The sequence below is a fragment of the Schistocerca serialis genome, chromosome 8 (genome assembly GCF_023864345.2).
Source record: "Schistocerca serialis cubense isolate TAMUIC-IGC-003099 chromosome 8, iqSchSeri2.2, whole genome shotgun sequence".
In the NCBI taxonomy this organism is placed as follows: domain Eukaryota; kingdom Metazoa; phylum Arthropoda; class Insecta; order Orthoptera; family Acrididae; genus Schistocerca; species Schistocerca serialis.
The window spans coordinates 146646122-146790300 of record NC_064645.1 but is presented as its reverse complement, the minus strand read 5'-3'; the positions used below and the strand labels follow the sequence as shown (position 1 = coordinate 146790300).

The 144179-nt window shown below is 44.5% G+C and overlaps 2 protein-coding genes across 2 annotated transcripts in view; both read left to right on the top strand.

Annotated features, from left to right (window-relative positions):
- LOC126416880 (facilitated trehalose transporter Tret1-like) overlaps positions 1-24627 on the top strand; it is a 31396-nt gene extending 6769 nt beyond the window's left edge. The window contains exons 2-4 of the mRNA XM_050084764.1: positions 3828-4107; positions 14886-15197; positions 24118-24627. Of these exons, the coding sequence (XP_049940721.1) occupies positions 3828-4107; positions 14886-15197; positions 24118-24618 (1093 nt within the window). The 3' untranslated portion in view covers positions 24619-24627. The remainder of the gene's footprint in view (positions 1-3827; positions 4108-14885; positions 15198-24117) is intronic.
- Positions 24628-59025: 34398 nt separating this feature from the next.
- LOC126416879 (facilitated trehalose transporter Tret1-like) lies at positions 59026-113821 on the top strand. Its single transcript, XM_050084763.1, has 6 exons — positions 59026-59200; positions 77369-77657; positions 86559-86838; positions 101061-101223; positions 105904-106097; positions 111867-113821. Exons 1-6 carry the CDS (start codon positions 59026-59028, stop codon positions 112365-112367), a joined length of 1602 nt encoding a protein of 533 aa, XP_049940720.1. The 3' UTR covers positions 112368-113821.
- Positions 113822-144179: the final 30358 nt, after the last annotated feature.

Sequence of the window (144179 nt, the reverse complement as noted above, 5' to 3'; positions counted from 1 at the left end):
GACAGGGATGTACAGGGTGAGTCACCTAACGTTACCGCTGGATATATGTAGTAAACCACATCAAATAGTGACGAATCGATTCCACAGACCGAACGTGAAGAGGGGCTAATGTAATTGGTTAATACAAACCATAAAAAAATGCACGGAAGTATGTTTTTTAACACAAACCTACGGTTTTTTAAATGGAACCCCGTTAGTTTTGTTAGCACATCTGAACATATAAACAAATACGTAATCAGTGCCATTTCTTGCATTGTAAAATGTTAATTACATCCGGAGATATTGTATCCTAAAGTTGACGCTTGAGTACCACTCCTCCGCTGTTCGATCGTGTGTATCGGAGAGCACCGAATTACTTAGGGATCCAAAGGGAACGGCGATGGACCTTAGGTACAGAAGAGACTGGAACAGCACATTACGTCCACATGCTAACATCTTTTTATTGGTCTTTTTCACTGACGCACATGTACATTACCATGAGGGGTGAGGTAAACGTACACACGTGGTTTACGTTTTCAATTACGAAGTGGAATAGTGTGTGTCCTACTGGAAACGCGTGGACGTATGTGGTATCAGCATGATGGTGCACCTGCACATTCCGCAATTAGCACTAGGCTGACCCTTGACAGGATGTTCGACGGGCGTTTCATAGGACGTGGAGGACGCATAAATTGGCCAGCCCGTTCTCCTGATCTTACACCTCTGGACTTCTTTCTGTGGAGCACGTTAAAGGAGAATGTGTACCGTGATGTGCCTACAACCCCAGAGGATATGAAACAACGTATTGTGGCAGCCTGCGGCGACATTACACCAGATGTACTGCGGCGTGTACGACATTCATTACGCCAGAGATTGCAATTGTGTGCAGCAAATGATGGCCACCACATTGAACATCTATTGGCCTGACATGTCGGGACACACTCTATTACACTCCGTAATTGAAAACGGAAACCACGTGTGTACGTGTACCTCACCCCTCATGGTAATGTACATGTGCGTCAGTGAAAAAGACCAATAAAAAGGTGTTAGCATGTGGATGTAATGTGCTGTTCCAGTCTCTTCTGTACCTAAGGTCCATCACCGTTCCCTTTGGATCCCTACGTAATTCGGTGCTCTCCGATACACACGATCGAACAGCGGAGGAGTGGTACTCAAGCGTCAACTTTAGGTTACAATATCTCCGGATGTAATTAACATTTTACAATGCAAGAAACGGCACTGATTACATATTTGATTATATGTTCAGATGTGCTAACAAAACTAACGGGGTTCCATTTTTAAAAAACGTAGGTTTGTGTTAAAAAACATACTTCCGTGCATTTTTTTATGGTTTGTATTAACCAATTACACTAGCCCCTCTCCTCACGTTCGGTGTGTGGAATCGATTCGTCAGTATTTGATGTGGTTTACGAAATATATCCAGCGGTAATGTTAGGTGACTCACCCTGTATAACTACAAAGATCATACGTCGTACATATCTACAAAAATCATACATATCTCTGTATTTGAATTCGCTTGCATATAACACTTTCTTTGGCGCTTCGGTATATATAAGCTTGTATGGGCATCCGTATTCAAATACAGAGATATGTAAACAGGCAGAATACGGCAACGCCTATATAAGACAAGGGTCTGGCGCAGTTGTTAGGTCGGTTACTGCTGCTACAACGACTGGTTATCAAGGTTTAAGTGAATTTGAACGTGTTGTTATAGTCGGCGCACGAACCATGGGACACAACATCTCCGAGGTTGCATGAAATGGTGACTTTCCCGTACGAGCATTTCACGAGTGTACCGTGAATATCAGGAATCCGGTAAAATATCAAATCTCCGACATCCCTGCGGGTGGAAAAAGATTCTGGAAGAACGGGACTAACGACGACTAAAGAGAATCGTTCAGTGTGACATAAGTGCAACCCTTCCGCAAATTGCTGAAGATATCAATGCTGGGCCATCACCAAGTGTCAGCTTGCGAACCATTCAACGAAACATCATCGACTGGGCTTTCGGAACCAAAGGCCCTCTCGTGTACCCTTTGATGACTGCACGACACAAAGCTTTACGCCTCGCCCCGGCGCGTCATAACCGACATTGGACCGTTGATGACTGGAAACATGTTGCCTGGTCGGACGAGTCTCGTTTCAAATTGTATCGGGCGAATGGGCATGTTCGGGTATGGAGACAAGGATACGCCCCAGTGCTAACCAAACAGTGCGACGTGCGACTGCACGCTGACTTCCCCGTGCATAGACGAACCCGCTACAACCTCCATTTCTTCCTGAACTGTCTCAGCAGCATTACGCCTTGTGCTCAGTCGGCCACTACGAGGTCTGTCGTCCAAACAGCCCGTGGCTTCGAGCTTCGAAATCATTCTCGCCACAGCTGCATTTGTCAACGGACCTTTACCCGTTCTAATCCCCTTCCTATGGCGATAGGATCGTAACGCTGAACTAGCACATTCCCCATTCTGATAATACAGCTTCACTAATAGCGCCTTTTCAGGTATTGTCAACATGCTGCGACTGCTGGCGCATGTGATTCTCTCTCTCATTACAGCTCCTTTTATACACGATTGTCATGTGGATTGTAGCTGACGTTTTGCTGTCCAGCGCAATCTGTCGGACATTTTGTGAACTTTGTTTTTTTTTGTTTTTTGGTTCTAATAAAACCCCATGTCCCTCCAAGCATGTGTGTCAATTTGTACCTCTCTATCTACATTATTCAGTGGTTTATTAAGTTTTCAAATTTATACTGACTTTTTGATCACCCGGTACTTCGTGATCACTAATTTTGATGTTGAGTTTCTCGGTATTCCCATTTCTGCTACTTTTCATTACTTTCGTCTTTCTTTTATTTACTTTCAGTCTCTATTTTGTACTCATTACACTGTTCATTCCATTCAACAGATCCTACAATTATTTTTCATTTTCACGGAGGATAGAAATATCATCAGCCAATCTCGTTACTGAAATCCTTTCACCTTGAATTTCAATCCCCCTGCTGAATATTTGTTTTATTTCCGTCATAATTCGTTCTCGGTCTTCCAGCCTTATTATTTCCTCTTGTGTCTTGTACTTATTGTATATTACACGTCTTTCCCTATAACTTAGCCTACTTTTCTCAGAATTTACACTTTCGGACGCTTTTTACAGGTCGACAAATCGTATGATTGCGTCTTGTCTTTAGTCTTGCTTTGATTATCAACCGCAGCGTCAGAACAGCCACTCTGGCGCCTTTACCTTTGCTAAAGTTGTGGTGTCACCGCCAGACACCACACTTGCTAGGTGGTAGCTTTTAAATCGGCCGCGGTCCGCTAGTATACGACGGACCTGCGTGTCGCCACTGTCAGTGATGTCAGACCGAGCGCCGCCACACGGCAGGTCTAGAGAGACGTACTAGCACTCGCCCCAGTTTTAGAGCCGACGTTGCTAGGAAAGGTTCACTGAGAATTACGCTCTCATTTGCCGAGACGATAGTTAGCATAGCCTTCAGCTAAGTCAATTGCTACGACCTAGCAAGGTGCCATTTATCTTTTGGTATGTATCTAATGAAGCATGTACAGTAGCAAGACCAATGTTCACCAATTGTGGATTAAAGTTAAGTATTCCAGCAGCTACGTACTTTTCTTTATAGCATTCATTACGTATCCTGTTTCAGACCTCACGCCAGCCTGCGTGAGTTTAAACGCGTGCCTTTCGGTTACCCGTCACTGTGGATTGGCTGTCTTGCCAGTCTACAACAAAAGTACTATCCGCCTTTCCCCTTTAATGTTGACCCCGTCGGTTACGTGACCTTCCTCTACAGGCGAGACATTTGGATTCGGCAGGATCCTGGCGGGCATCAACGCGGCGGCGTCGCTGGTGCTGCCCTCTATCTACGTGAGCGAGATCGCGAGCAACGAAGTGCGCGGCGCGCTCGGCTGCCTGCTAGGGCTGATCAGCAACTCGGGCGTGCTCTTCTCGTACGTGGTGGGCGCCTACCTGCCCTACTCGGTGGTGCTCTACCTCAACCTGGTGCCGCTTCTGCTCTTCGCCGTCGGCTTCGCCTTCCTCCCTGAGACGCCCTACTGGCTGGCCAAGAAGCGCCAGTACCCGGAGGCCCGGCAGGTGCGTGCGGCTGGCGCTCACATCCACTTACCTGCAACAAAAGAACGCAAGGCTATCAAAAAATTTCTAAGAAAATAGGGCACGAAAGGGAGGCAGTGGTTGCAAAGAGAGTGATACAGGGTTGTAACCTATTCCCGATGTCATTCAGAATGTACAGTAAAGAAGCAGCAAAGGGAACCAAAGAAAAAACTTGAATAAGAAGTTCAGGGAGAAGTAATAAAAACTTTGAGATTTTCCGATGACATTGTTATTCCGTCAGAGGTGCGAAGGACATGGAAGAGCAGTTGAATGAAATGGACAGTGTCTTGAACGAAGGATATAAGACGAGTATCAACAAAAAACGGAACAAGAATAGTGGATTGTAGCTGAATTAAATCAGGTGATGCAGAGGGAATTAGATTTGGGAACGAGGCACTTAACCATTTCGCGGGGATATACAGGATGTTACAAAAAGGTACGGCCAAACCTTCACACACAAAGAAAGAAAATATGTTATGTGGACATGTGTCCGGAAACGCTTACTTTCCATGTTAGAGCTCATTTTATTACTTCTCTTCAAATCACATTAATCATAGAATGGAAACACACAGCAACAGAACGTACCAGCGTGACTTCAAACACTGTTACAGGAAATGTTCAAAATGTCCTCCGTTAGCGAGGATACATGCTTCCACCCTCCGTCGCATGGAATCCCTGATGCGCTGATGCAGCCCTGGAGAATGGCGTATTGTATCACAGCCGTCCACAATACGAGCACGAAGAGTCTCTACATTTGGTACCGGGGTTGCGTAGACAAGAGCTTTCAAATGCCCCCATAAATGAAAGTCAAGAGGGTTGAGGTCAGGAGAGCGTCGAGGCCATGGAATTGGTCCGCCTCTACCAAACCATCGGTCACCGAATCTGTTGTTAAGCGTACGAACACTTCGACTGAAATGTGCAACAGCTCCATCGTGCATGAACCACATGTTGTGTCGCACTTGTAAAGGCACATGTTCTAGCGGCACAGGTAGAGTATCGCGTATGAAATCATGATAACGCGCTCCATTGAGCGTAGGTAGAAAAAACTAAAATGAGCTCTAACATGGAAATTAAGCGTTTCCGGACACATGTCCACAAACATCTTTTCTTTATTTGTGTGTGAGGAATGTTTCCTGAAAGTTTGGCCGTACCTTTTTGTAACACCCTGTATTTCCCATTAAACGTATTTCTTTACAGCGTTAATCTCTCATCTATGGCCCTTGGGATTGTTGATGAATGTTGAATGAGTCAAGGAACGAGGAGATACTCGGAAGGATCGACGGGGAAAGGAATGTTGGAAGACATGAGAAGAAGAAGGGACAGGATGGTAGGACATCTGTTAAGACCTCAGTACTGCCAAGGTGCTAGAGGGAGCTATAGAGAGTAAAGATTGTAGAGAAAGACAGAGATGGAATACATCCAGCAAATAACGCAGAGCCCGCGACCCAAAGAACGTTTGACCTAAGTACAGCTATTGACATGGTACACACGTACTGTTTATTTTACATCTTATGCTAGTCTTTTGCCCTTTTGAACGTTCTGTATCAATGTTGGACCATGCCTCTTTAGGCAGTTTGTAGTTTTAGTGTGTTTCGAAGAAGGCGTGGTTATCAGCGTCGAAACCTAGGTCAACATCCGGTTTCAATTCGCAATCGAGGCGGATTCTTTATAATCATTAAATTATTCACGATTGCTGACGCACTGCAGTGTTAAAAGTTCTCAATAATTGAAGACTTTTTCCAGATATAAGGTACAAACCATGATAATTCTAAAGCTTTTGCTACATACGGCTTCGTATCTGGGCCTGCCGTCCGAGAACAAGTAACACACACATCGAGAAAAGTTTTGCATCACCCCGCTTCCCAGAACTCCTGAAGATAGACGTTGACTATGTATACTGTATCACAGACACAGTCCCTTTGACTCTTCAGAGATGTCACTAAACCCGCCCAAGATGTAAACAACCGTACATGAGCAGCGCCTATTAGAAGGAGGGGGTCCGACAGCCGATCAGTTCCAGTCATTCCACCAGGAAATAGGTACACGGCTCGTGTTGTCTGTAGTTCAGCCATGCCTAGATGGTCAATACCGCGCTTCGATCGCGTCCGCATTGTTACTTTGTGCCAGGAAGGGCTCTCAACAAGGGAAGTGTCCAGGCGTCTCGGATTGAACGAAAGCGATGTTCTTTGGACATGAAGGAGACACAAAGGGACAACTGTCGATAACATACCTCGCTCAGGCCGCCCAAGGGCTACTACTACTGCAGTGGATGACCGCTACCTACGGATTATGGCTCGGAGGAACCTTGAAAGAAACTCTACCATGTTGAATAATGCTTTTCGTGCAGCCATAGGACGTCGGGTTACGACTGTGCGCAATAGGCTGCATGATGCTCAACTTCACTTCCGACGTCCATGGTGAGGTCCATCTTTGCAAACACGACACCATGCGGCGCGGTACAGATGGACCCAACAACATGTCGAATTGACCGTTCAGGATTGGCATCACGATGAGTGTCACATACGCCTTCATCCATACATTCTCGGAGACGTGTTTGGAGGCAACCCGGTCAAGCTGAACGCCTTAGAAACACTGTCCACTGAGGCAGCAACGTGGAGTTTCCCTGTTGTTTTGGGGTGGCATTATGTGGGGCCCATAACTTCATTCAGGATAACGACATGACTCGACTAGAGTGGCGAGCATTTCTTCAGACATGAATCCTACCGAACATGCCTGGGATAGATTGAAAAGGGCTGTTTATGGACGACGTGACCCACCAACCACTCTGAGGGATCTACGCCGAATCGCCGTTGAGGAGTGGGACAATCTGGACCAACAGCGCCTTGATGAACTTGGGGATTGTATGCCACGGCGAATACAGGCATGCGTCAATGCAAGAGGACGTGCTACTGGGTATTAGAGGTACCGGTGTGTACAGCAGTCTGGACCACCACCTCTGAAGGTCTCGCTGTATGCTGGTACAACGTACAATGTATAGTTTTCATGAAAAATAAAAAGGGGAGGAAATGATGTTTATGATGATCTCTATTCCAGTATTCTGTACAAGTTCCGTAACTCTCGGAACGGAGGTGATGCAAAACTTTTTTGATGTGTGTATTTTTGGGTAACTCTTCTCATTCTCAAAGGACATTTTTGACTCAGAAACGGGAGGTTCGGGCAGTAAGTAGTCTAAGTTTGCGAACTTCTTGATGACCCCTGTTCACTAGTGTGGGAATTCAGACACTGGTCTCTCAAGATATATATACTCTACTCTCGTTTCTTGATAACAATATCAGTTTATTCCCAAGAATTAGTAGCTTTCACTCAGTTAATTCTCGGCAGAAATCCAATCTGCATCTGGATTGCACTTACTTAACACTTGTGCTGAGAGGTGTGCAGTATACTGCTGCATCCATTTACCACAATTTAGCAGTAAACCACGCGCTTTCAAATCGAAGCTGAAGAATTTCCTCATGGATCACTCCATCTATTCTGTCGAGGTGTTCCTTCAAAAATTACTCTGTTGATTGCGTTTACGTAAACTTATGGCTTTCTTTTTTTGGGTTCATAAACATTTGATTATATCTGTTATTACATTTATGTTGTAATTTCATGTACTGACACGTCCATAACCTTGGAGATCTGCTCCTCAATTTGGTCCTAAGGAACTGGACGTGTAAAATTTAAAAAAAAAATAAATAAAAATCAAACCAGTCTTCGGACCGGAGACCACAACAACAAGATATAAAATTGGGGAAGTGTTAGATGACAATCAGTTTGGCTTTAGGAAAGGTAAAGGCACCAGAGAGGCAGTTCTGACGTTGCGGCTGATGATAGAAGCATGACTAAAGGAAAACCAAGAAGCATTCAAAGGATTTGTCGAACTGAGAAAAGCGTTCGACAACGTCAAATAGTGCAAAATGTTGGAGATTTTGAGAAAAATACGGAGAAGCTATAAGGAAAATCGGTTAATATACAATATGTACAAGAGCCAAGGGGGAACAATAAGTGTCGAAGACCAAGAAGGAAATGCTGAGATTAAAAATGGAATAAGACAGGGATGTACTATTTCACCGCCTCTCTTCAATCTATACATCGAAGAAGCTATGACGAAAGCAAAAGAAAGGTTCAAGAGTTGGATTAAAATTCAAGCTGAAAGGATGAGAATGACAAAAGTAGCTGATGATATTGCTATCCTCAGTGAAAGTGAACAAGAATTAGAGGATCTGCTCAACGGAATGAACAGTCTAATGAGTACAGAACATTGACTGAGACTAAGAAAGACGAAATTAATTAAGAGTAGCAGAAATGAGAACAGCGAAAAACTTAAAATCGGGATCTATAATCACGAAGTAGATGAAGTTAAGAAATTCTGGTCTCTTGGCAGCAAAATAACCCGTGAAGGACGACAACACAAGTAACAGACTGGCGCTGGCAAAAAGGGCATCCCTGGCCAATAGAAGTCTACTGGTATCAAGCATAGGCCTTAATTTGAGGAAGAAATATCTGAGAACATGCGTTTGCATTGTGTGGTAGTGAAACATGGACTGTGGGCAAACCAGAACGGAAGAGAATCGAAGCATTTGAGATGTGGTGCTACAGAAGAATGTTGAAAATTAGGTGCACTAATGAGGCAAGGAACGAGGAGGTACTCCGAAGAATCAGCGAGGAAAGGAAGATGTGGAAGACATTGACAAGAAGAAGGGACAGGATGGTAGGACATCTCTCAAGACATCAGTACTTCTATGGTACTACAGAGAGCTACAGAGAGTAAAATTTGTAGGGGAAGACAGAGATTCTGTGTTCTCGCACCATTGATCACATACTGGCAGCAGCCAGACTAGGGAATACCGTCCCATGTAAACGCTGCCATTAACACCACAACAAAAATTGCTGCCTTTGGAGTGGTGCTGTGATCGGGAAGATGCAGACGAATGACGTTGCATTGTTTCGCACTGTCCAGACATCCATCGTTAGCGATAATGGCGGCATCTTTGGTAGAGGTTACTTACAAGACGCCAACGGCCCTGCCACCGGCTCCCATCAGATCTAGCACATGGATGGGCAGAGCGCTGTTGGCAAGTGGGTTGCAGTCAGCCCTTGAGAGGCAAACTGAGGAGCTACTTGATTGAGAAGTAGCCGCTCCGGTCTCGTAAACAACATACGGCCGGGAGAGCGGTGCGCTGACCACATGCCCTTCCATATCCGCATCCAGTGACGACTGTGGGCTGATGATGACACGGCGACTGGCCGGTGCCGTTGGGCCTTCCAAGGCCTATTCGGACGGAGAGAGGAGGGAGTTCATACTTAGGGAGGTTTTAGAGAGGGACAGCGGTTTCACTCCTGGCGTCATGAAGTGTGGAGCCATCGGCTATGATTTCAGATCACGACTGTAGCGAGTGAGGGAACTGACAACACAAACCTACGTTACGGATATCCTGCGTCCTCACGTATTACTGCTCGCGTGACAGCATCGTGGTGTTATTTTTCAGCAAGACAATGCTCGGACACACATGGCACCTGTCTCTAAGCACTGTCCCCGTCATGTTGACATACTCTCGAGGCGAGCAAGATCCTCAGATCTGTTCCCTGCAGAATATCTGTGGGACCAGCTCGGATGTCAGCTCTGTCCCATTGCCAGCATCCACGATATACTGGACCACTTACTACAGCTGTGGCCAGCTTGCCTCAGAGGAGTATACAATGACTTTGTGACATTCTTCCAACCGAATCAATGCGTGCTTCCAGGTCTGAGGGTGTGCGAGGTCAAACTAGTAAGTAGGCTCGTACTGCCAAGTTCATTCTCAATTTGACTCGATTTTGTAATCATTAGAAGAACATCACATATCGTCTCAACCCGTGAAGTTTCATTTCGTCGCCCCCCCCCCCCCCCCCCCCATTTTCTGTACAGGATGCTTGACTTTTTTTCAGGCAGAGTATTTATTCCAGCGGATTCTTTGAATTAATACTACAACCAGCCGCTTTACACTATCATTATTTTAAAAAATACTATAACCTTTTAATAATTAGCTTTAGAGTCAATGAAGACTCATCTTCAAATGTTTGGCCGCTACAGATAATTCTCATTTTGAACGAGGCGCTGGGATCGTTGCGCTAGTGGAAATGGTGGAGAATCCAATGTAAAACGAAATTCAGCAGGATTTCAAATTGTCACGATTGATCCTCTAAATATCCTGATTCGTATCAGGCATATTTCAGCACTTTGGTAAGCGTTAGCGGAGAGAATTAATTATATACTGTGAATGCAGCCTAATTTTATTGTTTCTCAAGTGGAGACTGACATCATAATCATTCAACAGGAAGTTTTCTCATAAATTTCTTCTGACATCGAAAGTTGTATACTGGCAAAGAAATCATCTTTCAAATATCTTTTGGCCTGGTCAGACATTCGTTTACCATATTTCGGTGTTGTTACAAGAAGATTTCGACCTTCAAAAAGAGATTCTCGAATCCTCAGTCCAAATTCACTAGTAGTTTCTTTTAAAACTGTGAAAAGACGGGTGGTCAGATAAAAAAAAAGTGTTGACGCTGTATCCAAGGACAAGAAACATCCGCTGATCCCAGAGGTCGCGATGGCACAGATACAGCCGCGGAAGTATACGGCTTTCGATATTTGGAAGAATGTTGTGAGAAAATTTTCAGACCTAGTTTTGTGGAATGATTATGATGTCAATCACCATTTGAGATACAATACAATCAAGCTGCAATCAAATGGCTCTGAGCACTATGGGACTTAACTTCTGAGGTCATCAGTCCCCTAGAACTTAGAACTACTTAAACCTAGCTAAGGATATCACACACATCCATGCCGGAGGCAGGATTCGAACCTGCGACTGTAGAAGCTGCAGTCACTAGTACGTAATCAGTTCTCTTCGCCAAGCCTTACCAATGTACTGACATATGTCTGATACAAATCAAGACGTTTAGAGAATCACCTGTGAAAATTCGAAATCCGGGTCAGTTTTGTTTTAATTGCCTTCTCCGTCGTGCGTATTACGTGAAGATATTTCGTTCGTTTTATGTGTATGGTGCAAAAAAATGTTGTTTTAAGCATTTCCTTACAGATTAACATTATTATCTCTTGAGAACTAAATAACCAAAAAGCAAGGAATGTAAGACGTAAAATAACATTTAAAACATAAAAGAAATATAAGTAAAATAAATAATTAGAATATTAATTAATGTTTAGATATTTTAATGAGGTATGTTGAAAATACTCAGACAGTACGTTGAGTAAAGTTTATATGACAAAAATGATGCTTCAGGAAACAGCTTTATTACACAGGAAGCTTCTTTTATTTATTTTTTGTCACATGTACAAGCCGCTCTGACATCAGTTCCGAGTACGCCAAGTGTATCACGAACTCCGTCTCAACTTCACTTGGTCCACGCGCCAGTTTTTGGCTTACTAGGATTGACCACTTCTGTACCGAAACGGCATACGCCAGGATCAGTCAGCTTACGTTGAAGCCTAACAGACATGGAACAGTTACTCCGCACAATCTTTACAATGGCTGTCATGGTTGCATTTCCTTTATGTAAAGTATATTTGACAGTATGTATTGCTAGCGAACCCAGCAATGCTTCGCAGTTGCTGAATATGTATAGGAATCGGATGTAAGCCCTAAATTCCGTCTTCCATCCTCTCTCTGTCCAACTTCTTCTCCCCTCTTCTCTATGAATCTCCTCCCCTCCCTCTCTCCGTTCATTACATCCTTCCTGTCGGCTTACCTCCTCTTTCTCGGACTTGGAGCCTTATTTGTTGGTGTTGCAAAAGAAACTTTGATGGGAAACTGAAGTCCCTTAAAATGAATTGGTAAAACGGTTAGGATCATCGGTATACACTATACGGGGTGTGGGAGATATGTCTTCCGGTGCCGTAACTATCAGGACAGTGGCTTCAATGACAGTATATCGCATGGTTTTAATCTGCGGATTGGAAGGATTAAAGAGTTTCATACGATTCAAATTCTGTAGTTGTAGAAGTAGCATTACCAGTAGTAATATAATTACAAAGCGATGAGCCATAAATAAAACTTTCCTGTTTTGTATTAAAACCGATTCTGAGAAATAAAACGAAACAGCACATACCTGCGTACGAAAATTTTGTTTAAAACTGTATGTGAGGAGGAATATATATATATATATATATATGTATATCTATTAGAAACAATTTTTCTAATGGTTTAAATGCCGTTATATCATAGTTGAAGTTGACTGTGAGGAAGAAAACTAAACCACACATTTTCATAGCAAAACATTTTTTTCTCGCAGTCGGATTTAACAGACAACTTCCCGCAATGTTGTTTAAAGAAACTGTCTATCTGTCTGAGTTATAATCATTGTGCAAAAACTTGAAGTAAATCGATCAAGAACTTTTCGAGATTTTTGCTGACATTTGCCTATTATTATATTTACATATTACATATACTTAAAAATATATAGTCTATGGTCGTCAAAATTTTATTACAGTACCTTGTAAAAATTTGAAGTAAACCGATAAAGAACTTTTCGAAATTTTTGCTAACGACTATATTACATACATCTTTATATGCAATGTATGTTTAAAACATATGGACCCTATATCCGTTCAAACGTCTAGTAAAGCATAGAGTAAAAATCTGAAGTAAAACGGTCAAGAAAATTTTGACATTTTTGTTAGCAACATATCGCAAATATTTCTATAATGTAAGGCGCCATTGATATGCGGATTTCAAAGATTGAAATGATGGGCCGGAGCCCGGCTTTGCAGCCCATACACAGAGTGTCTTGAGTTTCAATAGTGTATTTATTTTAAACCAAAGGTACAAATATTTCAATGGAGCTACTGACAGTACCACAATCAAACCAAACTAAATTAGTCACAGTAAATGATAACAGCCATCCAGTCGCAGGATAAAGATTTATTAATATCATTGACCACGGTTTCGGTATATCTAAACATACCTTGATCAGAAGTAAAATACACCTGAACAGGAAGACACCTTCATTAGCAAAAACTGAGCACCAGAACTGAGAAAGAAAAAACACTTATTGCTTAGATAACTGTAAAATTACTAAAGTATTACAAGCTCAATAACTTTTAGTCACTTACTGCCGCAGTTTGGCAGAAAAATGGCCGATGTATCGTCCGGTTGGCCACTCTCTCCCTATACAGGCTCTCTAGCGCGAGACATTTGCGCACATTAAAACTCATGGATACATACTCATGAGCATCAAAATCATTAAAAGTTGTGCTAATTTAAACCTTCTGTCTTAATAAATAAAACATATCAGAACCATTTAAAAACACCTAAGTGCAATAAAAAATATGAAACCAATTTACCTGTGTCCTAGTGTCAAGCAGATGAAGCTTGCGCTACGGAACACATCTAACGAGAGAGGGCACTAGTGTTATACGCGAGAATCTCGCGTAACTTAAGGGTAAAATACATACTAGCGGAAACAACCAAAATGTTAAAGTAAAACGAAATCATCTGTCGTTGTGAATAAAAACATAATAGAGTCATTTAACAACACATACACATCGAAAGCCACAAACAGCAAACATCGAAAATTCGTAAAATCCCAACAAGACAGGAAAAGCGCATCTCACCAGCAAGAAAACGAACTTCAAGTCAGCCAGACTATATTACATTAAAGCAAGGAGGAGTTTGAAACTATCTAAAAAGTTTTTGTTTCTAGGCTTTCTTCTTGAGAAAGACGGTTGAAAATCTCTAATTCTTCGAGCAAATCCGATCTGTAACCCTTACTCAATTCGTGATGCAACTCTACGTCATCCAGTTCACGTGGCGTATGCTGTAAGAGCCATAGATGTTCAGCAAACGTAGAATTATATACATTTCCCCCATTTTTACCTAGCATGTGTTCTTTATACCTTACTTTAATTGGTCTACCTGTCTGTCCAATGTAATAGTTTGGGTAGTCGTTACAAGCAATTTTGTAAACTCCGGATTTAGTGCCAAATTCTTCCCATGCCCCAATAGTATGAATCGCTCTTTGTTTCAGGCTATTATTTACGGGAAAGGCAACTATGACCACGTTCGCTTTTTTCGGACTGGAAAATGACATCTTCCAAGCACGTCCAGTTATATCCATTATCACACAATAAGTTACATGGGCGTCGCAATGCAATTGCAGTGTACACACAACAAAATGTAAACAATTTTGACATCGTCGCCTAGTATTAAAGCAATAGGATGGAGCAAACGGCTGCCGGTGTTAACAATGTCCACAGTACTCGCAAACTTATAACTACTTGCCGCAGCTTTCTGGAACAAACACTATTGCCATTCTCATTTACGCTATTTTTGGATTTTACTGTCAATATAGTACACATATATTTATGTAGTATATTTTTAAAAATATGTAGTCTATGTCCGTCCGAACATTTAGTACAGTATTGTGTAAAAATCTTAAGTAATTGGTCAAGAACTTTTCAAGATTTTTGGTAACAACGTTAAACAAGGCCTTTCCTTTTGTAGCAGTATAGATATATTATGTATGTAAAAGTATGTGTAACGTATGTCCGTCCAAATGTTTAGTAGAGTATCCTGTAAAAATTTGAAGAACATTGGTGAAGAAATCTTCGGGGTTCTTGGTAACAACGTAAATAACGACCTGTCATTATAATTATAGGTTACGTTATTAGGAAGTTCCCGAACACTGTTCTTTAGTACCCTATGTCACACCTTGTGAAAAGAGCGTGAGTTATGATAGTAATGGCACAAACTCGGCAGTCGCTGCGGTGGCTGAGGCGCGGCATCACAGAGGATCAGCTGGAGCACGAGATGGCGCTGATCGAGGCCTCCCTGGGGCGGCACAAGGCCAAGGCGGGGGCGGACGCGGATGCGGGGGCGGAGCGGCCGGCGCTGGAGCGGCAGGCGTGCTCTCGGGCCGCCGTCGTCGGGCTGTGCCTCATCGTCTTGGTCGCCGTCAACCAGCAGCTGTGCGGCCTCTTCGCCGTCATCAACTACGCCGTCTTCATCTTCGAGGAAGGGGGCAACGCCCTGTCTCCAGAGCTCGCCACAATCATCATGGGGCTTCTACAGGTAACGTGCAGCGTGGAGGCCACACCGATGCAAAGTACTTTATTTATAGGCCCAAAATTAGTGTCATCAAAGAATTGCCATCGTCACTTACTTAAATTATATTCCAGAGTAACAGCAAACACTTATATTCGTGATATTTTTAATCGTACAGCGTGGCATGAACTTGCGAATAATAAAGGCAACAGTTTCCATTCTGTGTGGCATAGACTGCTTGGGGCTGCAGAGGGAACAAACGCTGCCTTCCTCACTTAGTGCAGTCACTATACCTGTGCCTTGTGCTTCATACTTAGCGTCTACAAGGGTGCAAAAGACACTCCGAAGTAACAAACTCGTGCACTACTGGCCATTAAAATTGCTACACCAAGAAGAAATGCAGATGATAAACGGGTATTCATTGGACAAATATATTATACTAGAACTGGCATGAGATTACATTTTCACGCAATTTGGGTGCATACATCCTGAGAAATGAGTACCCAGAACAACCACCTCTGGCCGTAATAACGGCCTTGATACGCCTGGGCACTGAGGCAAACAGAGCGTGGATGCCGTGTACAGGTACAGCTAGCTGCCAATGCAGCTTCAACGCCATACCATAGTTCATCAACAATAGTGACTGGCGTATTTGACGAGCCAGTTGCTTGGTCACCGTTGTCCAGACATTTCCAATTGATGAAAGATCTGGAGAATGTGCTGGCCAGGGCAACAGTCGAATATTTTCTCTATCCCGAAAGGTCCGTACAGGACCTGCAACATGCGCTCGTACATTATTCTGCTGAAATGTAGGGTTTCGCAGGGATCGAATGAAGGGTAGAGCCACAGGTCGTAACACATCTGAAATGTAACGTCAACTGTTCAAAGTGCCGTCAGTGCGAACAAAAGATGACCGAGACGTGTAACCAATGGCACCCCGTACCTTCACGCCGGGTGATACGCCAGTATGGCGATGACGAACACACGCTTCCAATGTGCGTTCATCGCGATGTCGCCAAACACGGCTGCGACCATCATGATGCTGTAAACAGAACCTGGATTCATCCAAAAAAATGACATTTTGCCATTCATGGACCCAAATTCGTCGTTGAGTACACCATCGCAGGCACTCCTGTCTGTGATGTAGCGTCAAGGGTAACCGCAGCCATGGTCTCCGAGCTGATAGTCCACGCTGCTGCAAACGTCATCGAACTGCTCGTGCAATCGTTGTTGTCTTGCAAATGTCCCCATCTGTTGACTCAGGAATCGACACGTGGCTGCACGATCCGTTACAGGCAGATAAGATGCCTGTCATCTCGACTGCTAGTGATACGAGACCGTTGGGATCCGGCACGGCGTTCCGTATTACCGTCCTGAACCCACCGATTCCATATTCTGCTAACAGTCATTGGATCTCGATCAACGTGAGCAGCAATGTTGCGATACGATAAACCGCAATCGCTATGGGCTACAGTCCGACCTTTATTAAAGTCGGAAACGTGATGGTACGCATTTCTCCTCCTTACACGAGGCATCACAACAACGTTTCACCAGGCTACGCTGGTAAACTGCTGTTTGTGTATGAGAAATCGGTTGGAAACTTTCCTCATGTCAGCACGTTATGGGTGTCGCCACCGGCGCCAACCTTGTGTGAATGCTCTGAACAGGTAATCATTTGCATATCACAGCATCTTCTTCCTGTCGGTTAAATTTCGCGTCTGTAGCACATCTTCGTGGTGTAGCAATTTTAATGGTCAGTAGTGTATATTCGTGATATCTTTAATCGTACAGCGTGGCATGAAGCTACGAATAATAAAGGCAACAGTTTCCACTCTGTGTGGCATAGACTGCTTGGAGCTCCAGAGGAAACAAACGCTGCCTTCCTCACTTAGTGCAGACACTATCCCTGTGCCTTGTGCTTCATACTTAGCGTCTACAAGGGTGCAAAAGACACTCCGAAGGAACAAAGTAGTAAATGATTCGTTTAAATGAAAAATAAGTGTTTTATAATTATAGATTCTGCGGTAACCCCCTCATCCTATCCCTATCAGGCCACCTAACTTTCAACATTAATCTGTAGCATCACATCTCAAATACTCCTCTTCTGCTCCGGTTTTCCGATAGTCCATGTCCTACCATACATTGCTGTGTCCCAAACGTACATTCCCAAAACTTTCTTCCTCAAATTAAGACCTTTGCTTGAGGCTAGCAGATCTGTCTTAGCAAGGAATTCCCTTTTTACCAGTGCTAGTCTGCTTTCTGAGTCTTCCTTGCTCCGTCCGTCATGCGTTATTTTCCTGCCTAGGTAGCAGAATTCCTCTTGACTTCATTTACTTCGTGATCACCAGTTCTGATGTTAAGTTTCTTCTACTTGTCGTTACTCTCGTCTTTCTTCGATATGTTCTCGGCCCGTATTCTGTACTCATTCGGATATTCATTCCATTTAACAGATCCTGTACTGCTTCTTCACTTTCAGTGGGGATAGCAATGTCGCCAGCAAATCTTATCATTTACATCCCTTCACCCTGAATTTTAATCGCAATCTTGTACCTTTCCCGTCTTCGTTCTTGTAAATATTGATTGTTACCCATCCCGTGCGGTTCTAGGCGCTACAGTCTGGAACCGAGTGACCGCTACGGTCGCAGGTTCGAATCCTGCCTCGGGCATGGATGTGTGTGACGTCCTTAGGTTAGTTAGGTTTAATTAGTTCTAAGTTCTAGGCGAGTGATGACCTCAGAAGTTAAGTCGCATAGCGCTCAGAGCCTTTTGAACCATTTTGTTACCCATCTCTTCCTACAGCTTACTCCTATTTTACTCATAATTTCTAACATATTGCATCATTTCACACTGTCGAACGCTTGTTCCATGTCGTCGAACCCTGTGAAAGTGTTTTAATTTTTCTTCAGTCTTGCTTCCCTTAACAACCACAATGTGAGAGCCGCACGCGGTGGCCACGCGGTCTAGGCACCTTGTCACGGTCCGTGTGGCTCTACCCGTCGTAGGTTCGAGTCCTCCCTCGGGCATGGGTGTGTGTGTGTAGTGCATAGCGTAAGTTAGTTTAAGTAGTGTTTAGGCTTAGTGACCAATGACCTCAGCAGTTTGGTCCCATAAGACCTTACCACAAATTTACAGAATTTTCCACAATGTGAGAGCTGCCTCTCTCGTGGCTGTACCATTCCTAAAACCAACTTATCATCTGATAGATCCTCAATTTTCTTTTCCATTCTTTTGTTGTTATTATTGTCAGCAACATGGATGCATGAGCTGTTAAACTGACAGTTGGCTAATTCTCCCACTGATCGTCATATAATAGATACTCAATTTTCTTTTCCATTATTCTCTATATTATTTTTTTGGCAGTTTGGATATATGGCTGTTAAGCTGATTGTGCGATAATTCTCGCACTTGTCAACTCTTGCTATATTTAGACCTGTCTGGATGATGGTTTTTTTTTTTCGAAAGTGTGATGGTATATTGCCAGTCTCATACATTGTACACACCTACCTGAACAGCAGTTTTGTTGCCACTTTCCTCAATGATTTGAGATATTACGATGGAATTTTGTCTATTCCTTCTTCCTTATTTGATCTTATATTTTTCAAAGTTTTTTTTTTAAATTCTAACTCTAACTATCGACTATTTCTTTTCTGACGACTCCTATCTCTTCTTCTATCACGTCATCAGACATGTTCTCCACGTCACAGAGGCCTTTAATGTACATTTTCTGCCAGCCGAAGTGGCCGTGCGGTCCTAGGCGCTGCAGTCTGGAACCGCGAGACCGCTACGGTCGCAGGTTCGAATCCTACCTCGGGCATGGATGTATGTGATGTCCTTAGGTTAGTTAGGTTTAACAAGTTCTAAGTTCTAGGGGATCAATGACCTCAGAAGTTGAGTCCCATAGCGCTCAGAGCCATTTGAACCATTTTTACATTTTCTATCTATCCGCTGCCTCCCCTGCATTTAACCAAGGAATTCCCATTGCGCTATTAATGTTACGACCCTTTATTTTAATTTCAACGAAAGTTGTTTCGACTTTTCTATACGCTGACTCAGTCCTTCCGACACAGATTTCTTTTCCAATTTCTTCATATTTCTCATACACCCATTTCGCCTTAGCTTCCCTGCACTTCGCATTTATTTCATTCCTAAGTGACTTGTATTTCTTTATTTCTGAATTGCCTTGAACAAGTTTTTTGCTTCCTCCTTTCGTCGATCAACTGAAGTATTTCCTCTGTTACCTATGGTTTCTTCGCAGTTTCCTTCCTTGTACCTGTGTTTTTCTTTCCAACTTCCGTGATGTCCTTTTTAGAGATGTCCATTCCTCTTCAACATAACCGTTGTATGCAGACTATCTGTAACTGCTTAATCAGTTATGTTGGCCACTGATGCATCGTATACAGGGTGAAAAGTATTTAAACCGACAGACTCTGGGAGGTTGTAGGGGACATCAGAATAAATATTTTTCCCTAATGTCATTTTTCCCAATGAGGATTATTTAAACCGGTGGAGGCCGTAATATGCTCTTCAGTTGTAGGCAACTGCTGTCCACCAGTGTAGTAGTGCATTTTCTCTGTTCACTAATGGAGCGATACACCTGGAGCGAGTACACTGGTATGATTGGTACGTACTACGTAGCGCACCACAACGGACGAGCTGCACAGCCGGTTTATCAACAACAATATCCTAATCGCCGTATCCCGCATCATACGACCTTTGCTGCTGTGTACCAAAGTCTGCGTGAGACCGGGTCATTTAGCAGATTACCTTGACAGGGACGCCGTCGCACGGTAAGAACGCTGCAATTTGAGGAAGCTGTCTTGCAGCATGTGGAGCGGGATCCTTCAATCAGCACTCGTGCAATTGCACGTAACATGGGGACGAATCAGACGAATGTAAGAAAAGTCCTTCGAGAGCAATCGTTACGTCCATTTCACTTACAGTGTGTCCACAACCTGGAACCAGTTCATTATCCACTCAGAGCACTGTTTCGCAGTGGTGCCTGGAACAGCGTGAAATGCATCGTACATTTCCATTCTCTGTGTTGTTTACCGATGAAGCAACGTTCGCACGTGATGGAATCTTCAACATGCACAATTCGCATGTTTGGAGTGAGGATAACCACCATGCCACAGTTAATAGCGCTCATCAAGTGCGGTTCTTCGTTAATGTGTGGGGCGGTGTTGTTGAGGACTGTTTTATTGGGCCGTATCTGCTACATAGGCCATTAAATTGCAGGCACTATTACAATTTTCTCGCCAGAGCATTGACAGAATTGCTGGATGACGTCCCGCTCCTTACAAGACAACGCATGTTGTTCCAACACGACGGGGCGCCGGCACATTTTAGTCGTCGTGTGCGTCGATTCCTGGACCGACGGTTTCCAGAAACGTGGATTGGCAGAGGTGGTCCTGTAAGATGGCCTTCTCGATCCCCAGATATGTCCCCTCTGGACTTTTTGTGTGGGGAGAGATGCGCAACCTTTTTCACGCAACTCCTGTTGCATCAAAAGAGGATCTGGTTGCCCGGATAGTAGCAGCAACGGGAACAAATCAGGATACCCCTGGGGTTTTTGCCTGTGTCAGAGAGAACATGATCCGACGGTGTAACCTTTGTTTACATGTCAATGGAGGCATTTTTGAACATCTACTGTCATTGAAATTGGGTTGTGTTAATGTGTTGTCTCTTGGTCATAAAAAAAATGGAAAAGTGTTTGTTGATTTAATTAATTTGCCGCCAGAGAAATCTTCCTCTGCTGGTTTAAATATTCCTCATAGGAAAAAATGACATTAGAGAAAAATATTTGTTTTGATGTCCCCTACAACCTCCCAGAGTTTGTCGGTTTAAATGTGTGTGAAATTTTATGGGACTTAACTGCTAAGGTCATCAGTTCCTAAGCTTAAACACTACTTAACCTAAATTATCCTAAGTACAAACACACACACCCATGCCCTAGCGAGGACTCGAACCTCCGCTGGGCCCAGCCGCACAGTCCATGACTGCAGCGCCTTAGACCGCTTAAAAAAAAAAATCTCATTTTGTTCGTTTTCGTTTCTTGTATCTGCTCGGGGCGGACGTCGCAAGACATCCGTTTCAGTTCGTCGTTGATCCATTAACTCAAGTTTCTTTATTACAGAGGGTAGCTAACCGTCTGACCGAACACGCTGAGTTACCGTGCCGGCTATGCGCTCGGCTAATCCCGCGCGGCTGTCGGTTTAAATACTTCTCACCCTGTATATGGAGGTGATAAGCCCTTCAGCATCAACTAAGGCCTGAAGATGATTCATTGAAGCGCCGAAACTGGTACCTACATAGTAAATGACACAAAGAGGACGGCTGTAGGTGTTTCATTTTCTTACTGGAGTGAACGGCTCTAGTCCCCCGGACCTCCAGTCAAAAGGTTGGACATACAAGAATGTCTTTGGGTTTTCTGGTGGATTAAAAGAATCGCGCCTTTAAGTTCGTACCAAATTTTGAACTTCTGCAAAACTTCGCAAATTTTGGAGATTTTGCGTTATTTATGTGTAACACTTCTGGCACTAAATGTAACTGAGTTTTCTCTTTTGATGCTAGTCAGTTGTCAGGATGAGCATTACTGCAAAGGGTATTTGATTCTAAAGCTTTATGTCAGGGTGAAAAACACAAAATAAAATACTTTTTCTTTCTTAACAACATGTGGGCAGGGTGGGTTCTTCCTTGGCTCCGGTATGAGGTAGAATGAAACAGCATTTTTACATAAGATAAATTTTATTGAAGATTTGTACAACGCTTTTCTTACTGGATTGTCCTGGCTGGGTAGAGCGGCAGCTGTGTCGTTTGTGAAGCCTTCTGCTGCGGCAGCGGCGGCGTCTGATTACGCCTGACGGTGTGTATTTCGTGTCGCCGTCTCGCCCAGTTGACTGGAGACGCGCATCGTGGTGACCCGTTTAATTATTGAGAACGAAGTCGTGAATCGGATGGTGATACCTCGGATGTGGCGTCCCAGTGTTTCTCTTCTCTAAGCGGCCGCGTGTGTCAGTGTTGTGCGACGGCCAGCGGAGCGGCGCGGCGGGCGAAGGCTAGTGTCCCGGACTCGAACAACAGACTCCAGCTTGCCAGTCCTCGGCTGTCCGATCTTCATCCCAGCTCACAGGTGATTGCTGATGTGAGGCCGTCTCCTTCCCGTCCTCACGAGTCACCCGGGTACGTAAAAATCAGTCTTCAAATACCTTTTACTTCTGTCTTCTGGCGGCGAAGCTGCGGCTTGCTATTCCATCACAGCGGCGGATTTGGTGCTTCTGTGTACGATGTAGTCTCTTCCTGCATGACGGTCTTCAGCTCCGAAACTGAACTGAAACTACTCTTCTTGTCGGGCCCACTGCGTCTCGCGTATTTATTCACTTCAGTTCTCTGGAGGTGAACGACTTCACGGTCATTGCCTCTTCTGTCACGTTGAAAAGCTTCTCGAAGAATCTTCTTAACGTTGGTCATTAGCTCTTGGAATGTAGGCGAGGGCCGTTGATCACATGTGACAATTGAGGAACACGTGAGCCGGTCGGGCGATGCCCTGACGGCCGAATCGACAGTTTCCGCTCCTCTCCTGAACGTGCTGACTTCAAGCGCCGGTCATTGGCACTGCTGCTTTGTCCGCTGTTTGCCAGTGTGTAATTCTTCTAAACTAAACTAAGTTTTTCATTTATTTTCTAATTTATACTTCACTTCACATTGATTTCACTAATTTATTAACCTACCTTAAAACTAAACTAAGTTTTTCATTTATTTTCTAATTTGTACTTCACTTCACATTGATTTCACTAATTTATTTACCTACCTTAAGTACCACTCAACATTCCTCCACTCTTCGGAGAAATTCGCCCTCGAATTTACCACTCAACATATGGCATGCTACTAACAAGGGAACCTCCCCATCGCACCCCCCTCACATTTAGTTATAAGTTGGCACAGTGGGATAGGCCTTGAAAAACTGAACACAGATCAATCGAGAAAACAGGAAGAAGTTGTGTGGAACTATGAAAAAAATTAGAAAAAATATACAAACTGAGTAGTCCATGCGAAGATAGGCAACATCAAGGACACTGGGAGTCAAGGAGCGCCGTGGTCCCGTGGTTAGCGAGAGCAGCTACGGAACGAGAGGTCCTAGGTTCAAGTCTTCCCTCGAGTGAAAAGTTTAATCTTTTACTTTCAGTTGATGTGACAAAGTCTTGCGTTTTCATCACTTTTTTGGCAGTGATTATCACATCTACAAGAAAACCTAAATCGGGCAAGGTAGAAGAATCTTTTTACCCATTCGCTAAGTGTACAAGTTAGGTGGGTCGACAACATATTCCTGTCATGTAACGCACATGCCGTCACCAGTGTCGTATAGAATATATCAGACGTGTTTTCCTGTGGAGGAATCGGTTGACCTATGACTTTGCGATCAAATGTTTTCGGTTCCCATTGGAGAGGCACGTCCTTTCGTCTACTAATCGCACGGTTTTGCGGTGCGGTCGCAAAACACAGACACTAAACTTATTACAGTGAACAGAGACGTCAATGAACGAACGGACAGATCATAACTTTGCGAAAATAAAGAAAGTAAAATTTTCAGTCGAAGGAAGACTTGAACCAAGGACCTCTCGTTTCGCAGCTACTCACGCTAACCACGGGACCACGGCGCTCCCGAGTTCGTATTTTCCATGATGTTGCCTATCTTGCAAATGGACTACTCAGTTTATATATTTTACTAATTTTTTTCATAGTTCCACACAACTTCTTCCTGTTTTCTCGATTGATCTGTGTTCAGTTGTTCAAGGCCTATCCACTGTGCCAACTTATAACTAAATCTGAGGGGGGTGCGATGGGGAGGTTCCCTTGTAAGCAAGAAGCACTTTGTACATGAAAAACATACCGAACTGACTATGAACGAGAGTAGTGGTGGCTATTGTCGCAAGTGTGTCTGAACGCGTAGGTGGCCGGCGGCGCCCTATCCACCCCGCTGATGGACTACGTCGGCCGACGCACGATATTCTTCGTGACGAACGTGTTCCTCTCGGCGTCGCTGATAGCCCTGGGCGCGTACTTCTACCTGCGCACGGAGACGGCCACGGACGTGTCGTCCGTGGGCTGGCTGCCGGTGCTGTGCCTGTCGCTGTTCGTGATGGTGATGGCCGTGGGCCCGGGCCCGCTGCCCTACGTGCTGGTGATGGAGCTGGTGGCGCCGCGCCTGCGCGGGCTCGCCTCGGTGCTCGGCTTCTGCACCATCTGGGGGCTGGCCGCCCTAATGAGCAAGCTCTACCCCTTCATGTCCGACGCCATGGGCGAGTACGGCTCCTTCTGGTTCTTCGCGGCCGTCAGCATCGCGTGCACCGTCGTCGGACTGGCGGCGCTGCCTGAGACCAAAGGCCGGCCTCTGGACAGCATCCTCAGGGACCTCAACGGCGGCAGGAGTGTCTTCACCGTCAGCTCCTAGTTCCGACCGGCCGACGGTACGGCGATACGCGATCGTCTCCGTCAAGCTACGCGTACTGTAGTGCAAATTGCAGTATTTATACAATTCTTTCATAATGAAAGTATCGACATAGGTGTGCTACGCTACCTGACTATGTACGAATCACAGCCACGCACTCTATAATAAACATGCTGAAACGGCTCATTTGTTACCAACATCATAATCATCATCATCATGGTAGTCCTCCAGGCTGTCCGGTCTTCTGCCATCCTCTTCAGGTCTGCATAATTTCCTCTTCCCTTTATGTCGTCTATCACTTTGTATCTTCTTCTTCCTCGCAGTCTTCTCCACAAACCAATCCTTCCAAAGCATCTACTAGCAAGCACTCCCTTCTCAATGAATGTCCCAACCAGTTCTTTTTCCTTTCTCTTACAACCTTCAGCAGACATCTTCTCTCACCAACCCTTTCCAATACTCTTTCATTACTCACTCTTTCCATCCAGCTTATTCTCTCCATTCTCCTCCACATCCACATCTCAAATGCTTCTAACCTTTTTTCAAGCTCTCGTCTCAGTGTCCATGTTTCTGCCCCATATAGCGCCACACTCCACACAAAACATTTTCCAAGCCTTTTCCTTATCCCTTTATCTAATTTGCCACATAAGAGTCTCCTCTTTCTGTTGAATACCTCCTTTGCTGTGGCAATTCGAGCTTTCACCTCCTGGTGACATCTCAAGTCTTCAGTTATTGTGCTTCCGAGATATTTAAATTGACTTACTTGGCTAATGGTAGATTCTCCTATTTTAATATTGGACAGTCTACATCTTATACTGATGACCATACTCTTTGTCATAAAAGCGTACCTTAACATCTACGTCTACATCTATACTCAGCAAACCACCGTGAGATGCGTGGCAGAGGATACGTCTCATTGTACAAATTATTAGACTCTCTTCCCATTCCATTCTCGTATAGAGCGAGGGAAGAATGTTTCAATGCCTCTGCGTGTGCAGTAATTATTCTAATCTGATCCTCACGATCCCTATGTGAGCGATACGTAGGGAGTTGTAGGAGGGCCGCCGATGCACCACACTTTTTTCTTCAAAAATTTTTATTGAACACAATGAAATGTACACACAACAAAGGCTGAGGCAAAGCCAGGTCTCCGCAGTATCCTTTCTTCCAGGAGTGCTAGTCCTGCATGGTTCGCAGGAGAGCTTCTGTAAAGTTTGGAAGGTAGGAGACGAGGTACTGGCGGAATTAAAGCTGTGAGGACGGGGCGTGAGTCGTGCTTGGGTAGTTCAGTTGGTAGAGCACTTGCCCGCGAAAGGCAAAGGTCCCGAGTTCGAGTCTCGGTCCGGCACACAGTTTTAATCTGCCAGGAAGTTTCATATCAGCGCACATTCCGCTGCAGAGTGAAAATCTCATTCAAGACTGTTATTTCTTCCATACTACCTATTTTTCCACGTTATCTCCTTCCTCTCCTATGGCCTTCCTCCAGCGGGACACAAAGGCGTCTATACCCTGTCGGTTCCACTGCTTGTCCTGGGAAGCCGTTTCTTCACTGCGGGAATCACCTCTTCGTCAGCCCCAAAATGCCTTGCACGAATGGCATCTTTTAATGGCCCAAAGTCAAGGCTTGGCTTGGTTCAAATGGCCCTGAGCACTATGGGACTTTACATCTATGGTCATCAGTCCCCTAGAACTTAGAACTACGTAAACCTAACTAACCTAAGGACATCACACAACACCCAGTCATCACCAGGCAGAGAAAATCCCTGACCCCGCCGGGAATCGAACCCGGGAACGCGGGCGCGGGAAGCGAGAACACTACCGCACGACCACGAGCTGCGGACGTAAGTCAAGGCTGAAGAATAGATGTAGTAACACTGTCCAACCATTAGTGATGTGTTCCGAAGTCCTCAAACTTGTGTGTGGCCGAGCGTTATCATGTTGAATCAATCACCTGGGGTATTGACTGCATCCACACTTCCTTTGCTGACTGATAGCATCAGCGCCAACTGTCGAGTTATGTGTCGGTCTTCGCGAATGAGCACATCGGCAAGATGCGTGTCGTCAGATGTGACAGACGTGGATGGCCTCCCCGAATGCTGCAAATACTGGAGCTCTGACGAACCGTCATCTCGTAATGGCCTCGCCCTCTTTGTCCATCGATCAACGGTACTTCTGTCGATTGCAGATGCTCAACAAACGACACACAAACGTTTCTGAATGTTCCTAAAAGTTTGTTTCTTTGCACTAAGAAATTCAATGACGACACGCTGCTTGTAACATACATTACTTACAGACGCCATTTTGAAACATGGCTGCAGCTACGCTATTTGTTGGAGGTAACGAAAAATTTGCAAGCGCACTCCGGAAACTTCAAATAATGCATAGGGTAAGGTGGGGTAAATCCAACCTAGTAATTTATTGTGGCTATAAAACGCTTATCCGACGTTATATACGTTAAATTATAGGTAATATAAAGGAGCAACTGTTTGCACAATATTTTTGTTATACTATCAATAGTTTTTAAGGTATCCGTATTTTAAGGAACGTCCATTTTTGCCATTTGCATTGGTGGGGTAAATCCGACCCCCATTTGTTTCTTTGCACTAAGAATTTTGCACAGAAATATAGGGCGTTTCAAAAAGAAAGAGCAGATTTCAAACATTTATTTCTCAAAAACTACAAATGATAGAAACACAATTCCAACGGTCCTTCACTCAATATGAGTACCAAATGTTACACAACAAATATCAAAACTGTACCTCAATATGAGCACCATTTGTTACACGACAAATATCAAACCGGTATCTCATTTCTTGCCACACACGACGCAACTGGTCTTTAGTTACCGAATTCACGGCCGCAACAATTCGATGTCGTACCTCTTGAAGAGTAGCGGGCATAGGTGGGACATAAACACAGTCCTTTATGTACCCCCACAAATAAAAATCGCAGGGAGTAAGGTCTGGTGACCTGGGAGGCCGCAGACGATGACATTGATCTTGTGCTCCTGCTCTTCCAATCCACCGTCCTGGAATGGTGTTATTTAGGTACCGTCGTACAGGTTCAGAGAAGTGTGGTGGGGCGCCATCTTGCATGAAGATGAAGTGATTTGAATCTTCCTGAAGTTGAGGAAATAGCCAGTTTTCTAACACGTCCAGGTAAATGGTTCCTGTGATAGTTTTCTCCATGAAAAAGAAAGGTCCATAAACTTTGTTTACCGAAATTGCACAAAAGACGTTAACCTTTGGTGAGTCTCTTTCATGTTGAATAACGTCCCTCGGAGTTTCACTCGCCCAAATTCGTACGTTATGCCGATTAACTTTACCAGAAATGTGAAACGTTGATTCATCTGAAAAAATTAATCGTTCGGCAAAATTGTCCTCTTCCATGTCCTGTAGAATTGCAGTTGAAAATTCGAACCTTTTGTTGTGGTCGTCAGGACGCAATGCTTGCAATAACTGCAGTTTGTACGGCTTCATGTGCAGACGGTTACTCAGAACGCGCCATACCGTTGTTTTAGACATGTTTAGTTCGTGACTTGCCCGTGCCGTGGATTTTCTAGGGCTCCTTTCGTAAGCTGCACGGACACGCTCGACATTTTCATCCGATGTGCGTGGACGACCCGTGCTTTTTCGCTTGCAGATGCAACCATCTTCTACGAATCTGTGATGCCACTCATAAATTTGCTTATGACGAGGCGGCTGTTTGTTGAATTGACGGCGGAATGCACGTTGCACACCAACAATGGACTCTAACTTTGCAAATTGCAGCACACAAAATGATCGTTCCTGTGGTGTCGTCGCCATTTTCCTACAAACAAACGCCAGCGCCACTGCGGATTTGCATGGAACTTCTGCGCGGACCATTGAAAAACTTTGAACCTTTCTCTGACAAGAAACGTTTGAATTGTGTTTCTATCATTTGTAGTTTTTGAGAAATAAATGTTTGAAATCTGCTCTTTCTTTTTGAAACGCCCTGTAGTTCTAAATGAACGGTTCTTTGAGAAATAATTATAAGCAATTATGTTTTTTACATAAATGAACAAAATGTATTCAAAAAGTAACAATGTTTAGAGTACTAAATGTACTGGAAGTTAAATGAATGTAAATTTTAATTGAAAAAAGATGATTTCATTGCACAGTGGTTCAACAGCAATGTCGATCTCGGAATGTTAAAATCACGAGCGACAGCTCGTAAAGACATTCTCATTTGCATTGCAGCAATTGCTCGGTAAATATCGTTTTGATTGCATTTTGTCGTTTTTCGTTTGTAATTTCGTACCAATTTCCTAAAAATAAACAAAAATCCACTTTGTTTCCCTAAATAAATACTTCCACACACATAAACGATAAAAAATATGCGGTTGGATTTACCCCACCATTTAGCGGTCGAATTTACCCCACCATGTCATTTTTCATTTAACACACGCAGAACAATTTACACGAATTTCCAACAAAAACGATACATACACTGAATAGGTCACTAAATGCACTACAAAATCACTTACCTTTTGTTTTGCGATCGTTTTATTTAATAAGGTAAATCTAGTGATGCAATTTGCATAAGAATTACATTGAAACAATCGGAAGCAAATTGTTGTGTTTTGAGTGTCTAAATGTCAAATGTGGCAAAGCTGTCAAGATGACGTTTTCGTTATTTCGAATGCTCTATATGGTAACACTAATGCGAAATCGCTCCGCTCTGCCGTTTCTCACAAATAGAGGGCGGTCGGGTTTACTCACCGGGTCGGATTTAGCCCACATTATCCTATATAAAGTTTCGCATTCCTACCATTGTTGTTGGCTGAGAAAAAAAAAGGTGGTGCATTACTTTCTGGACGACTCTTGTAGTATATTCCTAGAGACATCATTTAAATGTCCGCAGCTCGTGGTTGTGCGGTAGCGTTCTCGCTTTCCACGCCCGGATTCCCGGGTTCCATTCCCGGCGGGGTCAGGGATTTTCTCTGCCTCGTGATGACTGGGTGTTGTGTGATGTCCTTAGGTTAGTTAGGTTTAAGTAGTTCTAAGTTCTAGGGGACTGATGACCACAGATGTTAAGTCCCATAGTGCTCAGAGCCACATCATTTAAAGGCGGTTCTCGAAACTTTGTCTGGATAGTTTACGTCTATCTTCAAGACACTTCCAGTTAAGTCCCTCAAGTATCTCTGTGACTCTCTCCCACGGATTAAATAAACGTACGGCCATTCTCTATATACCTTCAATATCCCTCCTATTCCTATTTGGTACGGCTCCCACGCGCTTGAGCCATATTCTAGAACCGGTCGCACGAGTAATTTGTAAGCGATCTCCTTTATTATAATATGAACATTTAGCTACATGGAACACACAGACATCCATTTCCGAGAAAAAGCTGTTGTCGAATTTTGTAGAGTCACGACAACAGATATATGTAAGAAGTTAGGCTAAATTTTCAGCATTCCATTTTCCTACTCCAAGCAATAAGGTAGTTGAAGATTTCTTGACCGAACAGCAAACATTTAACACTAGAGCTATCCAAAATGTAGGGACAAACAGTTCAGCCAAGAAGTGAAGGCACCTGAAAAGTGGAGCTACAGAAGAATGCTGGTGATTAGATGGAAAGATGAAGAAACTAAGGAGGAGGTTCTGAATCTAAGTGGGGAAGAAAAGAAATTTATGGCACAACTCGACGAAACAAAAAAGGAAGCCACTTTTCAGTACACTCAATATCGGAACTGAACTAGTCGTACCGAAGGAGAAACAACATCCACTCTCTCATACCTCGCTTCTCATTTCACGCAGAGCAAAAGAGAACAGATAATTGTACTACTGTGAGAGGTGGTGCACTAGACTCTTCACACCTCTGTATCCATCTTCAGTACTTAATTTTATAATAAACCTCTACAATTATTTATTTGCAGCTGCTTGAATGATATGTTCTACCACTGGGAACAAATACGAGCAAAGGTTGAATTATTCATCAAATAAAGATTGCTATAAAAATTAATTTAGTAATTTTCATTTTCTACGATATATTACAACTTATTTGTTGGCTCTACGGCTAGAGGTATATTTCTGCATGCAGGAGTAAATTCAGGTTTTTTTTGTTTAAAATATGTACGCTGAAATAACTTGTTGCAGACACTTTATCTTTCATATAGCATTTAATTCTCTTCATTATGAGACGTCATAATTTCAGCATTCAAATATGTCTGAAGTTCAGAATACGGCGTGGTATACACAGTGCAACAACTTCCTCTCAGCTACATACGACAATCACATTTTACAGCTACTTATACATGTACCAAAGAAATCTTTTTACGTAACAAAAGAGTCACTTATAGATTACCTTTTCTTTGAAGTTACTCTTAAAGTTAATGATTAACAGTGTTAATGTAAATGACATCAAATCTAATTAAAATTGCATAGTCAAAAGTTTGAAGCAAATCTAATATATGAAAAATAATTGACTTTCTTGAAAATAGTGAAATTAAAATCATTTATGTGAGGTCCACGCTTGAACACATTTTCAGTACGTAACAGAACAAGTCTATTTTATTGGAGGGGTTAAAACAATACGGAACGCGAAACTACAATTTCAAACTTCTCTGCATCGTACAGTTAATTCATGGAGTGCATCAAGTAATCCATTTCTATTAATTTATCTGCAAGCGTAGCGAAAGATGAGCTATGGATCACTTCCATTACACTCTGTATTTCAGTTCTTCATCCAGTCATTCACAGATTTCCCGTGATTTTCCTATATTAAAGACCAACGCCGATAGGGCTCCATTAAAGAACGACACCATCGATTTTCTGTATTCAGAGTCGATCTGGGTTTGTGTCAGACTACAAATTCGAAAGTCTGGGATTCAAACATGAGTAGACCAAGAATTTTACAGTTAATTATCGTTTCGTTCACGTTTTCCGATGATCTGTATATGCGCAAAACGCCAAGTTGCACCATGGTTTGGAACCTATGCTAAACTCACCTATAATTAGCTGTGTAAGTCAACTGAGAGGTAAAAATGTTCAAATATATGTGAAATCTTATGGTCATCAGTCCCTAAGCGTACACACGACTTATCCTAAATTATCCTAAGGAGAAACACACACACCCATGCCCGAGGGAGGACTCGAACCTCCCCCGGGACCAGCCGCACAGTCCATGAACCGAGAGGTAGCAGGAAGGAAAGGGCATACCACTTCCAACAATATCACTACTACTACTACTACTACTACTCTACTACTACTACTACTAAAGCAATGGCGTGTTCAAACAAACCCACCAAGCGACGTGGCGCAGTGGTTAGCACACTGGACTCGCATTCGGGAGGACGACTGTTCAAACCCGCGTCCAGCAAACCAGATTTACGTTTTCCGTGATTTCCCTAAATCGCTCCGGGCAAACGGCGGGATGGTTCCTTTGAAACAGCACGGACGATTTCCTTTCCCATCCTTGACATAATCCCAGCTTGTGGTCCGTCTGTAATGACCTCAATGTCGACGAGACATTAAACCCAAACTTCCTTCCTTCCTTCCTTCAAGCCAACCTTCGGGTTGGAGATAGATTTACCCAACTTTACCTAACTGAAGTTTGTGATCCATCTCCAACGACCATGTCTGCGTCTGGACGCTAAATGCCATCCGTTTTTCGTAATTCAAAAAAAGTTCAAATGGCTTTGAACACTATGGGACTTAACATCTGAGGTCATCAGTTCCCTAGAACTTAGAACTACTTAAACATAACTAACCTAAGGACATCACACACATCCATGCCCAAGGCAGGATTCAAATCTGCGACCTAGCGGTCGCGCGGTTACAGATTGAGGCACCTAGGACCGCTCGGTCACACCGGCCGGTTTTTGGTAATTGTCTGGAAACACGTATTGGAACAAATACAGTAATGACAGAGCCACTTCTCAATATACTCAGCATCGAAAGTGAGATACACGTCATACAGGAGACGCAACATTCACTTTCTCATTGTTCGCTTCAGACGTCAAGCAGTGCAAACACACACAACGTACTTCAAAATACATATATGAGGAAACTTTTATTTATTGAATCATTCTTTGAAATGAGTGGTGTGTGTACAAGATACCATGAAGGGCAAACCGCCTTGCCAAATGCTCGAGGCAAACTATCAGAGCAGTGGAACAGTGTATACATAAATAAATATTTAAGATATTTCAGTCACTGGAGTTTAATGTGGTTTAGGAACAGCCACCACGGAAGTTTCCACAGGAATCTCAGCAGAAGAAAACGAAACATTGGGTAACTTTGTAAAGATCTATTTAGCACTGCAGCCCGGAAGCAATTGTGGATGAAGAAGTAGCAGAAGAAGTGCAGGAGTTGTCAAGAAACTAGAGAAATGCTTATTTTAACAAGTTTGTTAGCCTTGAGGGTGGAAAACTTTCTGAAGTGTTTTCAGTGTCGTTTCACCTGTTACTGTAGAGCTTCGACGACACAAGCTATTTTTCACCTATGAGGCCAAAATTTGTATTCTTGTTTTTCTTGTGCCTTTGTCCCACATTGGCACAGTGTGGACATGGCTACTAACGGCTGTGGCATGGTTAGTTTAAGGAGCGGGCGGATGCCCTTCCTGTCGCTAACCCGCTACTTCCTGGGACGGAAAATGTGTAGCACAACTGTCTGCTTGCAGCGATTTTCATGTGAAAGTGAGCTAAGTTTGAGAAATGTTTTCTAATCGTGTAACACAGGTGCGACTTGTGACCAACCCAGTATTCCCATAGTCAGATGAGGGAAACCGCCTAAAAGCTACATTCAGGCTTGCTGGCACACCAGCCTCATCGTTAATCCGCCGAGCGTATTCGATTCGGTGCACCTCCCCGTCCCGGAAGAGACACTTTTCTTCTTTTGTTTCTTTTTTTTTATTTATGCCATGGCCAGGACTTTTTTTGTTTCATTTCTTTCACAGGTCTCAATAAAAAGACTCCAGTTACATATCTTTTTCATTGGAGGCGAGTGCGAGGAGTGCAGAGTGGGCAGGAGTCATAACCCCAGGCCTGGCCACAGTGTCACCCTCGCCGGCTAGGTACTAGGAATGGTGAGGAGAAATCAACAGTGGGACATTTTTTACATTTTTTATTTCTATTTCCTTTATACCACACCTAAAACACGTGTAACTACCACCGCATCGTGCAGCACACAAAACAAAACAAATAATCCCGGGACTTCCCTACACCGAGGTAATACACAGGAGAAACGGAAAACGTGCTTTGTACACGATGCGAAAGGATGCGCCGCTACTCTCCTTACTTTTTATCACCCAGGTATGTCTTCAAGCATGTCGTATGTTATTCCATCGATAATCAGTCGAATTCTTCTCAGCTCAGTCAACTGGTATATTCTCTTACCTGTAGATGATACAATTGCGTTGGAGAAAAGCGTAGGGCACTCTCTAAATACACTCATGGTCATAAGCTAAGGATAATGCTAATACAAGGTGAAAGAACGCTCTGGTGGGCGATTTGCGGGTTTAAATCAAATCGGGGTATGACCATGCGGTGCATTTGACCTGCGGTCGTCGCACGGTGACGCTTGCAGCAGTCCACATATGCAGAGGTGTGTTGGTGCATGTCAGAGTACGGTGCAGCGAGTAGGTGTGCAGACGTTTTCAGACGTGCTAATTGTTACTGTGTGTTGAAAATGGCTCAAAGAACACATATTGACGACGTGTGAGGGGTAGAATCCAAGGGCGACTGGAGGCTGGTCAAACACAGCAGGTCGTAGCACGGGCCCTCCGTGTGCCACAAAGTGTGATCTCAAGATTATAGTAACGATTCTAGCAGAGAGGAGGCGCTACAGTACAGGACGTCCACAGTGTACAACACCACAAGACCGATATCTCACCATCAGTGCCCGCAGACCGCCACGGAGTACTGCAGGTAGCCTTGCTCGGGACCTTACCGCAGCCTCTGGAACAGTTGTCTCCAGACACACGGTCTACAGACGACTAAACAGACATGGTTTATTCGCCCGGAGACCTGCAAGGTGCATTCCACTGGCCCCTGGTCACAGGAGAGCCCTTAAAGCCTGGTGTCAAGAACGCAGTACATGGTCATTGGAACAGTGGTCCCAGGTTATATTCACGGACGAGTCAGGGTATAGTCTGAACAGTGATTCTCGACGGGTTTTCATCAGGCGTGAACCAGGAACCAGATACCAACGCCTTAATGTCCTTGAAAGGGAACTGTATGGAGGTCGTGGTTTGATGTGTGGGTTACTATTATGATTGGTGCTCGTAAACCCCTGCGTGTCTTTGGTAGAGGAACTGTAACAGGTGTATCGGGACGTCATTTTGCACCAATATGTCCGCCTTTTCAGGGGTGCAGTGGGTCCCACCTTCCTCCTGATGGATGATAACGCAGGGCCCCACCGAGCTGCCATCGTGGAGGAGTACCTTGAAACAGAAGATATCAAGCGAATGGAGTGGCCTGCCTGTTCTCCAGATCTAAACCCCATCGAGTACGTCTGGGATGCTCTCGGTCGACGTATCGCTGCACGTCTTCACACCCTTACGACACTTCAGGAGCTCCGACAGGCACTGGTGCAAGAATGGGAAGCTATACCCCAGCAGCTGCTCGACCACCTGATCCAGAGTATGCCAACCCGTTGTGCGGCCTGTGTGCGTGTGCATGGTGATCATATCCCATATTGATGTCGGGGTACATGGGCAGGAAACAGCGGCGTTTTGTAGGACATGTGTTTCGAGACGGTTTTCTCAACTGATCACCAATCCCGTGGACTTACACATCTGTGTCTCGTGTGTTCCCTATGTGCCTATGCCATTAGCGCCAGTTTTGTGTAGTGCCACGTTGTGTGGCACCACAATCTGCAGTTATCCTTAATATATGAGCATGAGTGTATTTAGAAATATATTCCCTGTATTTTGGGCTCCTGAACAGGTAAGAGAAGCATTTTATAACACTGAAAGTGGCGGAAGAACATGTCTCGACTGACTAACGCAGCCATGTGCTTCGACCCCACACTGCGCCTCTTCTATTACGGTGGACTTTTCGGGAAAGGGCTCGTGTCAACAGCAAGCAGGTCAGTTGTTCCTAATTCCAAACAACAGGATAGTGGTGTCATGAAACTGACCTAATTTTTTGCTCCTGTTGGTGTTCATATATATTCATATTTTTATTCCACTAGCTAATTTCAATTATTTCTAAATCCACAAACAATATGGCGCTCTCTCTACGGCCGCAAAGTCCTTCCCTGAAAAGGGACAGGAGGGACAAATTTCCCACAAAAAAAGATGACACTAGAGCTTGAACTCGTTAGTTTTTAGCTCGTAAAAATTACCGCTGCGATCTTATTTTTTTCCCACACATATGAGTAGTTTTCCAATCAAAATGTATGATACTGTTAAAAATTCGTAGCTGCAGAGGTACGCCAAACAAAGGATGCGTGTCAAGAAAAAGGGCGGTGGTCATGACGGCACCATGGCCTGTGCTCAGTGCGCATCATCGCAACCCGGTTTCAGCCGCGTATACAGGGTGGTCCACTGATCGTGACCGGGCCAAATATCTCACGAAATAAGCATCAAACGAAAAAACTGCAAAGAACGAAACTCGTCTAGCTTGAAGGGGGAAACCAGATGGCGCTATGATTGGCCCGCTAGATGGCGCTGCATAGGTCAAACGGACATTAACTGCGTTTTTTTTTTACTACATATTCGTGTAGTACGTAAAGAAATATGAATGTTTTACTTGGACCACTTTTTTCGCTCTGTGATAGATGGCGCTGCAACAGTCACAAACGTATAAGTACGTGGTGTCACGTAACATTCCGCCAGTGCGGACGTAGGTGTTTGCTTCGTGATACATTATCCGTGTTAAAATGGACCGTTTACCGATTGCGGAAAAGGTCGATATCGTGTTGATGTATGGCCATTGCACCAAAATGCCCAACGGGCGTGTGCTATGTATGCTGCTCGGTATCCTGGACGACATCATCCAAGTGTTCGGACCGTTTGCCGGATAGTTACGTTATTTAAGGAAACAGGAAGTGTTCAGCCACATGTGAAACGTCAACCACGACCTGCAACAAATGATGATGTCCATGTAGGTGTTTTAGCTGCTGTCGCGGTTAATCTGCACATCAGTAGCAGACAAATTGCGCGAGAATGGGGAATCTCAAAAACGTCGGTGTTGAGAATGCTACATCAACATCGTTTGCACCAGTACCATATTTCTATGCACCAGGAATAGCATGGCGACGACTTTGAACGTCGTGTACAGTTCTGCCACTGGGCACAAGAGAAATTACGGGACGATGGCAGATTTTTTGCACGCGTTCTATTTAGCGACGAAGCGTCATTCACCAACAGCGGTAACATAAACCGGCATAATATGCACTATTGGGCAACGGAAAATCCACGATGGCTGCGACAAATGGAACATCAGTGACCTTGCGGGTTACTGTATGGTGCGGTATTATGGGAGGAAGGATAATTAGTCCCCATTTTATCGATGGCAATCTAACTGGTGCAATGTATGCTGATTTCCTACGTAATGTTCTACCTATGTTACTACAAGATGATTCACTGCATGACAGAATGGCGATGTACTTCCAACATGATGGATGTCTGGCACATAGCTCGCGTGCGGTTGAAGCGTTATTTAATAGCATATTTCATGACAGGTGGATTGGTCGTCGAAGCACCATACCATGGCCCGGACGTTCGCCGGATCTGATGTCCCCGGATTTCTTTCTGTGGGGAAAGCTGAAGGATATTTGCTATCGTGGTCCACCGACAACGCCTGACAACATGCGTCAGTGCATTGTCAATCCTTGTGCGAACATTACGGAAGGCGAACTACTCGCTGTTGAGAGGAATGCCATTACACGTATTTCCAAATGCATTGAGGTTGATGGACATCATTTTGAGCATTTATTGCATTAATGTGGTATTTACAGGGAATCACGCTGTAACAGCTTGCGTTCTCAGAAATGATAAGTTCACAAAGGTACATGTATCACATTGGAACAACCGAAATAAAATGTTAAATCGTACCTACGTTCTGTTTTTTAATTTAAATAACCTACCTGTTACCAACTGTTCGATTAAAATTGTGAGCCATATGTTTATGACTATTACAGCGCTATCTATCACAAAACGAAAGAAGTGGTCCAACTAAAACATTCATATTTCTTTACGCACTACATGAATATGTAATAAAAAATGGGGGTTCCCATTTTAAAAAAACTCAGTTGATATCCGTTTGACCTATGGCAGCGCCATCTAGTGGGCCAAGCATAGCGCCATCTGGTTTCCCCCTTCAAGCTAGACAAGTTGCATTTTTGTAGTTTTTTCGTTTGACGCTTATTTCGTGAGGTGTTAGGCCCGGACACGATCAATGGACCACCCTGTAGAGGGTGAGTCGGAAGGTATGGGGTTGGTAGATGGGTAGCAAGGGAGCATGTTTTCATAGTAAATTCATGTTCAAAAACGTTTCTTTTGCATGCTAGTGTCTCTGAAATGTGGAGGTGGACGTAGGCAGTCTGCACCACACAAGCTAGGCAAAGCAGTAAAAGAGACAACGAAATTTAATATCAGTAAACACCAGTATAAGTCACTTACAGAAGGTGTTCAATATGACGGCCACCAACTTCGATAAATTTTGAGCATCGCCTGATGAAATCTTGCGGAATCCTTGGAAAGGTTCCCGACGTATGACGGATGGCGCTATCTGGTACCTGCGTGTGTGCTACGAGATCTTGTGGTGACTCCACGGGAGTCTCATAGACCGGGGTTTTGATGTATTCCCAGGAATGAAAATCTAGTGGCATCAGGTGTAGTGTGCGAAGGGGCCAAGCTACTGGGCCTCCACGTCAAATCGATCTGTCACCAAAGTTGCCATCCAAATGACAGTCTTATTGAGCACTTTCTGTAAGTTAATTACGCTGTTATTTACTGAAAAACTGACGTTTAATCAAAAGTAGAATCAAAATTCAAGGGGAAAGGTTCTCAGTGATGAGACTCGCTGATGACATTCCCGCCCTTAGTGAAAGTGAAGAATAATTGCGGGATGTTTTGAATAGAATGACCAGTCTAATGAGTACAGAATATGGACTGAGAGTAAATAGAAGAAAGATGAAAAGAATGTGAAGAAGCAGAAATGAGGACAGCGACAAACTTAACTTCAAAATTGGTGCTAACGAAGTAAATGAAGTCCAGGGCAATTCTGCTACCTAGGCAGGAAAATAACCCGCGACCAATGGATCAAGGAAGACATAAAAAGGAGACTAACACTGGAAAAAAAGGCATTCCTCGCCAAGACAAGTCTACAAGTGTCATACATAAGTCTTAATTTGAGAATGAATTGTCTGATAATGTACTTTTTGAGCACAGAGATGTATGATAGTGAATTATGTAAGGGGGAAAACCGGAACAGAAAATTGTAGAAGCGTTTGAGATGTGAAGTTACAGAAAAATGTTGAAAATTTGGTGGAATGATAAGGTAAGGAATGAGGACGTTCTCTGTAGAATCGGCGAGAAAAGGAGTATTATGGAATACACTGAGATTAGGACAGGATGACAGAACATATGTTAAGACATCAGGGAATAGCTTCCATGGTACTAGAGGGAGCTGTGAAGCGCAAAAAGCGTAGAGGAAGACACAGATTGGAATACATGTAGTAAATAATTGAGCACGTAGGTTGCAAGTGATACTCTGAAATGAAAAGGTTGGCGCCTGAGAGGAATTCGTGGTGGGTCGCATCAAAGCATGCAGAAGACTGATGAATCAAAAAAAGTACATTTTCACCTTTACTCCTTGCTTTGCATTTGTGGCCCCAGCTGCCTAATTTCTCCTCCACATTTCAGAGACGCTAGCATGCAAACGAGGCTTTCTCTAACATACTCACTTCGTACCCGCCTGCCAACCACGATCCCTTGTAACACACCTTTTGATTCGCCCTGTGTGTCGAACTGCAAAATGCAGCTACAACCCAAGTCACGTGTGGCAGAAAGTGGTAACTGTGGTTATTCTCCTGCATTGTTTCGGATTCTATAGCAGATACGAGGTGCGGCAATAAAGTGATGATACTGATTTTCTTTGCAAGATGTGGCAACCCTGCAGGCTCGCGTAGGCACAATATCTTTGACCTTGGTCAATAAGCTGCTTCTAGTCCAAGCAGCACGTCGATGCAACTGCTCAGTCGTGAGTTGTGCCGTAAAAAGTTAACGTGTGTTTGTGTGTCTCGTTACGGAAATGGAATTGCATAATATTGCGCAACGGTATGTCATTTTTTTTGTGGTAAATTGGGTGGAAACGCGACGACAACTTACAGTAAGCTTAAGAAGGATTGTGGAGAGGAGGTTATGTCAAGAGCTCAAGTTTTTCGTTGGCATAAAATGTTTAGTGAAGGCAAAACGAATGGTGAAGATGAAGACCGCAGTGGACGACCGTCAACCTCACGGACGGAGGACGGATGTCAACTTGGCCAGGGTGCGTGAACTCGTATGATCTGATCGAAGATTATCTGTGAAAATGATTGCAGAAGAACTGAACATCAGTCGAGAAACGGTTCGTCTAATAATAACTGAAGATCTTGGTATGCGATAATGCACCATCCCATACTGCTCTGTCAGTACAGCAATTTTTAACCTCAAAACAAATTTCAGTACTATCACAGCCACCAGATATCGCTCTGTGCGACTTTTTTCTATTTCCAAGAGTCAAAACGGCGGCCAAGGGACGCCATTTTCAAACAACACAAGATGTCCAAAAAGCTGTGACGAGCGTCTTGGAGAATATTACAGAAGATGAGTTCCAGAAATGTTACCATCAATGGCAGAAGCGCTGGAAAAAGTGTGTGCAATCAGAAGTGAACTACTTTGAAGGAGACAACACTAAACTTGACTAAAGCGGTAAGCAACATTTTTTTTCACGTCAGTCTCATTACTTTACTGTCGCACCTCGTAGATTTCAAATAGATCCACTTTTAGCAAATGATAAAACGGTTTTGTCAATTCACTTTTGAAGAAGGATGGAAGGAAGAGTGTGTTTAACGTGCCGTCGACATCGAGTTCACTAGAGACGGGACACAAGCCCGGATTGCGTCAAGGATGCGGAAAGAAATCGGCCGAAATTTGCCTGTAGCGATTTAGGGAAATCACGGAAAACCTAAATCTGGATGGCCGGATCAGGATTTGAGCTGTCGTCCTCCCGAACGAGAGCCCAAGGTGCTAACCAGTGAGTCAGCTCGCTCGGTTTCATTTTTGACTACATGACAGAGGGCCTGGAAATGATGAATCCATTTCAGGCAGGCCGACTGCAGCACTAGAAGACTTTTTCGTGCTACTCGCGTCTCTTGCTGACCTGATCAATCGGCATGGTGTTGCGGGAGCACCCCAGCGGCGGAAGTGAGCACCAACCGAGGTACGAACCTCTCGCACACACATACCGAGTACGAAGAGTTAATTACGTTCTGTTTTGGGAACGGACGCCTTTCACGTATCGCAGAATCATTCTGTTCTTGGCGTAAACAGTTCGTTCGATCACTGTTATTCAGTCAAGCGTCGGTTCTTTCTGCCGGAATGAGGTACCGCTGCCAAACCGAGAAACTGCAGGTCTGTCTTACCGGTAGCTAAGAGCTTCGACCGCCTTCTATCAAGGCAAACGGTAGGCGGCAGAACGCGATACCGTTCCGCCACAGTTTGCGGGGCAAAACTACTTCTCCCTTGTTCGTCGTCTGGGACAGTGCGCCGTGGCCAGCAGTTTTGCTTACAATTTGTCGAGTATGAGTAAGAAGGCATTTGACCATCAACCATCCATATTATGGAGAGAATGCAGCCAGCCGCAAGCATAGCAATCGCTTTCATATAATTGGGAATTATGACAGAAGTCAGGTTAGGTACATTAGTGGCCAGCCCGGTTAGCCGTGCAGTCTAACGCACGGCTTTCCAGAGGGGGAAGGAGCGCCTGGTCCCCGGCACGCATCCGCCCGGCGGACTTGTATCGAGCTCCGGTGAGCTGGCCTGTCTATTAGGCGGTTTTCCATCTGCCTCGGGGAATGTGGGCTGTTTCCCCTTATTCCGCCTCAGCTACACTATGTCGGCAATTGCTGGGCAAACAAGTTCTCCACGTACGTGTACACCACCATTACTGTATCACGTACAAGTTCTCCACGTACGCGTACACCACCATTACTGTACCACGGATTACACTCGTCTGGTGTGAGACGTTCCCTGGGGCGTTTACCGGGGGCCGAACCGCACAATACCCCTGGGTTTGTTGTAGGGCGGCGGAGGGGTGAAGTGGACTGCGGTAGTCGTCGTTGGGTTGTGGACCACTGTGGCTGCGGTGAGTACGGAACGTCTCTGGCGTTTCTAGGTCCCCGGTTAACATACAACATACAACATAGGTAAAGTCGTACCGATTTTGAGCGTTTTGTGTGCGAATTTCACAAACAGAATACCATGTCCTTGCTCACGTTGAACTTGATTCCGAAAACGTGCTGACATGAATTCGTCTGTAAGCTTAAGTAATTCCCTGTTGAATTGTTTCTTCATTTTATTAATGATTCTCAGCAAACAAGGTAAATTGAAGCTGATCCAATGAATCCGAGATTTTCAACTATTGAGACTACGTTACTGGGGACCACTGCATTCACCACACATGCTATATGCTTATACGTTATTAAGCTAATTAGGTATCTGACGACAAAGACATCTGCCCTTGCAAAAATCGGACCTATAAGGTGCGATCTTTAGCAATGAAAGGTTGGTATGCATGTGTTAATAGTTTCATGAACTTTTTCAGAATTCAACTGTATTACTTCCGAGAGTTGTAGGTGAGTGTTTCTAGGCGCTGCAGTCTGGAACCGTGCGACCGCTACGGTCGAAGGTTCGAATCCTGCCTCGGGCATGGATGTGTGTGATGTCCTTAGGTTAGTTAGGTTGCAGTAGTTCTAACCTCTAAGGGACTGATGACCTCAGATGTTAAGTCCCATAGTGCTCAGAGCACCATTTTTTTTTTAACTTCCGAGTAGCTTCCCCCTTTTTGTTGTGCTTTGTGTGAGCTTGCCATTTACTATCGTAAAAGATCAGCTTGCATTATCGCTAAGTCACATTAACTTTCTGGGTGTAAATTTAATGTTCTACAACGTGTACATGACTTTTTATGAACATCTGAAACCTTCTGTGACAGGAGAATGGCTTACAGTCTTACAGTATCTGTGCAGATAGCTACACAGCAAATCTGTTGCAACCAAATACTGCCACAACGTCAGTAACAGGACTACCGATTTACCGAAATTCCAACAACGTGGCAATATCAAGTCCATTAGTTGCTGATATACTATTAGCATTATTGCAAAATTAAGCTCATTTGACCTGGAGTGCGTCATGTTGTGTGACTGATGGGAAGGAAAGAAGAATCGTATTGCGTTACTGGCTGGAAGACTCCCAGTGGCAAATTCAAATGGCTCAAATGGTTCAAATGGCTCTGAGCACTATGGGACTTAACATCTGAGGTCATCAGTGCACTAGAACTTAGAACTACTTAAACCTAACTAACCTAAGGACATGACACATATCCATGCCCGAGGCAGGATTAGAACCTGTGACCGTAGCAGCAGCGCGGTTCAGGGACAGATTCAGTCGCCAGACCGGAATAGGTTTTCTTCCTCACTGCACAGTGGTCGCTTACTATGCGCTGTACGAAAGCTGTGTCTTAATTGTAGCTGTTGGATGTGGCTGATTGTAATGGATGTTTGCATAGTGTGGTGTTTTGTTTGTCTTGTAAGATGATGAGAGAAAAGTGGAACCGGATGCCAGCAAACAGCCTACACCTCTGGAAGAGTACTCCTCTCAAATAGTACCGAGGGGCTGCCGGGCTCTACGTCCCAACTTGACGCACCAGGGAAAGACTGAAGATGAGTGATTAGGCATTTTGTGGCAACACCTCCCATCTCCTTTTCTGTTGATGAAACACATGCGTTATCAACATGTACCCTCCATTTTCACCTCCACACACTCCAAATCCTGTCCCAAGGTAACATTAACCAATTCGTGCTTTTTGATCAGAAATGTGTAGACCCACCCTCTTCACGCCAAAGTTTGGTTCAAATGGTTCAAATGGCTCTGAGCACTATGGGACTTAACATCTGTGGTCATCAACCCCCTAGAACTTAGAACTACTTAAACCTAACTAACCTAAGGACATCACACACATCCATGCCCGAGGCAGGATTCGAACCGGCGACCGTAGCAGCCAAAGTTTGTTCCATGCTCCACGTTATACCACAACTGGCAAACATATCTCGCACATATAACTCCCCTTCCTTCCCTACCACGAAACAAATTCAAATTCAAATATGTGCGAAATCTCATGGGACTTAACTGCTAAGGTCATCAGTCCCTGAGCTTACACACTACTTAACCTAAATTATCCTAAGGACAAACACACACACCCATGCCCGAGGGAGGACTCAAACCTCCGCCGGAACCAGCCGCACAGTCCATGACTACCACGAAACACGCACTACCGTGTTACTACCTGCCATCCACATTCTCACAGTTAGCAGGAGCAGCTACTACTCGCCTGGACTCACAACCACCAAGTAGTCGGTGCCGTCATATTCATCTACATATTTTATCTGTTTTAATCCTCTATTTTAATCTTCGTTTATACTGCAAATTTTACTGTGACTTTTAGAAACCGTGTAGGCTGAGGAGAGCGGAAGTGGTTAGTGGACAGTCGGTTCCATGAATGAAAAAGTAAAACACCTACAAACAAAAAATTATGACCAGTGCCGACACCAACATTATATTTGTTATTAACGTGTTACTCAAAGGGTAACCGTTTCCGTAATAGCGCCACAATATTGACTTACGACCTGTGGAAACCACAGCACCATAACATCTTGAACGACTGCAATAATACACTGACGGAAAAAACCCAACACCAAAAAATAATTCATATAGAACAATAAAATTTCGGGAATACCTTTGTCTAGATAGCGTATTTAAGTGATTGAAACTGCAAGACCACAGGTTAATGTAAGCGTTCTGTAACCCATTGCAAATGTGAAATGCTGGTACATTAGTAACCGGTGTAACGGCCACAATGTTGAATACAAGCATGCAAATGTAATTGCATTGAATCGTACCATTGCCGAATGTCAGTTTGTGAGATGGAGGTCCATGCCCGTTGCACTTTGTCTGTCAACACAGGGACGGTTAATGCTGTTTGTGAATGACACTGGAGTTGTCGTCCGAGAACGTACCATATGTGCCCATGTGCCCAACTGGAGACAGATCTGGTGATCGACCAGACCAAGGCAACATGTGGACACACTGTAGAGCATATTGGGTGTGTGGACGAGCGTTATCCTGCTCGAAATCAACTCCTGGAATTATGTTCATTAGTGCAGCACAAAGTGACGAATCGCCAGACTGACGCACAAACTTGCAGTCATGGTGCGTGGGATAACCATCCAGGTATAGGTTGAGCGTGTCTAGCACGTGGACAGTCCCACAACTTGCCTCCTTCTAACCACCACACGGCCATCAGTGGCATCGAGGCAAACCCAGCTTTAATCAGACAACAGACCTCCACCCTGCCATCCAATGAGCTCTCGCTTGACACCACTCAAGTCGCAAAAGGCGGTTGTTTGAGGTCAGCGGAATGCACGCTACAGGGCGTTTGGCTCGGAGCTGTGCTTGAAGTAACAAAGTTGTAACAGTTACTTGTGTCACTGTGCTGCCAGCTCGGGCCTGTGCATGAAGTGACCAATTTGTAACAGTTCGTTGTGTCACTGTGGCGCCAACGACTGCTCAGATTGCTGCTGCAGAGGCAGTAAAATGAACCAGAGTCATACACCTAACGTGATCTTTCCTCTCGACAGTGCCACTTGGCGTCGGGAGCCTGGTCTTCTTGCGATTCTCGTCACCACCGCTGCCAGAAATCATGTACAGTGGCTACATTCCTGCAAGTCTTTCTGCAAGTCGCAGAAGGAACATCCATTTTCTCATAGCTCTATTACAGGCCTCCGTTCAAATTCAGTGAGGTGCTGACAGTGGCGTCTGTCGCCTTGAAGGCAGTCTTGACTAACATCAAGGTAAGTAGCACTCACGATCGCTACAGCGTGTACTTCAAGCAAACCTGATTTGTACCCCGTAGTGGCGCTACTAGCGCTAGACTTAATAAATACACCATTTTTCAGACGTAAAAACACGCCTACCAACTTTCGTTTATGACGCACAACTCGTTCTTGGCGTTACAGTTTTTTTTTCCATCAGTGTACTATTACGTAAACGAGCCTTACTTTCGACAACACTTATTAGTCCTCGTTTAGGAAGTCATCTTATTATGTATATGTAAAAACTTTCCTTAAGATTTATTTCAGCAATGAATAAGAAGATTGTAAGGGATGTAACCGAAGAAAAATCATACTGTGTTACCTGTCAGAAAACAGATGTAGCAGCAGCATACAGATGTACAACAGTACTCTGTCTTCAAAATTCGTACTGCAACAGGAGTACTATCACTGGTAGCTGTACTACGTGAAATGTTAAAGTCTTGGTCTTGGAGTATACAACTTACGGCTGCCTGCAGATTCCCTACTGCTTGCATCATCCATCACCTTGCGACTCGGCCAAACGTTTCGGTGCGCCTGTATATTTCCTTTCTTCCAGAAAACTGTATGCCGAAAATGGTGGCAAAGCTGCACAGTAATGTTACAACGTGCAGCCTCTGCAAAGTGAGTAGGCGTCGATATCAGCTTCTAAAGATAGCCCAGTTGCCTTCGCAAATAAGAATAGTGACGTCGCCGACATTGTTTCCAAAACAGCTTATGTCATTTGGTCGTAAACGTCACTACTCTCTTGAGAGACACATACCAGTCGATGCGCACGTGATAGAAAGCTTCTCTGCAACAAACGGTAATGTACGGCATGCCAAGCGAGCCATCTACATGTAATACCCGTAACGAGGACAGCCCTGCTTAAAATATGCAGCTTTATGCGACAAATGAACTCACCGACGTTTGAAACAATTCTCAGCAAAAAGAAAAAGAAATTTAAAAAGCAAGTTTTTGATTAACATTTCTGTTACGTTATTGAAACGTACGGCACGTTGAACGCGATGGTAGACAGACATACTCGAATGTGGAGGAGAGTGGACCTTAAGGCACTTAGGCAGAATGCGTGAAGTACGTTGCGATGCGATGCACACAACCATACAACCAGATACATGACGCCCCTGTGCGGCCGTAGTGCGCTGGAAGGAAATTGGAAATTGCTGAGGTCATCGGTCCCTAAGCTTACGCACTACTTAATCTAACTTAAACTAACTTACACTAAGGATAACACACACACCCATGCCCGAGGGAGGACTCAAACCTCCGACGGGGGGAACGGTGCGGGCCTTGACAAGGCACCTCAGACCGCGCGGCTACCCCGCGCGGCTGCGCTGGAAGGTTTCAGAGATTTTGGAACCAGATTTTAAACGATAATTCATTTCTAGGAGCAGATGTGTACTTCGGCCACAATTTATTAGTTATGAATTGCAGATGAAAACTGAGCAATTTGCAAAAAGATAGAAAATTGAAGAGGTGTGTATTGAATAAATTGAATGAATAAGAGTTTGCTGACAGTTTCACAACGAGCATTGAGCAGAAATTAACTGAAACAGAGGAAAGGAATATAGAAGATGAAGAATGAGTAGCTTTCAGAAATGAAATAGTGAAGGCAGCAGGTAAAAAAGATAAGGACTAGTAGAAATCCTTAGATATCACAGGAGATATTGAATTTAATTGATGAGAGGATAAAACATAACATAAACGTCTAAAACTCAGATTAACAGAAAGTGGAGTGGCTAGAGGACAAATGCGAGGCTACAGAAATATGTATAAGTAGAGGAAAGATAGACACCGCTTACAGGAGTATTAATCAGGAAATAAGACACAAACGGGAATGGATGAGTTTTGTTATTTGGGCAGTAGAACAACTGACAATAGCTGAAGGATATAAAATGTAGACTGCCAATTGCAATAAAAGCGTTTCTGAGGAAGAGAAATTTGTTAAATTCGTATATAAGTTTAAGTGTTATGAAATCTATTATGAAGTCATTTGTGTGGACTACAGCATTGTACGGAGGTGAAACGTGGACGATAAGCAGTTCAGATAAGAAGAGAGTAGAAGCTTTTGAAATGGGGCGCTACAGAATAATTCTGAATATTAGGTGGGCAGATCGCGTTATATATGAGAAGGTGTTGAGTAGAATTGTGAAGAAAATAATTTGTGGCACAACTTGACTAAAAGAAGGGATCGGTTGACAGGGTACATTCTGAGACATGAATCATGAGTTTAGTTTTGGAGGAACCATGGGTGCGGGGGGTGGGGGGGGGGAGGAACTTTAGAGGGAGACCAAGAGCAAATACAGTAAGCGTGCTCAAATGGATGTTGGCTGCAGTAGTTATTCGGAGGTGAAGAGGCTTGCATAAGATGGAACAGCATGGGTAGATTCATCAAACCAGACTTCGGATTGAAAACCACATCATCATCAACAACAACATCAAGACTTTTTTGGAAATTTGTGGTAATTTCTTATGGGACCAAGCTTCTGAGGTCATCGGTCACTAAGTTTACGCACTACTGAATCTAACTTAAACTGACTTACACTATGAACAACACACACACCCATGCCCGAGGGAGGACTCGAACCTCCGACGGGGGGAACCGCACTAACCGTGACAAGGCACCCGACACCGCATGGCTGCACCGCTGTAGAAGAAGAAGAGCTGTACAATTGAAATGTACATAAAAATATTATTATAAACTGCACTAGAGAATTAAAGGATCACTTTTTCGAAAGACCGTAATTGTCTCCCACTGCAACGGACAAGTTTGAAATTTGGCTCAAAGTTGCCTGAAACCTACCTGTGTATGGCACAAAAGCGTGTGGCGACCTACAACGTCAACCCCCCCCCCCCCCCCCCCCGGTCGGCGAGATGTCGACACATGCTCAGAAAAGGTCACAAGTGAGTTCTAAAGTGGGTTATTTATGTTACATTGCCACCAAATTTCACTACCTGTCCACAGATACCGTGGACAGTCAAACGATGAGAAGGCCGTCATAACCACTCTTATCCATATTTCAAATGGTTCAAATGGCTCTGAGCACTATGGGACTTAACATCTGAGGTCATCAGTCCCCTAGAACTTAGAACGCCTTAAACCCAACTAACCTAAGGACATCACACACATCCATGACCGAGGCAGGATTCGAACCTGCGACCGTAGCGGCCGCACGGTCTCAGACTGTAGCGCCTAGAACCGCTCCGCCACTCCGGCCGGCTATCCATATTTCATTCAACTTTTTGACGCCTCTGCGGTGTACTTCAGAATGGTGGCAGCCAGCGAGATGGAGAGGGGTGGGGGTTGCAGCATTAACATTTGCGTGAATAAAACAGCAAGGGACCCTTCAAGACCCCCAGTTTGCCAACACCCTCGGTACCACTCACGCAACTTTGTTGAACACTTTAAAAATATCCCTGTCAGAATCCAGTTCAACCTTGTGGCCATTCTAGTGCCTGAGGGCTAGGCAATCCTTTCAGCAACACTTAAATGGGTTTGCCTACCTTCAGAGAGCAGTCGCGAGGATGAGCTGGTGTCTAAATTTCTGACAGGTATATTTTTAACATGCTCAGCAAAGGTTCGTGAGTTGCACCGAGGGTGCTGCCAAACTGGGAGGGGAGCGAGGCAGCCTCAGAGGGACCATCTGCCATTTCATTAACCCCCGCCCCCCCCCCCCATGATCACAGCACGGGAGGGTTCGAAACAGTAGGAATGAGATCCCGTAAACAGTCTTTGCTGCTTGGGATCACGTTCAAATTTCATCGAATGTTTTTGGAGGATCCCTCCATACTGTATTCCAGAGCAAAAATTGGGGTCGCTCATCGCTCCAAATGGATCAGAACAGGTTCAGTCGGTTTCCAGCCCCACATCGTCCTTAGAACAGGGTTGAAACTCCCAGGGGGTGGCAACGCTGTCTTAACGTTGTCAAGAATGTCGTCATGTTGTTTATCACACTGCACACCATCGTTTTAGACCGCGAAATGCGTCGGAATCAACACCCTAGGGAAAGGGTGATTTCATTGACGCCATTCATGCCCTCCTCTGAGGCCTTTTCGTATCGATTCTGAGCGGCGGTGTTCCTGAAATGTTTTCCTCAGCCATCCATAAGAAAACTGCGTGAATTAACTCTGGGTGTCGCCAAATGAAGGGGGAAAATGTTCGTAAGATGGGTGTGACGACCTCCCCATAGCGCGACACGTCCACGGTGACGTGGGCATAATTAAGGTGAAATTGGTGCCAACGTGACATCATTAGCCAAACTTACAGCTCACGCGAATTTCTAAGCTGTGCCCTCTTCTTTTGTGTGTGTGTGTGTGTGTGTGTGTGTGTGTGTGTGTGTTGACATCTAGCAGTTTCCAGCGTCCAGCGTCATAGAGACAACGTCGCGGGGCGTCACTCTATTGTATTATTACAGAGGAAAGTTTTAAACAACTTTGACGCAACTTATGTGTCGCAATGGGGGACATTTACGGGGTCACGAAAAAGTTATTCTTTATGTTGCGCAATGCTGAAAAGAAGAGGAAGTAAATGAAGATGAGAGGGAAGATATGATATTGTGAGAAAAATTTTATCAGCACAGAGAAAGAAAACTGGAAAGAGGACCCTTGGTTACAAAACATTTGGTCAGAATTGTTGAGGTATTTATGATAACCAACTATGACAAAACTGTCGAACCTAATGGGCGAGATATATGAATAAGCGCGACAGACTTAGACTTCAAGACGACTGTGACAATGCCAGTTCGAGATAAAACAGGTGGTGATATGCGTGAATAGTACCAAACTACACTGAAGAGCCAAAGAAACTGGTACACCTGCTCAATATCCTGTAGGGCCCCCGCAAGCGCGCAGAAGTACGGCAACATGACTGGAGGGAACTGACACCATGAATCCAGCAGGGCTGTCCTTAAATCCGTAAGAGTACAAGAGGATGGAAGTCTCTTCTGATAGCAAGTTGCAAGGAATCCCACATATGCTCAGTATGTTCATGTCTGGGGAGTCTGGTGGCCAGTGGAAGTGATTAAACTCAGAAGAGTGATCCTAGAGCCACTCTCTAGCAATTCTGGACGTGTGGGGTGTCGCATTGTTCAAATGTGTGTGAAATCTTATGGGCCTTAACTGCTAAGGTCACCAGTCCCTAAGCTTACACACTACTTAACCTAAATTATCCTAAGGACAAACACACGCACCCATGCCCGAGGGAGGACTCGAACCTCCGCCTGGACCAGCCGCACAGTCCATGACTGCAGCGCCTTAGACCGCTCGGCTAATCCGGTGTCGCATTGTCTTGCTGGAATTTCCCAAGTCCGTCGGAATGTACACTGGAAATGAATAGAAGCCGGTGATCAAACAAGATGCTTACATACGTCTCACCTGTCAGAGTCGTATCTAGACGTATCAGAAATCCCATATCACTCCAAATGCACACGCTTCACACCATTACAGAGCCTCCACCAGTTTGAAGAGTCCCCTGCTGACATGCAGGGTTTATGGATTCATGAGGTTGTCTCCATAGCCGTACACAGCCATACGCTCGATACAATTTGAAACGAGACTCGTCCGATCAGACAACATGTAATAGTAGGTGCGCAACTGATTATATTGAGGAAGGGAACCAATGGTTGGAAATGCATATTCATTGTGTTATGGCATACACAACGTACACAGCATAACACCAACATAGCTGATACTATTTGTTCAAAGAGACGACCGTCAGCCTCAATGCATATATTGCAACGGCAGATGCAATTCTGCCGCGCTCTACCAAAGATCCCGGGAGTTTGTTGGAATAGGAAGCGGGTGTTAAAAAGCGTACACCACTGAGCAGCTTGTATTGTTCACGGATTCACCCATGACGGTGTTTACAATAGCCGGAATAGCCATGTTTGGCGTGAGGACAACATCCGCGCCACTCACATCGGTGGCAACCAGCAACGATTCTCTGTCAACGTCGAAGATCACCTAATAGGAATTTATTTGCTGCCTCCTCGTTTGACAGGTCCATCTTACGTGGTGTTCCTGCGACATGTTCTGCAATAGTTCTTGGAGACTGTACCCCCTGTTGTCCGCGAAAGGATATGGTGTCAACACGACGGTGCACAGTCCGGGAGCACCTGAGCAACACGTACCATGATCATTGGATTGGAAGGGCCTGATCCATGTCCAGCGCGATAGCCGGATTTCGCACGTCCGGAATTTTTTCTCTGTGGTTACGGAAAGACGTTGGCGTATAAAACGCCCATAGGAACGGATGAAGACCTGCTGTTGAGTGTCAGGAAGTGTTTTCTGAAGGTGTCGGTCTGGACTGTAGTCTGTGAACAATAAACATTTCAGATATGAATCGAACATAATGGAAAAGAATGAAATTTTTGAATTGTGGTGCTACAGAACAACGCTGAAGATTACGTTGCAGTGACAAAAGTCATGGGATACCTCCTAATATCGTGTCGTGTAGTGCAGCAGCTTGAAGTGGTATGGATTCCACAGGGCGTAGGAAGTTCCCTGCAAAAATATTGATCCATGCTGTCTCTATAGCCGTCCATAATTCCGAAAGAGTTGAAGGTGCATGATGTTGGTGCATGATGTGCACGAACTGACCTCTCCATTATGTCCCATAAATGTTCAACGGGATTCGTATTGGGAGGGCCAGGTGGCCAGATCATTCGCTCGAATTGTCCAGAATGTTGCTCAAAGCAATTGCGAATAATTGTAGCCTGGTGACATGACATTGTTGTTTGGATACATAAGGTCCACGAAAGGCTGCAGATGATCTCCAAGTTGCCGAACGTAACCATTTCCAGTCAATGATCGGTTCAGTTGGACCAGAGGACCCAGACCATTCCATGTAAACACAGCCTACACCATTATGGAGCCACCACCAACTTGCACAGTGTCTTGTCGACGACTTGGGTCTGTGGCTTCGTGGGGTCTGCGCCACACTCTAACCCTGCAATCCTACCCTCAGCCTTTGTTTGTTATGGTCTTCAGTCCTGAGACTGGTTTAACGCAGCTCTCCATGCTACTCTATCCTGTGCAAGCTTCTTCATCTCCCAGTACCTACTGCAATCTGCATCCTTCTGAATCTGTTTAGTGTATTATCTCTTGGTCTCCCTCTACGATTTCTGCCCTCCACGCTGCCCTCCAATACTAAATTGGTGATCCCTTGATGCCTTTGAATATGTCCTACCAATCGATCCCTTTTTCTAGTCAAGTTGTGCCACAAATTTCTCTTCTCTCCAATTCTGTTCAATACCTCCTCATTAGTTATGTGATCTACCCATCTAATCTTCAGCATTCTTCTGTAGCATCACAAATGGTTCAAATGGCTCTGAGCACTATGGGACTTAACATCTATGGTCATTAGTCCCCTAGAACTTAGAACTACTTAAACCTAACTAACCTAAGGACAGCACACAACACCCAGCCATCACGAGGCAGAGAAAATCCCTGACCCCGCCGGGAATCGAACCCGGGAACCCGGGCGTGGGAAGCGAGAACGCTACCGCACGACCACGAGATGCGGGCTGTAGCATCACATTTCGAAACCTTCTATTCTCTTCTTGTCTAAACTATTTATCGTCCACGTTTCACTTCCATACATGGCTACACACAGCCTTTATCAACCAAAATCTGGACTCATCTGACCAGCCCACCGTTTTCTCCCCGTCCAGGGTCCCACCGACATGGTTACGAGCCCAGGAGAGGTGCAGCGTGTTATGCTTTGCTGTTAGCAAAAGCATTCTCGTCGGTCGACTACTGCCATAGCCCATTATCGCCACATATCGTCGCACTATCTTATGTTCGCAGTACGTCCCACAATTGATTCACAGAGTATTGCTTGTCTGTTAGCACTGACAACTCTATGCAAACGCCGCTGCTCTCGGTCGTTAGGTGAAGGCCTCTGGCCACTGCGTTGTCCATGGTGAGAGATAATCCCTGGAATTTGTTATTCTCGGAATACTCTTGATACTGTGGGTCTCGGAATATTGAATTCCCAAACGATTTCCGAAACTGAATTTCTCATTTGTCTAACTCCCATTACGCGTTCTAAGTCTGTTAATTCTCCCTGTATGGCCATAGTTATGCAGAAATAATGAGACTTGTACAGACCGTTTACAGCTTTTATAAGTGATGTATTCCTATTATCCGAGCGGCTAGCAGTGCTGGTCCTGCGTTGAGGCCAGTGTCTGTGGCCCGTAAGTCGCGGTGTGCAGACATATAAATGTTGTGCCGTGGCTCCTACACTAGCGTGGAACTGCAGAGTGATTTGTTGCATTTTGTCCCGTCTATTCACTATTACCAACCACGATCTGACGGTATTGCCCACCCTGCGCCGGACTGTCGCGCCGATGCCCAAGGCAAGTGAGACTTGTCATTTGCCTTAGAGGCAAGAACCCTACTTCTCCAATATAGCTGCCATCTCTTATTCAATTGCAATTGAGTCTTTAATGACACCGTATTCCACGTGACAGTGAGGTAGATTTTTTTTTCTTTCTTCTTCAGTTAGCTTGTTACCGCGTTCAATATACTTCAACGAATGTTTCAAAAAATTTTACAGAGAGTAGATTATTTTTCTTCATTTTCTTCACCAGTAATCGAACTATAACCTGCTGGTTGTAGCACAGATCATACAACAGACATCACAAGGAGATTTTAAAGAATCAGGTACGCAAAGGGGCGAATACTGACACAGACCATTACATAACCCGAATGAAGTACAAAATTGGGATCAACTCAAACACAAGTTTATCAAAACTGCGAAAAACGAAATTCCTTTACAGAAGCGGAGAAAACACCCTTCGTGGGATGTAGATTCCGTACAAGCTGCTAAATCATGATACCGTAAAGGCATTCAAAACATGGAATAGTCACAAATCAGAAATTCCACATGACATATTCGTGACAACTCTAAAAGAAACTTCAAAATTAATTAGGTGCTCAAACTGAAAGTAAGAGAGCAGTCAACTTCATAACATTGAAGACTTCCAGAAAAGTAGCACTAGGACTTTTAAAACGAAGCTAAATAAATGTCAGCCCCGAAATATCTGCTTCGAGAAGGCAAACGGACAGGGAGAGACAGCGTACGTGAACAAAAATAGACGTATTTCCTTTCTACCAGTCCCACTGAAAATTCTAAATCTAAGTAGATCTTGCATGGGGAAAATTTTAGTTCTAAAACTAATTTTCAGGTGCCAGAACTTCATAATAAGAAAAGCAGTTCGCTTATTAGTATATTCTTAAAAAGTTTATGACTCAGTGAGCCGTACGTCTCTCTTCCAAATGCTGAAAGAACATGGTCTCGACCTCAAAACGACTGCAGTTCCCAGTGAAACACTATATGGTATAAAATCGAACATAAAATTCGAGAGAGAAATTTCGGAAAAATCAAACAGAAAATTCATCAAGAAACAGCAGAGTAGAACTCCAAATACCATTTGCAAAAACAAGTCACATGTCTAGCAACTACATGATGCGGGAACATCGAGAGAGTTTCTCAGTTCCAGTTTTCGGGTGAAACCGTTCAGGAAACTGGCCTGGAAATGATTGGTTACGACAGTCGTACACTTCAACACAGTCGCCAAACCAGAGTGTCTTTACAGAGCTGAAACACCAAATTTAAAAGGAAGAAAAATATTGCAGAAATCCAAAAGAGAGAACGAAAAGAAATCGGGACAATATTCAGTCCAAATTATACTGAAGAAGGAGCACACAGATTAAAAGCAAATACGGAACCTGAAAAATGTACGAACATTCATTCGGATATGAAAACAGCAGGCATATTAGGAAAATGAAACCAACCACATTAACAGGTCTGTTCGAGGAATCCTGCGAAACCCGTGATAAAACTGGAGTTGAAACATTAGAATGAATCAGTAGGGTTACAGAAGACAGAAAGGGATCAAGAAAAACACAACCTGATATACCAGACAGAAAAATTTTCAGGCCGGAAATTCAGGGCACAACAAAAGGTATAACAAAACCCAGAAAATGAGTTTTGTTCTGCACAGCATGGCCCAATAGGGTCTAAACGTGAATTATAACAGCAACAGATAAGTTTAGAAAGTAGCGAAGCAACACTGAGAAATATGCATATCATTATTCGGTCAATATCACGGCCCATTTTAAGCTATCACGAAATTTCGTATAAGAGAATTCAGCGTGAAATCTTAGTTTGATAACTTCACCCTGTCGGTAATAGCTATGAACTCAATGCTGGGTGACAAGTATCATTGAAATTGCCGCTGCATATCTGGAATGATAATCCATTCACTAAAATTTTTTCCAGTAATTCAGTTTATTTTCTCAGCTTCACCAAGCCAAGATTTCGGTAATGACTCATCGTTACGTGGCTGTTTCTAAAAATAACAGATCACTCTACTGCAGCCGGCCGCGGTGGTCTAGCGGTTCAGGCGCTCAGTCCGGAACCGTGGGACTGCTACGGTCGCAGGTTCGAATCCTGCCTCGGGCATGGATGTGTGTGATGTCCTTAGGTTGGTTAGGTTTAAGTAGGTCTAAGTTCTAGGGGACTGATGACCACAGATGTTAAGTCCCATAGTGCTCAGAGCCATTTGAACCATTTGAACTCTACTGCTGTTTTGAAATCGGTAGGCTATTGTTGTCTACATGGTCATCGCCCTACTGAAATAGGTTGGATCGTGTTTTCCCTTGACCTCCTATCTTATTTATTTATTTTATTTATTTACACGTCAAGTTCAGTAGGACCAAATTGAGGAGCAAATGGCCAAGGTCATGGAACGTGTCAGTACATGAAATTACAACATAGAAGTAATAACAGATAAAAATAAATGTTCATGACGTGAAAAAAGTCAGTCCATAAGTTTAAGTAAGCGCTATTAGCAATACAATAAGAATCAGTCTAATTTTTCAAGGAACTCCTCGACAGAATAGAAGAAGTGATCCATGAGGAAACCAGTTTCGATTTGAAAGCGCGTGGATTACTGCTAAGATTTTTGAATTCGAGTGGCAGCTTATTGAAAATGGATGCACCTTTTTCCACAAGAGTTAAGGAAGTCCGATCCAAATGCAGGTTTGATTTCTGCCGAGTATTAACCGAATGAAAGCTGCTTATTCTTGGGAATAAACTAATATTGGTAACAAGAAACGACAATAAGGAATATACATATTGAGAGGCCAATGTCAAAATACCCAGACTCGTAAACAGAGGTCGACAAGAGGTTCGTGAACTCACACCACTTATTGCCCGAACCGCCCGTTTCTGAGCCAAAAATATCCTTGTAGAATGGCAAGAGTTACCCCAAAATATAACACCATACGACATAAGCGAATGAAAATAAGCAAAGATTACTAATTTTTCTGTCGAAGTATCACTCACTTCTGATACCGTTCGAATAGTAAAAATGGCAGTATTAAGTCATTGAACAAGATCCTGAACGTGGGCTTTCCACAACATCTTACTACCTATCTAAAAACCGAGAAATTTGAACTGTTCAGTTTCAGTTATCTTCTCTTCCACTCGCGGTGATCTACACTCCTGGAAATGGAAAAAAGAACACATTGACACCGGTGTGTCAGACCCACCATACTTGCTCCGGACACTGCGAGAGGGCTGTACAAGTAATGATCACACGCACGGCACAGCGGACACACCAGGAACCGCGGTGTTGGCCGTCGAATGGCGCTAGCTGCGCAGCATTTGTGCACCGCCGCCGTCAGTGTCAGCCAGTTTGCCGTGGCATACGGAGCTCCATCGCAGTCTTTAACACTGGTAGCATGCCGCGACAGCGTGGACGTGAACCGTATGTGCAGTTGACGGACTTTGAGCGAGGGCGTATAGTGGGCATGCGGGAGGCCGGGTGGACGTACCGCCGAATTACTCAACACGTGGGGCGTGAGGTCTCCACAGTACATCGATGTTGTCGCCAGTGGTCGGCGGAAGGTGCACGTGCCCGTTGACCTGGGACCGGACCGCAGCGACGCACGGATGCACGCTAAGACCGTAGGATCCTACGCAGTGTCGTAGGGGACCGCACCGCCACTTCCCAGCAAATTAGGGACACTGTTGCTCCTGGGGTATCGGCGAGGACCATTCGCAACCGTCTCCATGAAGCTGGGCTACGGTCCCGCACACCGTTAGGCCGTCTTCCGCTCACGCCCCAATATCGTGCAGCCCGCCTCCAGTGGTGTCGCGACAGTCGTGAATGGAGGGACGAATGGAGACGTGTCGTCTTCAGCGATGAGAGTCGCTTCTGCCTTGGTGCCAATGATGGTCGTATGCGTGTTTGGCGCCGTGCAGGTGAGCGCCACAATCAGGACTGCATACGACCGAGGCACACAGGGCCAACACCCGGCATCATGGTGTGGGGAGCGATCTCCTACACTGGCCGTACACCACTGGTGATCGTCGAGGGGACACTGAATAGTGCACGGTACATCCAAACCGTCATCGAACCCATCGTTCTACCATTCCTAGACCGGCAAGGGAACTTGCTGTTTCAACAGGACAATGCACGTCCGCATGTATCCCGTGCCACCCAACGTGCTCTAGAAGGTGTAAGTCAACTACCCTGGCCAGCAAGATCTCCGGATCTGTCCCCCATTGAGCATGTTTGGGACTGGATGAAGCGTCGTCTCACGCGGTCTGCACGTCCAGCACGAACGCTGGTCCAACTGAGGCGCCAGGTGGAAATGGCATGGCAAGCCGTTCCACAGAACTACATCCAGCATCTCTACGATCGTCTCCATGGGAGAATAGCAGCCTGCATTGCTGCGAAAGGTGGATATACACTGTACTAGTGCCGACATTGTGCATGCTCTGTTGCCTGTGTCTATGTGCCTGTGGTTCTGTCAGTGTGGTCATGTGATGTATCTGACCCCAGGAATGTGTCAATAAAGTTTCCCCTTCCTGGGACAATGAATTCACGGTGTTCTTATTTCAATTTCCAGGAGTGTAGAATATTATTACATTTATACTTCCTCAAAATTCCCAGTGTTCGGTTAGACTCAAGGATTTGGGACATAGCAACAAGACACCTGATCCGTGTCTGTTGTGTGCACGCCAACATAACCTCGTGATCCGTATCTAAAGCTAAGAGTAAAAACTGCCTCAGGGTAACAAAGACGTTACATGAGCTGAACCGCAGGGCTGGAGATTACTGTAGTCACAAGACGCCGCGCGCCTTCCTCCACGTACTGATACGAAGCGCTCAAGTGTGCTCCCGCTGTGCATACTGGAGCGTTCCGGCCGCGGTGATTTACAGCCCTCATCTTCAGGTAGCAGTAGCAGGAGCGGTACTTAAGGTGCCCGCTGCAGTGCGCTCGCCGAGTAAACACGCCCGCCATGAAGCAGCTGGTCTCCGACGTGGTAGATAGCAACGCCCTCAGCGGTGCCTTCGCGACGGCCGCGTCGGCAGCACCAGCTGCCATCGAGGCAGCCATCCAGCGAAAGGCCGAAGAGACCAGCCGGGCCGAAGCCAAGTACTCCACCTGGCCCCAGTTCCTCGCCGCTTTCGTCGGTAAGATCGAACAGAGTTGCCTCAGCTGGCATATTTCTCCGTAATCGGGAGATAAATCGCTCGGATAGAGAAGTGAGTTGGCTTTCGAGTCGTAGGTAGTGCAATGTTCAAATACACTATTGGCCGTTAAAAATACTACACCACGAAGATGACGTGCTACAGACGCGAAATTTAACCGATAGGAAGAAGATGCTGTCATATGCAAATGATTAGCTTTTCAGGGTATTCACTCAAGGTTGGCGCCGGTGGCGACACCTACATCGTGCTGACACGAGGGAAGTTTCCAACCGGTTTCTCGTACACAAACAGCAGTTGACCGGCGTTGCCTGGTGCCTCGTGTAAGGAGGAGTAATGCGTACCATAACGTTTCCGACTTTGATAAAGGTCGGATTGTAGCCTATCGCGATTGCAGTTTATCGTATCGCGGAGTTGCTGCTCGCTTTGGGCGAGATCCAATGACTGTTAGCAGAATATGGAATCGGTGGGTTCAGGAGGGTAACACGAAACGCCGTGTTCCATCCCAACGGCCTCGTATCACTAGCAGTCGAGATGACAGGCATCTTATCCGCATCGCTGTAACGGATCGTGCAGCCACGTCTCAATTCCTGAGTCAAAAGATGGGAACGTTTGCAAGACAACAACCATCTGCACGAACAGTTCGAAGACGTTTGCAGCAGCATTGACTGTCAGCTCGGAGACCATGGCTGCGGTCACCCTTAACCTGCATCACAGACAGGAGCGCCTGCGATGGTGTTCTCAACAACGAATCTGGGTGCACGAATGGCAAAACGTCATTTTTTCGGATGAATCCAGGTTCTGTTTACAGCATCATGATGGTCGCATCCGTGTTTGGCGACATCGCGGTGAACGCACATTGGAAGCGTGTATTCGTCATCGCCATACTGGCGTATCACCCGGCGTGATGGTAAGGGGTGCCGCTGGTTACACGTCTCGGTCACCTCTCGTTCTCATTGACGGCACTTTGAACAGTGGACGTTACATTTCATATGTCTTACAACCCGTGGATCTACCCTTCATTCGATCCCTCCGGAACCCTAGATTTCAGCAGGATAATGCACGACCGCATGTTGCAGGTCCTGTACGGGCCTTTCAGGATACAGAAAATGCTCGACTGCTGCCCTGGCCAGCACATTCTCCAGATCTCTCTCCAATTGAAAACGTCTGGTCAATGGTGGCCGAGCAACTGGCTCGTCACAATACGCCAGGCACTACTCTTGATGAACTGTGGTATCGAGTTGAAGCTGCATTGGCAGCTGTACCTGTACACGTCATCCAAGCTCTGTTTGGTCAATGCCCAGGCGTATCAAGGCCGTTATTACGGCCAGAGGTGGTTGTTCTGGGTACTGATGTCTGAGGATCTATGCACCCAAATTGCGTGAAAATATAATCACACGTCAGTTCTAGTACAATATATTTGTCCAATGAATACCCGTTTAGCATCTGCATTTCTTCTTGGTGTAGCAATTTTAATGTCCTGTAGTGTATATTTATATTCAACAAGCCACTGCACAATGCATGGCAGAAGATACATCGTACGAGTATTATCAGTTTGCTGTACTACTACATTCGCGTTCTGTGCGAGAGGAAAACGACTGCCTACATGCCTCTGAATATCCGTATGAGAGATATACGGTGAGGGATGTGTAAGGGTCGAACAATCACTTTAGAATATATTTCTAGAACGAATTTTCGCTCTGTAGCGTAGTGTGTGCTGATTTGAAACCTCCCGGGACTCGAACCTGAGACTTCTGTTCAGATCTGGCACACACTTTTAATCTGCCATTAAGTTCTAAATAATAGCACATTTCTGTGTGGAGTGAAAATTCACTATGGGAACGATCCCTCAGACGATGGCTAAGTCATGTTACCGCGTTATCCGTATCCCACAAGGTGTGCAGGGCAACTTCTGCAACTTCTGTGAAGTTTGGAAGGTAGGACAGACGGCACTGCCGAAAGTAAAGCTGTGAGGGCGGGTCTTAAGTCGTGGCTGGATACTTCAGTGGACACAAGGCTTGGCCGCTGTGGGCGTAGGTCCCATGCTTGAATCACAGTTTTAATCCGCTAGAAAGTTTCATTTTCCAATAAAGGTTCTCTACACCTGCCCGACAGGGTTCTGCGAGAACTACATTGTCCTTTTCTCCAAGGATTCCTATAAAAGTTACCTGAGCATTTATTTCATACTTTCCTGTGGGCTATACTGACCTCTTAGATTTCTAGCACCATACCTCACAATTCGTTTGATGTCTGTTGTGTGTTGTCATGTCTACTCAGTAAGGACTTTAGACACTGCAACAATATTTCACAACTGGTCACTCCAAGAGTCTGTATGTGATGTGCTTTACAGACCTACCACACTTTCCCAGAACCCTTCCAACAAATGTAAGTCTTCCATTCTCCTTTCCTACTACTGATTTTACATCATCATTCCATTTCATTTCGCTTCTTACGTGCTTATACGATGTGACGTGCTCAAGATACTTGAAATGGTAGGTGTAGGAGTGGTACAGTGCCAAGCCACTTTACAAAATACCTTAGAAACAGGTTTAATGTTAGTCTCTTCAAAACCTTAAACACTTGCACAGTAATGGTCAGTACAGAAAACTGTAACCAAACTCTAACAACCAGCTTAAAGAACATTATTAACTTTACAACTCCGATTGCGGACTGTAAAATAATATTGACAATAAACAATAGGTATAAAGAATCATCAAGTATGACCTTTTCTCCTTAAAAGAAATAATTACAACTTACAATTTCACAAACGGCTGGCTCGAGACACCAATAAAGACAATCAGCTAAACAACAGATACAAGCCTTGTAAACCCATTTGCAACCACGGATAAACAACAGCACATAACCTGTGGTGGTGGGTGGGTTTATGCACCACAGTATTGATATTAGTTTTACAAATGGCATGTTCTTCAGTACACTTGCTGGCCTTTCCCTTTACAATAGTCCGCCTCTTGGCGCTTCTGCTTACAATAACTTACGATACCTGTAACGCAAACCTACTGGCACCAGGCACAGACAGGAAGCTACAGCGCTTAATTAAGATGTTTAACAACGGCAAAAGACATAAGTAACCCCAATACACACACACACACACACACAGACAGACAGACATAAAATTTACAATGAAAAGCAGTTACAAGTATTAAAATTATTCCTTAGCATCAAACGCCACGGACCCGTTTAATTTTAACCTTTTAATTTAGCCGTCTGTGAATTAAGCCAACAGATGATTGCTCCCTCTCATATCAGCTTAAAACCAACAATATGAGTGACTTCCAGACACTTCAAGAAGAAGTAATTATTTGACCAATACAAGTAAGAGCGGATGACTTTATGAAACAACTTCGTATCAACCGCAGTGCGAACAGTTTAAGCTAGTTATTCGTATTCCACATACAATCAGTAAGTCAACAGCGAGTTCAGAAATATCTGCTGGGTTGACAAGAAGTAACAGGCTCACCCCACTTAACCATACTAGAATTATAAACAGTTCAGCCGGTCACTGTGGCAGAGCAGCTCTAGGCGCTTCAGTCCGGAACCGCGCTGCTACCACGGTCGCAGGTTCGAATCCTGCCTCGGGCATTGATGTGTGTGATGTCCTTAGGTTAGTTAGGTTTAAGTAGTTCTAAGTTCTAGGGGACTGATGACCTCAGATGTTAAGTCTCATAGTGCTCAGAGCCATCTGAACCATTTAAACAGTTCAGTGATCATCCACCCAGCTAACCTTTACGTTATGGGTGAACTCCGTTTAAAGCACAAAACATGTAACGTACGATGAAACAACAACAACAGCATGTGATAGTTCTTTAAATATGCACACCGAGCTAAATTATAGTCACCTGAAGTTTAGACATTTCTTAACGGGCGAAAGAAACTTGAACAGTAGAACGTGGGCAGATTACTAATATCAAACCGCTTAGACCAACCAACTGTTTCACAACACATACACTCGGTAGAGCAATCCTGTAACAGAGTAGTATATAACAGCGTAACTATACTGCTACTTCTTTGTGCCACACCAATGCTTGAAACAGCCTTTTAGCCTCCAAACCAATCAGACTAACAAACGGTCACCGGTGCTTGTGAACGCCAGTGCAATTTGGCCCCTCAGACTCGAGTACAGTACTCTCGTTGCCCTCGTACTCAGCGAGCACGCCGGCTCCGCACCATCACAGCGGTCAACGCGCCCCTCACTCCACCGCCCACTCGCTCTCTCACTCTGCCAACCGGCGCGTGACCCGCGGAGAACCCTCGCACCACCGCAGAATCAAACTTGAAAGGACTCGACAGCAACCGACACGCCGCGAGCGCTTAAACAGTCAAAGACCCTCAGACCATCGTCTCTGATCGGAACACTAAACCACGGACGACCATCAATAAATACACTACTGGCCATTAAAATTGCTACACCACGAAGAAGACGTGCTACAGACGCGAAATTTAACCGATAGGAAGAAGATGCTGCGATATGCAAATGATTAGCTTTTCAGAGCATTCACACAAGGTTGGCGCCGGTGGCGACACCCATAACGTGCTGACATGAGGAAAGTTTCCAACCGATTTCTCATGCCCAAACAGCAGTTGACCGGCGTTGCCTGGTGAAACGTTGTTGTGATGCCTCGCGTAAGGAGGAGAAATGCGTACCATCACGTTTCCGACTTTGATAAAGGTCGGATTGTAGCCTATCGCGATTGCGGTTTATCGTATCGCGACATTGCTGCTCGCGTTGGTGGAGGTCCAATGATTGTTAGCACAATATGCAATCGGTGGGTTCAGGAAGGTAGTACGGAATGGCGTGCTGGATCCCAACGGCCTCAAATCACTAGCAGTCGAGATGACAGCCAAGGCTGTAACGGATCGTGCAGCCACGTCTCGATCCCTGAGTTAAGAGATGGGGACGTTTGCAAGACAAAAGCCATTTGCACGAACAGTTCGACGACGTTTGCAGCAGCATTGACTATCAGCTCGGAGACCATGGCAACGGTTACCCTTGACGCTGCATCACAGACAGGAGTGCCTACGATGGTGTGCTCAACGACGAACCTGGGTGCGCGAATGGCAAAACGTCATTTTCTCGGATGAATCCAGGTTCTGTTTACAGCATCATGATGCTCGCATCCGTGCTTGGCGACATCGCGGTGAACGCACATTGGAATCGTGTATTCGTCATCGCCATACTGGCGTATCCCCCGGCGTCATGGTATGGGGTGCCGTTGGTTACACGTCTCGGTCACCTTTTGTTCGCATTGACGGCACTTTGAACAGTGGATGTTACATTTCAGATGTGTTACGGCCCGTGGCTCTACGCTTCATTCGATCCCTGCGAAACCCTACATTTCGGCAGGATAATGCACGACCGCATGTTACAGGTCCTGTACGGCGCTTTCTGTATGCATAAAATGTTCGACTACTGCCCTGGCCAGTACATTCTCCAGATCTCTCAGCAATTGAAAACGTCTGATCAATGGTGGCCGAGCAACTGTCTCGTCACAATACGCCGCTCACTACTCTTGATGAACTGTGGTATCGTGTTGAAGCTGCATGGGCAGCTGTACCTGTACACGCCATCCAAGCTCTGTTTGACTCAATGCCCATGTGTATGAAGGCCGTTATTACGGCCAGTGGTGGTTTGTCTGGGTACTGATTTCTCAGGATCTATGCACCCAAATTGCGTGAAAATGTAATCACAGGTAAATTCTAGTATAATATGTTTGTCCAATGAATACCCGTTTCTCATCTGCATTTCTTCTTGGTGTAGAAATTTTAATGGCCAGTAGTGTAGAAGACATTACTGTTGCCACAAAGCCACCAAGTGCAATTATTTTTCGGGGTCTCTCTGCAACTCCTTACGATCACCCAAGGACAGTACTTTCTTGTATACAACGACATCATCGTCGTAGCCGTCGTCGTCAGCGAACAAACCGATACTGCTTCATTATCTACATTTACATCGCTACTCTGTAATCGACTGTGAAATGCATCACAGACGGTACTTCCCGTTGCACTAGACAATACAGATTTTTCCCGTTCCATTCACGTAGGGAGTGCGAGTAGAATGACTGCTTCAACGCCCCTAGAGTGCTATAATTAGCCTAATCTTGCCTTTCCGGTCCCTATGCGAGGGGGTTGTAGTATACACATATCCCTAGAGTCATCATTTAGAGTTGCTTCGCCAAACTTTCCAAGCACGCTTTCGCGGAATGTTTGAGTCTATCTTCAAACTCTACCAGTTCAGTGTTTTCAGCTTCTCTGTGACGCCTTCCCATGGGTCAAACATACCTGTGACCAAATGTGCTGCTGTCCTTTGTACACGTCCAGTCCGATACCTGCTTTACCTACCACTGAGCCTGTCTGACCGGCCCATTTTATATCCCTACAAATTATTTCTTTTGTATTCATCTGAATCGACCTATTGCAACCGTGACTCATTGATACTGTAGTCATTTCTCGTTTTGTGAAGTGCGAAGTTTTTCATTTCTGAACTTTTAAAGCCTGTTGCTAATCTTCGCACCACTATGAAATCTTATCACTGCCTGAATATGTGTGCAACTTTTTTCAGACAATACTTCATTACAGATAATTGTATCATCTGTGAAACCTATGAGGGTAGTTTTAATAACCTCTGTGTGATAAACCATTGACGTAGACTGAGACTGTCAGAGAATGGAAAATTAAGGTCTAGCATTTCAACCATGACGAGGTAACTAGAGACGATGCAAAATCTCGCATTTTGGAAGGACAGGGAAGGAAATCGGCCTCGGCCCTTCAAGGAAACATCCCGGACTTTCAGAAGTCATGCAGCACCTAAACATGTCTGTGGGACGGGGATTTTAAGCGCTGTTCTTCTGAAAACAAGTTCAGTGTGTTACCATTGTTCCACACCGCCCGGTCCTGTCATTTCATTCTCGCACTGGCCGTTCGATACAAAGCTTAGCGCTATTCTGAGCAGAAAGCTGCATATAGGGTGATCCGTGGTGATGTTGCAAACTTTCAGAAATAATGGAGAAGGGTAAACCAATTTGAGACATGGGTTCTATAATGCATATCTTTAGAGCTATAGGCACTTGTTCAGTAAAAGACGTGTGTTTCACACTAGCGAAGATGAACAAGTGTTCATAATTCTTAAGGTAGGCGTCGTAGTGCTCATATTTACCAGACTTTTTTCCTTGTTTTCGTCCATACTACAACCTCTGAAAGTTTCCTCCCTACAGTCTTAGCACCAACTCTATTGGTACATATATTCACATGAAAGATATATCAGAAAGATTTTTGCTTATAACTTTCGATGCGAATATTTCCGGGCCAGGGTTCCTTGTGTCAAGTTGATAATTTATCCTTGCTCATCATTTCTGAAAGTCGGTTACCTCATCTTGGAATCACCCTCTATATGAAGGTGTTTCTCACTCATACGTAGCATCAACTAGATAAAGTTTGGGTTAGTAGCATTGCAAACATACATGGGGAACCGTGAGCGTGGAGCGACGAAATTACGCACCGTAGTAGGGAATCCAAAACGGAATTCTTTAAGATACTAGTGGTCGGATGAATGTTTAATTTTTTACTGGCATAAACAAATTACCCCGTGCAGAAACGACTTAACCTCAAAGCAACTGGTCGAAGTGACGACCGACAGCCTCATCGCTTCCATTGAAAGAACTGAACTCCGGTTTTGAAGTTATTTGACCAAACCGCTTTCAAATGCTGTTGCCCACATATGTAGTCTTTGAAGTATGGAAATCATGGGCAAGATGGCGAGTATTTTGTTGACGAATCTTCTCCGAGACGTCTCAGCATCGTCTCCTCAAGTTCTGCTTCAGCAACAGTTTTGTGTGACAACATGTACCAGCTCTGGGCGGTTTGAACAAGCCATTATCTCATAAATTTCTGTCCTCGCATTAAATTGTCAGCTTTTTGGGCACTACATCCCGTTGCATCATACACTACACGCATGTCTCCAAGTTTTTGTAACGACTCATACTTTATCTGTAGCAACAAGGAATCTAAATATTCATCTGCATTTATACTTTGCAAGGCACGTTGCGATGTGTGTCAAAGGGTGTTTCTCGTACCTCTATACAGGGTGTGTCACCTAACGTTACCGCTGGATATATGTAGTAAACCACATCAAATACTGACGAACCGATTCCACAGACCGAACGTGAGGAGAGGGGCTAGTGTAATTATTTAATACAAACCATACAAAAATGCACAGAAGTATGTTTTTTAACACAAACCTATGTTTTTTTAAATGTAACCCCGTTAGTTTTGTTAGCACATCTGAACATATAAAGAAATACGTAATCAGTGCCGTTTGTTGCATTGTAAAATGTTAATTACATCCGGAGATATTGTAACCTAAAGTTGACGCTTAGGTACCACTCCACCGCTGTTCGATCGTGTGTATCGGAGAGCACCGAATTACGTAGGGATCCAAAGGGAACGGTGATGGACCTTAGGTACAGACGAGACTGGAACAGCACATTACGTCCATATGCTAACACCTTTTTATTGGTCTTTTTCACTGACGCACATGTACATTACCATGAGGGGTGAGGTACACGTACACACGTGGTTTCCGTTTTCAATTACGGAGTGGAATAGAGTGTGTCCCGACATGTCAGGCGAATAGATGTTCAATGTGGTGGCCATCATTTGCTACACAGAATTGCAATCTCTGGCGTAATGAATGTCGTACACGCCGCAGTACATCTGGTGTAATGTCACTGCAGGCTGCCACAATACGTTGTTTCATATCCTCTGGGGTTGTAGGCACATCACGGTACACATTCTCCTTTAACGTACCCCACAGAAAGAAGTCCAGAGGTGTAAGATCAGGAAAACGGTTTGGTCAATTTATGCGTCCTCCACGTCCTATGAAACGCCCGTCGAACATCCTGTCAAGGGTCAGCCTAGAGTTAATTGCGGAATGTGCAGGTGCACCGTCACGCTGATACCACATACGTCGACGCGTTTCCAGTGGGACATTTTCGAGCAACGTTGGCAGATCATTCTGTAGAAACGCGATGTATGTTGCAGTGCTCTCCGATACACACGATCGAACAGCGGTGGAGTGGTGCTCAAGCGTCAACTTTAGGTTACAATATCTCCGGATGTAATTAACATTTTACAATGCAACAAACGGCACTGATTACGTATTTCTTTATATGTTCAGATGTGCTAACAAAACTAACGGGGTTCCATTTAAAAAAACGTTGGTTTGTGTTAAAAAACATACTTCCGTGCATTTTTGTATGGTTTGTATTAACCAATTACACTAGCCCCTCTTCACGTTCGGTCTGTGGAATCGGTTCGTCAGTATTTGATGTGGTTTACGAAATATATCCAGCGGTAACGTTAGGTGACTCACCCTGTATACCCCTCTCTCTCCTGCTACATTCATGAATTGTGCATGAGAAGAATGATTGTCAATAAACCTGTGTATATACTCCAATTTCTCTTGTTTTCTCGTCGTGGTCATTTAGCGAAATTTATGTGGAAGAAAGCAATATGATGTCCGGCTCGTCTTGGAAAATATGCTGTCGAGATGTCAACACTATACCTCTCCGTGATGTACATCGGCTCTCTTGATAGCCAGGATAATCACGGAAATTCAATCGAAAAGACCTTATCAGCCATGGTGAGTTGCTGGCGTGAGGAATCGTCAGGTTGAAAGATGCTCTTCACATCTTGAATCGTGCAAGGAGGTATTCCGTTATAGATTAGAGGTCCAGAGGTTAGAAATAATGTTATGTCATCCGCGGCTAATCAGAATTGTAAATTGTACCAGTTTCCTCTACACGGACGGTAACGCCATTCTCTCTCTCTATAAGGAGGTATGTCGGGACAGCATAGACAACTGCTGTATTGTGTTATCGTACTGGAAGATAACATCACAGAAATTTCGCAGATAGGGCACACTCACAGGCTTTAACAAATCAAAAATATCACGATTAGTTTCCAAATTATGTCAGTCCAAACCGGAAGAGATCGCGTTATGTACCCAGCGACACTCCACACCGTCGTAGCAATTGCAGGATGCTCAAGACGAAAACGAAGACAATCATGCAACGAACGCTCTCCTCGGAGGCTCAGCACAAAGATAGCACCATCTTGATGCTACACATAGCAGCGAGACTCCAGTCTCTAGTACCGTCTTTCCGTCTGCTTAATACTGGTGAGGCATTCGGGAGGACCACGGTTCAGACCCGCGTCCGTCCATCCTGATTTCGGTTTTCCATCATTTCCCCAAATCACTTCAGGCAAATGTCTGGATGGTTCCTTTGAAAGGGCACGGCTGATTTCCTTCCCCATCCTTCCCTAATCGCAGCTTGTGCTCCTCTCTAGTGACCTCCTTGTAGACGGTACGTCAAACACTCATCTCCTCCTCCAACAATGGAGCACGCCGTGGTGAGTACAGTGCGAAGTTGTGGTTAGCGCCGCTGTCTAGTAATCTGCTGGTCGCCAGTTCAAGCCCAACCACCAGCTATTATTTTTTGATTGTGGAAGTTTCTCGAAATTTCTTGTGATTGTAATCTTTTTATGTTACGGAGTATTCGATGTCTGTATAAATAGCTGCGCTATCCAATAAAGAGTTCAGTACTGTTCTGGCTGTATGTTGGTGTTCATAATAAACGTGCTTTCGGTGGTAACTGTTGTATTTCATTCGCGACCCCGCTTTCGAATTTGGATTTGATTCTGGTTACGACGTGACATTATGTAGTGGAGACGCTGAGTACTTCAAAACGCCTACATCTCCATGACTGTAACTAGCCAACGTAAATGCCGTCGCCTCTACGTACAGGATCCGAAATACAAGCTGTACATTATTCCAGAGGGCGGTATATTCAAGAAACCAAAGGGTCCCAAAACAGCAACTGCACATCAAGCATCCATCGGTGTTTTCCTGAGCTGCTCGTCAGAACCCGACGAATTTGCTGAAAGGGTACACTGACAACGAGATAGATCGAGCACTCCACCCTAGAAGAAAAGTGTCCGAAAATACACGACAGCAACAACCGTCGGCTGGAAAAGTTTTTTTTTTCATTTATTCATAACATCACGGACCGTACTGGGAAAGTTTTGGCCAAGTTTCAAGTGGAGACAATCTTTCGATCTATCATGAAAATTAGTGAAAGTTTAAGATCGGTGAAAGACGCGCGAAACCCCTTAGCTACCCCAGGTGTGTATAAAATTCCTTGTAGCTGTGGCATGGTTTATATTGGAACAACTAAAAGGAGTGTTAATACCCGCCTAACGGAACACAAAAGGAACTGTAGAATGGGACAAATTGACAAATCAGCTGTAGCGGAACACGTTTTCAGAGACGGTGATCACGAAATAAAATTCAGTGAGACAAACCTGATAGCTAGGACATCACATTATTATACCCCTATATATAGAGAAGCTATAGAGATCTACAAGCACGAAAATAATTTTAATAAAAAAGAAGAAGGATAAAGCTAGACAAGATATGGCGGTCGACTTTGCACCAACGAAGTGACAATGGATTACCTGTAATCGAGAGAGATGGCACTAGCCAGAGATAGTTTTAAAGTCGAAAGTATGTGATGAGTGGTGGCGCCATCTAAGCGCTCTATATAAGCGGGACCTCCAGCGCCTAGCAGCCAGTCGCCGACTCACCTCGGAAGATGTTGCCCACAGTAGGCAACGAAACGTCAGGAGGAGAAGAAGTTTTATATATGGACCACGGCAATTCAGCCCGGAAGTTTTAATTAATGAAGACGCCAGCCGCTATAGCTTACATGTTATGATTGCTGAAAGGATTCGATCCAGTAGCCAAATACAACAAGTGGGATGACATAATGTGTTTGGAAAATTTATGCTTTTCCTTGAGGAGCACAGGCCAGCAGTAGCTGGGGAACAACGGAGTGAAGCTCAATATCTGGGACAGATTCCAGGCCGACACAAGAAAAACGTTTGGTGACATTTTACAGCAAATCTGTTTAGCGGAAGAGGAGTAGGGACCAGGGCCATGGGGAAAGCACACAGACCTACTCGTACTTACAGAATGCTTTGGCCTTATTTCACATTTTGAGTTCGAATGTAGCAGAGCCCAGAAAAATCTCACAGTTGATGAAAACAGTAGCAGAAGACATAAAATGGTTCAAATGGCTCTGAGCACTATGGGACTCAACTGCTGAGGTCATTAGTCCCCTAGAACTTAGAACTAGTTAAACCTAACTAACCTAAGGACATCACAAACATCCATGCCCGAGGCAGGATTCGAACCTGCGACTGTAGCGGTCTTGCGGTTCCAGACTGCAGCGCCTTTAACCGCACGGCCACTTCGGCCGGCTAGCAGAAGACATATGCCAAGCTCTTCTGGTAAAAAAAAAAAAAACGTAACAGCGACCGATGAATTCAGATATTGGTTCCAGCGCCTAGAGGAAATGCAACAGAAAAAAAAGAAAAAGAAGAACTGGAGGACAGGAATATGACCGACTCCCGAGTGTGGTCCCTATGGCAGTTGAAGAAAGTCACCACGACCTCGCATTTTATGGTAGCCAGAAATATCTCAAGACTAAGAAATAGATTAATGTCGATCATATACGTCAGGAGGTAATAGGGAATGTTGGATAAGAAGTCTGTCTAGCTTTAGCACCAATCTCTGCCACCTGTCGAGTGTCGACACGCCAGGAAGAATGGATTCGGCCACCTCGAACTTAACACCGCAGCCGTCAAACAATAACGCAGAATCGACTAACGCAGATACAACCGACTCTTCCGAAAAGTATGACGCCCTGTGGGAAGAACAGACGTTTCGATCACGGATGACAACACGCCAGTATGTTTTCACTGTGAGCAGCCTGGATATGTTAAACGCTACTACAGAGAAAGAAGACATGTTTGCAAGATTTTTACACCGCCGAACGCCGACTATCACAACAATTCTACTCACACCAGTCAACTGCAGACAATTGTAGTTGACCTGTGGTACGAAACCCGTCGCTGTTTCCTGGACTAGGTCGCTCGCCAACGCGCCACTGCTGTTCTCGTCGCCGTACAAGCAGCTCTCCTGACCGCCGAATTCAGGAAAACTAAGCGAAGCAACCATCTATGCCGGCCGGTGTGGCCGTGCGGTTCTAGGCGCTTCAGTCTGGAACCGCGTGACCGCTACGGTCGCAGGTTCGAATCCTGCCTCGGGCATGGATGTGTGTGATGTCCTTAGGTTAGTTAGGTTTAAGTAGTTCTAAGTTCTAGGGGACTGATGACCACAGATATTAAGTCCCATAGTGCTCAGAGCCATTTGAACCAACCATCTATGGATATCGGCCACAACAGACGAAAATCCTCATTGAACGACAATCATCAAGACATCAGGAAATCCCACTGAAGTCATCACTAATGATCAACCTGTCCCGGCTCTCAACTCAGGGGCTTTATTTTCTGTAATGTTGTATGCTTATCGTCATCAGCTAAAGAATACGGTGATACGAAAGCGATTGTGCTGGAACTCGCAAAAGGGAAATAAGTGAAGCTGAGAGGAGGATGTAGGCTACTGCAAGAGTAACTATCAGTTACAAATCACAGCACCTTCGAATGTAGTATAAATGTTACTCTCGGATGGGATTACAAGCAGTCATAGACAGTGGAAGATCGGGGTTCCAGACTGATGAAGCTATTCCAACAAGCGCACATGAAAATATCGCTCTGGGCGGTTGTTCGTTGAACATGTTATTCTGTCGTCATCAACGAGACGAGTTCTGGTCGTCAAATGATACATTCAAGCTGTGGAGCTTTTGTCGACTGACAGAAGCTACTGAAGCTCACAAATAAAATTCTCATGCCAGCGACGATCATAGGCGTTCTAGGTGGACAAAAACAACTTTGAATCACTAATTGTTACGAGCAGCTACATCTCATCCCTAAAAGGAAGGTGCATAGAGACAGCCTAGCCAGGCCAGGATAGGCAGCTTTGTGTCATCGACGAAGACTCGTGCTGCGCCACCACTACAAACAATTCATTACTATCGAATGAACTCGCAACAGGATCTAGTCTGACTGAGGAACAATGGTTGTGAGCGTTAGCCACGCCGCGCCAATTTTAAAATGCTTTCAGATCCAGACTGGAGAAGTGACAGACCAAGTGGCCGATGGTAAAACACCATATCAGCAGTGGAGATCATCTACAAATTATCCAGCGCTCTTACGGGATGTTTCCAGGTGAATGACATAGTTCGAGAGGAAGTGGGGAGGATCCTGCAATATATTATTAAACCCACAAACTGTCCTTGGTCCTGTCCTTTGGTCCTTGTGTTTGTGCACCGATTACTAACGACTGAACAAAATCATGAAAAGAGGTCACTACCCATTGCCGCACATTGAAGACACCCTCGACTGCTCGAAAGGAGCAAAGTATTTTTCAACTATAGACGTGCAGGAGGATTCTGGCAAATCGAGATTGATGAAGCTGACTGAGAAAACACTAACTTCATATGACCTAATGGCGCTGTAGGTTTAAAGTTATGCAATTTTGGACTGTGTAACAGTCGAACGTTCTTCGAACATAAGATGGACAACCTGCTTACACCCCTTAAATGGACTAAGTGTTTTTGTTAATTTGATGACACTGTCGTTTTTCAAAGACACTTGAAGAACATATAACCGTCTGACGGCCGACTTGAAAGATGTTCGATACAGGAGGTCTCCACCTGAATCATAAAAAAGTGCCCCGTGTCGCCAAGAAATAAAAAACTTGGGTCTGATGGAACTGATTTATGCAGGAAAAAAATTGTCCAACTTTGGCCACCAGTTGCAAATCTGTCGCTCTACACTAAATGTATTAAGGTATGACATTCACGCCGTCATTTGACAAGCCATAACGTGAGTGAACAGTATGACTATCGAGAAGGCCGATCATGTACTGTCAGTGAAACTGGTTTAGGTGAATGGCACCAATTACAGTGCCACACTGAGAGAGTATCGTCGACTGGAAGGTTTGAGGGGAGGCCCAACGTCATTAAATGGTTTAAAGAAGATGATAATGAAATTCGAAAACACGGGTGAGCTTGGTGTGGTAGCTGGAAGAGGAAGGCGGGCTATCCCAATGGAAGCAGTTGGTGTGGTTGCTGTTGCTGTTACTGACCATGCAGCCAATGCCCAGGTAAAGCTAGTGTTCGTGCTGTGTCACCAGTATGGTCAACAGCATGGAAAGTTTTGCAGTTTATTTTATACTGGAGCCTACAATATCCAGACAGTGTAGCAGCTAAACTGCAGCTACGTTGTGAATTCCATCAGTTTCTGGCACGAATCGAAGTTGATGGCATGTGGCCGGACAATAGTCTATGCAGTGATGGCACACATTTTACACAACAGAGAGCAGTGAATAAGCATAGCTGCCGATTTTGCGGCACGAAGAGCCATTGCACTTGCCGTATGTGACTGTGTGGTGTGGATTCACAAGCACCTTTATCCTCAGTCCATTCTTCTTTAAAGTGAATACACTTAAAGGCCTCGTCTCGTACTTTCAAATGTTCAAATATGTGTAAAATCTTATGGGACTGAACTGCTAAGGTCATCAGTCCCTAAGCTTACACACTACTTAACCTAAAGTATCCTAAGGACAAACACACACACCCATGCCCGAGGGAGGACTCGAACCTCCGCCGGGACCAGCCGCACAGTCCATGACTGCAGCGCCTTAGACCGCTCCGTCGTCAGGTATATCATGACGTCTGCACAGTATCGAGACTTCGTCGCATAGCAAGTGATTCCTGCTGTGAAACAGTGAAACTGTGTGGAAGCCACTGTTTTCATGCAAGATGGGGCAACTCCTCATGCTGCTCGCCCAGTGAAAGATCTGCTTAATGTAATCTTCCACGAACGTATTATCTCCAGAGGTTCTACAGATGCATGGCCTGCAATATCATCTGATCTGAATCATGTGACTTCTGGCTCTGTGGATATCTAAAAGAATTCGTTTGCCGTGTGGAGTGGCCGCGTGGTTAGAGGCGCCATGACACAGATTGCGCGGGCACTCCCGCCGGAGGATCGAGTCCTCCCTCGGGCATGGGTGGGTGTGTGTTGTTCCCAGCGTTAGTTTAACTTAGGTTAAGTAGTGTGTAAGTCTATGGACCGATGACCTCAACAGTTTGGTCCCGTAGGAATTCACACACATCTGAACGTTTTGAGAACTCGTTTACCAGTGACACGTTCGGTGTCTACCTAATCTGAAGCCAGTATACAGGAACACGTTACTCAGCTTCCACAGGAGCTGCTGCAAGCAACTGTTGATCACATCGTTTTACAGATGCAGAAACTCGTCGACGTCCTTGGTCATCATATTGAACAAATCGTGCAAGCAGCGTTTAATAACAAAATTTTCCTTGTGCCTTCCTCACATGTTTTACCTTTTCTGTCCACATCCCATTCGTAATACATTACATACGGAAATGTTTCTACACGTCATTCTTGCATTCACAGAGCCTGATATGCAGCTGGTGGCCAAAACTGTAACTAATTTTTTTTCCAGGGTAAATCGGCTCTCCACTAATATACACAACTGACCATTAATATTGCTATACCAAGAAGAAATGCAGATGATAAATGGGTATTCATTGGGCAAATATATTATAATAGGACTGACATGTGATTACATTTCCACGCAATTTGGGTGGATAGATCCTGAGAAATCAGTACCCAGAACAATCACCTCTGGCCGTAATAACGGCCTTCGCACGCCTGGGCATTGAGCCAAACAGAGCTTGGATGGCGTGTACAGGTACAGCTGTCCATGCAGCTTCAACACGATACCACAGATCATCAAGAGTAGTGACTGGCGTATTGTGACGAGCCAGTTGCTCGGCCACCATTGACCAGACGTTTTCAATCGGTGAGAGATCTGGAGAATGTGCTGGCCAGGACCTGCAACATGCGGTCATGCATTATCCTGTCGAAATGTAGGGTTTCGCAGGGATCGAATGAAGGGTAGAGCCATGGGTCGTAACACATCTGAAATGTAACGTCCACTGTTCAAATTGCCGTAACTGCGAACAAGAAGTGACCGAGACGTGTAACCAATGGCACCCCATACCATCACGCCGAGTGACACGCCAGTATGGCGAAGACGAATACAGACTTCCAATGTGCGTTCATTACGATGTCGCCAAACACGGATGAGACCATCATGATGCTGTAAACAGAACCCGGATTCATCCGAAAAAATAACGTTTTGCCATTCGCGCACCCAGGTTCGTCGTTGAATATACCATCGCAGGCGCTCCTGTCTGCGATGCAGCGTCAAGGGTAACCGCAGCCATGGTCTCCGAGCTGATAGTCCATGCTGCTGCAAACGTTGTCGTCGTTCGTGCAGATGGTTGTTGTCTTGGAAAGGTCCCCATCTCTTGACTCAGGGATCGAGACGTGGCTGCACGATCCGTTACAGCCATGCGGATAAGATGTCTGTCATCTCGACTTCTAGTGATACGAGGGCGTTGGGATCCAGCAAGGCGTTCCGTATTACCCAAACCCACCGATTGCATATTCTGCTAACAGTCATTGGATCTCGACCAACGCGAGCAGCAATGTCGCGATACGAGAAACCGCAATCGCGATAGGCTACAATCCGACCTTTATCAAAATCGGAAACGTGATGGTACGCATTTCTCCTCCTTACACGAGGCATCACAACAACGTTTCACCAGGCAACGCCGGTCAACTGCTGTTTGTGTATGAGAAATCGGTTGGAAACTTTCCTCATGTCAGCACGTTGTAGGTGTCGTCTCCGGGGCCAACCTTTTGTGAACGCTCTGAAAAGCTTGTCATTTGCATATCACAGCATTTTCTTCCTGTCGGTTAAATTTCGCGTCTGTAGCACGTCATCGTCGCGGTGTAGCAATTTTAATGGCCAGTAGTGAATTAGAATACCTACCAAGTTTCGGTGTCATACGATAATTACAGCCCACACTGGACCCCTGTGGGTAGCAGCATTTTGATCATAACCACCTGGTACTTGAGTTCACCCCAATTAGACATTTCCTGGTGTTGCAATTTTTATGGCTAATAATGCAGTAAACATGGCAGTAGCCCGTATTGGTTGGCCAAAGCCTGCTAGCCATTAACCAGAGACAGTGCTATTCTCCAGTAGTTGTAACCAAAGCGCGGTGCTGCCCGCAGTGAACCTGAACACGTTCGCGTACGGAGCGGGCGTGGGCTGGACGACGATGGCGCTGCCGCAGCTGCAGTCCGCCGAGGCGGGGCTGCGCGACCCGCCGCTGACGACGGACGAGGTCTCCTGGGTGTCGTCGCTGCAGCCCATCGCGGCGCTCGTCTTCACCCCTCTCTACTGCGGCCTGACGGCGCGCATCGGCCGCAAGGCGCTCGGCTACCTGACCATCGCGCCGCTGATGCTCACCTGGATACTCAAGATAGCCTCCTCCTCCACCATCGTCCTCTATGTCGCCAGGTGCGTGCAACTAACTACACGTCCCCCACTCGTGCTGCCACCGTACCACAAGTTCATTTCCTTAAGTGTGTTGGCGGTGGTCGTTCAAGAAATTTTAAACATGTGTATCGTATCTTCAGTGTGTTTATCTACAAGGTACGCCCAACTGAAAATGGGACCTTCGCTATAGCGGTGTTGTATGTAACCCCAGTGTGTGAATGTGTTTTCCGACATATGGTATAGTATTCCCAGTTGCACAAGTAGAGTAGACCGCTTCGCAGCAATTTCATCATTTCTGGAGAGTTATCTCTCTTGTGAACCCTCGTCACCAGTTTTTGTAAATGCCTCGTCGCTACTGCTGTGGAGGCCGAGTTACCACTGTTGTTACGGTAGGCCGAGTTTGTGAGTTCGTGGTGGTGGTAAGTTCCTATAGGACCAAACCGCTGAGATCATCGGTCCCTAGGCTACCCCGCTCGGCGTGACTTCGTGAAATGGCATCTGGTGCAGTACACCGCTAAAACAATTTCTCCCTTCCACTATTACACGGCTATGCCCCAGGGTCAGGTAACAGTATAGGAGAACAAAGCTTCTACAACACTTCAACAAATTAGTAACACAATCACACAAATGAGTTAAAAATGTGTGTGAATTCCTAAGGGACCAAACAGCTGAAGTCATCGGTCCCCAAGCTTAGCCGGCCGGAGTGGCCGTGCGGTTCCAGGCGCTACAGTCTGGAACCGAGCGACCGCTACGGTCGCAGGTTCGAATCCTGCTTCGGGCATGGATGTCTTTGATGTCCTTAGGTTAGTTAGGTTTAAGTAGTTCTAAGTTCTAGGTGACTGATGACCTCAGAAGTTAAGTCGCATAGTGCTCAGAGCCATTTTGAACCCTAGGCTTACACACTACTTAAACTAATTTATGTTAAGAACAACACACACACCCTTGCCCGAGGGAGGACTCGAACCTCCTGCGGGAGGGGCCGTGCAATCGGTGACATGGCGCCTCTAATCGCGCGGCCACTCCGTGCTGATACAAATGAGTTAAAAAGATTTATTTATCTTTATGGTTAGTTGGCTGATTAAGTCTGCAACACTGCATGTAATATAACACAAAAAAGGCCCTCAATGGCTAAGTGCAAATAATCGTAGGGAAGCTTCGCAATACATATGCAAATGCAATTTACAACAACTGTCACTTCCTTTCCAAGGATTCACTAAACGACGTTCCCTGTGTAGTCAGCCCTGGACAATGATCTATAACAAAGTCGGGAGAGCTGCTCTTCTATCTTCCGAGTATACCTTGTCGTCCAGTCATTCGCGGATTGTACTAGGCCGGCAAATGGCAGGGGAAATCGATATCTTCATCCTCAGCGCTGCCCGTGGCGCTGGTGGAACTAGCTCAAGAGGCGAGTCTCTACGCCACGGGCGCCGGCTCGCAACTTTGCACCTGTGATGCTTTTTCCCTGGCTGTGACGACACAGCAGTGTTGTGTGTTCATTGCATGATGGATCCCTCCCAGGTAGCATGATGAGTGGTTATCCAATTTCTTTGTGAGAGAAAGGAGCATGCTTCACAAATTCACCTCAAGATGAAAGAGGTGTACGTAGGGCAGTGTCTCTCACGATGCACAATATTTCGGTGGTGGCAGCGTTATGAGGTGCGATATGTGGCCAAGAAGACCTTTCAGCGCTTCAGAAATTTCGATGGTGGTCTTGGAGCATGCCCTTTACAGTCCCGATATATCTCACGTGACACGCATATATTTGGCCGCTTGAAACAGTCTCTGAAAGTTCAGAGGTGCCGGACTCCGTGGAATACTGGACCCTTCGCGACTAGGAGTTTCTACATTGAAGTTATCCAATCCCTTCCTACGCGCTGGGATTGATGTATCAACGCCAATGACAGTTACCTGTAGTTGTACTGATTCACATGAACTGTAATTATAATTTTATTAAAATATCTGCATATATAACTGCATTCTTCTTTCCATTTGGGCACATCTTACATATTAGGGCCGTCAGATCAGCGAAGTTAAGCGCTGTTGGGCTGGGCTAGCACTTGGATTGGTGACCATCCGGTCTGCCGAGCGCTGTTGTCAAGCGGGGTGCACTCAGCCCTTGAGAGGCAAACTGAGGAGCTACTTGACTGAGAAGTAGCGGATCCGGTCTCATAAATTGACATACGGCCGGGAGAGGGGTATGCTGACCACATGCCTCTCCATATCCACATCCAGTGACGCCTGTGGGATCAGGGTGACACGATGGCTGGTCGGTACCGTTGAGCCTTCCAATGCCTGTTCGAACGGAGTTCAGTTTTTTATATATTAGGTCAATAAGGTTTGTTGAGGAGTCAGCGAAGATTCTGAGAACCACAACGCGGACAGGCTTCTCCACAACAGAATATGCTTGCCCAGTGTGGTCCAGAACAGTTCACGGCAAACAGGCAAACGCGAGGTTAAATGAAACTTGCAGACTAGTTATTGGTTTATGTCACCTACGCCTCGACATACAAAGTGGCCGGGTGTACGGACCACAGCTCCCGAAGAGCCAGTCAAAACACACTGAGAAGCCTAAGCTTGCCTTCGTCAATCTCCACCTAGTTATTTAGAAATTCCTGTGGTCCTAGAAGACTCCGTTCCCGCAACACATTCCTCAAAAACAGACTTACTGAGCTTCCAAATGCCTGCCCTCCACTCTCAGCGGCGAAAAGTTAACCCTAGATTACCAAACCTTCGTAAAATTTACGATTGCGGTGGGGTATAAAACAATATTTTGTATCAAATTTGGTAAGTAACACACCAGTGTTCTAGAGTTAAGATAGAAGACAAACTATTTTATGTTCCGGACAACCGCAGCTATAGGAAAGCATGATGTTAGGAAATTTTACCAGCACCAAGTGGAGTTCTTCCTAATCATCGTGAGATGGAAGATTTGGAGGAGTCTGAGTCGCATCAGAATAGGCATAGCACTAGCCCTAGTGAATTGCACCGTTAGTAAAGTAATAGAGATTATTTTCGTGGGCATACAGAAAAATGTCAACTGAAGGAAGATGGCAGATCTCATTGCAGAAATATCAACATTAGAGACATCTGACGTATACCTCGTCTTCATGACTGTTTCATTCCTTAAAAGAGCTCACACACTACAACGATCTTTGGAGACAACGAATTCTACAGACTCTTGACTTGGATTAAGCAGTACGTGGATGTGAACCATTCATTTAAGTGGTTCCTCATCCTGTAACCAGTCAGTTCCCTGTGAAATAGGAGTTGTGCAGAGTAATGTGTGGAAAGTAGCTACACACCTACTACTCACAGGAAGTACCCAAATGCTTCGTCAGAGTGCTGATCTCTTAAGGTAGGCAAATGCCTCATAACATATCTTCTCTAGTAAGCTAGCCAGATACCTCGTCGCAGCGCTAATCTCTTAAGGTAGCTAAAAGCCTCGTCGCAACTCAGCTCTCAAGGTAGCCAAATCCTTCGTCTCACCCCTCCTCGCTTAACGTAGCCACATATCTCGTCGCATCTCCACTTCCTTAAGGTTTTCAAATGCCTTGTCAATTTTTTGCTCTCTTAAGGCACCCAAATGTCTCGTCACAGAACTGATCTCTTAAGTTATCCAATTCCCTCGACACATTTCCTCTCTCTGACGGTAGCCAAATGCCTCTTCACACCTCAGCTCTCTTAACGAAGCCAAATGCCTTGTCACACCCCTTCTCTCTTAATATAGCCACATGCCTCGTCACATCTCCACTGCCTTAAGGTATCCAAATGCCTCATCACAACACTTACCACTTAAGGCAGTCACGTGCTTCATCACGTATCTGCTCTCTTAAGGTAACCAAATGCCTCGTGTTGTATTGAGCTACTAGGTGCTGGAATGTCGTGTGCTCAATTCTCACCTTTCTGCACACGTATTTTCTCAAATGGGATTTGTTTCACCAGAGACAAAATGCTCAATAGTCGGAACAGTCATATATTAACCATTGATAAAGGCCAAGGAACAGCTATGACAAGCCACTGGCAAATTTTCAGTCAACTTGTAGACAAACATAACCAATGAGTTGTTAATCTATCCACATTTGCTTCTTTGCCACTTAACTGCACCAGTATATGCTGTATTTCTGAGAGTCTTACTCCTTGAATAATTGGAAGATATCCAACTTGATTTCTGTGAGTGGGTGAGGTTCTAACATGTTGGAGCTCCAACTCGCTTTGCGCGTCTTGTTTATGGACAGTATACACTGTATTTGTGAGAGACTTACTTCCCACATAGTTGAAAGTATCCAACTTGATCTTCATGCACAAATGTGGTGCTAATATGATGGAGCCCCAGTACGCTTTCTTCATGGACATATGCCTTTGGTGAAAAGTACATTATAAAGTGTCACTAACAGTGATCGCTGGTATGTTCAAGCGATCAGAGAACACACATCTTAAACTATAGCATTTTTATCGGAACTGGAACACCAACAGTTCCTCTATGCCAACTCGGGGGACTTTGCCTATTACACAGCTGGTCGTTAACATTTCAAATAATATAATTTTCCTTTTTGAGTGTATACAGTGTAGTAAGAAGAATATGTGATTAAATGTGTAGACGATCTTGCAGTATACAGGGTGTCAAATTTAGTACACATTTCTGATATCTCTGGCAGCAACAGTGGTTTTTGTCTGGGTGGACAATCACACAGAATTTATCAATCGCAGTGGCCGGCTGGTGGTGGCGTGCCAGTCTCGCCACAATTCATGACCACATGTTTTCATTGGATGAAGAACATGCTGGCCAAGGCAACAGTCAAACACACTCTGTATCGAAGCGCGTCGGGACAGGACGGACAACATGTGGTCTTGCTGTTTCTTATTGAAAGATGCCTCTAAGACCTCGAAGATACTACGTGAATCACAGGTGATTGTCCTGTGCTTTCAATGGCATTCCATTCCATCATGATAGATCCTGGGCTGGAATGATGATGACGATCGCAGTGGGAAACGTATGTTCTCCTTGGAGCCTGCACACAGGAATACGTCCAAGGTGATGCTGTACATAGAACTCATCTGAAAAGATGATGTAGTGCCACTCCTGTGTCCAGTGTTGTCATTGAGCACACGTCCCTTGGCACACCTCTCTCTGCTACCACGACAAGGTAAGCTGCAATAGTGGTCTCCTTGCTGACAGTCCATGGTGCTCCAGATGCGGATAATTGTCTCAAACATGTCCATATCTGACTCAAGCTACTTGATGACTCTGTATGTTCCTGATTACCTGAGCAAACATTATGTCCGTCCTCTCGAGTGCTAGCCATGTGGCCCAGTGGAGCTCCTGGACAGCACGGGGTAGTGTCCTGTGCCGTACTGAATCTATCAATTCCATATTCACATGATAGTTTGCGGTCCCGATGAAGGCCAAAAGCGGTATTGAGGAAACCACGGTCTGGATACTTATCAATTTTGTCGCCGTCGAATTCCGACATGTACATGTACATATTCCTCCTTCTCACACGAGGCAGAGAAAGATCGCTCACAGACAATGACATACAAACGTGATTTATGAATGAGATACCCCTGCACAAACTTTTCACACACTGAAGCGCCAAAGAAAATGGTATAGACATGCGTATTCAAATACAGAGATATCTAAACAGGTAGAATACGGCGCCACAGTCAACGACAAGTGTCTGGTGCAGTTGCTAGATCACTTACTGCTGCTACAATGGCACATTATCAAGATTTTAAGTGAGTTTGAATGTGGTGTTATAATCGGCGCGCGAGCGATGGGACACAGCATCTGCGAGGTGGCGATGAAGTGGGGATTTCCCTTACCACTATTTCACGAGTGTATGGTGAATATCAGGAACCCGGCAAAACATCAAATCTCCGACGTCGCTGCGGCCGGAAAAAGATGCTGCAAGAACGGGACCAACAACGACAGAAGAGAATCGTTTAACGTGACCGAAGTGCAACCCTTCCGCAAATTACTGTAGATTTCAATGCAGGGCCATGAACAAGTGTCAGCGTGCGAACCATTCAACGAAACATCATCGATATCGGCTTTCGGAGCCGAAGGACCTCTCGTATACCCTTGATGACTGCACGACACAAAGCTTTACGCCTCGCCTGGACCTGTTAATACCGACATTGGACTATTGATGACTGGAAACATGTTGCCTGGTCGGACGAGCCTCGTTTCAAATTGTATCGAGCAGATGGCCGTGTTCGGGTACGGAGATAACCTCATGAATCCATGGACCCAGCATGCCAGCAGGGGACTATTCAAGCTGTTGGGGCTCTTTAACGGTGTGGAGCGTGTGCAGTTGGAGTGATATGGGATCCCTGATACGCCTAGATACGACTCTTGACAGGTGAGACGCATGTAAGCATCCTGTCTGATCACCTGCATCCATTTATGTCCATTGTGGATTCTGACGGACTTGGGCAATTCCAGCAGGACAATGGGACACCCACACGTGCATAATTGCTGTAGAGTGGCTCCAGGAACACCCTTCTGAGTTTAAATACTTCCGCTGGCCACCAGGTTCCCCAGACTTGAACAATACTGAGCATATCTGGGATGATTTCCAACGTGTTGTTCAGAAGAGCTCTTCACCCCCTCGTACTCTTACGGATTTGTGGACAGCCCTGCAGGATTCATGCTGTCAGTTCCCTCCAGCACTACTTCAGACGTTTGTCGAGACCATGCCACGACGCGTTGCGGTACTTGTGCGTGCTCGCGGCGGGCCTACACGATACTAGGCAGGTGTACCAGTTTCCTTGGCTCTTGAGTGTATATAAGGAATGTAAATGGCGTTATTCTTTCCTATTTTGTACGAATACACAGAAATGCTGATCATTTGCCAATATGTGCACGTTTTAATGCATACCGCTTTACGATGTTACAGTTTTAACGTTCAGCAGTGTGCCAAAAAACTGTGCCTGATCCGGTTTCCTGGCCTCTGAACTAAATTGTCATTGTTCCCAGCGTTCCTAGTTAGGCGTGTAGTCTTGCAAGGGTTATATGGAGGTTTCTGGAATGACGTATTGTGAAGTACAACCAAATTACTACCAGTTTAACAGACAGACGTACAGTACATAAAATAAACCACTATTTTATCAGCTTTGATCTACTTCTCCTGGAAACTATTACATGGTATTGGATACTCGGCCGTTAATCAATCGTAACGGTGAAATCTCACTTAAAGAAAAAAATTTAAAACACAAAAAACAAAATGCATGACTGTGATAGGCAAAGTTAGGTTTATGAATTACGCAAGATGCTGGAAATAACTGATATGTAACTACATTCAATTAAATATTTATTGGACATTAAACACCCAGGCCGTGTAATAGCATTTGGAAACTTTCTGATAAGCTCCTTCCAACAATGATTCAGTAAAAACAACCACCAATTCCAAACAAAATAAATGGTTTAATTGGAATAAAATTCTTAATAAGAAATTCCTTGAACATACTTAAATGCAGCTGAATTCTCACAAAATTTCTTATGCTGGTTTAAATGGAATAATGTTCTCAAGTTCCTTATAATCTCTCAGAAACGCATGTGGTAATACAATAATATACCGACCAGTGATATTGTGATTTAACACAACCCTCAACTAGCTACGCCCATGCGTGACAGTGGCCTCCACATACCATCAACTGAACAGCAAACTCACAAAATACGATAAGGTTTCCTGCAACACGTGTAAACTCCTTAATCACTGAAATATTCAATGAACATATCCACTAAATAATCTCCACCTTGGTTTTAAAATGTTAATCCTAAACCCACAATAAATTTACTATTAATTAGCACCCCTGAAGGGACCACAAGATTAATTGTTATCATTTAAAATTGCCATAACGGCACTATAGTTTAACATGCCGCTTAACTGTGGGCACAATCCTGGAAACACAACTGTCAGTACAAAAAGACCCTGGGTTTGAACAATTTACCCTTTGACTCACCTTAACGGCGAACAATTTATCAGTATCCAAACTTGCCAATGACGACCAGTCCCTACCACACAGTGTTAGAACATCTGCTAAACACCAATTCACTTCACGGGCCCTAGCTCACTGATGACAGTTACCAACGCTGCGTGAAATGACATGAGTGTGACCTTTAAATTTCGACATACAATGCCAACATAAACCGTAAAATTACTAAATACTGAAAACCAGAATGGTGGAGAGCAACCGTTTCACATTTGCAGACCAAGTTCACTACTTCTCACCTAGTGCTCGCCAAACTAAAAAAATACTCTGCTCTGCGTCCACCAAATTTAGGAAGAATTTCCAAGGTATGTTAACCTTCAGCAAAATCGGGTTCGGTTCGATACACAGCCACGTCCCCATCCAAGGAACAGCAGCAGCCCCTCCCAAGGCGCCACACTCTAAATTAGTGCGTCTGATTTGCAGAAGAGAACCCCCTTGCTATCTTGAAGCCTTCTCCAGGAATGCGGAACCAGTTGTCTTCATAAGGACTGCGAACCCCACACTCCTCACTAAGGCACTAACAGCGTCTCTCTCTCTCTCTCTCTCTATGTAGACGCGCAAACACTTCCCTATACTCGCTCTCCGTCACAGAGCCAACCAGTCAAAAACATACGCAGCCATGTGACTACTGGCTCCAGCCGCTCGTTTCCTTGTCTCATCTGCCTGAGACCGTTAGAGCTATGACCTTGACCTCACGAGTCTGCCACCGGTTCCGACCGTGGCGCCACAATCATCTTACTCACCAAACAAAGATCATCTCAAGCCATTGGACGTACTGATACGGACCACGCCACATCTCACCAATGATGTCCAAAGTGTGGGGTTAGAAAAAAGGGATGCAGTTTTCCAACATTCACTATTCACGATGGACAGCTGGAAAGTAGACCAGAATGGCCACCGGCACTACGTGACGAGCGGCCTTTGTCTCAGGGTGGCGGCCGGGGCGAACGCGGCCGGGTCGCTGGTGCTGCCCTCTATCTACGTGAGCGAGATCGCCAGTGACGACGTGCGCGGCGCGCTGGGCAGCTTCCTGGCGCTCGCCGGAAACTCGGGCATCCTCTTCGCTTACATCGTAGGCGCTTACCTCACTTACGACGTCGTCCTCTACGTCTGTCTCCTCCTAGTGGCACTCTACGTCGTCACTTACTTCTTCATGCCAGAAACTCCGTTCTGGTTAATGAGTGCTCGGAAGTACGAAGACGCCAAGAAGGTACGTAAATCATCTTGTATGTCTTCATGCTGGACAGCCATGTTTCTTGGTGTATAGATCTCCGGGATCACGGCCGTAACTAATTCTTTTTCTTTTGAGATAGCTCAGCGGAGAAATGTCTAACCATCTATAACATATAATCTCCTGACCACCCGTGTGTGCCGTCGCTGTTAGGTAAAGCAGACGCATTGACTAGTTCCTGCTTGCAGAAGGAAGGGGGCTTTTTTCCACCTGAAGTTAATGGACTGGGCTTTCCGTAATCCTAAATGAGTGGTGCTCAGAGCCAACTAGGCTGAGTGAGCAGCGCTGCAGCTAGCGTTGGTGCTGTTGGTAGGTTTCTGTCCACTGTTGGAGGCCACACCGTATCGTTTAGCTGACATGGTTGTGGTTCCAGAATGAGATTTTCACTCTGCAGCGGAGTGTACGCTGATATGAAACTTCCTGGCAGATAAAAACTGTGTGCCGGACCAAGACTCGAACTCGGGACCAGTTCGAGTCTCGGTCCGGCACACAGTTCTGATCTGCCAGGAAGTTTCATATCAGCGCACACTCCGCTGCAGAGTGAAAATCTCAATCTGAAAACATCCCCCAGGCTGTGGCTAAGCCATGTCTCCGCAATATCCTTTCGTTCAGGAGTGCTAGTTCTGCAAGGTTTGCAGGAGAGCTTCTGTAAAGGTTGGAAGGTAGGAGGCGAGGTACTGGCAGAAGTAAAGCTGTGAGGACAGGGCGTGAGTCGTGCTTGGGTAGCTCAGTTGGTAGAGCACTTGCCCGCGAAAGGTCCCGAGTTCGAGTCTCGATCCGGCACACAGTTTTGATCTACCAGGAAGTTACATTGTTGCAGTTGTTTGTCTTCTTCTCGAGTTGACTGGCGCCACTTGGTTTGTCAAGCACTGCATAGTGGCAGCAGCAGCGGTTATCGATATGTAGTAACTGTGGCCCTATGTCTTGGGGCGACGTGGTTCTTCTTCCGGGACGTGTCAGTGGCAGTTCGGTTGGGGACTCAGGAGGAGTCAGGTCCGCACAGTGAGAAACACCAGGACCGCTGGTGGCACGCATGGACTGCCGGATCTGAGGCCTGTGGTCACGAGGGTGCACGACCTCGTCGTAAACCGGATCCTGCAAGCTTTAACTTGAGTGCATTTGGATTCAAGTGGAGAAACCTCCACCATTGCGAGATCTTGCGGTTCCCCAGTGACTTGCGTTCGTGTTGCCATTCGTAGTGTTGCCGAGGCGAAGAGCAGCGAGTGGAGTGCTTGGGGAAGGTGGATGTGATTAGCTTTCCTGGACTTCTAATTACTATTTATTGAGATCAGTTTCTTCCTATTTGTTAAGTTCAACCAGCGGTATTTTTCCTCCTTCGTGGCCACTAACGCCCCACTTACCTGCTCTGGGGGTTAGTGTATGTAACGGCAGTGTACGTTTCCTCGTATTGCCGCTGCTGTCCGGTGAGGCGTGTAGTTTTGACAGCTTTCTTGATTGAGGGTTGGTTGGCGATTGTTCTACTGTGGTGGCAGTGATTCCTTTCTCGTTCAGGGCACTCTAAGCACAGTATTCTGGGGGCATAGTGCAGTCCGTTGCTTCCGGCTTTGGCGTATTTTTACGTCTTTGCATTTGGTTTATTGGACGTCAGGTAGTCTCAACATGATTCTCATTAGTCATTCGTTAGACTGCAACTAGTCTGAGTTACCATCTTGCGAAGTAAATGCAACTCTAAGCTGCCTATCTCATCGCTCGTGAAAGTGTTTTTTGCCGGACCTACTCAGAGGTCGATTCCTGGTGCAATGTCTGTGACTGGCCCTTGTGTTTTATTACTGTATTTGCTGTTTTAGCCTACGTTTCTAAATTTTTTATATAATTTCCATTCTTGGCGTTACAGCGGGTTTAAATGATTGTGCTACCAAGTTTACCATCATTTTGTCTCACCTGCTTGGTGATCAGTTGCTTGTCCTTTTAAATTAACCTTTGCCATTGTATTTCCTGTTTTACTGTATGTTTTTTAAATTTTTTATATAATTGTCATTCTTGGTGTTACAGCAAATTTAAATGGTTGTGCTACCGAGTTATCATCATTTCGTTTCTCCTGTTTGGTGATTAGTTGCCTGTCTTTTTAAAATTAACCTTTGCTATTGCATTGCTGTTTTACAGTATGTTTGTTAAATTTATAATAATTGCCGTTCTTGGGGTTAAAGGCCTTCGGCTGTGACTGTGGTTACTTGCCTTAAAATTCTAATTGGGGTCACACTGGCTTGTTTTTAAAACATTATTTGCTGTTTCTGTAATTTATGCTCATTTGGTAAATCGTAACGCTCTGAAAGCACTATTAATTACACAGTTAATAATGAGTCTGGAATTATCGTTTCAAAATAAATGTGTGTAATTGCAAAAGGGAACCAATAGTAACTGATTACGGCTCCGTCCACAATCATTATCGAATCCTGCATTCCTTGACTACCACGTTTCACTGATCGTAAGGGTGAATAATTTTCTCATGATTGCCGGTGTTTTAACATTGTTGGAGATAAAGTTCTTAAACTCCTGTGAGAAGACAGCAGTTACAGAAACGCCGTAAGAAAGAGCAGCAAATGGCAGCACGAAATAGCCAGCCAGAATGCCTTCATTCTGATGCTTTATCGGACTAGCCGAAAGACCTATATGTTAAATTTATTTACCCGAGTCAGAAGCCGTACAAATCTCTAGTTCACCTGACTCTACAATGTTTAGGGATATCACAAAAACTCAATTTAATTAATTTACATTTTACTCAGTTTACATAATGAACTACATGATCTTAGCTCAGAACTGAGCAACAACTACTGTACCACCTTCAGCCTTCACCAGCTCATCATCACTGCATGACTCAGGGCACCGTGGACAGTTGTGCAGGTGATCCATTATCTCCTCTCCATTCACATTGCGTTGCTCCTTTGAAAAGTCCCCATTTCACAAGGTTGCCCCTCGATTTACCAGCTCCTGATCTTAACCTGTTCAGTGATCTCTGCTTGGACCAATCTGAAGTACTTCCAGGCGGTAGACGCTCAGCAGGTTCCTAAAGTAGATCACATCAGCTGCCCATCGTTGTTGCCTGACAGAATGTGGAGACAGAGTTAGTGTTGACGCTGCATTAAGAAACTTCTTTAGGATTGCAGCCCCAATCTTAGTGATTGATGCCCATGGAGAGGGTATAAATGATTTAATTCTTTTGCGTTCAATGTCTGTTGCTACCTTATGACGTATAACAGGTGGTGTTTTGTCCAAGTCCTGAGGGATATGTGAAGCACAACTGTATATCTTTATCCTCGTGGATCCGCGTTTCCGACCCAACCACAAGGCAATAAAGTGTTCCCTTACAATTTAAATAATCACTTTGCGCAAGAAGTTACTCTGCAAGAAACAATAATCGTAAATAATACAGGATTATTACAAATGACTGAAGCGATTTCACAGCTCTACAATAACTTTATTATTTGAGATATTTTCACAATGCTTTGCACACACATACAAAAACTCAAAAAGTTTTTTGAGGCATTCACAAATGTTCGATATGTGTCCCTTCAGTGATTCGGCAGACATCAAGCCGATAATCAAGTTCCTCCCACACTCGGCGCAGCATGTCCCCATCAATGAGTTCGAAAGCATTGCTGATGCGAGCTCGCAGTTCTGGCACGTTTCTTGGTAGAGGAGGTTTAAACACTGAATCTTTCACATCACTATGCGTGAAACTTGCCCGCACGTGTTCAACCGTTTCTTCGCTCACTGCAGGCCGACCCGTTGATTTCCCCTTACAGAGGCATCCAGAAGCTTTAAACTGCGCATACCATCGCCGAATGGAGTTGGCAGTTGGTGGATCTTTGTTGAACTTCGTCCTGAAGTGTCGTTGCACTGTTATGACTGACTGATGTGAGTGCATTTCAAGCACGACATACGCTTTCTCGGCTCCTGTCGCCATTTTGTCTCACTGCGCTCTCGAGCGCTCTAGCGGCAGAAACGTGAAGTGCGGCTTCGGCCGAACAAAACTTTATGAGTTTTTCTACGTATCTGTAGTGTGTCGTGACCATATGTCAATGAATGGAGCTACAGTGAATTTATGAAATCGCTTCAATCATTTGTAATAGCCCTGTACACTGCAGAAGAAAAGTAAGTGATGCACACGTGGAAATCTCTTTAAACCAACAGTAATACACCAAGTGACAAGTCATGGGATAACGATATGCACATATACAGGTGGCCGTAATATCACGCACACAAGGTACAAAATGGCAGTACACTGACCGATCTGTCATTTGTGCTCAGGTGATTCCTGCGAAAGGCTTTGCGACGTGATAATGGCCGTACGGCAGGAATTAACAGTTTTTGAACCCGGGACGGTAACTGGAGCTAGACGCATGGGACATTCCATTTCGGAAATACTTAGGGAATCCAATATTCCGAGATCCACAGTGTGAAGAGTGTGCTGACAATACCAAATGTGAGATATCACCTCTTACCATGGACAACGCAGTGGCCTCCACTCAATAACACAGAGCAGCGGCGTTTGTGTTGAACTGTCGGTGCTAACAGATAAGCAACACCACGCGAAATAACCGCAGAAGGTAATGTAGGAAGTACGACGACCGTATCCATTAGAGTGTAAATGTGCTATGCCAGCAGAAGACAGACGCGAGTGCCTTTGCTAACAGTTGACATCGCCTGCGGCGCCTTTCCTGGTTGGGGTTGCTTTGGGGAAGGAGACTAGACAGCGAGGTCATCAGTCTCATCGGATTAGGGAAGGACGGGGAAGGAAGTCGGCCGTGCCCTTTGAAAGGAACCATCCCGGCATTTGCCTGGAGCGATTTAGGGAAATCATGGAAAACCTAAATCAGGATGGCCGGACGCGGGATTGAACCGTCGTCCTCCCGAGCCTTTCCTGGGCTCGTGACCATATCGGTTGGGCGTTAGACGACTGGAAAACCGTGGCCTGGTCAGATGAGTCCCGACTTCACTTAGCAATGGTCGGGTTCGAGTCTGGGACAGACCACACGACACTGTGGACCCAAGCTGCCAACAGGGCACTGTGCAAGCTGGTGGCGGTTGGGTTTACATGGAATGTATTGGTCCCTTGAGCCCAAATGGACCAATCATTGACTGGAAACGGTTGTGTTCTGCTACTTGGAGACCGTTTTCCGCCAATCATGGACTTCATGTTCTCAGACAACGATGGAACTTTGTAGATGGCAATTTCACTGGGCCACGATTGTTCGCCATTGCTTTCAACAACATTCTGGAAAATTCGAGCGGATGGTTTGGCCACCCAGATCGCCCGACATGAATCCCATTGAATACTTATGGGACATAATCGAGTGGTCAGTTCGTACACAAAATCCTGCACCGGCAACACTTCCGTAACTCCGGTCGGCTATAAAGCCAGCATGGCTCAGTACTTCTACAGGGTATTTCCAGCGAAATGTGGAGTCCATGCCACATGAGTTGCTGCTCTATGCCAGGCAGTAGGTCCGACACGTTGTTAGGAGGTACCCCATGTGTTTGGTCATCTCAGTGCATTGATCTCAGAGCTGCAGCATGATCATATGGGAGATCAACGTCCGTACGATTCCAAAACTTTCTGCCTCTTGTGGCAGATCCTGCATCTGGTTGGCTGCCATAGATCAAAGTCCTTGAGCTCATTGAGTCATGCCTCACGTGGCTACACACAGAATAAATGCAGCAGCGAGCTATGCCGTGTAGCCTGTTCGAAATGTTATACTTTGGAAGAAACAGAATACTGGCGAGCAGCGAGCTTGTGCGCTTATGAAACAATTTAGTGCGAATCCCTGACGTTTCAAGTTTCTATAGAGAGCTCTACCACTCTTTTATGTAGTGACAATACTTCAGCCTTCTTCAATTATTCTGGCATATTCTGTTGTTTGAAACATGTGTGTGTGTGTGTGTGTGTGTGTGTGTGTGTTTCAATTCATATGATAATTCTGTATTAATATCCTATAAGCTCGATACTGACCTTCGTTTTTTGTCAGCAGACTTCTGAAACCTTTGGATGCAGTTCTCTCTACTTCCTTCAAAATACTTTACAACGGTTCATTCAGTCCTGTTATGTACTCGTAATATTGCATAAACAGAAAGTGACTACCTGTCCTCCTCACAATTTTACGAGATTTATGCGCTATCATATGCTGCCCTTAAATGACCATTGTCTGTACTGCTAATTCTGCTTCTCAAACGTTATTGATCTGTCTATAAGCCCTCCTCCACATATTTCGCAGTTGTCTGGAGCAATACGCCGTACATTACGTCTGATTCTCTGTCAACATACATTAAATTTAGATTTCTCTTGGTTCCTATAAGTTATTTCATATGTGTACTTTAACGATGTCGTAGCTACTGAAAATAAAAAAGTGCGTATCTCAAAACGATTTTTCTGTCACTTAATTACTCAATCACAATGAAGAAGTGAATTTCGATTTAACATTCAACTAAACATGTATATTGTATTGTCTCATATTTCGTTCTCACTTGTTGGTCTCTGTAGCTTGGAATAGATTCATAAATAATTTGTTACAGCCTCCATTGGACTTCTCTTTTAGGTAAAGAACATTGCAGAGAGTCCCCTGTAATAAAGTTTGAATCGGTCAGTGATCATGATACCCCTCGCCATTGATAGTAAAGTAAGATGCCTTTGTTTGCGTTTTACGATTCGGATCGCTCCCTGGACTTTTTGTGCACTTTCAAGATAGGTTTTGTCACGCTCTGTACTTTGCTTCTGTCCAGCCGTTGACTGGGTGAACTCCGCCATTGTCGACCATAGGAACCACCTGTTGTTTGTTCCACCGGACTTTCAGTCATCCCCTGTGCGAGTGACTATAAACTGTGTTCTGCATACGTCGAATAGGATCCCTTAGCAGCACTGTTGATTATTACAGCAACGCACTTGTCAAGACCGTGCCTGTTCTCGCAACGTCGCATCTGACGTCATGCCAGACGTAAGCGGTTAATGTCTGGCTGTGTAATTAACGTGAGATCTGTGGCAGCACTGCGAGGCGCTCTGTTATGGAGATAGCGAAGCAGTCATGCAACAGATAAGCTTATTCGCCGAGGAAGGACGACATAACTTACAGCACAAGAGAAGTCGTGCCATTCTCACCAAATCACCTTATCTATTCCTCGAAAATATACTTGTCTTGCACCATACGCAGAAAGAGCAAAATTATGAGTCTCTGTTCTGACTTCAAGAGTTGTTGTTGTGGTCTTCAGTCCTGAGACTGGTTTGATGCAGCTCTCCATGCTACTCTATCCTGTGCTAGCTTATTCATCTCCCAGTACCTACTGCAAACTACATCCTTCTAAATCTGTTTAGTGTATTCATCTCTTGGTCTCCCTCTACGATTTTTACCCTCTGCGCTGCCCTCCAATACTAAACTAGTGATCCCTTGATGCCTCAGAATATGCCCTACCAACCGATCCCTTCTTCTAGTCAAGTTGTGCCACAAACGTCTCTTCTCCCCAATCCTATTCAATACCTCCTCATTAGTTATATGATCTACCCATCTAATATTAAGCATTCCTCTGTAGCACCACATTTCGAAAGCTCCTATTCTCTTCTTGTTTATACTATTTATCGTCCACGTTTCACTTCGATACAAGGCTACACTCCATACAAATACTTTCAGAAACGACTTCCTGACACTTAAATCTATACTCGATGTTAACAAATTTCTCTTCTTCAGAAACGCTTTCCTTGCCATTACCTGTCTACAGACCGCAGCTCGTGGTCTCGCGGTAGCGTTCTCGCTTCTCGAGCACGGGGTCCCGGGTTCGATTCCCGGCGGGGTCAGGGATTTTCTCTGCCTCGTGATGAGTGGGTGTTGATTGATGTCCTTAGGTTAGTTAGGTTTAAGTAGTTCTAAGTTCTAGGGGACTGATGACCATAGATGTTAAGTCCCATAGTGCTCAGACCATTTGAACCTATCTACATTTTATATCCTCTCTACTTCGACCATCATCAGTTATTTTGCTCCCCAAATAGCAAAAGTCCTTTACTACCTTAAGTGTATCATTTCCTAATCAAATTCCCTCAGCATCACCTTATTTAATTCGACTACATTCCATTATCCTCGTTTTGCTTTTGTTGATGTTCATCTTATATCCTCCTTTCAAGACACTGTCCATTCCGTTCAGCTACTCTTCCAGGTCTTTTGCTGTCTCTGACAGAATTACAGTGTCATCGGCGAACCTCAAAGTCTTTATTTCTTCTCCATGGATTTTAATTCCTACTCCGAATTTTTCTTTTGTTTCCTTTACTGCTTGCTCAATATACAGATTGAATAACATCGGGAATAGGCTACAACCCTGTCTCACTCCCATCACAACCACTGCTTCCCTTTCATGCCCCTCGACTCTTATAACTGCCATCTGGTTTCTGTACAAATTGTAAATAGCCTTTCGCTCCCTGTATTTTACCCCTGCCACCTTCAGAATTTGAAAGAGAGTAGTCCAATCAACGTTGTCAAAACCTTTCTCTAAGTCTACAAACGCAAGAAACGTAAGTTTGCCTTTCCTTAATCTATTTTCTAAGATAAGTCGTAGGGTCAGTATTGCCTCACGTGTTCCAACATTTCTACGGAGTCCAAACTGATCTTCCCCGAGGTCCGCTTCTACCAGTTTCTCCATTTGTCTGTAAAGAATTCGCGTTAGTATTATACAACCGTGGCTTATTAAACTGATAGTTCGGTAATTTTCACATCTGTCAACACCTGCTTTCTTTGGGATTGGAATTATTATATTCTTCTTGAAGTTTGAGGATATTTCGCCTGTTCATACAACTTGCTCACTAGATGGTAGAGTTTTGTCAGGCCTGGCTCTCCCAAGGCTGTCAGTAGTTCTAATGGAATGTTGTCTACTCCCGGGGCCTTGTTTCGACTTAGGTCTTTCAGTGCTCTGTCAAACTCTTCACGCAGTATCATATCACCTATTTCATCTTCATCTACATTCTCTTCCATTTCTATAATATTGTCCGATGTTCTTGAGGACATATGGCTCTGAGCCCTATGGGACTTAACATCTGAGGTCATCAGTCCCCTAGCACTTAGAACTACTTAAACCTAACTAACCCAAGGACATCACACACATCCATGCCCGAGGCAGGATTCGAATCTGCGACCGTAGCGGTCGCGCGGTTCCAGACTGAAGCGCCTAGAACCGCTCGGCCATACCGGCCGGCTCATCGCCCGTGTATAGACGCTCTAAATACTCCTTACACTTTTCTGCTTTCCCTTCTTTGCATAGAACTGGGTTTCCATCTGAGCTCTTGATATTCATACAAGTCGTTCTCCTTTCTCCAAAGGTCTCTTTAATTTTCCTGTAGGCAGTATCTATCTTACCCCTAGTGAGATAAGCCTCTACATCCTTACATTTGTCCTCTAGCCATCCCTGCTTAGCCATTTTGCACTTCCTGTCGATCTCATTTTTGAGACGTTTGTAATCCTTTTTGCCTGCTTCATTTACTGCATTTTTATATTTTCTCCTTTCATCAATTAAATTCAGTATTTCTTCTGTTACCCAAGGATTTCTACTAGCCCTCCTCTTTTTACCTACTTGATCCTCTGCTGCCTTCACTACTTCATCCCTCAAATCTACCCATTCTTCTTCTACTGTATTTATTTCCCTCATTCCTGTCAACTGTTCCCTTATTCTCTTTCTGGAACTCTGTACAACCTCTGCTTTAGTCAGATTATTTAAGTCCCATCTCCTTAAATTCCCCATCTTTTTGCAGTTTCTTCAGTTTTAATCTACAGTTCATAACCAATAGATTGTGGTCAGAGTCCATATCTGCCCCTGTTAATGTCTTACGATTTAAAACCCGGTTCCTGAATGTCTGTCTTACCACTATATAATCTATCAGAGACCTTCCTTCAAATATCTTATATAAACAATGATGAGCCAAAAATTATGACCATCTGCTTAATAAGTTGTTTGTCCGTCGTTGCTACGAAATATATCACTGATTCAGCGTATCTGGGATCCGATAATCTGTTGATAAGTTTGTGGAGGTATGTGGCATTAGATGTCTACGCACAGGTCGTGCAATTCCCGTAAATAACGGGCCGCTGATCTGCGTATGCTGTGATGGTCGATAGCGACGCATAAGGAAGGGTATCATAGAACTTACATGAGGCGAAACTAATCGCCGAGACATCAAAGCGAGTTCACTATAATTCTCCTCAAACCACTGTAGCACGGTCCGGCTGAGAGACGCGGACAATTGAAGACATGCGAGGAAAAACGGGCTAACCCTCAAACGCAAGGCCTTAGAGATACGTGTTGCCATCTATTGCTGGGTACGGGAGCTATCAAAATTGGCATTGGTCTCACCCCTAATTGATATTTAGGGGTGAGACTAATGTCAGTTTCGATAGTTTCCGTCTCCAGCAACAGATGGCAACACTTATCTCTAAGTTTTTACATTTGAGGGTCATCATGTTGTTCCGCGCACATCTTCAATTATACTGCTGAAAGACTACATCGCCGTCAGGGAACACATCAAGCAAGAACGTATGAAGGCGATTCGCAGCTGTCAGCGTCTCTTCAATTACTGCCGGAACCCAAACTGATATTCCCTGAGGTGAGTCGTCTCAATTTTGCACCATTCTTCGGATAATTCGTGTCAGTATAAAACCGATTTTTTCAAAGATTTTGATGTGTATCCGGGGTGACCCAGAGGAAAGGTCAATATTCAGGAATATGACAGAAACGATCAATCGAAGCAATAAAGTTCAGTAAATATGCATGCCTTGAGAGCATGCATGCCTTGCGAGCTATAAGCAGTTCTTCGTCTTCTATAGTACGAAACAAATTTCTCCTACTGCAAGCTCTTTGCTTTCCATATTCGGAGAATATGGTAGTATGGACCATACCAAGAAAAAAGTTCAGTTAACATGAACTCTAAAGTGCATACCTTAAAAGCTTTTAGCTCTTGTTCATCTTCGCTGCCGTGAAACACGTTTCTTCTATTCAAAAAAGTGCTCACAGCTCATGAGGCATGCATATCAGAGTCCGTGTTTACTGCACATTTTTTCTTGCTTTGCTCACCTCTACCTTCTCCAAAAATAAGGAAAGCGAAGAGCTTGCAGCAGTAGAGTTTTGTTTCACGGTATCGAAGATCAAGAAGTGCTCATAGCTCTTAAGATGTTCTAAAGTACATGTTTATTAGACTCTTTTGCTCCGAATGATCGTTCCTGTCACATACCTCAACTGAAGGCAAGGTAAAGTTTCACATGCATAGAAAAGAGGCTACGGATTATTTAGTTCTGAATGTAACATCGAAACACCGTTTTAAATGTGAAACTAGAGCTTTCCGGGCCCTCCTACACAGGTTAAATAATGTTCACCGGACATCAAAGGCATATGAAAGCGAGTTCGGTCTAATCAAGTATATTGCTGCGCCTAGCGGATATCGGGGCTCTATGATTGAGATACAGGATTAAAAAGACCGAGTGAAGCGCGAGGGAGCATGGAAGAGAATCACTCTGTACCCAGTAGAGAAAAAGAAAAGGTTTTGTAAGTTTCCATATCATGGATACGTATCACACAGGACTGGACAGAAACCGATGTCAGCCAACACAGCTCCGACATTTTTCATACCAAAAAAATTGAGCACTGCGTTAAGGGACCGTTACGTTTTCAAAGAGGATCCTTACGTTTATCCTGGCGTGTATCGCACTCATTGTGACAGAAGCCAATTGTGTAAGAGCAGATACACTGACAAAACAGGCGGCATTTTCATATGAGATTTAAATAACACGAAGTCTTGGCCAATTTTAGATCAGCTTTGACAATGCGATTTATTGATATCCAGCATCAGCTGCGGCAGGTTAGCGATAACTTAACTATTCTACACAGTGCAGAGAAAGGTCGGATACTCAGTTTCCTGGAAGAAGTTGAAATCTTAAGAAGTCTTCATTTTCATCCTCTAGATGCAATTAATGGATGCACTGACATTATTCTGGAAACTTAAGGTGTGCGTGAAAGGTAATATTTCTAATGTTGTGATGGTTCCGTCTCCTTTCTGCTGTTACTTCCCGATTTTCAAGTTTAAACAGTTCACTAATCACTTATCTGTAGTGCGGCTGGTCCCGGCGGAGGTTCGAGTCCTCCCTCGGGCATGGGTGTGTGTGTTTGTCCTTAGGATAATTTAGGTTAAGTAGTGTGTAAGCTTCGGGACTGATGACCTTAGCAGTTAAGTCCCATAAGATTTCACACACATTTGAACATTTGAAGTTATCTGTATCATAACGCGCCTGCGCTATGGGTCGTGTGCGGCCTCAGTACTGAAGGCTAGCATTTACTATTACAGTACATGGTTTTGCTGTTAGTGTTCCCGGTCGGACAGCACTGAGGAAACGGTTTTTATGGAATTTATGTAAGTAATTCCACGCAATATGAGATTTCTCTTCGCCTCTTTATTGCAGTTTACGTATTTCAAGATTCTGATGGCTTTTGGTGTCCGGTCATGATGTCCTTTTTTTCGGGTTTGTCTAGGTCCCCCTTTTGTTCCATGACAACATTGGGATGAGGATGACCGCAGATGGTTAAGTGATTTTATTTGTATCTAACGCTATGGCTTGCCAATCAAAAGACCTTGGTCAGTCAAAGGGAACATTAACACAGGACTTAGCGGCCCTTAACTCATACTTCAAAAAATGGATGCCTAAGCCTAGTACCAGTAGGAGCGAGGTGTGTACTTTTCACCTTAACAACAACATGAGCTCAAGGTACAATCTCATGGCAATATTCTCCGTCACAATAAGTACCCCAAGTACACTCCTGGAAATGGAAAAAAGAACACATTGACACCGGTGTGTCAGACCCACCATACTTGCTCCCGACACTGCGAGAGGGCTGTACAAGCAATGATCACACGCACGGCACAGCGGACACACCAGGAACCGCGGTGTTGGCCGTCGAATGGCGCTAGCTGCGCAGCATTTGTGCACCGCCGCCGTCAGTGTCAGCCCGTTTGCCGTGGCATACGGAGCTCCATCGCAGTCTTTAACACTGGTAGCATGCCGCGACAGCGTGGACGTGAACCGTATGTGCAGTTGACGGACTTTGAGCGAGGGCGTATAGTGGGCATGCGGGAGGCCGGGTGGACGTACCGCCGAATTGCTCAACACGTGGGGCGTGAGGTCTCCACAGTACATCGATGTTGTCGCCAGTGGTCGGCGGAAGGTGCACGTGCCCGTCGACCTGGGACCGGACCGCAGCGACGCACGGATGCACGCCAAGACCATAGGATCCTACGCAGTGCCGTAGGGGACCGCACCGCCACTTCCCAGCAAATTAGGGACACTGTTGCTCCTGGGGTATCGGCGAGGACCATTCGCAACCGTCTCCATGAAGCTGGGCTACGGTCCCGCACACCGTTAGGCCGTCTTCCGCTCACGCCCCAACATCGTGCAGCCCGCCTCCAGTGGTGTCGCGACAGGCGTGATTGGAGGGACGAATGGAGACGTGTAGTCTTCAGCGATGAGAGTCGCTTCTGCCGTGGTGCCAATGATGGTCGTATGCGTGTTTGGCGTCGTGCAGGTGAGCGCCACAATCAGGACTGCATACGACCGAGGCACACAGGGCCAACACCCGGCATCATGGTGTGGGGAGCGATCTCCTACACTGGCCGTACACCACTGGTGATCGTCGAGGGGACACTGAATAGTGCACGGTACATCCAAACCGTCATCGAACCCATCGTTCTACCATTCCTAGACCGGCAAGGGAACTTGCTGTTCCAACAGGACAATGCACGTCCGCATGTATCCCGTGCCACCCAACGTGCTCTAGAAGGTGTAAGTCAACTACCCTGGCCAGCAAGATCTCCGGATCTGTCCCCCATTGAGCATGTTTGGGACTGGATGAAACGTCGTCTCACGCGGTCTGCACGTCCAGCACGAACGCTGGTCCAACTGAGGCGCCAGGTGGAAATGGCATGGCAAGCCGTTCCACAGGACTACATCCAGCATCTCTACGATCGTCTCCATGGGAGAATAGCGGCCTGCATTGCTGCGAAAGGTGGATATACACTGTACTAGTGCCGACATTGTGCATGCTCTGTTGCCTGTGTCTACGTGCCTGTGGTTCTGTCAGTGTGATCATGTGATGTATCTGACCCCAGGAATGTGTCAATAAAGTTTCCCCTTCCTGGGACAATGAATTCACGGTGTTCTTATTTCAATTTCCAGGAGTGTATTTTGGTATCACATTCGACCGCACTGTATCTTACTAAAAACTTCTGGAAAACTCATCAGCCAAGACAAACAATCGCGACATCATTCACAGACTGTGTGACACAACCTGGAGACTTTGCGTACGCTGGCTCTGGCACTGGTTTTTTCGAGAGCCAGGGTAATGTGCTTCTGACAATAGCTGTCATATCAGCCACATCGATGTGCAGTTCAACAACACAATGCACATGATAACTGGTACATGATTGGATTGGATTGTTTGAGGGAAGAGACCAAACAGCAAGGTCATCGGTCTCACCGGATTAGGGAAGGATGGGGAAGGAAGTCGGCCGTGTCCTTTCAAAGGAACCATCCCGGCATTTGCCTGGAGCGATTTAGGGAAATCACGGAAAACCTAAATCAGGATGGCCGGTCGCGGGATTGAATCGTCGTCCTCCCGAATGTAACTGGTACAATCAGATCACTCCTTTATACTGGCTTCCGCTGCTAAGCAATATCTATCCACCACAGATTCTCAGAATTGAAACCTTGCTTTGAGATTACCACATAATATACCAGAGAATAAGGAATTACCCATTTATCACGACGTCCCTGTCGTACGAAGAAATAGGCTGCGTTCGAGACACCCGCCACTACTGTAAGCTGAACAGCTGGTTACAAGTAACAGCAAAGTAAGAGATCTCTGAAACAACAACTGTCAAATTACCAAGAGCGGGAATGGTTCGAGAAATATAACAGTGATACTGCTGGCGACGAACATGAAAGGAAACTTTGGTTGGAGTTAAATAGCACCCGCCTTGGATGTGGAAGGTACTATGACTTGCTCTATAAATGGGGTATACGGATTCTCCGAGTTGTGACCGTGATGCACTGAAACAATTTATCGGACGTGTAACAGAGGAGTGTGTCCTTCGATGCTATTAGGGCACGTGGAATGATTTTGGAGTGGATTAGAAAGCTAGATATTGATATTTAGCTGTTTTATTTTTGTTTCAGGCAATGATATTCGTTACATACTATAAATGTAGCATGCATGTGCCATACGAATGATGTAAGTAACGTCCTGTTCTATCTTTTAATTTATGTTAATTCATTTTAGGAATTTTAGCTGCGTAGTCCTTACCTGACATTTTATATTTGAGGGTCCATTTCCACTGTCTTCTAAGGCAATATCTTCATTATTACAGTTCACACAAGATGACGTAAATTTAAATGTATCGAAAGCGGTAGTGTATATAATAAAGAATTGTCGATCGATTAACTGTTGCACTATTTCGTCATTTTACAAAATCTCCCAGTATAATGAACATTCCTCCGGGGGACATCCTGCATGTGTGATGACACTGCAAATCTTTGAGAGAAACAAATCAGTAAGTTGTATTTTGCCTGCTTTCATCCAATAATGTCTTATGGGATAACTTTCTGGGATAACTCATTTTAAAGAAAGAAAGCCTTTGCTTCGCAAACACGCGTTGTAAGAAGAATATGTGGCACTCACTCACGATCATTTGATAGACATCTGTTTACGGAGTTGGGCATTCTGACTTCTGCCTCAAAGTACATATACTCCGATATGGAATTTGTTGTAAATAATCCACTACAGTTCAAAAGGAACAATTATGTACATAATTACAATACCAGAAGGAAAACTGACTTTCGTCATTCTACATTAAAGCTGTCTTTATAACAAAAAGGATCGCACAATGCTGCCACAAATATTTCTGATCACTTACCCAGTGATATAAAATTCTGACAGACAGAGAAGTAAAATTTGAAAAAAAAAACTAATAAATTTTCTCCTTGGCAGTGACAAGCGGGTTGGTTGGTTGATTTGGGGGAGGAGACAAAACAGCGAGTTGGTCGGTCACATCGGATGGGGAAGGAAGTGGACCGCGACCTTTCAAAAGGAACCATCCCGGCATTTGCCTGAGGCGATTTAGGGAAATCACGGAAAACCTAAATCAGGATGGCCGGACGCTGGCTTGAACCATCGTCCTCCCGAATGCGAGTCCAGTGTGCCAAACACCGCGCCACCTCGCTCGGTCGTCTTGCAACTCCTCCTATTCCGCAGAAGAATTTCTGTTACTGTAATGTGTGAAAGGTGGTGGGTAGGACTTACTAACTCTTCATTTGTACATCTTCTTTCTTTTCGAAAAAAAAAATTAAGTTCAGTTTGCAATGTGAATGTAAATGACTTGTTACACATCATTACGATCTGTGGTGCAATATGATCCTTGGAACATAACACAAACCAACTAAGTAACTAAGTGATATTTTTGCTATTCGCCACCTACTTTATATAACACCATTATTTTTTAAAGATAATGAACATTTTCTTTTCGAATCATCAGTCTTCTGTCTGGTTTGACGTGGCCCACAACGAGTTCATATCAAGTGCCAACCTCTTTATCTCAGAGTAGCACTTGCAACCGAAGTCCTCAATTATGTGCTGGATGTACTCCAGCCTCTGTATCCTCTATAGTTTTTACCCCGTACAGCTCCATTTTGTATAGTGGAAGTTATTCCACTTAACGGATGTCTGACCATTCTGTCCCTTCTTCTTGTCAGTGATTTCCATATGTTCCTTTGCGCAGAGCCTCCTCATTCCTTACCTTATCAGTCCATCTAATTTTCAACATTCATCTGTAGTACCAAATCTCAAACGCTTCGAATCTATTCTGTTCCGGTTTTACCGTAGTGCATGTTTCACTACCATACAAAGCTGTCCTCCAAACGTACTATCTCAGAAATTCCTTCCTCAAATAAAGTTCTGTGTTTGATACTAACACAGTTCTCTTGTCTAGGAGTGGTGACGTGGACCAGGAAAATTCCCCATGGGCTGGACATTTGTAAAAGGGCATTTCCCAGGAATTTGCGCAAAGCAGTTTTAAATGCCCAAAATCTGGGCAATTATAAAAAAAAGCATTTTTTAAAGTTTTCGTGCTAGAATGTATAATTATCAACTAAAGTAGGTAAATGGGATAATACTCCCAATATTAAAGGTTAGTAAATGTTTACACTCGCCTTTATTACTAAGAACGCAAGGAAAGAAGAGAGAAGCATTTCTTTTTTTTTTTGCGCGGTGTGCTGAGAGCTACTTATCATTTACAACGTCCTTTTTTACCAGTTCCACTCCTCATTTTTGATCTCTCTCTCTCTCTCTCTCTCTCTCTCTCACACACACACACACACACACACACACACACACACAAAACATACATACAAACACACCGCGTTGAACGGCTATGTAGAGATAATCCGGTGTAAAAAAACATTGTCCTTAGGTCATCTTTCCTAATGTAATCACTGTCAAATATCTGTACATTATTGAAGAATGATTATTGATAAAAGAATATTACCGCATGTATTAAACTGCTGACATGTGTTTCTTGATAAAAAAAAAATGTACCCTTAAACGTTAAACTGTTTTCAGTAAAAAAAAAAAATATTGTCAGATGTAGTGACATTTGAGACAAACTATAGTTCTCTGTTCTGCTCCTTTCTTTATCCACTTTCGTATGGCTGTACTGTTGCGAAGATAAGACGAGGAAACTAACATAAAGAAGATTTAATAACAAAGAATCGATGTGCAAGATGCTGGAATCGTTCCATTCCGATACTAGTCGATTCCTAGAGAATTCACGATTCTTGGAATTGTCGAATTGGAACCGCTACGTAACACATTCCCAACTAAAATCATTAGGGATAACCTTTTTTTTTACTCTAATTCCAGCTATTCTAAGTAAATATTTGTGTTATTGCTATTATTGGAAATAGGTATTAGATGAAAATTGAGTGAGGGGCTGGTAATTTCAAGTATTTCATGAAATTCTGTGGGTTATTTAGTTAACTGGAACTGGCAGCACTGGTCTGTCCGCCTGAGAGTCATTCATCTCTATGTGGCTGAGTGAGCTGCAACACAACCTTGTCTTTGTGTTATTTACAGTTTAGTAGACAGTAGGCTATTGAACAGTTGGAAGAAGGTTAAGGAAAAATGACCTGCTTGGAACGTTTTCAGTTTAAACTGGAAATGAGTATCTTGTAAATATTGATTTACGGAAGACGAACAGTCACATTTCGACAAAACGGGGAAGAATACCAACAAGTGATTCAAGTGCCCTCAGAATTTGAAAAAAAAGTGCTTGCGTTAGGTACAGCGGTTGAGAACAACTTTTTAATTTTTTGCTGTAGCTTAGTATAAGTAAAAATAGTACCTAAAGGCTAGCTACTTAACATAAATAATGCTTTATTTTAAAGATTACTTTTGTACTTGAGTGCCGTTTTCTTTTTTTATTACGTACTAACCCAGTGAGTGACCTCATTAGCGATGTAAAAAGTTATGTTTACAATCCAATTTATTTCCCTAATAACTCTCCCCGAAATCTCAAACAGCTGTTTCAACTTGGTTACCAACCACTGAAGTAGCAGTGTTGCAAAACAACTTTTCCACCACAAAATATCAGCTTAATTTATTTTATAAGCGCCGCTTATCAATTAATCTGTAAAATGCATCAATGCCTGGTCATTTATGAATTTTGGTCATTTGTCCAGGCATTTATCTTGATAATTTGCCGCGACTTATAAGTGGCCAGGCATTTTACAACACTACAAAGAAGTGCCCTTTTTGCCAGTGCTAATCTGCTTTTATGTCCCCCTTTCTCCGTCAGTCGAGGGCTATTTTGCTGAACACGGATGATATGAAAGACAACGTATTCGACTGTGCAGTCCCTCCGCTGGCTGCGCCGCGGGATAACGGAGGACCAGCTGGAGCTCGAGATGGCCCGGCTGGAGGCGTCGCTGGGCAGGGATAGCAGCAGCGGCGGCGGCGGGGGCGGCGCAGCCCATGGGGCGGCGGTGGGCGGCCGACTGTGCTCCGCCGTCAGCCTGATCGGCATCTCGCTCGTCATCGTGGTCGCCATCAACCAGCAGATGGGCGGCCTCTTCGCCGTTGTCAACTACGCCGTCTTCATCTTCCAGGCGTCCGGCAGCTCTCTATCGCCAGAGCTCGCGGCCATCGTCATAGGTCTGCTACAGGTACGTGTTCCACCCTGCTGCGGTCGATGCCGGCGTGTACACGAGTTAGATATATGAGACAGGCGAAATATCCTCAGACTTCGAGAAGAATGTAATAATCCCAATTCCGAAGGACGCAGGTGCTGCTGACAGGTGCGAATATTACCGAACCATGTTTAACGTCAAGCTTGCCAAACGCCGAGACGAATCGTTTACAAAAGAACGGAAAAACTGTTAGATGTCGACCTCGGGGAAGATTAGTCTTGTTGCGGGATAAATCCTGAAACACAAGGGGCAAAACTGATACTACTTATCTACGTTTGTAGCATTTATATATTTAGGGAAACCTTTTGACTATGTACTGTGGAATACACCCTTTCAAATTCTGAAGGTACCAAGGACAAAATACAGGGAGCGAAAGGTTATCCGCAGCTTGTAGGGGAGACCGAGCGGAACATTCCGCCTAACGCTTGGATCAAAAGGGCTCAATAATGAATTTTTTTTTAGAAAAATTAGGAACCTTTTATCTAAAAGTTAATAACATAAACATACTTGGTTTGTTACAGCAATGAACTGAGAAAGTATTTTTAAGTCCATTCCCCCCAGTAGACAAGGTGCAACGAACCTCGTTTCTTTTCTTTTCTTTTCTTTTTTTTTTTTTTTTTAATTTCTTGGATGCTACATCTTAAATGTAAGCTGGGCTTCGACGTCCTCACCATCTACACCAGTGTATGAGTTATGAGCAGACTGCCTGCGCTTCTGACATGCAATCCATCCGTCAGCTGCCGGCCACGGTGACCGAGCGGTTCTAGGCGCTTGAGTCTGGAACCACGCGACTACTACGGTCGCAGGTTCGAATCCTGCCTCGGGCTTGGATGTCTGTGATGTCCTCAGGTTAGTTAGATTTAAGGAGTTCTAAGTTCTAGGGGACTCACGACCTCCGATGTTAAGTCTCATAGTGCTTAGAGCCATTTGAACCATTTGAACCATCCGTCAACTGAAGTGGAATATAATTTCCTGCAATATGAACGTGCCGCATCTTCGTCGTCTTCGGATGTTTCATTTTGTATGGGGTCAATTTCTTTTTCTTACGTCTTCCTCTTCTTTGGCTGAAGAGCCTTTCCTTTTCCTTTTCCTTTCCCTTTCTTCTTCTCGAGCTAGCAGCCTAATCTTTCTCTACTCTAGCTTCTTTAGCTCCCAGGACTTTTTTACCGCTTCTTGTAGCGCAATGATGTAGAGAGATGATGTAAGGGTACAGTTTTACTTCTCTTTCTTGTCACTCGTTTCTTTCCTGGTGTAGCTCTGGATATTGGAGTAACATTCCCCAGGCCAAAATTAGGGAAGCTTGACCCAGTGGAGTTACTGATGCACGCATATTTCTCGTGGGCCAATTTTATCTCTCCGATTTCCGTAAATAAAGACGTACCATCTACAGACGAGAAAGGCACAACATGCAATAGAATTCATCAAATGTAGAATAAAAGGCGACCAGGGCACAACAGACTATACCAGTACACCACACTGTCCCCAAACGCAAATCTGTTGAGACAATATACGGTAACAAATGTTAACACTTCTTTTACAACAGCATTGTACACAAAGATAGATAAGAACATGCTGATGTAGGAGGACTAAACGTTGATTGTGAAGAAAAAACTATGACCGATTTACCTTGAATGGAAATGGTCTTTTAAGTTACAACAAGACAGCGAGGTCGCTCATTTTTTGTATGCAGACTAAGTGACTGGCGCGTTACAACAGCTCCAACCTTACTAAACGGTAACAGACATTGGTTTGATAAACACTTGTCACTCTGAGAGCACTGTAGCGGCTCTAGACGAAATTAGACCTCAGAGACCGTTCTCCCCCGGTAGTTCATTCCGACCCGGTCTCCTCTATAGAATCCAGACTATAATTATAAGGGTTGAAGGACATGAGACGAAAGCAGTGGTTGAGAAACGGGGAGACGAGATTGTAGTCTAGCCTCAATGTAATTCAATCTCTACAATGAACAAACCGTAAAGCAAAACAGCAGGAAATATAGAGGGACAATTAAGGTTCAGGGAGAATAAATGAGACATTGGCGGTTTGCGATGACATTCCAATTCCCTCATGACACGCCAAAGGACTTGGAAGGGCATTTTAAGGAATAAATAGTGTCTTGAAATGAGATTATAACTGACCAAAAGTAAAACTAGAGTAATCAAAAGTAATCGAATTAAATCTGGTGATGCTGGAGGGACTAGATTAAGAAATGAGACACTGAAAATAGTAGATGAGTTTTGTTATTCGTGTAGCAAACTGATGATGGCAGAAGTGGGGAGGATGTCAAATGTAGACTGGCAACAGCAAGAAAAGCTTATTTTAATTAAATTTTCGCCATTTGAGTATACAACTTCCTTATTTCATATTACTATCAAGATTTAGGCTTAACCCATTCTTAAGTACAACGCTGAATAAGTTTGTACAAATGCACAGAATGTGGGAAGGGCCAAAATTTAGCATCAGTACGCCCTCTCAACATCAGAATAAAAATTATCGAAATAATACTACTTACATATTGGCTATAATTAGACTTTGTTAAGCGAAGTCATTGTCAAGATCCTATTGAACTTGATATTCTAGTTCAAAACCACAGAAATGTATGTTTCCAGACATAAAACAATCGAGCCACAGAATGAACATCAGTACATTAGTTACATGTGAGGTGAACATAATTTGAAACACGAACATTGTAGGTTGTAAATCTATGTTCTATAATCCATACATCTTCGGAAGAACTGTGTTATCTGTGAGTACATCTGTAAGAACATGTTTGGAAGAATGTGTTATCTGTGAATACAAGGTGTAAACAATATGCTTACAGCACGAAAGTATGACATCGTGCCGAAATGACTACCCTACATCATATACTGGTTTAAATGAGAAACATCCATACACCAGTGCAATGCAGAACAATTATAACGGTGACAGAGAACAACCATCTGTCGAATCTTAATATAAACTGCGTCTGTGTGTTATACATAAATATGGTACAGAAAATTACTAAAGTCTGTCATTAAAATACCATGTGTTGTAACCAATATGTTATGGAAGAGATATAATGCATGAAATATGAAGTACGAAATGCACAATTAATATAATGATTGGATATTTATAAAAATAGAGTCCTTCTCATTTTATATGCACTTGCACAAAACCTTTATCAGTGTTGTACTTGACAATGGCTTAAGGTTGAAATCATGATCGTAATATAACACAAAGAAGTTGTACATTCAAACTGCGGAAATTTCATTCAAACATTATTACATGATTGTGGCCCAAAATCAAAAAAGGTAATAAGCAAGCAAAGCGTTTTTGAAAGAGAGGAGTTTGTTTTCTCAACGTGTAACATAAATATAAGTGTTAGGAAACTTTTTTGTGGGTATTTGTCTGGAATTAGCCTTGTATGGAAGTGAAACGTAAACGATAAGCAGTTCAGACAAGAAGTCAATAGAAAATGGTTCAAATCGCTCTGAGCACTATGGGACTTATCATCTGAGATCATCAGGCCCCTAGAACTAACCGAACTAACCTAAGAACATCACACACATCCATGCCCGAGGCAGGATTCGAACCTGCGACCGTAGCAGTCGCGCGGTTCTGGACTGAAGAGCCTAGAACCGCTCGACCACCACGGCCGGCTTAAGTGAATAGAAGCTTTTGAAAAGTGATGCTACAGAAAAATACTGAAAAATAGATGTGTAGTTTGAATAACTAACGAGTAGATACGAAATCGAATCTAGGAGAAGTGCAATAAATGGCACAACCTGTCAAGAAAAGTGGATTAGTTGGTGGAATAAATCTTCAGGAATAAAGGAATTTCCAGTCGGGTAATGAAGGGAAGTATGGGGAGTAAAAATTGTAAGGGAGACAGTAAACAGTTCAGATGGATGTACGTTCTGTAGTTATGAAGAGATGAAGATGCTTAAACAGGACTGACTAGCGTGAAGAGCTGTATCAAATCAGTCTTCGGACTGAAGACCATAGTAACAACGGTAGTGGACGAAAGCCTAAAACTGGATGGATCACACAGCTGCAACGTGTAAGAGGAAGCTACCACCTCTCCAACGTTTCAGAAATATAAAGAAGCTGTTCGGAGAGCAGTTCAAAGAGATGTTCGAACGGTTGTAGAATTACAGACCTCAGCATTTACAAATCTAGATTACTGTGGTGTTGTTATAGTAGAAAATCCTGGCATAGCTGCTGTGTGGAGTGGCTGCGGAATTCACAACTCCATTTAGCTCTTCAGAAGTGTTCATCCAGGATATGTGCAACTTACTTTGTCACACAATGTCAGTCTGAAAAACCAACATGCTATGTTTCTTTGCTGTCTACTTAATTTTTAACTACATCCTATTTATCTAAAAAGTTCAGCGCCTCTATCTGAATAGCAAATTTTTCAACAATACCTACATGAAACTTCCTGGCAGATTAAAACTGTGTGCCCGACCGAGACTCGAACTCGGGACCTTTGCCTTTCGCGGGCAAGCGCTCTACCATCCGAGCTACCGAAGCACGACTCACGGCCGGTACTCACAGCTTTACTTCTGCCAGTATCTCGTCTCCTACCTTCCAAACTTTACAGAAGCTCTCCTGCGAACCTTGCAGAACTAGCACTCCTGAAAGAAAGGATACTGCGGAGACATGGCTTAGCCACAGCCTGAGGGATGTTTCCAGCCTGGAAATACCTACATGTTTCATACATCACTTACATTGATGTATTTCTTACTGGATTAAATGTGAGAATATGCGAAAGCTGAAAGGAGTAAACTTCCCTTCTCCAGTTTCCAACAGTCATTTCACCCTTCAGTTCCTGATTTAACGATTAAATTCACAGTGAAACGTCCCCTTTAGAAAAATTTATACATGACTGTGCCTAAGCTGACACACAATATTTTGTTAGCGCAACGCAATCTGACTTTCAATAATCCCTATAAAAGAATGGGCCCTGACTAACAGTAAACTATGCCTTTCACAAATCACTTACCTCACAAAAATCTTCGCTACTCAAGCTACTGCAATACAGCGAGCGCCACTACTGCTAGCTAAATAAAAGATTCTAACTACTGATAGGGATAGTTAGCAAATGAAAGATATTAATAGAGAACAAACAATGTATTTACCTTGATATCATCATATATAAATATAGCAGTTCATGACAAATTTCAAAACTCCGCCATCTCTCTCCCCACATCCACCACTGCTGGCGGCTCACCTCCAACTGCCGCTGCCCAACACTACAATGGCGAGTATTACAACAATGCAAAGCAGCCACAGACTGCACACAGCACAGCCAGTGATTTTCATACAGAGAGCGCTACGTGGCGGCGGCGTTACCAATATAAGAACCTAAACAGCCTACTTACATAAAGAAAACATAAACAGCCTACTTACATAAAGAAAACATAAACAGCCTACTTACAACAGAACTGTGCGTATCACAAGTCAAAAATTTGAAGACGAATTGTGAATCTAAAAACGACACAATTTTCCACCACCCTCCGTGTGCCTCCCCCCCCCCCCCCCCACCTTCCACGCCCAACCCACCTTCTTAACCCTCACCCTTAAATTAAATGAAAATGGTCTAGTCATTGTCCTGAAGAGTAATGTTACACTCCACTTTCCTTTTTATGAAAAGTGTTCTCTAGAGGTATTGGACTGTATGCCATTTTGCTTTGATTCTTACCGATAAACATCGAATTTTGTCACTTCTGTTATTTGAGGATGCGATATGTGTGTTCCCGGCAGGTGGCTGGTGGTGTTGCATCTGCGCCGCTCATGGACCGATTGGGACGTCGCGTCATCTTGCTACTTTCCAACGTGTGCGTCGGGGTCTCGGTGGCGGTGCTGGGCGTGTACTTCTACCTCAGGACGGAGACCGACGTAGACGTCTCACTGATAGGCTGGCTGCCCGTCACGTGCCTCTCCGTCTACCTGCTGATGATGGCGTTCGGGCTGGGTCCGCTGCCGTACATACTGCTGTCAGAGATCGTCGCTCCTCGCGTCAGAGGCGTGGCGTCCGTCCTGGCTTTCAGCGCCATCTGGGGGTCGGCGGCGCTCATGACCAAGCTCTACCCACTCATGTCGGAGGCCATGGGCGTCCACGGCACCTTCTGGTTCTTCGCGGCTATCTGCCTCGCGTGTTCGATCATCGGGCTTTCAACGCTGCCCGAGACGAAAGGACGACCGCTGGAGGATATTCTGAGGGATCTCAAAGGTGGCAAGGAAACTGTAGACACAGTCTCGTAGTTATGATTATGTTCGGTACAGAACCTTCATACGCGTAAAAAAAAAGTACTGCACCACTCGCAGATGATTTCCGGGACGGTATGCTCTACATACGTCAACTGGACAGTTTCGTCGTAGCCCAGATGCGTGTGTCGATCTCTGTCCAGAACAAGCTTTGATGATTGTCAGTCACGTTCAACGAATGACAATGAACTCGTTGACAGAGATTACAAGTCTTTGTCCAGGAACTTCAGCCTGTTTTTGGGCTATATTTATATAATTTCCTTATAGCTTTTGAAACAATAGTCACTGGGTATAAACGAACGTTTCATTTCTCCACACATCTGTTGCATCCTATGTCCCTGCTGGAAATGATGTTCTGCGTTGCCCCTGATGCCAGATCCATAACGTTGTGGTGAATTTGGGGCCGTGAAGCGTGTCATCGACAGACAAAAAATGTGACAGTCTCTCTGCACTAAGCGTGGGTTATACGATGAATATGAAACAATCCACTGCGTAGTATTGCTCCTGCTGTGTGGAGAAATGTGCTGTCTTGATGCAACGAGACTTCTTCGGACGACATTGACCTTCGTTTGTTGCGAATCGGAGAAGTACAGAGTATCCAGAACGTATTTTTACTCTGCGGGGCAGTACGCGCTGATTTGAAACTTCCTGGAAAATCAAATCTGTGAGCCATCTGGACTCAAACCCGGCACCTTCGCCTTTCACGATCAAGTGCTCTACTGACTGAGCTTTCCATGCACGATTCACAACCAGCTCTCACTGCCGCCGCAGAAGAACATCTGTGACGTTCGGAAGGTTCTAGATCAGGTGCTGGCGGAAGTAAAGCTGCGAGATAGGGTTGTGATTCGTCGTGGGATATCTCAGTAGCTCCATGACTTGCCTGTGAAAGGTAAAGGTCCCAAGATCGAGTACATGTCCGGCACTCAGTTTTAGTTGATAAAAGATGCTGTGTGGTCTGAAATATTTTAGCGACGGCAAACGTTTATAATGTGGTGGATTTTATCCACTTGACATCTAGTACATGAGGTCAGCGTAAAATGAACATGGTTTACTACAAAAAAATGTGTAAGATCTAAAGATGACAGCTAAGACTGTTGAAAGCGGTTGTCTTCAATAAAAAAAATTTTTGTGTGATCTTGGCCTTTGAATGGTTTTTAGCAAATAAAATAGACTGCCCTTCAGTATTCCCATAATGAGAAAAATCAATCACACAGTTTTAATCTGGCAGGAAGTTTCAAGCGTAGAGTATCTCCACTATATCTATCCATCGATATAGCATTTATAGCACGTTGTTTCCGGATGGTGCAGCCTCGGAATGGAGAACCCATATGTGCGCCATTGTATCGGAAAGAAGATTCAGATTTAGAGCCACGTGCACAACGAGGTCATTGCAGACTCAGAACAAGGTCTGTGGTCGATGTGAGAAAAGAGATCAGCCATCCTTTCTTCAGAGAAATTGAAGTGGACTGACAAGGCAGCCAGTCCACAGTGACGGGTAGCCGATAGAAAGGCACGCGTACACACTCACGCCGACGGGCGTCAATTCTGGAACAGGATAACTATTGAATGGTAGCAAGAAAAGTACGTAGCTGCTTTATACTTAACTTTATTATTTGATGACTACAGCATTCTTCTTGAGACATTTATACTATAACTCTCAAAGTAGGTAAGGCTAATGGCGCCTTGCTAGGTCGTTGCCATGGACTTAGCAGAAGGCTATTCTAACTGGCTCTCGGCAAATGAGAGGAAGGCTTCGTCCGTATGGTCGCTAGCAATCTCCTCGTACAACTGGGGCGAGTGCTATATCGTCTCTCGAGACCTGCCTTGTGGTGGCGCTAGGTCTGCGATCACACAGTGGCGACACACGGGTCCGACATGTACTAAATGGACCGCGGCCGATTTAAGCTACCACCTAGCAAGTGTGGTGTCTGGCGGTGACACCACAGAAATCATCCCAGCATTTACCTGACATGAGTTGCGGAAACCACGAATAAATCAAATCTGGATGGCCGGACAGAGATTTGAACAGTCATCCTACAGAAGTCGAGCATTTTAGTTCCAGTGACTAGTCATATATGGGGGTACCCCCTAGTGACATACAAGTTAATGTGTTAATCACTCAGAGGAAACCGCATTTCCTACTTGACTTCTTGCTGTATATCGTAGAATTATAATTGATATCATTATCTTCTTGTGAAAATTTGTTCCTGTGTTGTATTATGTGCAAATCTGAATAAAGTTCTTTGTTACTTTCGTAAACCTTTTCAGCTCCGATGAACACTTTCAGATTACACAGTAACTGTCACATGATGCTGAGTGTTCCTTTTCTGGAGTTTTACAAGTCACTGCAATACACGGTTACTCATTACTGAAAGCTAAGAAACAAAAGATGCGAGCTACTCATGAATTTTCAGCTAAGGTGTACAGCTGTTACTAACTAAGCATGTCCGCGGTTTTTTTAGTGGGGAAAAACAACGTTTTATTTTCTTGTAGTAAGCTAGAGGGAAGAATGTTATGTAAAACTGTTCCACAGCATTACACAATCCCACACAGCGTTCAAACATTTAAAACGTGTTGTTTGCGTTGACACGACTGCATCGGTTACCGCTGGTGTTATACGTCCGCCATTAAAGTAGAAACATCAGTTCACTCTCAGACACAACGCCATCGTCATTTACATGAAATATCTCCACGTTAGCGGATCACATTTGCATTTTTCATCTTCGGCTGGCGTTCTAACGGCTCTGACACCGCCTGCCGAGTGAAAAACGCGATATCGCTTTGCGGTTCATATACAACGCTAAACTACACGTCGCTGGAATGTTTCACTAGATTCACGTACTCTACTAACCGACAAGCTTCTGATGCATGTCATTTTGAAATTACAATCAAGATGTTTCACAGAAAAGAATTATCCGCCGGTAGGGCACTACACGAGGGAATCAGGCATTCAGATTAGAATTTCAGAATAATACAAGTAGATTGCCTGTAAATTCTATTTCAAAGAGACATTATCATCATCAGTAGGTTTACTCGCTGTTGAACTGTAATCCATCCACAGCGATTTTCACGTCTTCTTAATATAATCTGAAGAGGTTGGCCGGTAATCTTCTCCGCTTGAACTAGCAACCTACTTACCGGTCTTCCTCGTAATCTTCTGCTTTCGATTTTGCCTTGTAGGATGGTCTTTTCTAAATTATCTCCTTCTCTTCTCAGAATGTGCCAAAGGAACTGAAGTATCTTTGGCCGACAAACGATGATAATGTGATGCCAACTTCTTCTATAACGGAAGCAATGGTTTTTCTTTCTGTCCATGGAACGCTTAACATCTTCCGCCAACACCACATCTCGAAAGCGTCATTGCCACTGGCTTTCGCGGTCCAGGTCTCGCAACCGTACAAGCACGCAGGGAACACCTATCATCCCACTAAGATCAAAAATTTTCCATAAATTTCAAATTTCTGACTGGTTTGATGCGACCCGCCACGTATTCCTTCCCTGCGCCTACCTGTTCATTTCAGAGGATCACTTGAAACTCACGTCCTCAATTATTTGCTGGATGTATTCCAATATCTGTCTTCCTCGACAGTTTTTGGCCTCTACAGCTCCCTCTAGTACTACGGAAGTTATTCCCGGATGTCTTAACGGATGTCGTATCATCATGTCCCTTCTCCTTGTCAGTGTTTTCCGCATATTCCTTTCCTCTCCGATTTTGCGCAGAACCTCCTCATCTCTTACCTTATCAGTCCACCTAATTTTCAACATTCGTCTACAGCACCACATCTCAAATGCTTCGATTCTCTTCTGTTCCGGTTTTCCCACAGTCCATGTTTCCCTACCATACTATGCTGTACTCCAGACGTACATCCTCAGAAATTTCTTCCTCAAATTAAGGCCGGTATTTGATATTAGTAGACTTCTCTTGGCCAGAAATGCCTTTTTTGCCATAGCGAGTCTGCTTTTGATGTCCTCCTTGCTCCGTCCGTCATTGGTTATTTTACTGCCTAGGTAGCAGAATTCCTTAACTTCATTGACTTCGTGACCATCAATCCTGATTTTAAGTTTCTCGCTGTTCTCATTTCTACTAATTCTCATTACCTTCGTCTTTCTCCGATTTACTCTCAAACCATACTGTGTACTCATTAGACTGTTCATTCCGTTCAGCACATCATTTAATTCTTCTTCACTTTCACTCAGGAAAGAAATGTCATCAGCGAATAGTATCATTGATATCTCTTCAGCTTGAATTTTAATCGCACTCCTCAACGATTCTTTTATTTCTTTGATGTACAAATTGAACAGTAGAGGCGAAAGACTACAGCCCTGTCTTACATCCTTTTTAATCCGAGCACTTCATTCTTGGCCGTACACTCTTATTAATCCCTCTTGGCTTTTGTACGTATTGTATATTACCCGTCTCTCGCTGTAGCTTACCCCTCTTTTTCTCAGAATTTCGAATAACTTGAGTCATTTCACATTTCCGAAAGCGTTTTCCACGTCGACATATCCTATGAACATGTCTTGATTTTTCTATAGTCTTGCCTCCATTATCAACTGCAACATCAGAATTGCCCCTCTCGTCCCTTTACGTTTCCTAAAGCTGAACGTCATCTAACACATCCTCAATTTTCTTTTCCATTCTTCTGTATATTATATTTTTAAGCAACTTAAATGCATGAGCTGTTAATCTGATTGTGCTCGCACTTGTCAGCTCTTGCTGTCTTCGGAATTGTGCGGTTGATACTTTTTCGAAAGTCAGATGGTATCAACTTGAATAGTCGTTTTGGTGCCATTTCTCACAATGATTTCAGAAATTCTGATAGAATGCTATCCATCCCGTCTGCTTTATTCTATCGTAACTCTTCCAAAACTCTTTTAAATTCTGATTTTAATACTGCAGCCCCTATCTCTTCTAAATCGACCACGGTTTCTTCGTCTATCACATCAGGCAATCGTAGCCCACCGACCCGCTCTCTCCTCTGCATTTAACAGTGGAATTCCCGTTGCAATCTTAATGTTACCACCCTTGCTTTTAATTTCACCTATTGTTGTTTTGACTTTCCTATATGCTGAGTCAGTCCTTCCGACAATGATTTCTTTTTCGATTTCTTCACATTTTTCATGCAGCAATTTCGTCTTAGCTTCCCTGCTCTTCCTATTTATTTTCATAGATTCCTGACTTTCCCGGAACATTTTTGTACTTCCTCCTTTCATCGATTAACTGAAGTATTTCTTCTGTTACCCATGGTTACATCGCAGTTACCCTCTTTGTACCTATGTTTTCCTTCCCAACTTCTATGATTTCCCATTTTAGAGATGACCACTCCCTTTCAACTGTACTGTGTACTGAGTTACTCCTTATTGCTGTATCTATAGCCTTAGACAGGCTCAAGTGTATCTCGTCATTCCTTAGTACTTTCGTATCCCACATCTTTGCGTGCTGATTCTGCCTGACTGATATCTTAAACTTCAGCCTACTCTAAATCATTACTACATTGTGGTCTATATCTGCTCCTGCGTACGCCTTACACTCCAGTATCTGATTTCAGAATCTCTGTCTGACGGTGATGAAATCTTCCCGTATCACCCAGCCATTTCCAAGTGTACCTCCTCCTCTTGTGATTCTTGAAAGAAGTATTCGCTATTATTAACTGAAATTTATCACACAACTCAATTACTCTTTCTCCTCTCTCATTCCTTGCTCCAAGACCGTATTCTCCTGCAACCGTTTCTTCTACTCGTTTCCCTACAACTGCATTGCAGTCCCCCATGACTATTAGATTTTTATCTCACTTTACGTACTGTATTACCCTTTCAATATCCTCGTATACTTTCTCTGTCTCTTCATCTCCAGCTTGTGACGTCGGTGTGTGTACCTGAATTGTCGTTGTCGGTGTTGGTTTGCTGTCGATCCTTCCGACTGGTAACGAATACTACTCCCGCTATACTAATTCTTGCTGATATTATGTCAAAAGCGCTTCACTGACAATGAATGATCCAATTTTTAATAACTGGCAATAATAAAATATTCAGCATAGTCGTATTCATTTATTAATTTCTGTCTTTGTCTTCATATACATGTTGTTGTCGAGGTGCTCATTCCGGAGACTGGTTTGATGCAGCTCTCCACACTACAGTATCCTGTGCAGGTGTCCTCATCTCCGTGAGAACGCAACCCACATCCATTTCAACACGCTTACTGTTTTCATCTCTTGGTCTAACTTTACGATTTTCACCCTCCACACTCCTCCCATACTTAATTGATGATCCCTTGATGCCTCAGAATGAGTCCTATCAACATATGTGTCCTGTATATAGGCTGTTAGAAGCACACTTCTTTTGATGACTGAGGACAATGTGCTAAACAAAATTACATCAGTATTACTTCATTTACAGGTTAGTAATTTCAACTGTTACTAGCAGTATGTTTTTACGTTAGTTAGTAGCTCCAAGTACGTGCGGCTCAAGCAATCAATCAATATATATTTTGCCTGAACAGCTGGTAATATATTGAAATGTAGACATGTGGACGCAAAATGGACAGCCTATACTGACCTGCGTTGTCTCTTCACAGTGCAGTTATGACGGTACACGCTGTATAAAATCAGGTAGTAATTTGCGTGATGTGTTTGCGGGAAGATAGATGCGGAGAAAAAAACAACCAATACACTGAAGTAGGAACACATTAAGGTAGAAATTATCAGTATCCGCACCTATACCCCTAACACTTCCCCTCTCTCTCTCTCTCTCTCTCTCTCTCTCTCTTTCTCTCTCTCTCCCGACATTGCACTTTCACATTCGAACATTTTATACAAATGTATAAGTACAGAATCCAAATTACGATACAGGGTCCCGAACAGGGTCTGTACTCTGAGAGCGGAGATCTTGTAAACGTCTGTGTGGCAGGGCCTCTTCACAGCTCTACAGACAGCTGCTGTTTCCGACTGTAGCCGTTGCCGCGTCGACGTTGAACGCTGTCGAAAGCGCTGACAGGTGTCAGGCATTTTCTTAGTTGACTCGACTGTACGAGTGTCTTACAAGGGAACCTCTCCATCGCACCCCCCTCAGATTTAGTTATAAATTGACACAGTAGATAGGCCTTGAAAAACTAAACACAGATCAATCGAGAAAACCGGAAGAAGTTGTGTGGAACTATAAAAAAATAAACAAAATATACAAACTGAGTAGTCCATGTGCAAGATAGGCAACATCAAGGACAATATAAGCTGAAGAGCGCCGTGGTCTCATGGTTAGCGTGAGCAGCTGCGGAACGAGAGGTCCTTGGTTCGAGTCCTCACTCGAGTGATAATTTTACATTCTTTATTTTCGCAAAGTTACGATCTGTCCGTTCATTCATTGACGTCTCTGTTCACTGTAATAAGTTTAGTGTCAGTGTTTTGCGACCGCACAGCAAAACCGTGCGATTAGTAGACGAAAGGACGTGCCTCTCCAATACGAACCGAAAACATTTGATCGCAAGGTCATAGGTCAACCGATTCCTCCACAGGAAAACACGTCTGATATATTCTTTACGACACTGGTGACGGCATGTGCGTCACGTGACAGGAATATGTTGTCGACCCACCTAACTTGCACACTTGGCGAATGGGTAAAAAGATTCTTCTACCTTGCCGGATTTAGGTTTTCTTGTGGATGTGATAATCACTCCCAAAAAAGTGATGAAAACATAAGAGTTTGTTACATAAACTGCAACAAATGAATGCAACAGTTTCACAGTTTTCCCTGTGCTCTGTCAAAACATATGTTTTTTTTTACGTTTTCAAATGTTTCCGCGCGTAGACCGTCAAATCTTGCATATGTCCAAGCAAATCTGAACATGTCCTGGAATTTTGGAGAGCGAAGTTGATTATGTGTGAGTGCCTGAACTTTGATAATTATTTGAAAATAAAAAATTAAACTTTTCACCCGAAGGAAGATTTGAACCAAGGACCTCTCGTTTCGCAGCTGCTCACGCTAACCACGGGACCACGGCGCTCGTAGGCTGACAATCTCCTTGATGTTGCCTAGCTTTCGCATGGACTACTCAGTTTGTATATTTTGCTTATTTTTTTCATAGTTCCACACAACTTCTTCCTGTTTTCTCGATTGATCTGTGTTCAGTTTTTCAAGGCCTATCCCTGTGCCAACTTATAACTAAATCTGAGGGGGGTGCGATGGGGAGGTTCCCTTGTTAGTAGTAAAGAATAAATGTATAAAACTTCATGCTTGATACGCCAATTTTTCTCGCGTCTCAGTGTTTATGACGTCATATCTCTTGAAATATGTGTTTTACAATGATGTATTTCTGTAGGCACATTCAGCGGTGTATGTGAAATATTTGCGAATGGTTTTAGTAGAAAGGGGTAATAAATTTAAACGTCAAGCATGAAGCGGCAGTTGTTCATGTATCTCAGTGTTTATGACGTCATATCTCCTGTTCTTTGTGTCATAATATGATATAATTTTGTAGGTACATTCAGCGACATATGTGGATAATTCTGAAAAATTTGTTGCAAACAGACTTATCAGAAGATAAATGATAAATTTGAAAGTCATGCACTATGTAGCAGTTTTTCTCGTATCTCATTATTTATGACGTCATATCTCCTGAGCTATCTGTGGTACCATGATATATTTGTTAGTGCATCTAGCGACATATATGGATACCGTCTGCGAAATTTTTTGCAAATATAGATCGTAGCACAGAAATAATACATTTAAACGTCATGCATGATGCGGCAGTTTTTCACTCATCTCGCTGTTTACGACATCATATTTCCTTAACTACACTCCTGGAAATGGAAAAAAGAACACATTGACACCGGTGTGTCAGACCCACCATACTTGCTCCTGGCACTGCGAGAGGGCTGTACAAGCAACGATCACACGCACGGCACAGCGGACACACCAGGAACCGCGGTGTTGGCCGTCGAATGGCGCTAGCTGCGCAGCATTTGTGCACCGCCGCCGTCAGTGTCAGCCAGTTTGCCGTGGCATACGGAGCTCCATCGCAGTCTTTAACACTGGTAGCATGCCGCGACAGCGTGGACGTGAACCGTAAGTGCAGTTGACGGACTTTGAGCGAGGGCGTATAGTGGGCATGAGGGAGGCCGGGTGGACGTACCGCCGAATTGCTCAACACGTGGGGCGTGAGGTCTCCACAGTACATCGATGTTGTCGCCAGTGGTCGGCGGAAGGTGCACGTGCCCGTCGACCTGGGACCGGACCGCAGCGACGCACGGATGCACGCCAAGACCGTAGGATCCTACGCAGTGCCGTAGGGGACCGCACCGCCACTTCCCAGCAAATTAGGGACACTGTTGCTCCTGGGGTATCGGCGAGGACCATTCGCAACCGTCTCCATGAAGCTGGGCTACGGTCCCGCACACCGTTAGGCCGTCTTCCGCTCACGCCCCAACATCGTGCAGCCCGCCTCCAGTGGTGTCGCGACAGGCGTGAATGGAGGGACGAATGGAGACGTGTCGTCTTCAGCAATGAGAGTCGCTTCTGCCTTGGTGCCAATGATGGTCGTATGCGTGTTTGGCGCCGTGCAGGTGAGCGCCACAATCAGGACTGCATACGACCGAGGCACACAGGGCCAACACCCGGCATCATGGTGTGGGGAGCGATCTCCTACACTGGCCGTACACCACTGGTGATCGTCGAGGGGACACTGAATAGTGCACGGTACATCCAAACCGTCATCGAACCCATCGTTCTACCATTCCTAGACCGGCAAGGGAACTTGCTGTTCCAACAGGACAATGCACGTCCGCATGTATCCCGTGCCACCCAACGTGCTCTAGAAGGTGTAAGTCAACTACCCTGGCCAGCAAGATCTCCGGATCTGTCCCCCATTGAGCATGTTTGGGACTGGATGAAGCGTCGTCTCACGCGGTCTGCACGTCCAGCACGAACGCTGGTCCAACTGAGGCGCCATGTGGAAATGGCATGGCAAGCAGTTCCACAGGACTACATCCAGCATCTCTACGATCGTCTCCATGGGAGAATAGCAGCCTGCATTGCTGCGAAAGGTGGATATACACTGTACTAGTGCCGACATTGTGCATGCTCTGTTGCCTGTGTCTATGTGCCTGTGGTTCTGTCAGTGTGATCATGTGATGTATCTGACCCCAGGAATGTGTCAATAAAGTTTCCCCTTCCTGGGACAATGAATTCACGGTGTTCTTATTTCAATTTCCAGGAGTGTATGTTAGGTACGTGGTTCTTACCTCCACAGCATTTACTGTCTGACATTAAGGTATATGTGTACCAAATTTGGTTGAAATCAGTCGAGTGGTATAGGATGTTAACTATGATTGCTGGAGGACGTCAGCGCGTTGATGCCCAACATCCAACTTGGGATGGTAGAAATAATGTTCAACTTGGGTACTGGACGAGTAAAGTGAGGTGAAGCAACAGCTTATATTTACGGATTGTTATAATCGATTTTCACTACCGTGGAGTAAATACGAAATGTGATCTCCATAGGAATATGTAGAAACGGTTCACCATGATCCGTCCGTTCAATAGCATATTTCGTGTCATTCAAGCGAAATATTGTATGTACCGGCAATAGGTTCACACTATCGTTTACATACATAAGAAACAACACGAATACAAAAAAAACTGTACTTCTTACTGACCATCATAATGTTGGTGGAAGACCATAGTAAACCACATCTCATTAGGGCACTATCAAAGAAGGTACATGACATTACCGGTAGCTGCAAAAACTCTGAGACAAGTATGCAGCTTCCCATTCTATTAATGAATATTTCTTTGCTGTGCTCGGGGACCATACAGTTTCGCATGAAAAAGATACAGCTCACGCAAAAATAAAAACAAAAAACAGATTGTTCATTGGCACCAATCAGTGGGGACTATCCTTACCTTTTGGAGTGGCCACGGTAGGTACTATACAGTAACAGCCAGAATATGGTCGATACACATCTTGAACTGAGCGTTTGCACATTACCGTGTCGCGCGAGGATTGATTGCCTGCGCCCCTTCTATCAGTTTTTCCCCAAGCACCTTTATGGGTCACAGTTTTTATCTTTAGTGTGTTCACTTCTTTTATTCCTGGCTACAGTCATTAAACAAGTGAACAGCTTCGTAACCCTGTAAAATTTATTCAGGTTTTATGCATCGAAGTAGTTGTGGCGATGGTAACTGCGTGGGAATTTCCGCCAGTAGGCGAATACAGGAAATAACACCAATTTCCATCAGGTGCATTTGAGCGTGGCCTAATTTATCACTCTTCACTAGTTAAACGTGGACATTACGAGCATCGCGAGGTCATAAGGAAGTTGTCGTACTTCTAAATGTGAGCAAGTAATCTCTCATATTTTGAATATACTTATGATACATAAATTCCAACTACAATTTGTTCAGAAATAGAAATTGGTGTTGATGACAATTCAAGACGTGGAGAGATAGCGAAGCTCCCTTGCAGTTTCAGTTAGGTCGTTCCGCTACAGACAGGCGCTGGCGTGGTAGGCCTATATTTTAATGACGGGGGAAGACTTACAAAAGAAAGTTTCGAACCGGTACTGAACAGTTTTATTTGAATGGTCAGATAGCTGCATAGACCAAAATTGAATGTGATCTCCTGTATATAGTACATGAATTTTGACTCAAACTAATTGCCTCTTTGGTAATGTGATTAAAGTAATTAGGTACTACTGTTAAAGATTACTGAGTTCCACCTTGCTATAGAAGTGCAGAAATAAAAGCGGACCGTTGCTATCAGTTGAGGTTGCCACATAGGAAAATATAGAAAATAAGTTCGTAACATGGTACCAGGAGACAAAAAACTGAAACAGTGCTTCTTAGCTGCAGAACAAGTTAGATGGGCGCTTCTCGAATGCCATAGAACAAGAATTTTGACTCAAAACTAAGTACCTCTTTGGTAATGTATTAACTTAATTATCAGATAATGACGAGTCGATTTCCAGTGACAATATTAGATTTTTCTGCACTGGAAAGGTAAAATATGGTGATGTTTGAATTAGTAAACAGTGACACTGACACAGAAACAGCCAAGAAGGCGACGAATCGTAAGCCTACAGCCCAGTCGTGAGACAAAAGTAATTTATATTTTAAACTTATGAACTAAACAGTCTAGATTACCTTCTCATCTAAAAGCACAGTAAAGGTAAACAGCTCTATAAATTAATATCTACCTTCAACATTATTTATAGACACAATTGAAGAAAACAGTTAAATAAATATACCTGGTTAATTAAAATACAGGGAAACGGTTGCTATTACCAGCATCCGATGTTGCCCGTAGCTAAGATTGAGCAGTTGTTAAAAGCTCCTCTTTTATATATAAATGTATAACAGAAATTTGGCGTTAACATCTTCATAAAATAGTAGTGCCAAATCATGTAGGTGTTTCCATGTGTATTTTTGTTACTGGCATATTTATTTTTTATGTGGTAAATGTCATACGAAGAAGGCGAAGATGACTTTGTCTGCGTCACAGATAAGTATTCGGTGACTTTTGTCCGGTTACTCAAAAGAAATGTAGAGACACAACAGGCCTAAACTGTACTTCTTTACTGAACCGAATATTTCTGAAAAAACAACTAAGACAGGTACACTGGGGCAACGAACCAGCCCACAGATCGATAGTCATTGTAACATCTTCTAGGATATGAATTTTTCCTCACTGGCTCACCTTTCCTAATTTAGCCCTAATTTATTCCTTCTCATCCCGTCCTAATTGGTTCCTTACCATTCCTTACCTACGGTTTCTCCGGAAGAAATTTTCTGCAATCGATGAAGAGGTCCATTGCAAAATGCAATGTATTGAAGAACTTGACTTTCGCAGTGGGATGAAATAATTTCGTATTCACTGAAATAAGTGTATTGTTATCGATGGCAACTTTGCAACGCAAAAGAAGTATATTTTAATGTATTGTATTGAAGAATTTGACTTTCGCAGTGGGATGAAATAATTTCGTATTCACTGAAATAAGTGTATTGTTATCGATGGCAACTTTGCAACGCAAGAGAAGTATACTTTAAAATTAACGTTTTCGTTATTATACTTCCTACACATGGTCATCATGCGGAAACATCGACTGCTTGGCCTCGCCAGGGCGCTTACTGGGCGTTCTTTGGTCGAAGAGGGCTGAGCGGCCCCACGCTGTTAAACATGCAAATCCACGGCCGCTACCCCTGAATAATGTATCAGCTGGGGATGATGAGTAGGTAATTTTTAATTCGTCGTTGAGGAGACTGAGGAGCCAGTTTCCGATGGGCGGTCTCAGGAAACTAAGAAGACATCTGATCTTCTCTGCCTGTTAAACTGAAAATGAAGGTAAAACTTAAGGAGTCGGAGTTTCATATTCTGCAGAGTCAAAGAAAACGCCAAGGGAAACAGTTCGGTAAGACAATTACAGAAATTAGGTTGGGTTTCAAACTCGTATATTATCGATAAAAGGTTGTTATCAAAATAATACAAACAGCAAAGTCCCAACGAACACAAACCATTCGTGAGTTTCTTCTGAAGACACCAATCTGACTGGTTCTATGCTGTCCGTGGCAAATTCTTTTTTTCTGCCTCTTCATCTCACAGTAGCTCTTGCACCATATGTGCACAATTATTTGTGTATATTCCAGTCTCTGTCTTCCCCTACAGTATTTATCCTCTAGTGCTGTGGAAGTTATTCCCTGATGCCTTAACACAAGTCCTATCTTCCTGTCCCTTTTTCTTGTCTTCTTCTTGATCCTTTCTCCGAGAGTTCTAAGGAGAACCTCCACATTTCTTATCAGCCCACTTAATTTCCTGTGTAGCACTACATCTCATATGTTTCACCTCTACTCTGTTCCAATTTTCCCGCTCTCCGTAATTCATTACCTGTGCTCCAAACATACGTTCTCAGAAATTACTTCCTCATGCTAAAGCCGATTCTTTTGACCAGGAATATACTCTTCGCCTTGACTACTTTCCTTTTTACGACTTCCTTGCTTCGTCTGTCATGGGTTATTTTGCTTCCCACATAGCAGAATCCCTTAACTTCGTGTACTTCGTGATCACCAATTTTGGTGTTAAGTCTCTCGCTATTCTTATACTTGTACTACTTAGTACTTTCCTATTTCTTCGGTTTTCCTAAGTCCATACGCTGTGTTCAGTGAATTCATTTCATTCAGCATGTCCTACAATTATTCCTCGCTTTCATTGAGGATAACAATGTTATCACTGAATATTATCACTGATATCATTTCACTCCAATTTAATTACACTCATGAACCTTTCTATTATTTCTTTCATTACCTCTTCGATTCATAGGTTGAACATCAGGTGTACAAGAATACATCCACGTCTTATATCCTTTTTAATCCCAACATTTCGTTCTCGATCTTCCATTCTTATTGTCCCCTCCTGGTTCTTGTAAATATTGTATATTATCCGGCTTTCCCTATGGTTTACATCACTTTACAATGTCGAACTCTTTTTCCAGGTCTACAAACCTTATGAGCGTATCTTGATTTTTCTTCAGTCTTGCTTCCAGTATCAAGCGCAACTTCAGAACTGCATCTACGGCGCCTGTAACTTCCCCAAAACCAAACTGATCATAATCTAACAGCACCTTCATTTTCTTTTCAAATATTCTGTACATTATCGCAGCAGAAGATGAGTAGCACCGCGGTGTAGGGGTTATCATACTAAAAAGTTGCATGAATGGTCCCGAGTTCAAACCTCACCTGGCGTGTACTATTTTAATTTCTATATTCGGTTTGAGTACATTGTAGAAGTGTCCACAAATGGCAAGAATCATTGTACTGGACATGTTCTGTAGTTGTATACATACTGTTGTTTTCTGGCCAGAGGCACTTCGCTCCGAGCTCTTGTATGTGCAAGTGCTGAATAAACCTTCGTTAAGTGAAGTTAGTGTTCGTCATTCATCTAATTACACCTACATCTACGTGACATTATACTGGTGGATACGCTGGGTATGGGAACTTGTGATAACACACATTATTGACGACACAGTGGGTCCCATCAGGCCACGACAGAGGCAGCGGCTTACGTGGCGAGAAACCCGATGGTGGTGATGATGTTTGGTTTGTGGGGCGCTCACTGCGCGGTTATCAGCGCCCGTACAAATTGCCAACCTTTGCTCAGTCCAATCTCGCCAGTTTCATGAATGATGATGAAATGATGAGGACAACACAAAGAGCCAGTCATCTCGAGGCAGGTGAAAATCCCTGACCCCGCCGGGAATCGAACACGGAACCCCGTGCTCGGGAAGCGAGAATGCCGAGTTCGAGCCGTATTCGACAGATCGCAATCTATCGGAGACAGAAGACGAAGAAGAGGACGTTACGATGAGAACAACTGTGTACCACCACATGAGACACCCTTCCGGGTTCTCTGCTGACGATCGCTAAGATTCAAACAAGTGGCTGAAGGTATATGAGCGCATAGGCAAATTTAACAAATGGGATGACACCGTGTGTTTGGCTGACGTATTTTTCTTCTTGGAGGGCACTGCCAAGCAATGGTACGAGAACAGCGAGGAGAAGTCCACAAGCTGGGAAGTATTCCAGCCGGCCGGTGTGGCCGTGCGGTTCTAGGCGCTTCAGTCTGGAACCGCGTGACCACCACGGTCGCAGGTTCGAATCCTGCCTCGGGCATGGATGTGTGTGATGTCCTTAGGTTAGTTAGGTTTAAGTAGTTATAAGTTCTAGGGGACTGATGACCACAGATGATAAGTCCCATAGTGCTCAGAGCCATTTGAACCATTTTTTTGAAGTATTCCAGGCGGAACTGCGCAAGTATTTCGGTGACACACAGCGACAAAAGTGCAAGGCTGAAGATAAATTAAAGTGCAGGGCACAGCGTCCAGGAGAAACTACAGCATCCTACATTCAAGACGTCTCGGAGCTTTGCAAAATAGTCAATCCTAGAATGAAGGAGGAAGATAAGCTTGCACATCACATGAAGGGCGTTGCTGAGGACATGTATCAAGCCCTACTACTAAAGGAGGTTTCGACAGCAGACGACTTCACAAAATGGTGTCAGTATATTGAGACAATGCAGCAAGAAAAAATTACACGCAAGAAATTTGAACGGCTTCCAAACGTCTTATCGATGTCTGTGACGGAGGAAGCAACTGATTTCACAAGTGTTCTTCGTCAGATAGTGAGAGAGGAAGTTCAGAAGGTACTTGGATTGCACGGCGAGCAAAAAAAAAAAAAAACGAGACGCTTCAAGAGGTCATAAGGGAGGGAGTGGAACAGGTATTGAACCCAATGTCTTGTCCTTCATTTCCCTTTAAAACGGTGAAAAAGTCGAGACCCAGGAGGAGTTACGTTCCTACAATGCCCCATGAGGAACCTGTTTGGGCACCAAGGGTGACTGACGTCTGGAGGACCCAGGATAACCAACCACTATGTTTCCACTGCGGACGACTGGGACATGTGGTGTGCTATTGTCGAGTAAGGTGGCGGATATTTGATGACGCCCGCGCCAGAAGACAGCAGACCGATCTTAGCCGACGCCAACTCCGGGACGACGAAGATGAACAAGAAGATGTGGGTGCAGGACGACGTAGGCCACCATATCCGCAAGCTAGCCGCTGGAGAGGACGCTCCCCAACACGCCGATCAAAGGCTCAATCTCCGTTTAGAAACTCCCTTCCTTGGAGGTGAGGCCGCCAAAGAGAAAAATCCTCCGCCGTCGATCACTACAAAAAATGATAGGAAACTACGTCGATACTCTCATGGATGGCCGACCAGCTCAAGCTCTTGTGGACTCTGGAGCATCATATTGATTCATTTAGGAGAAGTACTGCCACCAGTTGCAGAAAACTGTTTTCGTCGACAACAAACCATCTCTGCTGAAGGTGGCTCGTGGGAAATATGTAAAACCTACAGGAATATGTACCACTGGTGTGGGTATAAGTGGCCATACACAGCCATCAGAATTCATAGTCATACAAGAGTGTAGTCATGACGTCATTCTCGGATGGGACTTTATGAAAGTTTCTCAGCAATTATAGATTGTGGTCGCTCGAAGATTATGCTAGACGAGATGAGATACTGTGGACAGAAAGATGCGCATCCGGGTGTGTGGAGACTATGTGTGATGGATGAAGGGATCATTCCTGCAGTCAGCGCTAGAAAGGTAACTGTCACGTGTCACGCCATGCATAAACCCATGGATCTTGTAGTGGAATGTAAGGGAAGCATACCACTGAAGAATAACTTTGTCATCCCAGACTCTGTCGTCTCGTTTAAGAACAGATTCGGTGAATTGTGTATAGTTAACTGTCGCCGAGAACCGCAGATCCCTCCAAGACGCATGTGCGTGGCAAGCGCTGAGCAGTTAATTGCAGAGCAGCTGAGCGTCATAGAAACCTCCCATGTCGAGCCTGTGAGCGAAATTAGCGCTACCACTACGAGACAAGATCTTCTAGCTCGACTATTACCAGATCTCACTACGGAACAACAGAAGAAGGTACTTGCCATTCTTCAAGAGTTCTCTGAACACTTCAATCCACAGGTGAAGAGCAAATTAGACAAATCGACGGCGAAGCACCGGATTAGCACTGGAGACCATCAACCAATAAGCCAGAGAGCATACCGTGTGTCAGCAATTGAACGTCGAATAATTCGCGACGAGATGGAGAAAATGATGAACACTGGCATCATTCAGCCTTGGCAGAGACCATGGTCGTCACCAGTGGTCCTCGTCAGGAAGAAGGATGGCAGTGGGCGCTTTTGTGTTGATTACAGGAAGCTTAATAAGATAACTAAAAATATCGTTTGTGAGCGTGGGGTTGATCTGAGATTCTGTTATTCTGTGCAACGGATTAATCTGAGATGTACCTTTTACCCTGTGGCTCCTGCAAGATGCAATTTCCACCCCCACACTACTACAGAAGTCAGACAGACGCTCCTAACGTTCTAAAGAGAAATGCCTGAAAAACTTTCAGCAATAAATATCTTCTGGAGTCGTCCGCTGTAAGGAAATGTAACAAAAATCCACAAAATTTCTTATGTAACTAGTGTGATACTTGGGTACTGGAGTAGTGCTAGTTAGTGTAAGAAGAACATGAAACTAACGAAAGTTATTATTTATTTTGCAAAAATTCTGAGAAATCACAATGACACTTTTAGTTATGAATTGAACAGGCTATATCCTGGTTCTTTTCGGAACGTGAAATTACCTCTCAAGGATAGGATTCGCTAATGAAATTTCTATGCAAAGTTTAAGATTGTTGTTGACTTGGCAGAATGGCTGAGAGGCGCGCCTACTCAATTTGAATAATTATCCTTTAGAATGTTGCTAGGTACGGTCGAGGCTGTCGCGTGTGAAATGCAGTGAAGTGTACTGTTGTGGAGGAAATATGGGGCTCGCAATAGCTGTAGCGCACAATACCGTAAGCTGCGATGACTGCTGTCTGCGCCGCTCGCTGCTAACAAATAAGATAACTTTCGTTCTATCTGGATTGACCTTCGCCAATCAAACTCTCCCTACGCCTTGATGAAGTCAAGGATTCCTATTCGCCCCTAGTCTAACTATTGGCGTGGTACACCGGTCAGATAACCAGTCCACCGCGATGCCACTCAAAAATTCGCTCGCAGGCGTTTAACTATAACTCTGTCCGTTCACACTGCACAATAAATGTGTCGGCCAACACAGTGAACAACGCTTAATCGCAAGGACTCAAATTAGAGAGTCGCACTTCGATTCACTCTCGACAGAGGTGCTCTCCCAGTGAAGTACTGAGCAGAGACTCGTTCCTCGCTCCAAGAGCGACTACGGAACGGCGCCTCTCCACGCCAGACGTGAAGGGGTATATCTTTCGGTCTCTTCCATTACTCCTTCAGCTCAAGGTGTCAGAAATATCGTCTGCCAATCAGCATTGCTCTTCTAAAACGGGAGAATGACGTTTCGTTTAAGGCGACCAATCCGGAAATCTGTAGTATCGGGGTTTGGCGTTTGCTGTCTCCCTGTGAAAATCTCTGAAACTGCGTGCTATGTGTAAAGAATGCGTAGGCTGGCCGCTACCACACAATGTAGCGGAATTTGCTTTTAAGCCAAACACGGGGTCGTTCCTTATACTTGGACACTTTGTGTCAAACAAAGTTGTGCGGCCAGGCCCAGAAAAGGAGACATCTGTAATGAAATTTGCTATTCCTAAAAGTATTAGAGATGCGAGAAGCTTCCTCGGATTATGCTCTTATTACGGTCGTTTTATCAAAGACTTTTGTATCAAAGCCAGGTCACTCCAAGAGTTGTTAAAAGCCGATGCTAAATTCATCTGGGGTGGTGCTCAACAAGATTCTTTCGATGTGCTGCGAAAAGCTCTGACGACTGACCCTGTACTTGGTCTGTATGATAAGAGAGCACCTACAGAACTACACACAGATGCCAGTGGGTATAGGATCGGTGCTGTTTTGGTGCAAATTTTTTGATGGAAAAGAGAAGGTTATAGCCTATGTTTCTAGGACACTTACAAAAGCCGAGAGAAAGCACTTAACTACAGAAAGAGAATGTCTTGATGTGATCTAGTCCATGTGCAAATTTCGACAGTATCTCTATGGAAGGGCAATCATAGTTGTTACAGACCATCATTCACTTTATTGGTTGATAGGACTTACGGATCCAACAGGATGACTTGCCTGCTGGGCGCTACGTCTTTAAGAGTATGACATTACCATAGTGCACAAAAGTGGAAGAAAACACCAAGATGCCTACTGTCTCTGAAGAAACCGTGTGCAAGACCATCAAGACTTTGATAAAGATAGTGACCGTCTCCCTGCGCTAAGTACTCTCTCTGCTGAGCAGAAGAAGGACGCCAAGATATCTCAAATTATGCTTGCCTTAATTCGGATGTGAAAGGACAATTTAAGGTAGTTAATGGATTACTTTGCAAGATAAACTTTGATCCGTTTGGGAACAGGTGGCTACAAGTGATTCCTAAACACATGCGCTTAGATGTTCTACAGAAATTCCATGACACACCTGAGGCCGGTCATTTAGGATTTATTAAGACATACGATAGAATCCGCAAGAGATTTTTCTGGTCAGGTTTATTTAGGAGTGTCCGTCACTATGTGTTGCACTGTCGAGAGTGCCAGAGGAGAAAGGCAGTTCCTCAGAAACCAACTGGCCGACTCATACCAATTCCACCAGCCGAAACGCCTTTCCAGGGTGTTGGGATTGACCTCCTCGGTCGATTGCCAACGTCTGCTAGTGGCAATAGATGGCTTATTGTTTGCACTTATTAGCTGACACGCAATGCCATTACAAAAGCTGTGAAAACAGCCGAGGCATCATAGGTAGCCAAATTCATCGAGGCAGACATTGCATTAAAACACGTTGCCCCAAAGTCCTTAATTATGGATCGAGATAAAGTTTTTCAATCGAATCTTGTGACAGAGATAAACCGTCGGTGCAACATTACTCATCACATGACGAGCGCCTACCATCCGCAAACTAACGGGCTTACGAAACGCTTCAATAAGACCTTGGCCGACGTGCTATCAATGTTCGTCAATGTTGAGCAGAGCAACTTGGATACTGTGCTACCTTTCGCGACGTTTGCTACGACACCACCAAACAAGACACCACAGGATTTACGCCATTTTTTCTGGTGCATGGGCGTGAGGCGACTACGACGATGGACACTGTGTTTCCGTCACATCCTGATAACGTGGATGACAACTACATGGGCCGGGTGTTAACCAGAGCTGAGGAAGCTCGGCAGTTAGCTCGACTCTGCACGCTACAGGCTCAAGAAGACGATCACCGAAGGTATGACGCGAGCCACCGTCCTGTTGTCTCTCAGCCTGGTGACCTCGTCTGGATCTTCACTCCAATCCGGAAGGTTGGTCTCTCTGACAAGCTCCTCAGGCGCTACTTTGGACCTTACAAGGTTGTAAGACAGTTGTCTGACGTTACTTATGAAGTTGAAGATTTCGACCCCGACGTAAGACGACGAGAGATCAGAGATACGGTCCACGTCCTTCGAATCAAGCCCTATAAGGATCCTGCAACCCAGGGTAAATTAGGCAACGAGCCGAAAGGTGACGAAGAGCGTAGCGGCAAAATAAGTTCTAAGAAGATCACCGCCAGGGCGAACATCAGTCATCGGGAGTCGGAGTATGCAGGACCGATGACCCGTTCCCGGACAAGGACGACGTAACACCGAGACGCTGTTCTTAAGGATAGAGCAATGTGGCAGAAGAGGTTGAGTAGCACCGTGGTGTAGTGGCTATGATAATGAACTGTTACATGGAGAGTCAAAGTTCATTTGGACTGTACAATTTTAATTTCTGTATTCGGTTCGAGTACATTCTAGAAGTATCCACAAATGTCAAGAATCATTGCACTGGAATGTTCTGTAGCTGTAAATATACTGTATGCTTTCTGGGCGGAGGCAGTCCGTTCCGCGCACTTGTATGTGCAAGTGCAGAATAAACCTTCGCTAAGTGAAGTTAGTGTTCGTCATTCATCTAATTACACCTTCTTCTTCGTGATAATATATATATATATATATATATATATATATATATATATATATATATATATATATATATATATATATACAGGGTGTTACAAAAAGGTACGGCCAAACTTTCAGGAAACATTCCTCATACACAAAGAAAGAAAATATGTTATGTGGACATGTCTCCGGAAACGCTTACTTTCCATGTTAGATCTCATTTTATTACTTCTCTTCAAATCACATTAATCATGGAATAGAAACACACAGCAACAGAACGTACCAGCGTGACTTCAAACACTTTGTTACACGAAATGTTCAAAATGTCCTCCGTTAGCACGGATACATGCATCCACCCTCCGTCGCATGGATTCCCTGATGCGCTGATGCAGCCCTGGAGAATGGCGTATTGTATCACAGCCGTCCACAATACGAGCACGAAGAGTCTCTACATTTGGTACCGGGGTTGCGTAGACAAGAGCTTTCAAATGCCCCCATAAATGAAAGTCGAGAGGGTTGAGGTCAAGACAGCGTCGACGCCATGGAATTGGTCCGCCTCTACCAATACATCGGTCACCGAATCTGCTGTTGAGAAGCGTACGAAGACTTCGACTGAAATGTGCAAGACCTCCATCGTGCATGAACCACATGTTGTGTCGTACTTGTAAAGGCACATGTTCTAGCAGCACAGGTAGAGTATCCCGTATGAAATCATGATAACGTGCTCCATTGAGCGTAGGTGGAAGAACATGGGGCCCAATCAAGACATCACCAACAATGCCTGCCCAAACGTTCACAGAAAATCTGTGTTGATGACGTGATTCCACAATTCGGTGCGGATTCTCGTCAGCCAACACATGTTGATTGTGAAAATTTACAATTTGATCACGTTGGAATGAAGCCTCATCCGTAAAGAGAACATCTGCATTGAAATGAGGATTGACACATTGTCGGATGAACCATTTGTAGAAGTGTACCCGTGGAGGCCAATCAGCTGCTGATAGTGCCTGCACACGCTGTACATGGTACGGAAACAACTGGTTTTCCCGTAGCACTCTCCATACAGTGACGTGGTTAGCGTCACCTTGTACAGCAGCAACTTCTCTAACGCTGACATTAGGGTTATCGTCAACCGCACGAAGAATTGCCTCGTCCATTGCAGGTGTCCTCGTCGTTCTAGGTCTTCCCCAGTCGCGAGTCATAGGCTGGAATGTTCCGTGCTCCCTAAGACGCCGATCAATTGCTTCGAACGTCTTCGTGTCGGGACACCTTCGTTCTGGAAATCTGTCTCGATACAAACGTGCCGCGCCACGGCTACTCCCCGTGATAATCCATACATCAAATGGGCATCTGCCAACTCCGCATTTGTAAACATTGCACTGACTGCAAAACCACGTTCGTGATGAACACTAACCTGTTGGTGCTACGTACTGATGTGCTTGATGCTAGTACTGTAGAGCGATGAGTCGCATGTCAACACAAGCACCGAAGTCAACATTACCTTCCTGCAATTGGGCCAACTGGCGGTGAATCGAGGAAGTACAGTACATACTGACGAAACTAAAATGAGCTCTAACATGGAAATTAAGCGTTTCCGGACACATGTTCACATAACATCTTTTCTTTATTTGCGTGTGAGGAATGTTTCCTGAAAGTTCGGCCGTACCTTTTTGTAACACCCTATTACTGGAATGTATTGGCCGTTAAGATGACTGTGCAATAGTTCTCTCGCTTATCTTTGCTTTCGTGAGTATAAATGTCGTTTGCAATTGCAGTGAAGGAATTTAGCTTCCAGTGGGCTATTTTAAGACTTGAGATTTGTTGCTCCTTACTAGCATAAACAACCCTTGCACTATAGCTGACGCTTCAGAATTTGAGGATTTGGTATAAACGACATGTTTTCATTTTTCAACGGGTAAAACAATGTGTGTTCATTTTAATAATATCCGTCGCATTTTAATGAACCAAAACTACGTTTTCAAGGCAGCATTCTACATTTTAATCTGACATTTGATCGAAAGTTCAAATGGCTACCAAATGTGCGGGAACTTAAAATAAGAACACTGAAAGTTTTAGGTATTTTAAAGTGTCTCGATGGAAAGTTCTGAGGTACAGATAGATCTAGTATATCTAAATTTTATAAAGGATACTTTCGGTCTCGTCTAGACTGTGGCCATACCGTGTATGGTTCAGAGCGAACTACGTACCTGATGGTGCTGGACGTATTACAGCCAGCCGCGGTGGCTGAGAGGTTCTAGGCACTTCAATCCGGAACCGCGCTTCTACAACGGTCGCAGGTTCGAATCCTGCCTCGGGCATGGATGTGTGTGATGTCCTTAGGTTAGTTAGGTTTAAGTAGTTCTAAGTCTAGGGGACTGATGACCTCAGATGTTAAGTCCCATAGTGCTAGAGCCATTTGAACCATTTTGGCCGGCCGGAGTGGCCGAGCGGATCTAGGCGCCACAGTCTGGAACCGCGCGACCGCTACGGTCGCAAGTTCGAATCCTGCCTCGGGCATGGATGTGTGTAATGTCCTTAGGTTAGTTAGGTTTAAGTAGTTCTAAGGTCGAGGGGACTGATTACCTCAGAAGTTAAGTCTCATAGTGCTCAGAGCCATATTTGAACCATTTTGACGTATTACACCATGAGGCAGCATGAGCTAGTCAAATTTTTATCCATTATTGATGTGGATCACTGCGACTGTGGAAACAAGAGCTAGTCTCCGTGTCGAAGCCAGAGAGCCATCATTTTCTCAAAGCCAGAGAGCCTTCATCTTCTACCCCATTTTCTACCCGTCAGCAGCGACCATGCAACATGCCGTTAAAAGTTAGTCAGTGAAAGTATCTCAACGTCCTCCACCATTTGCCACCCTCCAGCAGAGCGATTACATCTGATCCCACCATGAGCCACAAACACACTAGGGATTTAAGGCGAAACAGCTGGAAGTACGTAAACAACATTCAAGTAATGAGGTCCTTCGAGAATGTTGGAACAAGCAGCCACCTTGGCTGGTAGACAGACCCATTATTGATCTTAAACTACTTCTGCGTATATTGAACAGGGAAAATTTTATCCATCAACTTACATACATTTGTCTTTTACACACAGATGTCTCCAAGCAAGGGGGCTTATTTGTCTGTTCCGCAATTTTCCCGGACATCATATTAAGAACGCACCACCAGCAGAATTCAGCATATTCAGTGACGGTTTTTACACAGCTCTGGTGGCACTTAAGCAGTTGAGATGAGCCCGTACCAAGACTTTCCTCTTCTGCTCTTACTCTAAGAATGTCCTGTACGGAATCCAGAGAATGTGCCCATCAGACATTCAAGATAAACGTAGAGTCCCCAGAATATAACGCAAGTAGCGTCAGAATTTCACGGCGCCATCTTTTTAAAAATGGCTCTGAGCACTATGGGACTTAACTTCTGAGGTCATCAGTCCCCTAGAACTTAGAACTACTTAAACCTAACTAACCTAAGGACATCACACACGTCCATGCCCGAGGCAGGATTCGAACCTGCGACCGTAGCAGTCGCTCGGTTCCAGACTGCAACGCCTAGAACTGCACGGCCACTCCGGCCGGCAATGGTCTTACACCACCTTACTGGAAGGTACTGTATGCCCTCATAGTAGCATTCCACTTGTCGACGTCTTGCTACATCAATAATCTCTGCATCATCTATGTATTGCTTCCCATCGGCGTGCATCCTCCACTGGGCCAAACAGAGGGAAATCGGAAGGTGGGACAAGCGGGCTGCAGAGTGGATACGGAAGAACAGACCAATATCTTTCGTTTACATTTTTGCTGCAATGAATAAGCGAAATGGTTTCTTCAATTTCCTGTACCACAATAAGCTTCAGAGTTGATCGTTGCACTATGAGGGAGGATATCACTTTCAGTGACACAGACGACCGTCGCCGTGGCTCTACTGGTTGACGGTGCGGCCTTGATCTTTTTCTTTGGAGGAGAGCTGGTGTGGCACCAGACCATGAATTGCCGTTTCGTTTCAGATTCGAAGGGATGAGCTCACGTTCCATCGCCTGTGACAATGTTCGACGAAAAATTGTCAGGATCAGCCCCGTAACGTGCAAGCTACTCCGCACAGATGGTCTTTCGTTGCTCTTTATGGTCTTCTGTTGGGCGGCGAGGAACCCAGCGTCACACACTCTCGAGTACCCCCATTGATGGACGAGTATGTGAGCTCTACCAACGGAGACGTCCAGTTTAGTAGCGAGTTGATTGATTGTGCTCCATCAATTACCTCGAAAGAGAGTGTCCGCACGTTCCACGTTGCAGGGGTAACAACTGCGTCCGTCCAACCTGCGGGATATCGGACTGAATTGGCCGAGAAAAAAAGTGTCGTATCACTTATTGAACGTCCCTCGTACTTTATTATGCTCTTAATTCCCAGTTGGTTAGGCTCTGTACAGTCTTCGCTAACTGCTCAGATAACTTGTCATAGTTTGCATTCTTGTCCTAGCCGTCTTGCACGTGTTGTGACATGAACAGTAGATTCGCGGAGCGAGCACTGGAGAATGATGTCTTAACCGTCAGTGCAGCAGCTGAGCAGGGCAGGAGCGTCCCATGTAAGCGGAATGGCCAGTGTATCCGGTAACTTAAACGTAGGGTCCACACACGCTTGACTGAGGTGGTTGCGGAAGACCCATATCGACTATAGTAAACGAAATACAATTTGGATATTGCATTTTCATGGAAACTAGGTTAGATATCTTCCACACACGACACAACAAGACCAAATATACAAAAATCACAGCGACAAGACAAGATCAGTGCAATTCTAAGCATACTCTACAAGGGGAGATTAAAAAGTTTCCGTTCAAAGGGCGTACAGTTCAGAAACAATGTGCCAATTATCAAAACCAAGGTGAGCGTTGAGGCCATCATCCCACCGACATACCAGGTTGAAGATACACGTTTGATAAGGCAACTGCTGCGTGGAGAAGCCCCTAACTGCCTTTTGCACATCCTAGTCCGACAGAGGTCGTCGGCCCTTCAAGGCCTTTTTTAAGGGATTGAAGGAGTGGTAATCGGATAGGGAGTCATCAGGACAATAAGGCGGATGCTCGACTGTCTCCCAGTGGGGTTGGCGTAACTTCTGCGTTTCGATATTTGCGATATAGCGACGTGCGTTTGCATGGAACTTAGCGCACCATCCCACAACGATGCTGCCCCATACAGATTCTTCATTCTCATATAGCTGTTTACCAGTGTTTGTTCTTCAGCAGCCATGAAAAGAATAACATCACGCTGGTATTGTTTGGACGCATTTAGTAATAACGGCGCCACAGTTAACGTTTCCACATTTATGGCAAGCGCATCGGAAAGACACGAATGGCACACTAATCCCTTGCCCATATGTCGATGGTTACATACCCCCATCGGAGTCGCGCTACGTTGCGTATACGCTGCATCATCTCCCTCAAACGGAATTTTTTTTATCTCCCCTTGTAAGACAAGTATTAAAAAACTCACTATTGTTTTTAACTATGAATGATATGCTGGACAATAGAAATAAATAACAATTAAATCACTAGATCACATAATACGGCATATCAAATAAAAGCTGATGACAGCAGAAAACACCACAATAGGTTATACTTCAAATCCTGTATGTATATCTAAAGTTACAGACGGTATTTACAAAATACAGATATGCAGATTTTCACTCTGCAGCGGAGCGTGCGCTGATATGAAACTTCCTCGCAGATTAAAACTGTGCCGGACCGAGACTCGACCTCGGGACCTTTGCCTTTCGCGGGCAAGTGCTCTACCAACTGAGCTACCGAAGCACTACTCACGCCCCGTCCTCACAGCTTCACTTCTGCCAGTAGCTCGTCTCCTACTACATTCTGGAAACATCCCCCAGGCTGCGGCTAAGCCATGTCTCCGCAATATCCTTTCTTTCGGGAGTGCCCGTTCTGCAAGGTTCGCAGTAGAGCTTCTGTAAAGTTTGGGAGGTAGGAGACGAGGTACTGGCAGAAGTGAAGCTGTGAGGACGAGGCGTGAGTCGTACTTGGGTCGCTCAGATGGTAGAGCACTTACCCACGAAAGGCAAAGATCCCGATTTCGAGTCTCGGTCCGGCACACAGTTTTAATCTGCCACGAAGTTTCAGCTACCCATTTCGTGAAGGCAGCGTGAGTCATCTAGTTCCTCATCTACTCATCCCAGACAATGACTACGTACAGCTGAGTGAAATTAAATGGCTGCGGAAGTGAGATTAATAATAAAATACATGCACAAAAGGACATGTATTTATAATGCAGCAGGACGTTCTTTCTAAAAGCTGGGCACATCTGTATTATAATTTAACGCAACTCTTTTACATTCCAAAACCGGATGTAATAATTTTGATAATAAATTATGTAATTCTGTATTATTTTTGTAATGAGCGGTCACAAAATAACTGTGATAATTATTGCTTTTTTCTAATATTGTGTTTACATGTACAAATAGCCTTAGTTTTGAATGACAGTTATAGTTTTACTTATAGTTTTTATTATTTAAGATAGATGCATCACGGAAGGTTATTAAGATCTAGCACCAGTCTTTGGTCCGATCTTCCACTACTGGAGGCTTTCATCTTTTGTGAATGTTATTCTGCAGGTGAGTTTGTTCGGCGGCAGCCGAAACATTGTGGGCAGCGAAGCAGCCACGCTAATTAAACATTTTAACTTTTCGTTGGAGGCAGAATAAGTATTCTGAGAGTAGGCTTGGGTGGGCATAGGCACATACACACATCAAAAAGAGTTTTGCGTCCACTCGGTTCCGATGACATGAAGGGCGCCAAAACAGAAATAACAATCATCCATTCATTACACCATTACACACACACATCATGATATATGAGACATTATGACAAACAGTGTGCATAATGAAGGCCGCACAATTTTACCAATGTAAGAAATTAAAATAATACTAGCATAAAATTAACTAAAGTGCCTTGAAGGAAATGTTTATGAGAAGAACACGACGGGGCCGCAAGGGAGGAGGCAACACAATACTTAACTCAGGTGCACCAAAACAAACAACGGACACCAGGCCGCGCCAACAACGGACACGTACGGCACGCAACTACTCTCTCCGTTGCGGTTCCGCGCGTTCCACCCAAGTAATAGCTACCTGAAACATTTTAATACTTGGAACATTACACCAGTGATCATCAAATTTAAAAAACAATAACATGACATAAAAGTACAATAATTTAAGAAAATCACATCATATGAGTATGAGCTTAAGGTTCACACAGATGGTACTCCACGGCTCCGAGCACACAGCCCCATACAAAATACAACACAACCACAGCGACCCGGCGTACTACCAGAACCACCAGGCAGTAAACCAAAATCGTACTAAGCCAAAACAAGGACCGACTTTTAAAATAACGAGACCTAGCCCCGGCCGGACAACATACCAAATGACAGGAAATCCATAAGAAACCTCAGCCAACTTAATACCAAAACAACAATTTAAGAACAATATGCAAAACACAAGACTTCTCAGTCCAAAGGCTTCCGTTTAGTCGCGAAGGTGGCTCCGACCCGCCTGCTGAGGTACCAGAGTCGTGCGGAGTGCCGAATCAAGCTTAACCTTCGTTGACGGAAAGCGGAAGCACCACAAGACAAAATAAACTCCAATCTAACTGCGCAAGGCAAACTCTAAGGACTGCAACTCGAAGACTATACACTTGAAGATCAAACATAAAGCATCCAGACTAACGTGCCGCTGAACGACGCACTTCCATCACCAGCGTCTAGTAGAGTACGGAGAGCAGCGTAGCTCATCGATATACATCCATGGGACGGTAAACGAGGATAGCAATCCCAGCGACGGAGAGACAGGAGGACGAAATGACATCCCGCCGCACATAGAAGGTATTTCAAACTCAGGCTCGACAAACTACAACAGGCGAGATTTTGCTCCCCTTGCGAATCAAGTTAAACGGCACACCACACCGCTGCCCACACTATTAACCGTAAAATCACGGTCCGGTCTACCCATCGGGCCCCACTCGGCGTCCAGACGCAAAACAACCCCAGCCGAGCCGAACTATCTTCCCGCCAAGGCAGCCACCTCTTTCCTCCTCACACCCTCCAGCTAAGCTGCGGCCAGCGATCACACACGGAAACAACCGCCTAATGCCAAAGCACCATCTGAGTGAAAACTCAGCACTAAGATCGATACGGACGTGGAAATAAGCGAGCACCGTAACACGAAGAGTTCCGGAACCTGTACAGAAAACTGAAATAGGGATCAACATAAACATCATTTCTGTAATTTTTATTGCTCATGAAAACCATACATTGCATGTTGTACCACCATGCAGCGAGATCTTCAGAGGTGGTGGTCCAGATTGCTGTACACATCGGTACCATTAATACCCAGTAGCACGTCCTCTTGCATTGATGCATGCCTGTATTCGTCGTGGTATACTATCCACAAGTTCGTCAAGGTGCTGTTGGTCCAGATTGTCCCACTCCTCAACGGCGATTCGGCGTAGATCTCCCAGAGTGGTTGGTGGGGCACGTCGTCCATAAACAGCCCTTTTCAATCCATCCCAGGCATGTTCGATAGGGTTTAAGTGAGGAGAACTTGGTGGCCACTCTAATCGAGCGATGTCGTTATCCTGAAGGAAGTCATTCACAAAATGTGCAAGTTGGGGGAGCCAATTGTCGTCCATGAAGACGAATGGCTCGTCAATACGCTGTCGATATGGTTGCGCTATCAGTCTGAGGATGGAATTCACGTATTGCACAGCCGTTACGGCGCCTTCCATGACCACCAACGGCGTACGTCGGCCTCACATAATGCCACGCCAAAATAGCAGAGAACCTCCACCTTGCTGCACTCGCTGGGCAGTGTGTTTAAGGCGTCCAGCCTGACCGGGTTGCCTCCAAACACGTCTCCGACGACTGTCTGGTTGAAGGCATACGCGACACTCATCAGTGAAGAGAAAGTGATGTCAGTCCTGAGCGGCCCATTCGGCATGTTGTTGGGGCCATCTGTACCGTGCTGCATGGTGTCGTGGTTGCACAGATGGACCTCACCATGGACGTCAGGAGTGAAGTTGCACAATATGCAGCCTATTCCGCACAGTTTGAGTAGTAACACGACGTCCTGTGGCTGAACGAAAAGCATTATTCAACAAGGTGGCGTTGCTGTCAGGGTTCCTCCGAGCCATAATCCGTAGGTAGTGGTCATCCACTGCAGTAGTAGCCCTTGCGCGGCCTGAGCGAGGCACGTAATCGACAGTTTCTGTCTCTATCTCCTCCATATCCGAACAACATAGCTTTGGTTCACTCCAAGTCGCCTGGACACATCCCTTGTTGAGAGCCCTTCCTGGCACAAAGTAACAATGCGGACGCGATCGAACCGCGGTATTGACCGTGTAGACAACAAAGGCCGTGTACCTCCTTCCTAGTGGAATGAGTGGAACTGATCGGCTGTCGGACCCCCTCCGTCAAATAGGCGCTGCTTATGCATGGTGTGTTGAAAGGTGGCTACACTGAGCCACTGCGCCAGAGATTGCGCCAAAGAGTATTATTAAGCCGCCTCCACAGTGCTTGTCGAGAGCTCGTAGTAGTCAGTGCCTGGCGAGGACTCGGGGTAGTCTGTGCTGAGATGTTGTAGTGAGGAGTGTTTGTTGAGATGTGCTAGTAGGCTGTGCTTGCTGAGATGTGATACTGAAGAGTTCTTGTTGAGATGTGGTAGTAGAGAGGCGGTGTGGAGATATATTGTAAGGATTAGAGTGATTTTCATCAATATAAATGAGGTAACAAACTCCGTTTCTTTTTTTTCATTATTTCGGTGTCCTAAATAATGCGTCATTACTGGTTCAGTCAACAAAGCATCTGGCGTGTGTTCTTGTATTACAGTGTAATTCTGCTTTCCTTGAGGAATTATAGTATTTCCAATTTTCTTTTATCACGTCAGTATAATTGGTATTTAAAAATTCTTGTCTTGTTGGAGAAGAACCGTGCCAGATGTGTACGTTGAGTCACACTCCCACACACAGAACAATTACACTTGTGCTTTGGTTTAGTAGGTTTTATAGTTGCTGGGGACTTAATTAATTAATTGTGTTAACGAAAATTTTCATTTCATTCTTTGTTGTTGTTCTTTGCAGTCAGATAGCGTAATAATACTAGTCAGGGCCTACCGTTTACGAAACAGCGTAATCGGACAAACAGCTACTAAAAATATTTGCATTGTATTTAATTAAGCCCCCATGCAGTGTGTATTCTAACCTTTCGCTAGACTTATTTGGCTGTAATAACGGTGATTGAGTTTGAGCACCGGTAAAAATTTTACTT

Coding starts and splice junctions, on each gene's coding strand:
- LOC126416879 (XM_050084763.1), top strand. CDS start 59,026: ATGAAGCAGCTGGTCTCCGACGTGGTAGATAGCAACGCCCTCAGCGGT. Junction 77,658..86,558: donor ATCGTCCTCTATGTCGCCAG/GTGCGTGCAACT, acceptor CCTTTGTCTCAG/GGTGGCGGCCGGGGCGAACG. Junction 106,098..111,866: donor TCGTCATAGGTCTGCTACAG/GTACGTGTTCCA, acceptor TGTTCCCGGCAG/GTGGCTGGTGGTGTTGCATC.